Consider the following 105,798-nt stretch of genomic DNA (forward strand, 5'->3'; position numbering starts at 1 on the left):
GTGCGCACTGGCATCTTGGTTCTTAATGTGAGAGAATCGATCACAAAACAGGTAGACCTTTCTCACTGAAAACCGAGGTCAGGGTCTCGAGATGGTCGTCAGTAGATGGAAGCCTTTGAACAGAGGAGCAGTAACAAGTCTTGGCTCTGGGGGCGCATGAGAGGTGCAAAGGGCCCAGGCCTTAGAAGGAGCCCGTCACCCCAGCACAGCGAGGGGGAGGCCAGCGCCCACACAGGGCACAGGGCTCAGGTGCCCCTCAGCCTCTGGCCGAGGGTGTTGGTTCACGTGTGGTATCCACATTTTCCTTCTCCTGGTTCTTGTGAAAGGAGGGCACTGTGATTAACTCTAAGGGAGGCGCTACCCAGGGGGCCTTGCTGGCTCCCGCCGCTCTGCAGACACCCAGGGAGACCCCGCGCTTTAAGGCCTCGGCTGGTCACGGCTAACCAGCAGTGTTCCCACAGGGAGAGAGTGCTCAGGAAGGACAGGAGGGCTGCTTCGGCCTCATACTTTGGAAGGGAAGAACAGACTTCCTGTGGAAATTCTCAGAAGGTTGCTGTTGACCACAAGCTGCTGGGACCTGGGAATTCCGTCAGGACAGATGCCACATCTTACTGGCTTTTATCCCTTGCTTTCTAGACATGCAAGCTGGGCGAGTTGGGGTGGTGGTCATTTCCCGTCTAGACCCTGAACAGCCCTGCTTGGTACTGGGATGATAAAGTCCAGGTCCCCGGCCACGGGGACAGTGTGTCTGGATGAGTAGCCTGTGCTGCTGCCCTGGGGGCCCTGGACAGGGGCTTCTCTCAGAACACGGCCCCTGTGTTGCTTTTTGGTGGTGTGAGCTGTGCGTCAGGGCCTCAGCTCACGCCCCAGAGCTGGACGCCGATGCCTGCCCTGCCTGTAGGGCGCTTCTCCACCAGAAGCAGGCAGGGCCCTGCTGCCCTGTGCCTTCTGGAAGGACCCTCAGAGCTGACGCAGCTGTGGCTCTTGGTGGAGTTTATGCACTGCAGCGAGCTGGGCCTGGCGGGCACGCTCGTAATCCAGCGCTTGGGAGGCTGAGACAGGAGGATCTGGGTTCACAGCCAGCCTCAGCTACTGAGTGAGGCTCTCAGCAACCTAGTGAGACCCTGTTTCCAAATAAAGTATAAAATAGGTCTGGGAGTGTAGCCCGAGGTAGAAAACCCCTGGGTTCCACCCCCAGAACACACACACACACACACACACACACACACACACACACACACAATGCAACAGAAGCCCGCCCCAGGGTCTTTCCAGGCAGATTCAGGGGCAGGGCGCCAGGGAAACCACATCAGTGCACAGAAGACTGGTCATGAGGAAAACCTGGCCAAGCCCAGTGCAGGGAGGCCAGCCCAGGGGAAGGACTTGTGTGTTCAGTCCTGGCAGATGGAGGGCACCTCAGTGCTCGGCGTGCGGCTGACTCCAGGTTAGGGCCTGTAGCTGCTGGCGCCAGGGCTTGACCTGGGGAGGAGGAGCCCCACCCCACGTGGCTTTACGAGGTCCTGTGAACTCATCAAGCGCGGCCGCTCCTAGGCCTGGGCTTCTCCTGGTCATTGCTGGACCCAGGGTGACTGTGGCTGTGACTTTGGGGCGTGCCCGGTCTTCCTGCCTGTGGAAGTCGGGGTGGCGGGCTGTGGGGAGCCTGGGCGGGCGAGGCGTCCAGAGGCCTCTGAGGGAAGCCTATCCTGACCTAGCTCTACGGTTTCCAGGTCAGGTGAGGGCCCGCGTTACCTCAGTGACCAGGGAAGGAAGGGCCTGGAGGCGTGTCTGCACATCCTTGTGGGTCTTGGGTTCGGTAATGGCTTAAAACCCAGGCTGCTCTGGAGCTCCCGGGGATGTCTGCAAAGGTGCCTGCTGCTCACGGTTGAGAACTGGCCACGGGTTGCCGTGGTCAGCTCCCTGTTATGCCAGCTGGCAGGCCCGTTTCAGTTTCATTAAAAAGCACCATTGTGTGGCCTTTGTAGGCCGCAACATGGCTTCGGTATCAGAGGGGGAAGGAGAGGATCGGCAAGATGGGTTCCGTGGGGCCTTCCAGCCATTGCTCACTGAGTGCTCGGATGATGCTCTGCTGAGAGCACAGATCCACTCCTGCTGGAGCCCGCAGAGGCTCCTGCCCCTGGGGAGGCGACGTGGGAGCAGCAGTGGCCAGTGGTGTCCAAGCTTAGCGACAGCCGTCCTCCCGGCATCCGTGGCTCTCACACACTGACTGGGGAGGGCTCCACCCAGAGCCTCCCGTCCTCACGGGGTTGGCCTCCCCCGCCAGGTACTGCTCAGGGACTCTGCTGCTGACGACGGCTTTGCTGTGGGGTGGGTCTTGTCTGCTCCTCGAAGGCCTGTTACCTTCTTTTATGGATGCATTTATTCATTCATTTAAGAAGGTCCAAAGGAGAGCCGGGTGTGGTAGCGCACACTTGTAATCTCAGCATTCAGGAGGCTGAGACAGGAGGATCGTGGTTCACGGCCAGTCTTAGCTACTTAGTGAGGCCCTCTGCAACTCAGTGAGACCCTGTTTCAAAATAAAGAATAAAAAACAAGGCTGGGGGAGGTGTAGCTTGGAGGTAGAAGGCCCCTGGGTCAATCCCCAGCACAAGACACACACACACACACACACACACACACACACACACACACAATCAAAAAAGAAGGTCCTAAGGACGGGAGAATCGGCCTCTGAGACGGGCCTCGGTGCCCGCCTTGGCATGTTGCTCGGGACACTCATTTGAGAGGAACTTGTTCTCAGTGAGCCCTGAGCCCTTGCTGTGGTCTGCGCAGGGCCACTGAGAGCTTGTGGACAGGCTTCATGGGGAAAAGGAATGGTTTCTCTTCTGCCTGACTGGTGAGTGGTGCAGAAACACAGGCCTCCACCTACCTGCACTCAGCACATCTGCCACCCTGGGCTCCCAGGCAGCTGCGCCCCGACCCCGCCTCTCAGACACCAGGGGTCTTTTCTGGGCACTAGTGGGGCACTGGGTGTCTTGCAGTTCTAAAAATGTCCTCAGAAGTGTTTTCCTTCTGAAATAGTTTTTTCTCCCTTTTATACAATTAGTATGTTTACATTATAATTGTCTGTGGTACTGGGGATGGAACCGAGGGGCCTTCTCCCTCTGGGCTAAACCCCCTGACCTATTTTGTATTTTATTTGGAAACAGGGTCTCACCAAGTTGCTGAGAGCCTCACTAAGTAGCTGAGGCTGGCTTCGAACCTGTGCGATCCTCCTGTCTCGGCCTCCCAAGCGCTGGGATTACAAGCGTGCGCCACCACGCCCGGCCTACATTATAATTTTTTTTTAATATAGGAATGAAATCTCCATGCTTGGGAGGCCGAGACAGGAGGATCGCACAGGTTCAAAGCCAGCCTCAGCTACTTAGTGAGGCTCTCAGCAACTTGGTGAGACCCTGTTTCCAAATAAAATATAGGTCTGTGAGTATAGCCCGGAGGTAGAAAGCCTCTGGGTTCCACCCCCGGTACCACACACACACACACACACACACACACACACACACACACATAGGAATGAAAAATAAAAATTATATTCTTTCAGTACCCATAGATCAATTGTTAAAATTCTAGAATAACTTTTTCATGTTGTGTAGTTTTCCCTGCACATTGTTATGATTGTTCTGTAAGTCTCATTTTCTGCTTTTCCCCTTATATAAGACACTTTTTTTTTTTTTGTGGTACTGGGGTTCCTGGAAGCCCTGCTACCTCTGGGCTACACTCCCAGACCTATTTTTACATTTTTATTTGGAAACAGGGTCTCTTAAGCCAGTGCGCGCAGCTGGCTTCGAACCTGCGCGATCCTCCTGTCTCTGCCTCCCAAGTGTGGGGATTACAAGCGTGCGCCACCACGCCCGGCTAGGACACTTATTTTTTTGGAACAAGTTCCTACTAAGAATTCTTTAAGCTGGGGCTTCCTCCGGCTCTTCCGATCGAGCACGTGAACGGTTCTCTGCAAGCCGGCCATGGCGCGTCACGTCCCCAAGGCCCCGGGCTTTGCTCAGATGCTCAAGGAGGGAGTGAAACATTTTTCAGGATTAGAAGAGGCTGTGTATAGAAATATCCAGGCATGCAAGGAGCTTGCTCAAACTCCTCCTCGTGCTGCATGTGGACCAGTGGTTATCAACCACTTGGAGAAGTTGCTCGTGACAGATGGTGCGGCGGCTACTTCACAGAGGTAGGGGTACAGCCCCCGCTGCAGAGAGGGTCGTAATGGCCGCTCATACGCAAGAACGGGAGGGTGGAGGTGGCACAGACTTTGTTTTGGTATTTGCTGGAGCTCCTCTGGACTTAGCTGAAGAACTTCTGAGGATCGGTCTGTCAGTTTCAGAGGTCAGAGGAGGCTATGAAATTGCCGGCAGAAAAGCCCATGAGATTCTTCCTGATTTAGTATGTTGTTCTGCAAAAAACCTTTGAGATGTTGATGAGGTGTCAGCCCCACCTCGAACCTCCATGATGAGCAAACGATAGGGTAACGAAGCCTTTCTGGCCACGCTTACTGCGCAGGCACGTGTGTCTATTTTCCCTGACTCTGGAGGTGGAGCCACAGAAATTGAGTTAGCCAAGCAGATCACTTCATATGGAGAGACGTGTCCTGGGCTCGAACAGTATGCTATTAAGAAGTTTGCCGAGGCATTTGAAGCTCTTTCTCGGGCATTGGCAGAAAACACTGGAGTTAAGGCCGATGAAATAATCTCTAAACTTTATGCAGTTCACCAAGAAAACAAAAATGTTGGATTAGATATCGAGGCTGAGGTTCCTGCTGTAAAGGACATGTTGGAAGCTGGTGTTCTAGATACTTACCTAGGAAAATATTGGGCTATCAAATAGGCTACTAATGCTGTAGTCATTGTACTTAGAGTAGATCAGGTCATCATGGCAAAAACGCAGGTGGACCCAAGCCTCCAAGTGGAAGGAAGGACTGGGAAGATGACCAAAATGATTGAATGGCCTAATTTTTACTGTAGGTGAAGGTTATATAACACTAGTACTCTAGGAATTGCCTGTTTCTTACTTTCCTTAAATTAAGAAGTGTTTTGTGTTTGTGTCCTTGGCTGAATGATTTAATAAATGTTGTCACTATAAAAAAAAAAAGAATTCTTTAAGCTTGTATAAGATTTCTTTATTCAGAAGTTTGCCTAATTTTTTTTTTTGTGTGTGTGGTACTGGGGATGGAACCCTTCTACCTCCGGGCTATATTCCCAGACCTATTTTATATTTTTATTTGGGAACACGGTCTCTTAAGCCAGCGAGGCTGGCCTCGAACCTGCATGATCCTCCTGTGTCTGCCTCCCAAGCGTGGGGATTACAAGCGTGCGCCACCACACCTGGCAAGTTTGCCTAATTTTTAAGTGTCTAGATTGTTTTCCAGTTTTCATTATTGTACAAAATAGTGCCTTCACCGTCTCTGAGCATAAAGCTTTCTTTGTATTTAGAGTTTCCTCTTTGGGGCAGAGACCTTGCTAAGGAACTGCTCAGTTAAAAGTTAGGAGCAGCCGGGCATGGTGGCGCATGCTCGTAATCCCAGCCCTTGGGAGGCTGAGACAGGAGGAGCGCACAGGTTCGAAGCCAGCCTCAGCTACTTAGTGAGGCTCTCAGCAACTTGGTGAGACCCTGTTTCCAAATAAAGTATAAAATATGGCTGGGAGTATAGCCTGTAGGTAGAAAGCCCCTGATTTCCACCCCTAGTACCACAAAAAAATAAAAAAATAAAAATAAAAGTTAGGAACAGCTTGAAGGCTTTTGACGCACATTATCCAAGTGCTTTCCCAGAGAACCTCTCCAGTTCCCCTTCTCAGAAGTGGCAACCAGGACAACAGGGTTAGCATGCAATATGGCTTTGGGGCTTCTTTTTTATGATCAAATGATGTTTTGTCATATGTACACACCTGCAACCCATCACTACAGCCAAGATAATGAACTCTGTCTCACCTCTAAAACTGTCCTGCTGCTCTGTAACCCTGCACCTGCTCTCCCCTGGCGGGGGGCACACCTCTGTCACTGTAGATCTGTTTTCTAGAATTGCATAGAAACATCATATATATATAGATAATATATACATATACATAATGTACATTTATTATATATATGTATATGTATATACATACACATTTTTTGGTACTTGGAATAGAATCCAGGGGCCTTCTACCTCTGGGCTATGCCCCCAGCCCTATTTTATAGTTTATTTGGAGACAGGGTATCACTAAGTAGCCGAGGCTGGCTTCCAACCTGTGCGATCCTCCTGTCTCTGCTCCCAAGCACTGGGATTATGAGTGTGTGTCACCACGCCCAGCTTATATATTCTCTGTTTGACGTGTTTTTCCACTCATCATAGCTACTTGGGGATTTACTTTTCCCCGGGTCGGCGCGTGACTTATTTCACTCATCTCAGTCCCGCGGCCCTGGCTCCGGGTGGTCTGGGTTCCCAACTCTTCCCACCTTGCTGCTCGCCCACGTTTGGCCCTTAGGAGTTTGTTAAGAGTGGGGCCGGTTTCTTCTTTCTTCTTTTCCTGTGCTCTGCAAAGGCACGCAGGACCCGTGACGGTCTCAGGGACTTGCCACCATCTTCAACTCAGCCCCCTGAGCGCCGTGGGCTCTTTGACGGGCTCCAGGGAAGAGATTGTGGGGCTTTGTCTGGTTTTCAGGGTGAGCGTGGCACCATCGGGTAATGTCCTACGTCTTAAGCAGAGGAGGTTTTCCTCATACTTCTTGTAAATGATCTCTTCTGGAAGTTCCTGGTGTATCTGGTGAGGTCCTGCTGTCTTTGTTATTAAATTTCGCCACCTGCTAACACAGGGAAGATACTCACTGTTTGTTTTATTTCCTGCAGACACTGTTTCCACTTGTTTTGCCTCCTAATTGCACCACACATGTAATAAAGACCTGTGACGTCTTATGCGGTAGGAGCCATTGATCTTCCCTTTGTGAATTCCTTTTATCTTCTTTAAGCCTAGAAAGGCTCTCCTCTCCAGAGATTTGATAAATGCTCGTTTTCACTCCCTCCCAGTAGTTTTAAGCTTTGATTCTTTTTTTTGCCCTTAATTCTCTTTAATCCACTCGGAATTTGATGGTAGAAAGGCAATATTTCACAGCTTTTTCTTTCACAGCCAGGCAGCCAGTCATCTCAATACTTATGAATCATCTCTTCCCTTGCCCACATTCCATTCTTATGTGGAAGGTAGGGCCTGCTTTAGAACCAACTGATCCTTTTCAGTCCCTAGCCATTCATGAAGGGTCCGCCCCCAATTTAGGAAAATTACCAGAGAAATTATGTTGACGTTAGAGGTAAAGTTTGTGGTTCCCCTCTGGGCCTATGTCAGATGCTTGCTTGGCATCTCCGTTGCAATCTTCCTGACTGCATGGCTTGCTGGGTCTCCTGGAGACTGAATACCAGCCCTGAGGACGGTGGCTCATCTGCCACCTCACTGCCCGTTGTGAACTGGGTCTGCCTGCAGGCCATCCCGGTGGCGTGCCCGGGAGGCACAGGCAGGCTGAGTGTGGTGTAACCCATCGCCCTGGCTCCAGCCTCTCCGTGGCCTTCCATCCCACAATACACTGGTGGGAGTCTGCGGCCCCGCAGGGAAGCAGACCTGGCCACTCTCAAGCAAGCGGCTGGTGACCGTGAGGCTGCTGGGTTGCAGGTGTTGGCTGGGCTGAACCAGGCTCATGCCTTGCGGGGACTTGGACCTGTGTCCCTGCCCGAGTAGCTTGTGAGCAGGGTTCTGCTCCTCTGGGGCTTGCACTGAATTCATTGCCCTTGTTGTCATCTGTGTTTTTAGGATTGAAATCTCTTTCTTTAAACACACAGTGGCTTGATTACCAAAATGAAACCTGAGCCAGGAGAGGAGAGGTGCGTGCTGACACGTGATGTTAGTATGCACTGATGTTTTTTACACACTTTCGTTGGTGCAGTACAGTCTCCCGTCATAGCGTGTAAATCACACTGACGGTGGCCCTGGTGCACACTGCGCTTGGGGGGCTTCCCTGGCGCCCTCCCATCTCCCCTCTTCCCCTACAGGGCGCTGAGGTTGACATCAGTGTTCTCACATGTGTACATATGTAAGTCCTGCACGGATCCTCCCCCTCCCCAGGCCACTGCCCCGGCTCCATGAGGTCACTCCTCATTATCTGAAGCCCCTCTGGTGTCCTGATCACGCCCTAGCTACCCACAACAGAGAAACCCTGACTCTTCACTTCCGGTGACTGGTTGATCTCATGTAACATAATATTCTCCAGGGCCACCCATTCTCCTCAAATGACATTATTATGTTCCTTATTACTGAGCAGAACTCCACTGTGTGTACACCCCGCAGCTTTGTGAAATGTTCCTCTGCTGATGGACACCTGGGCTGGTTCATCATTCGGCCCCCGTGAATGGTGCTGCTCTGCACACGTGTTGTAGTTCTCTGCTTAGTCCCTTTGGGAAGATCCCCAGGAGTGGTCTGGCTGGATCCCACGGCAGCTCTATCCCATCTGGAAGGTGCTGACTTTGTGCTGGAGAAACAGAACCTGCTATTTGCATTGGCTTCCTATTGTTGCTTTAACAAATTGCCATCATCTCAGTGACTTAAGATAGTGTACATTTATTTTTATTTTTTTAAGTTTTTGGTGGTACTGGGGTTCCTGGAAACCCTTCTACCTCCGGGCTACACTCCCAGACCTATTTTTCTTTTTTTAATTTGAAAACAGGGTCTCTTAAGCCAGCGCTGCTGGCTTTGAACCTGCGCAGTCCCCCTGTCTCTGCCTCCCAAGCGCTGGGATTACAAGCGTGCACCACCACGCCTGGCTTGGAGTATATTTTTTCTTGGTAGCTAAACGAAATCAAGATAGACAAAATCAAACTTGAACTCTGCGGGGCAAACTTGGCGAAGGTCAGCCCATATCCGTAGAAGGAGCTCCAGGACTTCCAAGAACCGCAGGCCGCTTTATACCTGCCTGCAAGGGAACGAGAAGGCAGCACTGGCTCTGAGCTGGCAGAGCCGGCCTGGCTCCTGTGTGCAGAATGCAGACGGGAAGTTAGTCCATCAGGACCAGAGGCAACCGCACAATGCCAGTGTCCCGCTTCCTTTAACCAAGCTAACACATGAAATGCATGTTCAAAGGACTCCCACGTTGAGATCTATAGCTAATTATATATCTATATAGAGAGTCAACTGGGTTTCTCAGGTTACCATCCTGAGTAGGTCCCTTTTTTTTCCCTAGAGCTGTTTTGAAAGTAACGGCTGGAGATTGGGCGGAGTCATCCTGAGTCCTCCTAAACAGGTGGGGATGGAGCCAGCAGCTGCGGTTTCATTTCCCAGCTTCTACTAACGGCAGCCTGCACCCTGTGTATAAGCTAACATCATTCTTAAAAAGGGCCCGAGCATCTATTCTTGCTACCTCTCACAGAGAATACTCAGAATCAACCACTATACCACTTTCCCCTAAATTGTATTTGCACAATACTGATTCTAAGCAGTTGTTTTTTTTTTTTGTTTTTTTTTTGTAGTGCTTGGGATTGAACCCAGGGGCATTCTACCTCCAAGCTGCACCCCTAACCCTATTTTTCTTCTTTATTTTGAGGCAGGGTCTCACTAGTTGCTGGAGCCTCACTAAGTAGCTGAGGCTGGCCGTGAACCTGCGATCCTCTTGTCTCAGCCACCCAAGCACAGGTCCTCCAGTTCTGTCTCCCTGGTCAAGTTGCCGAGGCTCAGGCCTGTGTGGTGGGGCAGGCTGTTGGGCTCAGCAGGCCCTTCTTTTTGGCTCGTGGTCTTGGCGCTGACTGCAGCCTTTTAGAGCAGGTTCAGGGAGGGCTCAGCCACAGGGCACAGTGTTACATGTCTCTTAGGTAGATACAGAGAAGTCTGGATCCACGTCAACGCAAGATGACATTTACTTTTCAGTAACATAATAAAAAGTTCCTTATTAATGTCTAGCCCTCATCTAGACATTAATTGAACTTTCAGGAGAGGCAGGAAGAATAGATGTAATGTGATAGGAAGAAGAAAGAGGAGAGCTCATCTGTCCATCCGTCCATCCGTCCGTCCATCCACCATCATCTCTTGACCTACCTTCCCACCTGCCTATCTCATCTTTCCACCCGCTTCGTTTCTGGCTGTTTCCTGTTCCTCTCAGTTAGGAGTGTGGGAAGAAAGGACCCCGAATCTTACAAACGTCTACACTTTCCCTGAATTAGCTCGCACCATTCTGGGTCACCGTGGCCTTGGCCTTGGGTGTGGACCGTGGGCTGGGCTGGGGTCTCATTCTCACCCAGGACTTCCTGCAGGCCCTGAGCTGAGTGATGGCTCCAGGTCACAGCCACCACTGAGCTGGGCTCACGTGCGGCACACCCACGTGTCCAGGCCCTTGGAGAGCCTGTAGAAGGCGTAGTGTTCTTAGGAAGCATCGGTCACTGTCCATTCTTACCTCAAACAGGACCTTTGGGTACCAGTGTGATGAAGGCCTTCCTCCCTGAAGGAAGCTGGAGACTTAGGCTTCCCTGGGTGCTAGGCAAGGGGCAGCATTATCATTCCTGCCTGCAGTGGTGAACAGTTGGAGGCTAAATAAACCCAGGGCCAGCAGAGACCTGGGGGAGGCGGCTCCCCACCAGCCTCTGGTGGGTTAGGGTCGGCTTTGAGGTTTACCTGGTGATTAACCCAGGCAGAAGCACTTTCACCAGCCATTAAGCTGTGTCCCGCCCACCAGCTAAAGCTCCCGCCCTTGGTAAAGCAGCTTGAGCAGGATCCTTCTACTGCAGCCTTGAAAGTAGATTTATTACCTCCTTGGAGACCCCGAAACAAAGGATGGCAGTCGGTGCTATTAATTTAATGACTTCCCCAGTGAAAGTATGAAAAATGCAGTCTTAAGTTGATGGTGAGCTTCACTCTGTGCCCGCCAAGGGGAAGGAGCCCCACCCGCCCAGTCTTAAGTTGATGGTGAGCTTCACTCTGTGCCCGCCAAGGGAAGGAGCCCCACGCGCCCCACATGCACCAGGCCTTCCCGACAGCCCCGCTCTTGACGGCTCCCTGCAGGAAATGCACCGTGGCAGGTCTTTCAACCGCCCAGCATTCTGCACTCTCATGCCAGGTCCGCCCAGTGCACTGCAGTTCACAGGTGCCTGAGAGAGCCCTCACCTGTGACGTCCCTGCCAGCCTGCCATGTGCCCCCCAGGGGCTGGCAGTCCTCCGCCCCTGCCTCCCTGAGTGGTCCCTGCGACACCTGCCCCTGGCACTTGCAGCCCTGGCTGGGCCAAGCTGACCAGCAGCCCGGGAGCATCCCCAAGCTCAAGGGCCTTGCATCTGGGCTCTCGCGGTGCTGGCTGTAGTTCCCCAGGAAGGGGCAGCTCTGGCTTCGGGGCCCCAGTCCTGGGGGGCGCTGGTGCACCTCCAGCCCTTCCCTGCCCCGCCCACTGCTGGCTCCTGCCTCCACTGCAGATCCAGCCTGCCTTGGTGGGCTGAGCTGTGAAGAGGAAAGAAAGTGTCCTGCTAGTCTGTTGAGAGTCAGTCTCCTAAGTTGCTGAGGCTGTCCTCGAACCTGTGATCCTCCTCTCTCAGCCTCCCAAGTATTGGGCTCTGTTCTAATATAAAAAATAAGAAGGGCTGGAGTGTAGCTTGGAGGTAGAACATCCATGGGTTTGATCCCCAGTACGAAAGAAAGAAAGAAAGAAAGAAAGAAAGAAAGAAAGAAAGAAAGACAGGAAGGGTCTGGCCAGGGCAGGTACCTCCAGCTGGCTGATGGCCTCTGTGTGCTCCGCGGTGGGCGGAGTCACTTGCTCCGCGGTGGGCGGAGTCACTGCATGGAACTTAGGTGTGCCTGGCTCTCTCTTCAGGGCGGGCTCTGACTGAGCCGCAGCAAAGCTGCCTTAGCGCCTTCCCTCCAACCTGCCTTCCTTATTCCCACCCTGGTGGTGCAGAGCCCAGGAGCCCTCTCTGCCCTCCTCTTTCCCTTCTGTGGGTTCTCCCTTCTCACCCGCATCTGAACCTTGACTCTTGGCCTTTGCCGTGCAGCCCCCCCATTTCCTGGGCAGTAATGGAGGGGAAGGAGGCAGGCCTCACCCCTCTGCGGTGGAGCTCCCAGCTGCACCTCAGCCCCTCCAGCCCCTCGGCCTGTGCTGGACACTGGGCTCAAGCCCTGCACAGCACCCCCTCTCCCCCGGCCCCAGAGGAAAGGCCCGGGCCCTGACACCACCCTGCCTGGCACCCAGCCAGCTGCAGCCAGAGCAGCCCCTCGGCTCCTGGAAGGCCCCACGCTCCGTGGCGCTGGGTGGAGGTGCCCTTCCCTTTCCCGGTGTCTCTAAGACCATCCCCACTCCCTGCCTGGACCCCACGGGGCTTCCCTGCCACCCCACGCCTGGCACAGCCTTCCCTGAACCAGTGCTGGCCCCTCCTCCAGCCCCGCATTATGCCGGGCGGGTGCTGTGGGCAACAGGAAAGGAGAGCCAGCCGGGGCGCCTGGAGCGCCCTTCCTGGGTATCTCCTCCCCAGGCCGCGCGACAGGAGGGCTGGGTAGCTGGGCTCCTGGCTCCTGCCACCACGCAGTATGGAAGGGTCCATGTGTCCTGCCGGCTGCCAGTGACAGGCCAAGGAAAATGTAAGCAAGGATGGGTGGGAGAAGCGCCTCTCCTCCGCTGGGAAGAGCCGTCGAGATGGGGAAGGAGGCCCTTGCCGGGGGCCTGGGAACCGCGGGCTGTGCAGGCCCAAAGGACTGGCAGGAGCTTAGCTTGCCTTAGCCCCTGCTTGACCAAAAGGAGCTGCTGGGAGGAGGGGCTGGGAAGAGGAGGGGCTGGGAGGAGGAGGGGCTGGGGAGGAGGAGGGGCTGAGAGGATACAGCTGTGTCAGGACTCTGGGGCTTCCTGGAATTGTGTTGTCCCAGGAAACCACTCTCCTTACCACAGAACTGTTTGGAACTGACTTGCAGGGCGATGCAGCTCCTGGACCAGGGGGAGCCAGGCCCAGCTTATGTGGCCCCTAGGAGAGGCTGGACAGCAGGGGCCGTCAGGTGCAGAGCAGCCTGGTTGGAGGCTTTGGATTTAGGGTGGCTGAGCTGGGCAGCACCCAAGGTGGCTAAAGACCCTGGCATAGCAGTGAATTGCCCGCAGGGCTGGGGCCCAGGGAGGAGGCCAGTGGGGTTCCTGGTCCAAGGCTTGCGTGGCCCTTCCTGCTGTGCTGGTATGGCTGGCCTGCCCAGCGAGTCCTAGCATCTCAGAACTTTCATCCCCTTCCGTGGCCCCTGTCAGTTGAGAGGCACAAACATGGCCACCTAGCCCAGGAAGCCCCGGCCCCTTCCCTTACACCCACTCTGGCCTTGCCGGGGTGGGCAGGTGCTGCTGCCCCTCAGCAGGGTTGGCCGCTTGTCCCTCCCGTGAGGAACACCCCGCACCCGAGGCGCACGATGGGCCAGGCACACGGTCCACTCCTGGGGACTGCACAGGGCAGGTGGCCCTTGTGGTCTGGGTGGGTCCCCAGCACCTGAGCCCCAGCGGCAGGCCTGGGCTCCCGCCGGCACCGCGGGTGTCCAGCCACGCGCATCTGCTCACTCCCTGTGCTTTCCCTCCAGGTGAGCGGGAAGATGTAGCAGAGACACAGCCGAGGCGACACCGCTGGAGCTTGGCGCGGACACCGCAGCCCAGACGGAGCACCGCCCCTGGGCGTCCCTCTGGCCGTCCGGCCTCACCATGTCAAAGAAGGGCACGGGCAGCCGAGCCCAGGGGGACAAGGCAGGGGCTCTGGCTGCGCTGCAGGCCGCCAACGAGGAGCTGCGGGCCAAGCTCACGGACATTCAAATCGAGCTGCAGCAGGAGAAGAGCAAGGTGGGCCGCCCCCCCCCCACGCCCGAGGCCCCGCCCACCGCCTCTGGAGCTCATGGACTCCGCCCACCTCTCCCTTTCCACCACCCCTGGCCCCCCCAGTCCATAGGCCCCGCCCACCTCTCTCCTTGCCCACTGCCTGGGGAGCTCCTCAGAGGCCCTGCTCCAAGGGGCGTGGGCAGGTCTTTGCAGGGGAGCTACCCTCCTCCCAGAAGTCCCCAAAGGCTTTTACAGCGGCTCAGGACAGACAGCTCCCCGGAGGGAGGTGGCGTGTGGGGGTCCCTCAGACCCGAGGGAAGTGGACAGGACAGCCTCGGCCTGGTGCACAGTCGTCCACACAGCCTGTATGCCGGGCTCTGGGGCTTTTCCCAGTTCTCCCCTGGAAAGGCCGCTGACTTCGCAGTGTCCACAGTGGGTCCCGACCCACGGGTTGGAGGGAACCCTGGCAGGTGGGTGGTGTTCAGTCCTGGCTGTAATTCTCTCGCCCCTCCCTCCCTGCCAGCAAAGGCAGCCTCCCTGAGGCCACAAATCGGTGGCAGGCAGAGGTTACTCTGGGCCAGCTGCTTAGCCTCCAACTTACCTGACCTCCTCTTGCTTAGTAACCTCCTGGCTGCATAAAAAAAGAGTCATAAGCCGGTGTGGTAGGCACACTTGTAATCCCAGCATTTGGGAGGCTGAGACAGGAGGATCCCATTTGCGAACGGCCTCACCTATTTAGTGAGGCCCTCTGCAATTTAGTGAGACCCTGTTTCAAAATAAAGAAAAAAAAAATAGGGCCGGGGGTGTTGCTCAGAGGTAGAATGCCCCTGGGTTCCTTCCCAAGCACCATACACGCACAAAAAAGTTATAGCCGGGCATGGTGGTGCAGGCTTGTAATCCCAGTACTTGTGAGGCTGAGACAACAGGATCCCAGGTTCAAGACTAGCCTCAGGAATTTACCACAATACTCAGCAACTTAGTGAGACCCTGTTTCAAAATAAAAATAAAATGGGGCTGGGAATGTAGTTCGGAGATAGAATGCCCCTGGGTTCAATATTCAGTGCCACAAAATCAAAACAGAAGAGTCGTGATCGGTTCTGATATCTGCAAGGAATCCAGCATGGACCTGTGATGCGGAGTCAGGAGGCAGCAGCCCTCTGCAGTGCTAGCTCGGGCCCTGCCCTGGCCCTGCCCCTGCCCTGCTCCTCCCTCCTGCGCCAGGACCAGAGCAGCCGCCTTGGCCAGGCTGTGCAGAGGAGCCGGGCTGGGAGCTCAGGATGCGGGGCGGTGGCACGGGGATGTGCAGCAACCCTGCTTTACAAAGCTTTGGAGAGGCAGCCGGGATCCTGGTCTGCCTGGGAGAGGGCCTGGGGAGGGAGGCCCCTGTGTGCAGTGTAGGGCTCCTGGCCAAGCCCGCCCAGGGCAAGCTTACTGAGCAGCCTTGTGAGGGGCCCTTGTGAGTGGTCCTGTGGAGGGGCGGGAAGGAGGCAAGGGGAAGGCAGAAGCAGCGGCGTCCTGCACGGGGCTGGAGTCACACCCACAGAGGTAGCCCTGGAGCTGAGCCCCTGCCAGGACAGAGGAGCCCCGGGGGGATGGGGAAGCAGAAGGCAGGGATGAGTCTGCTGGCCTGGAGCCTGGAAGGCTGGGGCAGGGCGGTCAGCAGGGGGCAGGCCACGGGGCTGGGCCGGTGGGGTGGAGGGCACTCGTACTTATGTCTGGACACTCTGGACAGTGAAAGAGGCACTATTAGCACCCAGGCTGGGACAACAAGGAAAGCCATCGCCCGCGAGGGCAGAGAATGCTGGGCCCGTGTGGCGGGGCAGGGAACCTCTGAGGATCTGGTGCAAGTCTCTGTATCAGGTGTCACTGGCACCTTTATGTATCTAAAACACAGCCATCCCTTGGTGGTTCCAGAACCCCTGCATGCCAAGCTCTGTGCCAGTCGATCCCTTATGTAGGGTTGTGTAGAGCCGGGTGTGGCGGAGCATGCCTGGAATTCCAGAACTGGAAAGGCTGAAGCAGGAGGATCACAGGTTTAGAACCAGCCTCAGCAACTCAGTGAAATACTCAAATAGGCTCAGAGGTAGAATGCCCCTGGGTTCAATCCCCAGAACCCAAATAAGTAAACACACACACACACACACACCACACACACACACACGTGTAGTATTTGTACAGACCCTAGGCACATACTCTTGTCTACTTAACATGTCTGATTACTTAGAATACCTACTAGGATGCAAACGCTGTGTAGACAGTCGTCACGCTGTATTGTATATGGAATAGGACAAGTGAGAAGTCTGTGGGTGTTCAACACAGGTAGTTTTTGTTTTTTAGTATTGCTTGGTCCAAGCAGGTTATGGAAGCCTGGGATTTGGAGGGCTGTCTGTAAACAGATATTTGGTCAATACCACCTGGCGGCTGGGGGAGGGGCTGAGGGAAACAGCCAGTAGCTGGGAGGGTGGCTGGCTCCGAGCTCCCTGTGCCCTGGCCAAGGGTGGCAGCTTGGGTGGGCCGGGCAGAAAGGCCAGGACGTGCCCTGAGTCGGTGTTGGGATGATGAAGGCAGGCACTCACGCAGCCTGTCTCCTACGCCCAGCCACTGATGGGTGGGGATGAAGTGCGGGCAGGGGGCATCGGGCTAGGGTGGGGGGGGGATCCTGGGCTCTGCTCCAGGCGGGCCACCTGGACACTGATCCTAGGCAGCCACGTCCAGGCTGTCAGGTGGGCAGCTGTGTGCAAGCCTGACACTCCTCGGGGAGCACAGGGCCTCAGGTGTGGGTGTAGGAGTCGCTGGGTGGCAGGTAATGTTACCTGGAGCACAGCGTGGGGAGGAGGGGAACTGGGCCGAGCGTGGAGCCCTCAGCCAGGGCTCATGACTGTGCAGTTGTTTTTGTTCAGTGTTTTTGTATACAAGTTCCCAGGGGCTCTGTCTCCACAGAACGTCATGTTAGTGGTGTGTGTGTGTGTGTGTGTGTGTGTGTGTGTGTGTGTTACTGGGAATTGAACCCAGAGACATTCTACCTCTGTGCTATATCCCTAGGCCAATTTTATTTCTTATTTGGAAATAGGGTCTCACTAGGTTGCTGAGAGCTGCACTGAATTGCTGAGGCTGTCCTTGAACCTGCGATCCTCCAGTCTCAGCCTCCCAAGAACTAGGATTACAGTGAGCACAGCCATTTCTGGCTCATGTTACTGTCTTGAATTTAAAAACAAGGAAAAGTATCTAGCCTGTCTCCTGAGAATTATGCACATGCATTATGGGTCCTTGCCGAGGCTTTGCTGGCGGTGCTGGGAACATGCTCCCGTAAGGCGTTTAAGGACTCACTGGGGTCTGGGATGTGGTCTCCCTGTCATCCACACCAGGCCTCTCCCTGGACAGGTGGGTGTCTTGACTCCTGTGGACTCCAGCCGAGCCCTGGACTTACATCACGTTTGCCACGGTCTTCATGCTCCTTCACTGTTTCGGCTGCTGGACGGAATCCCCTTTCTCTCTGCTCCTGTCTCTCCTTTCAGCTCTCTGGCTTCCCCACTCTTCATAATGAAATAGACTAACCACTTTGAGTTCCTAGATCAGAGTACACACACTGTTAGGCTTTTAAAAAATGTGAACTTCACACATTTTTTCTTTTCTTTTCTTTTTTTTTTTTTTTTACCATGACTCACAATAAGAAATACTTCTACCTTGTGACTGGGGCACTGGTCTCAAAGCAGGTGTCACCTGAATTCCTGGCCCACTCATTGGTCTTGACCTGCTTTTGGCAACTGAACCTCTGCCTTCCGGGATTCTGCCATCCAGTCCAGGAGATAGCCAGTATTTAGATGGTCAGAAGCACTGGGAGGTTACTCCGAGAATGCTAATTAAAGTTGTGTGAGCCAAGTTGTCTTAATACTCTGCTAGATCTCAGGTGGTTGGTTGGAGTAAAGGGGGATGGTCTCAAAAATGCCTGGAAGATGGTGGAGTGGGGCGCCCATTCTGTGGGCCACTTGGCAACAGGCACCAGGACATGAAGGGTGCTGCTAGGCTTTCAGTACAGTGATTATCTCAAGAAAAAATATAGAGGCACGCACAAATGCTTACGGTGTTGACGTTAGCTCTGCTAACAATAATGGAAAGAATCCATGACAACCTAGTTGTGCAGGCTTGGGAAATGGCTGAAAAAATCAGGGTGTGAAGTCAGGCATGGTGGTATATACCTGTAATCCTAGTACTTGGGAGGCTGAGACAGGAGGATTGCAAGTTCAAGGACAGACCCAGGAACATAGTGAGACTCTGTTTTCAAAAGAAAAAATAAAAAGGGCTGGGGATGTTTTTTGGAGGTAGAATGCCCTGGATTTAGTCCCCAGTACCACCCCCCAACCCATCAACTAAACATCAGGGTATGCTTATAGAGTGGGAGCTGTAAGGGAAGGAGAATCTCACTAGAGTGTTGGCTGATGGGAAATGGTTACCACCTGACTGACTACAGCCCTGGGAAGCACAGACAGCATGGCTTTGCAGCTTTCTCTTGAAGTTTTTATTTATTTATTTATTTATTTATTTTTGTTGAGACAAACATTTGCCTGTACCAAGGTCATAGAGATATCGTCCTGTGTTTCCTTCTGCAAGTTCTATTGTTTTTACTTTTCTATATCTGAATCCCACTGATATAGTTGATACAGAGCAGCCCTTGAAGAGCTTATGGATTGGTGTTTGGAGTTGATATGATTTAGTCATGAGGGTTGTAATCCCAGCAGTGGATAAGTCCACTGTAAATGGGTGTCTCTGGGTGGTGACCATGTCCACAGAGAGGCTGTGGCAGGAGGTGGGCCCCTGGGGTGCAGCCGTGGGGCCTGTAGGTGGCTCCTCTCCCCTGCCCTCTCGCTCCGGCTCCACTCCCTGCCCTCTCGCTCGCTCCACTTCCCGCCGCCATGCCCTGAGATCTGTGGTCCCTGGCCTCACATGCACTAAACCATGAGCTGATAAACCTTCCTTCCTCTAAGTTCCATGTTCAGCCTTTCAGATTACGTCTGAAAATGCTGACGGACACACCCAATAGAGGCGACTTCGGTGCACTTTCTCCTCCTTCTTTGGGCAGAACCCAGGGCCGCTTGGCGATGCCCCTTTTATTTTTTTAGTTTGAAACAAGGTCTTGCCAAGCTACTGTGCACTGGCCTGGATCCGGTCTCAGCCTCCTAAAGGCTGGGATTACAGGCACGCACCACTCTGCCTGCTTCCATGTTTCTCAATGCCAGCGTCACCCACATCTGTGAACCCCTGACCTAGAGCATCTTTGCTCGGAAAGATCTCACTCTGGATCAGGAAATGTGGGTCAATACCCACACACCTTCCTTGGGGCTGAGTCGTGGGTGGTGCCTCAGTGAGGACTTGAGGTCGCAGTGGGAGGCACCGTGTGTTCACACACAGGCTCTGGGGCAGGCTGCATCCACAGGAGGTGGCACCTGCCCATGAGTCTTGGATGACAGAGTCCATCCTCCCTCCACCCACTCATGGGCACCTTTCTGGGGTGAACCAGCCCGTCTCTGCCTCCAGACTGCGAGGGGAGACGAGATAGGTCAGTCTACAACACAAGGCACAGAAGAGGACAGATGCTGGGGTAATAAAACGGGTGGCTCTCTGCAGGACTGACAGTCTGAGAAGCACTTGCCGGCTTTCTTACGCCCCTCCTCTCTGGACGGGATTTTCTCATGTAACTGTGTGGCTCAGGTGAATGACCGGCTGAGATTCAAAGCAAGCGTGGAGGCTGAAGGTCCCCGAGCGCTAACGGAGGCATAGATGCACCTCTGAGATGCACGGCTGGTAAAAGGGGAGTCGCTCTCAACAGATATTAGACATACTCTGAAGCTACCATTAAACAAAAGTTTCCGAAGCTGGGCACAGTGGGGCAGGCCTGTACTCTAGCCCTTACGAGGCTGAGACAGATCATGACAGGTTTGAGGCCCCTCTCAAAGACTTAGCAAGTTATATTTTTATTTTGAAATAAAAATTGAGGTGTAGCTCAGAGACCCCTGGGTTCAATCCCTAGTGCCAAAATAAGAAAAAACGTTTCTAGACAGGATGGAGAGATGGACAGATTGAATTAGAAGGTCTAGAACAAACCCTGGTACATCCAGGAACTCTAGAGGAATGCAGGAGGTATCTCCCTGCTGGTTCTTAGTCCTCACTCTCACCTTCTGTACTTGGATATATATTTTAGGGGGTTGGACCCTATGAAGCACAGAGCCCAGGTGCCCTTGACACTCGGAGGGAGGACAGCCCTCTTCCTGCTCGCAGTTGGGCACACCTCTGCACGTGGTGGGGTGCCTCTGGCAGCCTGGCTCAGCCTGGCATCCCCATCTGCAGTTCTGGCACCAACCTGGCAGCCTCCTGTTTGTGGCCAGGTGGCCCCGGTGATTCCAGTGTCTTTAGCCGCCAGCCCCACAGTGGGCACATCTCAGCGCCTCCCCGGCCCAGCCCAGCCCAGCCCAGCCGGGAGGCTCCCTCTGTGCTGCTTATACAATGCTTTGAATTCCTCTACTTAATGGATTTTCAGCTGAGCATGTGGTACATGTTTGTCATCCCAGGACTTGAAGGCTGAGGCAGGAGGATCACAGGTTGATGGCCAGCCTCAGACACTGACACCCTCCACAACTTAGTGAGGTCCTGTTTCAAAATAAAGAATAAGCCGGGCGTGGTGGCGCACGCTTGTAATCCCCGCACTTGGGAGGCTGAGACAGGAGGATCGCACAGGTTCGAAGCCAGCCTCAGCTACTTAGTGAGGCTCTCAGCAACTTAGTGAGACCCTGTTTCCAAGTAAAATATAAAATAGATCTGGGAGTATAGCCCGGAGGTAGAAAGCCTCTGGGTTCCACCCCTAGTACCACCAAAAAAAAAAAAAAAAAAAAAAAAAAATATATATATATATATATATATCCTATATTTGTTTTCTTATGTGAACCATTTAAACATGATCATTCTTTTTATTCATGTTTTCAAAGATGGCATCCATAAAAGAATCGATTATTTGATCCACTTATTAGCTTGATTTAAAAATCTGTGTAGAAAGAAAACCAGACCAGTTCAATTGGACAAAGTCTACTTGAGCAAGACGAGGTCCTAGAACAGAGCAGCTGACTGTTCCAGAGTCAGGCCCGAATGTCCTGCCTGCCATATGAAGCTGCCTTTATAACAGAGAGACTGGAGGGAACTTCAGGGGAGCACGCCATCTGCACAGGACCATGGCCTGAGGGGAGCACACCACCTGCCCAGCACTGTGGACCAAGGGGAGCACGCCACCTGCCAGGACCACGGCCCGAGGGGAGCACACCACCTGCCAGGACCACGGCCCAAGGGGAGCATGCCACCTGCCCAGCACTGTGGCCCGAGGGGAGCACGCCACCTGCCAGGACCACGGCCCGAGGGGAGCACGCCACCTGCCCAGCACTGTGGACCAAGGGGAGCACGCCACCTGCACAGGACCACGGCCCAAGGGGAGCACACCACCTGCCAGGACCACGGCCCGAGGGGAGCACGCCACCTGCACAGGACCACGGCCCAAGGGGAGCACGCCACCTGCACAGGACCACGGCCCAAGGGGAGCACACCACCTGCCAGGACCACAGCCTGAGGGGAGCACACCATCTGCCAGGACCACGGCCTAAGGGGAGCACACCACCTGCCCAGCACTGTGGCCCGAGGGGAGCACGCCACCTTCCAGGACCATGGCCTGAGGGGAGCACGCCACCTGCCCAGGACCACAGCCCGAGGGGAGCACGCCACCTGCCTAGGACCACGGCCCGAGGGGAGCACGCCACCTGCCCAGGACCACAGCCCGAGGGGAGCACGCCACCTGCCCAGGACCACGGCCTGAGGGGAGCACGACACCTGCCCAGGACCACGGCCTGAGGGGAGCACGCCACCTGCCTAGGACCACGGCCCAAGGGGAGCACACCACCTGCCTAGGACCACGGCCCGAGGGGAGCACACCACCAGCCTAGGACCACGGCCCGAGGGGAGCACGCCACCTGCCTAGGACCACGGCCCGAGGGGAGCACGCCACCTGCCCAGGACCACAGCCCGAGGGAAGCACGCCACCTGCCCAGCACTGTGGCCCGAGGGGAGCACGCCACCTGCCAGGACCATGGCCCGAGGGGAGCACACCACCTGCCAGGACCATGGCCCGAGGGGAGCACGCCACCTGCCCAGCACTGTGGCCCAAGTGACCAACAACAAAACATATTCGAGAAACTCTAAAGCAGAAGGAACTGCCCGCAGCAAGGCACAGGAATCATAAGAGAAAGGAGAGCAGATTATCACCAGGTATTTGAGAGCAATAGTCACTGCCAGAAGAAAATAAGCAACATATTTAAGTAACTCCAATGTGTGAGCCAAAGATTTTATTTCTAGAAAACCTGACATTCGGTCATAAAGGATGTGGACAAACTGCGGCCAATATGCAAGCATCCAGGCGGTACCATCCCTCAAGTGCTACCAAGAACTCTTCAAACATTGGGATGACCAGCGACACCAGCTGTACCGCCAGCACCGCGCCCAGAGCCGACCTGTGACTTAAACCCAGGGAGCGAGGCCCACGTGCCCTCCCCCGTCCAGCGTGGCCCTTCGCTTGGCCTGCACACACCCTGAGAAATGCTTCGGGGTCGCCGAGGGGACCAAGGAGGAGAGGGATGGACATAGTGGCTGCCGGACGGGCCGTGCAGAACGTGTCCAACCCTCCAGCCCTGGGGAGGAAGCAGGAGATTTGTGAAAACCAGCCGCTGTCAGTTGTCACGATCCCTGGTGTCAGTGTGAGTACAGAGCCTTGTGTCTGCACAATGTGGATAATGTCAGCGAGCCATAATGGGATGGTTCACCATCTCCTGTTTCCCTGGAACAAAGGTTCTCAGTGTGAAAGAACAGATACAGCTGTATCTTCTAGATACAGCTGTAATCTAGAAGTTAAATAGAAGCTCTGTAGTCCCAAATTTGAATTGGAAACTCTGAAAGTCATTGTGAACTTACAAGGTGTGTGTGTGTGTGTGTGTGTGTTTGTGTATGTGTGTGTGTGTGTGTGTGTTTATGGTATAGATGTGTGTGATGCATATATTTCTAATGTATGGCTAGTTCAAATGTAACATACAAAACGATATAATGTATATAAGAATATGAGATAGCTAACTGTCCACTGAAAACACACAGCAATGATCTAAACTGGGCGTGGTGGTGCACGCTAATAATCCCAGTACTTGGGAGGCTGAGACAGGAGGATCGAAGGTTTGAGAACAGCCTCAGCAACTTAGTGAGGCTGTCAGCAACTCTGTGAGACCCTGCTTCCAAATAAAAAAATAAAACTGCCTGGGAGTGTAGTGTGAATGTAGAATGCCCCTGGGTTCCATCGCTAGCACCACGAAGAAAGAAAGAAAGAAAGAAAGAAAGAAAGAAAGAAAGAAAGAGAGAAAGAACCAATGATCTACCCTGGAGCACTGGACAGTCCTGAGCCTGGACTCTGACCAGTGCCAGACGACCGTGACTGAGACGCCACCTCTCCTAAAAAGATGCCAGTGCCCCTGGAGAACAACCCGGGAGGAGGAAGAGCAAAGTCAGCCCGGGCAGGCTCACGCACCAGAGCTGGGGAAACTTCCAGGGCCACTTCAGGGTCCCAGGAGGCGCCGCAGAGGCGCCCACTGGCCCCGAATGGGACCCTTGCAGCTTCTATGAGGAGGGGACTTCAAAGAACCGAAGCCCACCGACTGGGTTTAAACCCATGTGTTCTACAGGAAACAACTAGCCAGTTGCCTTCTGAGGTTGGCAGGGAGCCAACCCAATATCCCCACGAAGGAGAATCAGAGCAGAGGCTGGAGCCTTGATCGCGCCTGTCCCCGGCCAGCGGAGAGCTTCGGAGGGCGCGCAGGCCCAGGCGAGGAGAAGTGCCGCCGATCGCATCCGTGTTTTGATCTGTAGAACCCACGATGCTCCACCCCTGAGCTACATCCCCAGCCCTTCTTATTTTTCATTTTGAGACAGGGTCTGCTAAGTTGCCCAGGCTGGCCTCAGCCTGTGATCCTCCTCCCTCAGCCTCCTCAGTTTCTGGGATCACAGGCGTGTGCTCCCACGCCTGACTGTCAGCCCCTTCAGAGCCTGCTGGAAGCTGGTCTCCGGCGCGGGAGGAAGCGTACGTGCTCAGTACTGTAACTCAGAAGCAGCCTCTGCCTCCCTGGCCCTGGCGGGTCAGTGGGTGTCACTAAGCTGGGGAGAGCCTCACCAAGTAGCCGAGGCTGGCGGGAAACCTACGATCCCCCTCGTTCAGCCTCCCAAGCACTGGGATGCCACCACGTGTGCCACCATGCCCGACTTGGAACAATTTTCTTAACAAGTTGTTGAAAAGCTTTTATGATTTATGTTTGTTCCTAAAACCCCCCAGAATCACACAGAGCTGCCCGGGGCCCAGCTCCGTACCGCCTTCCCTCCGTCTGTCCCAGGGCTGGTAGGCAGAGCTTCGATTTCCAGCCTAGAAGGGAAGGATTTCACCTGGCATACTCTCTCAGTGGACCCGGACTCCTCACTGCAGGAGCGAGGTGGCCGGGGGCTCAGGGAGATCCAGACGGCTGCGCTTAGACGGACGTCCTTTTTTTTTTTTTTTGTGGGTCTGGGGATGGAACCCAGGGACATTCGACCTTTGAGCTACTGAGCTACACCCCCTGCCCAATTTATTATTATTTATTTATTTATTTATTTACTTACTTATTTATTTATTTGTGGTACTGGGGTGGAACCCAGAGGCTTTCTACCTCCGGGCTATACTCCCAGACCTTTTTAATATTTTATTTGGAAACAGGGTCTCACTAGGTTGCTGAGAGCCTCACTAAGTAGCTGAGGCTGGCTTCCATCCTCCTGTCTCAGCTTCCCAAGCGCGGGGATTACAAGCAGCGCCACCACGCCCGGCTTATTTTTTATTTTGAAACAGGGTTGCACTGAGTTGCGGAGGGCCTCACTAAGTAGCTGAGGCTGTCTGTGAACCGTGATCCTCCTGTCTCAGCCTCCCGAATGCTGGATGACAAGCGTGTGCCACCACGCCTGGCTAAACGGGCGTCCTTTTAGCCGCCCTCCCCAGAGTGCAAAGGGGCTAGTGTTCGGGGACAGCAGCTCTGTGCTGGGAGCGCAGAGTGCGCGAGGCTGGCCTGCAACGTTTCTCCAGGGTGCAGAAGTATCTCCTGGAAGCTCTGTGCTCTACCTCTGGCCTGCTTCTGGAGCCGTGGTGCCTCCCCAAGGGACCCGGTGCCATGTGCTTGCTCAGAAGCCAGGTCCCCCAACCCGTGGACAGCACTTTGGGGTGCTTGTGGGGTGAGCAGGAAATGATGGGGCTTCTTGTTGGTGCTGGATTTTTTAACCAGGCCTGTCACGGTGTCTGATACTGTCCGGGCAGAGAGTATGCCAACCCAGTGGCATTCTACCTCTGAGCTACACTCCCAGCCCTTTTATTTGTTATTTTGAAATCGGGTCTTGCTAGTTTGCCGAGAATCTCGCTAAGTTGCTGAGGCTGGCCTTGAACCTGTGATCCTCCTGTCTCAGCCTCCCGAGTACTGGGGTTACAGGTGTGTACTGGTGCACTCAGATCCCCTGAGATCTCTTTGGTGGAGAGTGTGTCTTGGTAAAGTGGAGGTGTTCTCTGGGTGTACTTGGGTGGAGCTAGCAGTCTGCTGATGTTTGGAGGGAGATGGAGCTCTGAACGGTGGCTCCAGTACCATGGTGGGGACATGGAGGAGGGCGGGCCTAGGAGTCCGGCTTGGGATAATGGGTGACGGGTCTCGGGGCCTGGCTGGGAGAGGTGGCCCTCAGGTGTGTGAGAGGCTGGCAGGAGGGCGGTGCACCTGTGAATGGGGGAACCTGTGGCCAGCTGGGGCAGCAGGCGGAGGAGAGAGGGGCCGTCTCCCCACAGAAGCTGGGCTGCAGACAGAGCTGCTGCACTCCTGTGTCCTGCCGGGGCCAGCGAGCGAGGGGCCTCCTCCAGGCCCGTAGCAGGCCGCGGGCCAGTCTGGGAGTAAATGGCATACCCCCCGCTGTCTCTTAGTGGCCAGGCCCTGGAGCCAGGGAGGGCCAGAGCAGAGGTGAGCGTCTGGGGGTCTGCGGCATTTGGGTGCACCTGGAAATCCAGGCAGAAGGATCTGCAGCCGGGAGAGGCTGGTGCGGGCTAGGGAACCCTCCGGAATTGGGAGGTTGGGAAGGTGGGGTCTGTGGAGGTGACGGCGAGCGGCCACATGAGCCGGGAGCCTGCGAGTGTCAGGGGCAGGGCCTCATCAAATGCTACCCGGGGCGGGAGACCACGCGGGCTGGGCACTGTGGAGCCACGCGAGCTGAGGTGCCCGTGCAGGCCAGGTGGGCAGGGAGCAGGCCGGGGAGGGCAGAGGTGACCTCTGTTGGCTTTCTAGGCTTGGGGCAGATTGGGCACATCTGGATCCTGCCATTCTCTCACCCCGAGCACCTGCTGCCTGCAGGTTGTAGTATTCTAACTCTCAAGCCAGAGGTTTAAGCAGCTGGGTGAATAATGAACCGTCCAGTCAACAGCGTCAGCGTTGGCAAAACCTGCGGGTTAGACGTGGTCTAGGTAGACAGCTGCCAGCTGAGACGTTTCCCCACTTGCTCAGAATGTCCTAGAAGGAAGTGTGGCACTGACATCTGGGCGAGGAGTCGGGGGCTTGAAGGAGCAGGCAGAAACTGGCATGGAGGCCTGCGCCTGAGTGTGGGCCCCACCATGCTCCTCCTGCTCCTGCGTCCGTGGTTGGCCTTCCTGGGTGCCTATTGCTGCGGCGGCCCAGCGCAGACTCTGGGGGTCCAGCTTGTCCCCCTTGGCTTCCTGCCCGGCCCCGGCGTTGCAGAGTCCGCAGTGCCCGCCGTGCTCTCTTCCACCGAGGGCTGATCTCGGGTTAAACGACCCCTTGGGGCACACTCCACTCTGGAGCCGAGCTCCCAGGCGTGCAGAGCCCGAGGTGCGGGCGGGCGCGGGGCTGGCAACCGCAGTCTCGCTGTCTTCCAGGTCAGCCGAGTGGAGCGGGAGAAGAGCCAGGAGCTGAGGCAGGCCCGGGAGCACGAGCAGCGCAAGCACGCCGTCCTGGTCACCGAGCTCAAGACCAAGCTGCACGAGGAGAAGATGAAGGAGCTGCAGGCCGTGCGCGAGGCGCTGCTGCGGCAGCACGAGGCCGAGCTGCTGCGGGTCATCAAGATCAAGGACAACGAGAACCAGCGGCTGCAGGCGCTGCTCAGCAGCCTGCGGGACGGCGCGCCCGACAAGGCCAAGACCGTGCTGCTGTGCGAAGCCAAGGAGGAGGCCAAGAAGGGCTTCGAGGTGGAGAAGGTCAAGATGCAGCAGGAGATCTCGGAGCTCAAGGGCGCCAAGAAGCAGGTGGAGGAGGCGCTGACGCTGGTGATCCAGGCCGACAAGATCAAGGCCGCCGAGATCCGGAGCGTGTACCACCTGCACCAGGAGGAGATCAGCCGCATCAAGAAGGAGTGTGAGCGTGAGATCCGGAGGCTGGTACGTGGCGGGCGGGCGGGCTGCGGGCGCGCTCTGGCCTGTTTTCTGCACACACCACCTCGCACCCTCCCTGTTGGTTCTGAGGACTAGAGACCCGGGACTGTGAAAAGCAAGACAGAGTCAGGCGACCCACAGGGCGGGCAAAGCTCCCCGCCTGCCTCCCCGGCAGCACCAGGGCTGCCACCTCTTTCCTCACGTGAATTCTCAAGCCAGCATTTCCCCCAGGAGAGTCCAGGGGAGGCGTCCCCTTCCCAGTGTCCAGGGTCCCAGGTTAAACAGGAGCCATGCGTGTTCACAGCAGGAGCCCATGCATCTTAGCCCGAGGATTCTGAGTCACCAGACTCGCTGGATCCAGAGAGGCGGGCCAGGAGGTCCCAGTGCTAATGAGGCCCCAGGCGGTCCTGTGCCTTGCGCACCTGGGGGAAGCTTTGCCAGGCCTCATGAAAGCGCCCATCGCATAGGTCAATGTGGGCAAAGGTGGACAGCTTTGGGTGCAGCCCATGGTCTAGAGTCAGGGCAGCCATACTCCTCTGTCCCGGGGCCCCAGATTTCCAGAGAGGGCCTTCGGGTTGCACTGCCACCTGGAACTGCCCAGCGGTGGCAGCGGCTCTCTGGATGTGGCCAGAAAGGGAAAAGCAGGAGTCAGGAAGCGTACATGGCTTCGCCATGTTGACTACACGGCGCCCAGCCTTCCTCACCTGGAAGGCCCTCTCCCTTTCCTCACCGGGTGTCCCTGCTCCAACCTCCGCACACGATCCCCACCCAGGCCCCAGCCAGAAACTGGCAGTGCCGTTGGCAGCCCTGGGACCTAGCCCCAGGCCCCGAGTAAGAGCTGGGTGACACGCTCTAGCCACTCTGTGCCGTCCAGGGAGTGGGGAGGTGGCTGCAGGAGGGTCCTGGGAGGACAGCTGCTGTCCACGCCCACACAGCCCTTTGGCCTGTCTGGGTTGGATTTGATATTCACAACCCAAAGGACAGCTTACTTCTTAACCAGAGGCTATCTGGGAAGCGGCCCTCCCTGTGCCCACCACCCCGCTTGGACCCAGAGCGGGCATCCTCAAATCAGCTTGCAGCTGCACCTGCCAGTGCTCGGCTATTTCTCCTCTCCTCTGCACTTGGCGCCACCCTCCCCTGGCAGCGCTTCAGGGTCCTGCTTCTGGCCTCCCCGAGGACATGATGGGGCACCCAGAAGAGGCCCCTGAGGAGCCAGAGGGCCGTTCACAAAGGCCAGGCCGGAGGGGTGTGAGGGGCCCAGGACTGGACAGTGGGGGCTGGGGGCGGGACTCGGCCACTGCCGGCCTCCAGCTAGCCAGGGAACCGGGGGTGAAGGCAAGATCACCCCACTGCCCGGGCTGAGCATGGGGTGTATGAGGGGCCATCCCGTTGGCTTTCCAGGCACAGAACCTGGGCAGGCGGAGCGTGGGGACACCTCTCGGGCCTGGGGCCCGCTGGTCTTGGGTTGAAGGAAGGACGTTTGCGTCACCATGGCTGTGAGTGGTGCCCGCCGAGACCGTGCAGCGGCCCCCAGTCACCATTACTTTACCCTGTGGCTAGTCACCTGGCTTCCTGGAGTCCTTGACTGCTTGGTTTTCGAGGTCCTGAGTCACAAACTCGCCCCAGGATTTCTAGAGGGAGGGCAAATCTCTTAATACAGCCCCGAACAGGAGAATTCTGTTTGCCTTCTTAGGATCATCTTTTCCCCGGCATCTGGAGGGCACGGCGTCTCCTTCCTGGCCACTTTCTGGACCCCCTTCGAGCGTGCCCGGAGCCCCGCCTTCTCCACCCCAGCGCTCGCTTTAATTACTCTCAGAACATTCTCTGTTCTCTGTTTTCGGAACGGAGGATGGGAGGCCGCGCTCGTGAGAGCGTGTGCGTGGCAGCTGCCATTAGCCCAGCCTCCCACTACCTATTTTAATGGCAATGGAATTATAGGTGGGAAAATGTTTGTGTCAGGAACTTGAAGGCGTTTCTTCATTGTCTTCTGACATCCAGGCCACCACTGGGAAGTTTGTTGGCTTCTCCTTCCTGATGCCAGCACCGCACCCTAACTCCACTTAGCGCCCCCAAAGAGATGACCCAGTGCCACCCATGAGGCCAGCCAGTGTCACCCGGGAGTCTAATGACCACCCATGGTCTGGCAGCCAGGCCCAAGGTCCCCATGAAAGGCCTCTCTCCCTGTGGCACTGTCCTGTCCTGGGGCCCTCTTGCCTCGGTTTATGAGGGGACATTCTGACTTTCATGTGTCTGACGTGGGGTGAGCTTGAGGTGGGGCCTGGGAAGAGCTTTGCAGGTGTGCCAAGAAGGCCCGGCTGGTGAGGCTTGTCCCAGCCTGGGGACGAGGTGGGGTGGGTCTTGCAGGATGGGGCGCCCACGGGCATTTCTAGAGGAATCTGAGATGGAAGCTGCCCAGAGTGGGAGCGGGGACAGAAACAGCGGAGGGGAGGTGGCCCCAAGGTGGCCCAAGCCTAGGTAGGGGACCCAGGACAGGTCCGAGGGTGAAGCTGGCTCAGAAGGGGCGGGGTCCAGCGGGAACCCTGAGATCCAGTGCAGAGTACAGGGCTAGCTGGGCCTGTGACCTGGACAGGGCGCCATCTCCTGGGCCCTGTCGGGAGCTGCAGCCACAGGAAGGTCATCCTCAACCTCCTAAAGAGGCTTATGTGTAAAAGGATTCGGCTTCCTAGTTCCTTACAATTCCAGGTAGAGACTGCCTGCAGCTCTGGCTGGTGCCGAGCCCTGGGCCGTTCTAGTGTATAGAGGCCCAACAGGCTCACGGTCAGGAGCAGGTCCACAGTGAAGGGAGCCCTGGCCCATGGAGCCTTTTGCAACCTGCCGTGGTCCCTGCATATGTCGGCCAGGACGTGTGAGTGCACTGTTGCACCCTAGAGCGGGCTAGAGCTGGGGCGGGGTGCTGGGGGGGGGTCCTGCTGCAGTCCAGGCCGGAGGGCAGAGTGCAGAGGATGGAGCTGGCCCCGAGGGTCAGGGCTGGCGGTGCTGGCGGGGTGGGGGCAGGGTGCAGACAGGTCCTGGGCATTCAGCTTCTCCAGGCTGCAGGGTTGGCTCAGAACACAACACTGGTACCATAGCTGATGTTTTGCCTCCATTCCTCCGGACAGGAGGGATTTTGGCGTTTCACATGTGTGTTTTGCTGACGCTTGGTCACCAGGACTGGGGTGCCTGGCGAATGCTTGTTGAACAGATTTTACCTGACCAGGCTGCGCCACCTGCCTGTCAGAGCCCCATAGTCCTGATTGGCCCAGGCCCCTCAGCTGGCCTGGAGATCTGGCCTGGTGGGGCTCAGGCCTCACAGGAAGGGGGGCATGGTGAGGATGTGGCCACAGTTCCCCCCAGACAAGCACGTCCAGGGCAGGGCTGTCTGCAAGGTTCCAGGCCTCAGCAACTCGTGGCCCTGCCCAGAGAGTCACAGTGTGGGGAAGGAGAATTCAGAGCTGTCTGTCCACCCTGAGGGCATCAGACTGCCCTGGAGGGAGCCAGGTGTGGTGGTACACACACCTGTAGTCACAGTACTTGGGAGGCTAATACAGGAGGAGCACAGGTTTGGAGCCAGCCTCAGCAATTAAGCAAGACCCTCGGCAACTTGGTGAGACTCTGTTTCAAAATGGCTGGAGGTATAGCTCAGAGGTAGAACACCTTTGAGTTTAATCTCTCAGAACCAAAAAAAAAAAGCTTTCTTTGGACCTTTTCTTTTCTTTCAAGAACTCTGAGATCTGAGTCCCCCTGGTGTGTCCCAGACCTGGTATTTTTAGGCCCCTATGATTTTGCTGTACAGCCCCCTTGATTTACAGAATGCTCCAGCCCACCTCATCTGTACATATGTGACCCGGTGAGCCAGGGGGAGCTGGGTGTCTGGCAGCTTCGTTGGCCAAGAGTTTACTAATATCAGAGTGAAGCGGAGGGAGTGAGGTGCTTCACACCCAAAGGTGCTGGGTCGTTGTGCTCCGGCATCTGTCGTGAGCTCATTCTCCCCCCAGAATTCCTGGCCCATGAGGCAGGGCTTGGGAGGGGAGCTGGGAGGAGCCCCTTATTTGAGCAGCATTGTTACTGGGAGAGCTTAGCTATGCTAAAATACATTTGCTAAAATACAAGCCCAGGCTGCTTTTAAAAATTCTATAAAACTGAAGAATTACAGGCAAAAAGCAATTTCTTCTTTCTCATAAAAATCTGATTTATAATATTATCCCTTCCCCCTCTTTGACTAGACCGCTACTTAATGTGGAACACTAATATACAGCAATAATTAAGACCCCATAAAAAGATAGCCATAAAGACAGATCAATTTCTCCCATGCGCCACTTGCTGGGTGTGAGAGTGGGGTGGGGGACAGCCTGTCCTTGGGCTTTCTCAGCTTTTATCAGAGGGAGATTTGCTTTAGGTAGGTGGCCAGGAATTTTTGGAAGCCCGGCACCTGCTCCCCCTTAAAAACGGCCCCTCCCGAAGCAGAGCTACTTCCTCCCTCGGGGCCGGCACCTCGTGGGCAATACTTTTGCTGAGACTCGGTGGCCGCAAATGCAAGCTTCCCGCAGCCAGGCTCCTTACTTCAGGTCCTCAATTTCTACCCTGGGGGGCAGACTTAGCTTACTTTGGCGACCTGTGCTGTGCAGAGTGAGGGAGGGTCCCAGGGCAATGCCCCCGAGGGGCCTCTGCTCAACTCCAAATGTCCAGAGACACCGGCCTGGGACGCTCCTGGGAGAACGGAGCGATTAAAGGATCTCAGAAAATGTAGTGTGTATCTCAGTGTCCCAGAGGAGCATAAGCCAGAATTTCCTAGAGCGAGGCCTCAGGATTTGTTTGTCCATGGTGTGAAAACCGAGGATTAATATCTCCGTGGTGCAGGCCGAAACCGCCCGCAGACCCTTCCCAGCCAACACCCTCCACAGATCTCCCAGTAGGGTCCCCACTCTCCTGTGGCGGCATCCCTGCCGTTATCAGCCTCGGGCTCTTCTGAATACCACCGCCACATTCTCGGGGGGTGACCCCCTCGCTTCTCTTGGCATCTAAACAGCTGGGGCGGAGCTGGGCCAAGGAAGGGCACGGGCTCAGCCGAAAGGTCTGCCAGGTTTCCAGGGTGGGGGAATGGCGCCTAGTCTGCCGTCATGGGTGCCTTCCATTGTGCTCCACGCCCTTGCTGACCGGTACTGCAATCCTTCACAGCCAGGAAGAAAAAGAAGGGCTCACCGTTGAGGCCGTTCTCATCTGCCTTTTGAAAAGCATCCTTCGCGTCTGTTGCCCGATTTTAAGCTGGGGTGCGTCTTTTCCTAAGCGGTTTTGTAAATTCTTTCTCTGTTCCTGGTTCAACACCTCCGGCAGATGCGTGCCGGGCACGTGTCTTCCAGTCTGTGGCTAACCCAAACATTTTCTGAGTGAGGATTTACATCAACTAGAATGCTTACATTTAAGCAATCCAACTTGCCAAGCCCTTCTATGTGCTGTTCGCATCCTGTCTAAAAATCTTTTGCCTGTTTCAAGCTGATAAGTTATGCCTGAGCTGTCTTCCAGACCGCCTCCTTCTTCGTAACGTTCAATCCAGCCTGCCTTCGTGAATAGGATGGCGTAGGGTGCATTGCCGGAGCGCCATTTGCCATGTGACTGCCCGCCCGCCCTTGTAGGTAGCTTGTTGGAAAGACTCTCCTTCCCGCTGAATCGCGCTTGCACTCGGCAGCGCCCAGTGGCCCTGCACGAGGGCCCGTTGCTGGCGCTCCTCTATTCTATGGGTCTGTCCCCCTGCCTGGTAGTGCAGCATCGTAATCCTGTCACTTGACTGAAGTCTTGGCGTTTGGGAGGTTGAGTTCTTTAACTTTGTTTTTTCTTGTTACTCAAGATTGCCTTTGCTTTTCCATATAAAATTTAGGTCAGCTTATCACTTTCCACAGAAGAGCTGCGGGCACCAGCCGTATTGCATATGGTGAAGACTGCTATTTATGTAGATGTTCCTCTGGCTTCCCTCCACACTGTTTCATAAGTTTCAGGATAGAGGTCTTGCACGCTCTTGATGCATTTACTTGCAGGCCTTTGATGTTGATGCTGTTCTAGCCGGCATCGCCTTTTACGTTTTAAAATATTGTCTTCTCATTGTTGGTGACACACAGAATACAATCGCCTCTTGGTGCTGATCCGGCCTTTGTCGTTGTGGCTGGTACTGAGGATGAACCCAGATGCACTCTACCTCTGAGCTGTACTCCCAGGCCTTTTTATGTTTTACTTTGAGACACGGTCTGGCTAGATTACCACGTGCTGACCTCGGAACTACCGCCCTCCTAGCCCAGCCTCCCAAGTACTGGGGTTATCTGCACGTCCCTCTGTGCCAGCCTGATCTGGTGGTATCTTGCAGACTTACTGCTTCACATATTAATTTCAGATTTTCTATGCATGTAATCATATTGTCTGTGAACAAAGATAGTTTATTCTCTGTGGCATCACACCTTGGGTTAGTTTCCTGCCGTAACGCACTGGTTTGTATGGATCTTCACAGTAGTGTTGATAGTGGGAGTCTCCTGCTTGTTCACAATCTCAGGGTAATAGCATCCAGTAATCACTCACAGTTGAGAATGATGTTAGCTGCAGGTTTGTGGGGTTTTGGCAATACCCTTTATTAGGTTTTATTTTGTGTATGTGGTCCTAGGGATAGAACCCAGGGGTATTCTACCTCTGAGCTACACACCCAGCTCTTTTTGGTTTTTATTTTGTTTTGTTTTGTTTTTTGGGTCTGGGATGGAACCCAGAAGCATTTGACCTCCAAGCTACAACCCCTGCCCTATTTTTTATTCTTTATTTTGAAACCAGGTCTCACTAAGTTGCAGAGGGCCTCACTAAGTAGCTGAGGCTGTCCGCGAACCACGATCCTCTGGTCTCAGCCTCCCAAATGCTGGGATTACAAGCGTGAACCACCACGCCCGGTTTGGTTTTTATTTTGAAACAGGGTCTCAGTAAGTTGCGGAGGGCCACACTAATTTTCTGAGGCTGTTCTTGAACCTGCAGTCCTCTGGTCTTAGCCTTCTAAGTGCTGGGATTGCAGGCAGATACCAAGATGCCTAGCTTAATCATACTTTATTTATTTATTTATTTATTTATTTATTTATTTATTTATTTATTTATTTATTTATTTTGTGGGTCTGGGGATGGAACCCAGGGGCATTCAACCTCTGAGCTATACCCCCTGCCCTATTTTTTATTCTTTATTTTGAAACCAGGTCTCACTGAGTTGCAGAGGGCCTCACTAAGTAGCTGAGGCTGTCCGCGAACCCTGATCCTCTGGTCTCAGCCTCCTGAATGCTGAGATTACAAGTGTGCACCACCACGCCCGGCTTAATCATACTTTAAAAAATTTCCTTTTAAACCAGGTGTGGTGGTGCACACTTGTAATTCTGGCATTCAGGAGGCTGAGACCAGAGGATCGCAGTTTGTGGACAGCCTCAGCTACTTAGCAAGGCCCTTCGCAGTTTAGTGAGACCCTGTTTCAAAAATAAAAAGACTAAAAAAATAGGGCTGGGGGTGTCGCTCAGAGGTTCAGTGCACCTGGGTTCCATCCCTAGTACTGCAAAAAGAAAAAAAATTCCTTTTAGTTCTACTTTGTTAGTTTTTTTTTTTTTTAAACATGAATGGATATGGAATGTCATCGACTGACTTTTCAACCTACATTGAGATCATATTTTTATTTTATTGATGAGATAAGTTATATTGATTGATCTTTAAATGGAAAATCAGCCCTATATTTTTGGGATAAATCTCACTTGACCATGACATCTTGTGTTTTTTAAAAAAATATCGCTGTATTGAATTTTTTCCTCCTTTTTATAATGGTCTCGCCAAGTTTTGGTATCTAGATTTGGCTGGCTTTGTACCATGGTTTTGGAAGCATTTTCTTTTTTCTGTTCTCTCAGTGAGTTTGTTTACTATTAATATATTTCTTCCTTTAGTGTTTGAAAAAATTCACTAGTGAACTAATTGGGACTGAAAGTTTTTTTTGTGGAATGTTTTCAAATTATGAAACATTAAATTTATTTAATAAATGTAAATTTATTCAAATTTTCTATTCTTATGTCAAGTTTGTTAAAATGGATTTTTCAAGGAATGTGTCCAACTTGCACAAATGTACCAATTTGCTGGCATTAACATTTTTCTAATAGCTTCTTATTTCCCCTTTACTGTGTGCAGGGTCTGTAGCAGCACCTGTTTTTGTTTCTGATATTGATAATTTGTGTTCCTTCTTTTTCTTTCTCTTTCTCTTTCTCCCTGTTCCACTCCGTCCTTCCCTGTCTGTCTGTCTCCCCTCATCCTACCTGAGGTTACTTCTCTTTTGTTCTAACAGTTCGCATTATTGCATTAGTACCTACATAAAAAATTTTAACGTGTGCCCTTAAATTACTGCACTCGATCACAAATGAGAAATTCTGCTACATACCTCAGGACCTGACAGCAGCGATCCTTGAGTCATTAACCCTCCTCCTTCTCCTATTAGCGTCAGGTATTTTACCTTTATGTGTGGTTTGAACCCATAAGAATGGGCTTTAATGTTTCTTTGAGCAGTTGGTGGTCTGTGAGAATAGGGTTCTGTTTTGTGGTACTGAATCACATTTGTGATTCTACTGTGTCCCTCCTTTTAATTCTTTCTCATGAACTCCTAATTTTAGGCACTGTATGTTGGATTCTGATGTCTACTTAACTCTTTTTAATGGATTCTAATTTTCACTTCAGTTACTGTATTTTACCCATTTCCACCTCTTTGAGAAAAACCTTTTAAGGCACCAATTATATTGACTATGTATAGTGTATTAATCATAATTATTTTTGAGGCTCTTTTTTGCTAAGTTTAGTATTCCAATCACCTCAGGGTCTGCTTCTACTAAACATAGTTGCGTTCAAGTTCTTTTTTTTTTTTTTTTTTTTTTTGTGGGTCTGGGGATCATGGAACCCAGAGGCATTCGACCTCCAAGCTACACCCCAGCCCTATTTTTTATCCTTTATTTTTAAACAGGGTCTCACTGAGTTGCGAAGGGCCTCACTAAGCAGTTGAGACTCTGCGAAACGCGATCCTCCGGTCTCAGCCCCCCGAATGCTGGGGTTACACACGTATGTCCCCACGCCCGGCCACCTTCTAGCTCTCCCTGGCTGAGTCTCGCGTCTCTGGATCTGCTTCTGCAGCCGCTTTAGTCCCGGCTGCTCTCCTGGGCCTGGGCCGCCTCCCGTGTTGTGATGTTTGTTGTTCTTGACTCGGGGTGATGTGTTAGAGTATCTGCACTGCGTCCTCACTGTCCAGAGAATGTCAGCTTTTCTTCTGGTGGACAGTTAAGTTACCGATGGCCCGGGTCCTCATGAGGCTTGGTCGAGGTCTTGCTGGGTGGGTCTCTTCGTCCGCCTCTTGGAGGGAAGCGCATATACAGAGGTCTTTGTCCTGGCACCAGCACGTTGCCCTTTGGGGTCTCAGTTGAATGCTGAGAGCTGACTGAGGTCTTTTCCTCTGCCTAGGCTCGGGTTGAATATATCCCCAGCCCTGTGCAACCACACACATCTCTGCTCATTCTGCAGGTTCTCAGGGTCTCGCACGGCCTCTGGGAGTGTGGCCTTGTACACGCGCAGCTTAGGAATGGACCACGGGTCCAAGGGAATTTCCACTCCAATGTCAGTGGTTCTTCTCTGCCCTCCCTTATCCCCAGTGCCCAGGCCGCGCTGTCTTGTCTCCAGGTCCCACAGCCCTGGAGATGGGGACTTGCATCTTGGTGTCCTCCCCACAGACTTCTGCCTCCTGATTGGTTTATTTTCCAGGAGTGAGGCTGAGAGAATGCCATGGGGGAAGCGGAGTCTCCTTCCTCCAGCACCGCCCCGCATCATGGACTCTGTTCACCTTCCAGAGTTGCTTGCCCCAGTGGGCCGGTCCAGTGCCGACCACTCCATCTTGTCAGGAAGCAGACGTCCCTGAGCATCATGTTTCGTGGTGATGGGCGTGCGGCCAGGCTTGGGAGCCTCGGTGCTCATTGTGCTGGCAGCATGGGGGACCGTGGGGGACTGGGGCACTCTGGATAGCCCAAATCCCCGGGAGTTAATTCCAAGACATGCACCAGATCTCCGTATGTCTCTGGGACACCGCGGGCTTGGGCTCACCTCCTTGGCTCAAAGTGTCCTATCCTTCTTACCCCGACTCTCAGTCTCCATCAAGAATGGCGGAGGCGGGGTACCTGCTTACTCCTATGCCTTCACTCGAGCCTTCCAGCCAGCCCTTCCATCAACTCACCTTGGCCAGTACCAGGCTCTGCCGCACCTGGGAGCCCCTTTCCACTTCTCCATTTTCAGCCCTTAGGGGCTGGGCGATGGGGCTCCTTCCTCCTCTTGTGACCTCATTGGGCCCTTCCAGGACCCTCCCTGTAGGAAGGCGAACCCCATCTATAAAATACACCATGCTCCTCTGCCAGCTCAGCCCTCATGAGCAGCAGCCTTCCCTGGTGAGTGAGACACACTTGCGTGTTCAGCTTACCTGTGGACGATTTGTAGGCAGAGTCCTCTGGAAGAACGTGTGGGGGATGCGTGACCTCTGCTATAGGTGAGGCCTGGAGACTTGGCAGGACTGTGGCTGGTCCTCTGAGGATGCTGACTGTGGGGTTCAGGGAGTCTGCTGGTGGCTGGGCAGACGCCTCTTCTAGGGCCCTGAGGCCTGGTCTGTGTGTCAGCCCAGGGCGGGTCCTGTGAGGGAGGGTGGGGGATGGATGGGGGGCGTAGGTGTACAGGACGCTCAACACCGCAGGCTGGTGGCGACCTCACCAGCAGGGTCAGCAGAGGCTGGTGAAGTGCCCCAGGAGGCCCAGTTCTTTGCACGGGGATGGCTAGGGATCTTCCGTGAGTGGGGGTGCTGATGCGGAGCCTTCTGGGCCCTGCTGAGAGGCACCTTGCAAGCATGCTCTGTGTTCCCGGGGAGGGGCAGCCAGGCGAGGGGGTAAGGGCATCCTCCTGCTCAGCATCCTCCACTTGCCCTTCCCTGGGGACCCCATCTGGCTTCCAGACACCCTCTGATGGAGTGAGGGGGCCGTGGGGGATGGGAAGTGGCGGAGGAAGCTCAGGTGGCAAAGGGTTTAGAATCGTATTTGTATTGGGGAGGGAGCCTCACTTATGGAGGAGGTCTGATCTCATTAAAAGCTATCTCTGGCAGACCAAAGAGATGGGGCAGGCGCAGGAAGGACACAGGGGCTCCTTAGAACCACTGCAGCATTCAGGAGAGACAGCTGCGACAGGGTGACAACTTGTCCTGGACACCAGGACCCCCCAGTTTTAGTTTGGAAGCCATGTCCTGGGAACCCTCGGCCTGGGCCCATGGAAGGCTGGCCCAGTGTGGGCCTGGGTGTGATGGGCGGAGCTGGGCAGTGCCAAGGTCCCGGGCTCCTGGGAGGCTGGTCCAGGTGTGGGCCTGGGTGTGATAGGTGGGGCTGGGCACTGCCCAGATCTGGGATCCAGGGAATCTGGTCTGGGTGTGGGTATGGGTGAGAGTGGGCATATACTAAACACTGTCCCAGGTCCTGGGCTCAGGGAGGCTGGTCCAGGTGTGGGCATGGGTGTGGAGGGCAGGACCAGGCACTACCCTCTGGACCACACAGCCACGGGAGAGAAGAGGCAGCTGCAGCCCAGCACACTAGGGCCCATTCGTCCAAGCTCCCGGCCAAGCCTTTGGGCCGTGATTATGCCATGGACAGCTGGGAGTCCCCCTTGCAGGAGAGGGGCCACGTGCTGGTCTGGGTCTGTGTGAGGAGGCCCTGAGACCTGCCTTGCTTGCTGCCCCTTCCCAAGCCTGGCTGGGTGTGGTGGTCTGCCATCCCCAACAATTAGTGGTGCTTGAGTAGGTTGGAAGCAGCCCCGGTGGGTGAGAGTCCAGCCAGCTCCACAGCCCTGCAGGAGCAAGCCCTCCGGACTTCACACTGTGGGGTGTAGACACACACCTTCACCGCAGCCTTGGGAGAGCCCTCTGCCTGTGTCCCTGATCCCTGAGGAGCGTGCCGAGCCTGTGCAGTTGCTCCATTCGCATTCCTTGCCGGGCGGTAGAGCTGTGCCTGGCCCAGCCTCTGCCTCCCCTGCCCCCAGCGGCGTCAAGGCAGGTCTGCCCTCGCTCAGAGCTGGCTGCTCTGGAGCCGAGGCGCCCAGCTGCTGCAGAGGCGCATGCGTTCTTGTTTCCTGTGGAAGAGAAAGAGCGTTGGTGTGTTACAGCTGGGCCCCAGAATGCAGCCGGTTAGTAATATGATTTTATTTCCACCAGCCTTTTTTTTTTTTTTTTTTTTTTGGCGGTACTGGGGATGGAACCCAGGGGCATTCTACCTCTGAGTGACATCCTCAGTCCTATTTTATTATTATTATTATTATTATTATTATTATTATTTATTTATTTATTTATGTATTTATTTATTTTTTGGTGGTACTGGGGTTCCTGGAAGCCCTTCTATATCCGGGCTACACTCCCAGACCTATTTTTTTTTTTTTTTTGAAACAGGGTCTCTTAAGCCAGCGCGGCTGGCTTCGAACCTGCGCAATCCTCCTGTCTCTGCCTCCCAAGTGCAGGGATTACAAGTGTGCGCCACCACGCCCGGCTTTATTCTTTATTTTGAAACAGGGTCTCACATGAGTTGCGAAGGGCTGAGGCTGGCTTCGAACCTGCACGATCCTCCTGTCTCAGCCTCCCAAATGCTGAGATTACAAGCGTGTACCACGATGCCTGGCTTTATTCTTTATATTTGAAAGAGTCTCACTAGTTGCAGAGGGCCTCACTAAGTAGCTGAGGCTGTCCTCGAACCACAGTCCTTCCGTCTTAGCCTCCCGAATTCTGGGATTACAAGTGTGGACTACCACGCCTGGCTCTCCTCCAGCCTTTTTGTTTCCCTAATTGTGCTGCCTCTTTTAGCCCCGCTGTGTGCTCCAGTAAACGGGAATTTAGCAGTTAAGGACTTCTTTTGTTCTGTTCTGCTCCTGGCTTGTGAATTTGTGATCAGGGCTAGTTGGACACCTCCTCTCGCTGTTCCCATGCTCAGTTCAGCAGATGGCAACTTATTGGCTTATTTTAACCTTAAACAGTGAGCAAAGTGGCGAGATGGCCCGTTCTGTTCTGTTCCTTGAAAATATGTTCTAAACCAAGTTGTTTATCTGAAGACATTGTCTTCTTACAGATCTAGCGCTATTTATCACAATGACCCAAACCCCTGGGGTCTATTAGCACCTCGTTGGGGTTCCCACTGCCATCCTGGGCTCTTTCCTGAGAGAGCCCAGGATGTTCTCTGTAGGTCAAGCACAAAGGACTCCATCCTCTAGGGAAGGTGGGGAGGGGCACATCACACCTGCTGGGCGACTGTCTCCTGGAGCCTGCTTATCCTGGGCCCCCGCTGCTTCATCAAGATGAAGAGGAAATGCAGCTTAGCCTAAAAGCAGTGGTGTGTGCTCCAACTCTGTAGCCATGCCTTGCAGCCAGGAGTTTGGGGTGCAGAAGGATGGCAGCAGTCTCCCCATGCCCCCAGCCCTCCCCTGAGCCGCTGCCCTCAAGGACAGTGAGCAGGTCCAGGGCAAGACGGAGGTTCAGGCCAGGGCTTCCAAATTACCCCTGTTGGTCCCCTGCAAGCTCCAAAGAGGACTCTGGTCCATGGCACCCTCCCACTGGCTTGGGTGAGGCGGGGCAGCCCCCTGCTCTGACCAACACCTAGTAGGAGGCAGGAGCTGGAGGTCCTCCCTTGACCCTGGCAGATGATGCCTGACCCCTGGACACACAGGACAGCAGGGGGTGAGGGACTTGCTGTGTGACCCAGGCTGGTGGTACAGAGACCCACAGAGCCCGCCCTCTCAGGAAAGAGCCCAGGATGGGCTGGCTGAGCCCGGCGTCCAGGTGGGTGGTGGTGTGCCTGGAGCGTGGGACGCTCGGCTCTTGCCTGGGACTGTCTGCTTTTGCTTTGGGTCTTATCATCTAACACGCTGCTGCCGCAAATGCGGGACCCTCCCAGTGCCAGCCTGTCTGTTTCTATGGTAACTGCAGATCTGTATCCTGCCTGTGCGTGTGATTGTGTTCTGTTCTCCTTGTAGATGGAGGAGATAAAATTTAAAGACAGAGCAGTCTTCGTGCTGGAGAGAGAGTTAGGGGTCCAGGCCGGGCATGCCCAGAGACTGCAGCTCCAGAAAGAGGCTCTGGATGGGCAGCTTTCCCAGGCTAAAGAGGCAGAACGGCTCCTGGCCAGCCCCAGACGCGAGCTTCCTCATGCAAGCGGTGCAGGAGATGCCTCAGACCACTCGGGAAGCCCTGTAAGCACCCCCAGGCCTCACCCCAGCCGGCCCCGAGGCACAGACACGGAGCACCGCAGGCCGTGTGGCCCTGCACGGCAGGTCCCCGGGGAGCCCAGAGCCCAAGTCCAGCCAGACCCTCCTGCCCCAGCGCGCTCAGCCTGCCCGGCTCTGGGCAGAGGGCAGGTAGACTGTCTTCTTCTATCTCACCGACAGAGCAAAATCACTGGCCGCAGTGCCTCCGGGGGCCCAGGTTGCTGAGAGCCCGTGGTGCTGCGGGTGCTGGGCCCTGCCCTGGCTGGTGGGAGAGGAGGTGCTCTGAGCACATGCTGCCTCCGTCCGCATGCACAGGCCGCTCCCCCACCCCAGCCTGGCCCTTCATCCGTCTTGCCTGGCGCTCACGTCACCAGTCACCTGCCACCTGCTTCTCATGTGATCATGTCCCCTGCTCCGCCTGGCTGCCGATGGCCATCTCTGTGGGGCAGCCCGTAGCTGTGCCGGCTGCCGCTCCATCCATCCTCTCATTGCTGTTCCTCATTCCGATTCCTCTGCGGGTCTCTGTATCCTGGGGGGCTGCAGCAGAGGACCTGCACGGGTCCCTCTAGGTCTCTGGTCCCTAGCCTCTCCTGCACCCATTGAATGAGGAGCTCGAGCCGTGTCCGGTACCTTCCTGGACACCCATTGGTTTGATTCGAGGACAGGACTGTGTTTGAGCTGAGCCAGACAGTGGTGTTGCAAGCTTAGAGACGGAATTTCGTGGTGGTGTGACAGCGTGATGGATCAGAGCCAGCCTGTCCCACTCACGCACTTGCTGGACTCTTGTATTAACTCCTCGGACTGGATTAAAATGTTGTCACTGATGCTTTTAGGGAAGTTCTAGTGGTTCAGAAAGTAACCTTCTAGTAACTCGATCCGAGGGAGGATCTTTTGAAAGTGTGAGAGCAGCTTTTGAAAGTGTGCAGTGAATACTTTTCCTGTGCTCCTCTGAACGGGCTGCCCCAGACAGGTAGGGCCGGAGCAAAGCATGCGGCCGGTCCCCCCACGCTCCTTCGACCTGCACGCCTCCCTCCACATCTGCATACGTCCAGGCATTCTGCTTTGGTTTGTCCCCATTTGCAGTGCATGGGCCCCCGGCAGGCTGCCTCCCCAGCAGGGTCCACATCCGCCAGCAACCATGTGGAAGCGAAGGCCCTCGAGGTGCGTGCGGAAGTGTTTTGGTTTCCGTAACGCGGTGTGATTTGCAAAGGTTTTATGTGTCTGTGCCTAAGGAGCGGTTATTTGCAGTTGATTTTTGTTTTAGGAACAGCAGTTGGATGAAAAGGATGCCCGGCGCTTCCAACTTAAAATCGCAGAGTTGAGTGCGATCATTCGTAAGCTGGAAGACCGCAACGCCTTGCTGTCGGAAGAGAGGAACGAGCTGGTAAGTGGTGGGGGCCGGGGTGTGGTCTCGGGGTCTACGGCTGCAGTGTGGGGACAGTGGGGCGTCCACTTCCAACAACCTTTGTGCAAAGGAGGAGTGGTGGCCAAGCTCACTTCAGCTTGGCCTCTCGGCTCTGCCCAGGGCCTGGAGACTTCCCTCTTTGCATAGCCATCGGCTCTCTGTGCTTGCAGGTTCTGAACCCAGAGGTGCCACAGCTGCAGATCCAGCCAACTAGGGATTGATAGCATTTTTTAAAAAATTGCATCTGAGGCAGGCATGGTGGCGCATGCCTGTAATCCTGGTACTGGGGTAGGCTGAGACAGGAGGATTGCAGGTTTGAAGCTAGCCCAGGCAGCCTAGCGAGGCTCTCAGTAACTTAGTATAACCTTGTTTTCAAGTAAAAAAGATTGAATCTGCACAGAATACCTACAGGCTTTCTGTCTTTGTCACTATTTCCTGAGCCATACCATGTAACTACTCACACAGCACCTACTTTGTATTAGATATCGTAAGTAATCCAAAGATGGCTTAAAGTGTGCACAGGTTATATGCAGATACTGTGACACTTTCTCTAAGGGCCCCGAGGATGTGAGGATTTGGGGTTCTCGCCCGTCCTTGAGCCTGTCCCCTTTGGACAGGGACCAAGGGGAATTGCTAATCATGTCCCTGGGCCGAAGCATCATTGGGCCAGTTTGCCAAATCTATTAGCTCTGTCACTGAAAAGGACTCGTTTTGTCTAATTAACTCTCTTTTCAGTTAAAGCGTTTAAGAGAAGCTGAAAGCCAGTACAAGCCATTGCTCGACAAAAACAAGCGCCTTACTCGGAAGAATGAAGATTTGTCCCACACCCTGCGCAGGATGGAAAGCAAGCTGAAGCTCGTCACGCAGGAGAACACGGAGATGGTGGGCGCACGGCACGCCGCGTCTCCGTGCGGCTTAGCGACACGATCACTAAGACTGTCCCCACCAAATTATCCCCACCAAAGGGCACATAGACGCCATACGCCTCTAGATGTGATAGCCAAGAAAGACACGTAATTTCTATCACCTCTTCATCTAAAACAGACTCACAGCCAGGCATGGTGCACATGCTTATAATCCCAGCATTTTGCGAGGCTGAGTCAGGAGGGCAGAGCTGGCCCAGCATTCCGACACTCCAGGCCTGGCGGCAGATCCATCTGCCTTCCTGGGTGAGATAGTAAGGCAGGCGGGCTCACGGGAGAAGCGGAGGGCTGGAGCAGAGCCCGGGCCACTGAGCAAGCGGAGGAGTCTGGAGAGTCCGAGTGTAACACTGGGCTCGAACCAGCCAGAGACTGACTGAAAATCCCTGGTGAAGGTAGCAGGAGGCCTGGGTTGGGTGTCAGGGGAGGCTCCATTCCTGCCTCGGACCCCAAGCCATACTTTGGGTTGCTAGTAATCCCATGGGTTCCTTTTGGCCCCGAGGGCCCCAGAGGCTGTGAATCCAGTTCAGCCAGAGTATTTCAACAGGACAAGGGGCAGTGGCATTGGGGCACCTCAGTCCCCTCCCACAGAAAGCCCTTTAGCCGTAGGGGGCAGGTACCGACAGCCCCCAGTCCCACCTTCAAGGTACAGCAGGCCCCAATCCTGCCCGGCATCCTGGGTGGCCAACAAGGGCATGTGGTTCACAGCCAGGATGGGGGAGACACAGCCTCGGTGTCCCCTGGGCTCTGTGCTGGGTGTGCCAGATCTCGAGTGGAGTGTCCTGGCCGGCAGCTGAGGGTGCCCGCGAGCTGCTCCTACAGGCCGAGCTGCCGGGTGACCCAGTGCCTACCCCCTGCCGCCCCCACTGCTGGTGACGGGTCTACTCTGCATTCCAGAGGCAGAAAGCGGGCATCATCCGCAGACCCAGCTCCCTCAACGACCTTGATCAAAGTCAGGACGAGCGGGAGATCGACTTCCTGAAGATGCAGATCGTGGAGCAGCAGAACCTTATCGACGAGCTCTCAAAGGTGACCACTCGCCCGCTGCCCTGGCTCCTAGGGTGGAGGCGGAGGGCAGCAGCAGGCGCTGAGCTCATCTACCTGGAGAGTGACCACTCACCCTCGCCTGCCTTCACTCAGGGGGTGGAGACGGGAAGGCAGCAGGCGCTGAACCTCACCCACAAGCTCCCCAAGGTTCTCCCGCCCTGGGGTTCATGGGGCCACCTCTGACTGGCCAAGGTAGCCCTCTGTAGACACATTTGCCCTGGGTCTCCTCACCACTCTGGACCTTGGGCTCCGAGGCCAGCGACACTGCCTCTGTTAGTAACAGATCAGCCCAGGTGACTCAAGAATTCTGGAGGCTACTAGTCCAAGACCAAGTTGTGGGCAGGGCTGTGTTCCCACTAGGGGCCCTGGGGAGGGTCTGCTCCTTCCCCGAGCAGCACCAGGGCCCTGGTGTTCCCCGGCTCATGCCTCGTCACTCCGGTCTCTGCCCATGTCTTCCTGTGGCCTCCTCCTCTCCTGCTTAATATGCTCCTCTTTGGACATCCTTTACTTAGTTATAATGACAAGCACCCTATTTCCAAATCAGGCTCCACCCCCAGGCCCGGGACCAGGGCATGGCCTTGCCTTTTGGTGCTCCCATGCAGCCCAGTCTGCTGCTTTATCTCTCTGCTCCCCAGCCCGAGCACAGGTTTGCACACGGTGCTCCCTGTCCTCCTGCTCTGGGGCTCCTGCTGCCTGGTGTTCCTGGTTCGCTTCCTGCTGAGATGGTTTGGAGCCAGCTGCCCTGGCCCCTCCTGGTCACTGGCCTGTCATAGTCAACGAGCAAAGCTGTCCCCAAAGTCACACAAGTGGGCAAGGTCCCTGCCCCATGGGCTGTGGGATGGGGGTCTCACTAAGACAGTGGGCCCTGGCCCAGCCTGAGACTGGAGTTCTTTTCTCATTGAATTACAAACCACTGTCAATGTCAACAACAATAATAATCCACAGGGAAGATAGGAAAAGAATGAAATCTTGGTCAAGTGCAAATGATCCTTGTTGCAATTTCCAAGAGGCCCCTCTCCTGCTGCCCAGCCAGTGAGGGCTCTTCTCCCCGGAGCAGCTCCATGGCTTCGGGAGCTCTCTGCGGCCGATGTGGGAGAGGATGGGGTCGGGGCAGCACCTCCCTTCTTCTCTCCCTCTTGGGCAGTGGCTGGTGCATGGACTCTGGGCCAGGTGCTTCTGCGGCGAGGAGGCGGCTACGGCTCGGGGCCACTCCGGGCTCCGTAACGCGCTTTTCTCGTAATGTTTACTTTTCGCAGACCCTGGAAACGGCGGGCTATGTGAAGAGCGTGCTCGTAAGTACCCAGCGGTGTCCTCCTGCTCAGCACTCCCGTGTCCTGCGCCACTGTCCCTGGACCCATCCTGCGCTCACGGCGCCTGAGACAGAGCGCTGTGTAGTCACCAGCGTGGACACTGCTTCTGTGTAGTGGAAGGGACTGGGCCTTGCTTTTCCTCAGACACCCCCATCTTCCCATCCCCCAGCATGTCCCCCAAGATGCAGACTGGTTGGTGAGTGAGGGGCCCGAGCTTGGAGTCCACCTTAAAGGAGGCTCAGCCGTCGCAGGCTGGCGAGGAGCTACCCAGCCTTCCGCGCCAAACACCCTGTGCTGACGATCACGGAAGAACCAGCCGGTCTTGAGACCGCCTCGGGGTCAGACCCAATGATGACGTGGCGGCACCAAGCCATATTTGAAACCCGCGGAGCCGTTCACCTACTTAAAACGCCTTTCCCACTGGCTTTTGCAGGAGCGAGACAAGCTTTTGAGGTACCGGAAACAGAGAAAGAAAATGGCGAAGCTCCCCAAGGTAAAGAAGGGCTGTTGGTGGGCATGTGCATGCAACTCGTGCTCAGAGAGCTGCTTAATGGGAATGGATCTCTTCCTTTGAAGGGGAAAAGAAAATAATTTTATTAAAAAACCTGTCACTGTGAGCTAACCAAAATAGGACTTAAGGCAAGTATTCTGTTTATATTTTTAAACTGTGTCACCCAAGAGCACGTCAACCCAGCTGAGAATAAAGAAGCACTGTGTGTGTTTGGGGTTACGGGGTTGCAGTCTAGGGGATACCGCGCTAAAGCCAACCTACAAATACGGAGGTTTTCAAGATGGTGGCTGTCTACAGGTCAAGGGGCTGGAAATTAGGAATTAAAATGCTTTTACGTTTCTCTTTTTTTGTGTGATGCTAGGGATTGAACTCAGGGGCATTCTACCTCCAAGGGATACTCTCAGCCCCTATTTTATTTTTATTTGGAAACAGGGTCTTGCTAGGTTGATGAGAGTCTCACACTACTTGCTGAGACTGTCCTGAAACTTGGAATCCTCCTGTCTCAGCCTCCCAAGTACTGGAATAACAAGCACGTGCCACCACGCCCAGCTTTAGGCCAGGCTCTATGAAAGGACTTAGGAGTGGCCAGTCCCGGATGGTTTGAGAAAGCAGCTGTGGTGTCACAGCTTGGCAGAAGCTGGGAATCTGGATCCAGAGGTCACAGTTTGGCCAGTTCACAAGGTCAGCTGGTGTCTCGTGGTCCAGGCACAAGGCTCGGGTCCAGAGTTCACCGGTGGACGCTGCTGGGAAAATGCACATTCATAGTAACTGCCAGCACTATCAGAGGAGGTGCGGGCAGCTAGGAGGTGCAGGCAGCTAGGGGACACTGGTGCCCTCTTGCTGTTTGCAAGAGTTTGTACCCCACAGCCCGGGGACACAGCTCCGAGGACAAGGCCTGCCACCCTCTCTCTGCTCCTGAGTCCTTGCTGGGCCACACTGCTCCAGGGCTCGTCCTGTCCCCACAGCTTGTCAGGTGGCAGCAGCTGCGCCTTGGGCCCACATGGCCGACCCCACCCCAAGGAAACTCGAAGACCTGGGGGATTTCTCTAGAGTAAATCTTTTTTGATAAAACTATGATTTTTATCAAGTGATCCTTTGGAGAAATTCAAAAAGGACCCAACTTGTGTTTAGCTTTTTGTGCTATGCATGTGAGCACGGTGTGGTTTGTAAGCACTCTGTTGCCTTCGTGGGCTCTTAGGTATTCCTCTGCCACCCAGCAGGCTTGGCGGGCCCAAGGAGGCCCAGGAGGCAGGAGGCTGCCGCCCTTTCTGGTCTGTGCTTCAGGCTGTTGGGGGCCACCCGAGGCCACCCAGCTGTGGTGTGTCCCCACAGTGAGGCCTGAAGGCGGGGCAGGAGTCCAGCTCCAGTGGTCACGGGCCAGCCACGAGCTGGAACATGAAGCGGCCACAGGTTTCAGCAGAGATGTGGGGGGCAGGAGGATCCAGGAGCGGGGAGTGTGGGGGGGGCAGGGAGGACAGCCAGCGGAGGCCAGGCCACTGCTGGCCGTGGAGCAACAGGAGGTTGGCTACTTTTGTGGTTGAATCTGGATAATCAGCAGGGGAGCAGATGAGGGGCTCGAGGGGCAATAAAAATAAGAGGGGCCTTGTTAAGTTTTCCCATTCTCTGGTGGTTTCAGGGGAGAGCCCGGGGAAGCGTGGGAGCTGAGGGAGGGCCTTTCTCGGAGCGTGGCAAGTGTGGACAGTGCTCGGAGGGGAGGCTGGCCAAGGGGGAAAGGACAGCCCCAGCCCTGCTTGGCCAGAGGCTGGGCTGTGCTGTCCCTGGAGGGACCAGCAACACGACCGGTCCGCAGGGCAGCTGGCAGTTCTGGGGCCCAGGAAGGGGCTTTCCTGGAAGGTTCTGGCAGAGGACCCAGCAGAAAGACCCAGAGGCCATGTGGCCGTTACTGATTTCTAGGCTCGGCTGAGGATGGACGGGTCCCTGGGTATGACTCAGAGAAGATGGTCAGCTTCTGAGTTTTGTAAATTTCTAAATTCTCAACAAGGAAACCTAAGGTTTTTTGAAGACAGAGAGTAGGAAGAGTTTGGGGTGTCCCCAAAGGTGGGGATTTTCTCCAAGTAGCCAGGGAGGGCCTAGTGTTTTTTGGGGGTACTAGGGATTGTACTCAAGGGAAGTCTTCCTCCAAGATACACCCCCAGCCGTATTTTCTTTTTATTTTGAAGCGAGGTCTCCAGAGCTTGATGAGAGCCTCACTTCTCGCTGAGGGTGTACTTGAACCTGCGATCTTCCTGTCTCTGTCTCTCAAGTACTGGGGTTATAGGCGTGCACCACTGCGCCAGGCTTTTTTTCTTTTTGTCCTTATTCCAATCTGTAAAGGATTGGTACTTTTAAAATACAATGGAAGTGCCTGCCCGGGAAGGTGGCCACACTTGCACTCAGGGCAGGCAGGTGTTTGCTGTCGGGCCTGGCAGCAGCGTGGTAGGGGCGAACCCAGGAACTGCTGTCCATAGGACTGCAGGCCATTTCCCCAACCCCCCTCGGCAGCTGGTCCCAGAAGGACAGAGAGGGCCCACTCACACCCAGGCCACCATGGGCCAGCATCTCCCTGGGGGCTGTGCTGTGGGGTGGCGGCTTGGCGGGTGGGCATCCCGGCCCCAGGCGGCGGGAGAGGCTGGGTGCACACTGACACATTGGCTCTGATCAGCAGCCGGTCGTGGTGGAGACCTTCTTTGGGTACGACGAGGAGGCGTCCCTGGAATCTGATGGCTCTTCCGTCTCTTATCAAACTGACAGGACAGACCAAACACCCTGCACTCCAGATGATGACTTGGAGGAGGTAACTGTCTCCTACAGCAGCCCCTGGACTCGCCTGCCCTCGGGGGACATTGAGGCAGGGTGGGGCAGGAGGCCAGGTGGGGGGCTGGTGCCTGCTCGCACGGTGAGCACAGCGGTGCGCTGCTGGCTGGCTGGTTCTGAGGGCTGCTCCGATCCTGCCTCGCTCCAGTGCTGAGCTGGGCCCTGCTGGAGCTATGGAGACTCTTGCTCTTACAGAGCTTCCCAGCAGGGAGCCCATCCCGCCAAGGGAACACCAGGGCCATTTTCTAATAATAGGACATTTTCTAATAGAAGCAGCTATCAGTTTCCGTCTGTCAGTCCCTGCCAGAATGACAGCCACCCTCAATTCCAGCAGCTGTCTTGGCTCCAGCCCGGATCCAGGGCATGGCGCTGGGGGATCAGCCTGGCAGGCCTGGGCCTGTGACTGTGGCCAGGTAGCAGCGGTCCACAGCCTTGGCCAGGCCCTGTGGCAGGCCATGAATGGGGCCTTTCCTGGCAGATCCTGGTTCACAAATCTGAGATATTGCAGACCTCGGAGAGACAGGGCGGGGGAAGCGTGGCCAGAGCAGGCTTCTGCACCCCTCGCGCCTGGACACGGCCCAAGCTGGGGTCCACTGGGACCCCTCCCAGACCGCAGTAGAACCACCTGCCCCTGCCTTCGCGTTCACGTAGCCGGGGAGCACGTCTTGAGGGCAACTCTGCAGGAGTGTGCCCGCGTGGACAGGCTGAGAGGCGTGCAGCCTGGGGTCTGTGGCCTTCCACAAAGTGCAATGGCTTTCCATGACCCCAGAGCAGGGTCTTGTGGAGGCCTGGACACTACTGGAGAGTCTGCTGGGCCAGGGCAGCCTGGCCGGCGAGTAAGAGGTCCTGGCTGCCAACCCACGAGCGGTGGCCTCCTGGGAAGCCCTCCTCCAAACAGTGTCGGGTCCCCAGGTAGTCTCCCCTTCCCTGACACTGTACAGGTCTCTTCTTTCCCGCTGCTAGGGAGACCCCTCACTGAAGCTCTTTGAGGCGAGTGGAGCCCAGCGTTTGGGTGGGTCTGCTGACACAGGCTGGGGCTAACCTTATCTCTGCACCCCCCACCCCGTGCCTCTCCAGGGCATGGCCAAGGAGGAGACGGAGCTGAGGTTCCGGCAGCTGACCATGGAATACCAGGCGCTGCAGCGAGCCTATGCCTTGCTGCAGGAGCAGGTCGGAGGGACGCAGGACGCAGAGCGAGAAGTTAAGGTCTAAGTGACTTCTATTCCACCGCGTTCGGGTGCGCGCCCAGCTCCTTCCCGCTTGCCTGGCGGCCTTGGCAGGAGCACCACACTGGCCCAAAGCTCCTTCTTCCCCAAATTTCTTCTGGTCTGGGTGCGGCCACCAAGGCCATTAATTAACAGCATGTGTGGCAGAGCCCATGGCTGCTGGGTGGTCCCAGGCTGGGCGTGTGGGGGCCGGGGTCTGCCAGAGCAGTGCCAGCATGGTGTGGGCGAGGTTCTTTGAGGAGCCGCACTCCTCCCTGCCAGGGGCCGTGGCCAGTGCACACGGGCCCGTGCTACTCTCCACCCTTAGGGAGCGCCCGTCGCTGGCAGGCAGAGATATCTGGGCAGCCTTGTAGCTCAGCTTTTGGACTTGCTAAGGATATTCATTCATCTGACAAGTCTTGAGCTCACGTACCATGCCTTCCTTTATCATGCACCTGGCCAGACAGGCCTGCCCAGCAGAGCATCCCTCCTACCCACTTCCCCAGACATGCCCAGGACCAGTCTGCGGCTTCCAGGAAAAGCTGGCTGGTGGGCTGGTGGGCACCCTCTGCTGGCCTCCAGGGGCAGTGCCAGCACCGGGTGGCTAGGGGAGGGATGCCGGAAAGAGGTCCTGCTAGTTGCCTCAAATCAAACCTCTGCTTCCCAGGGGAAGCTGCTGTAAGAATCGTGGCAGGAATACCATGCAGGGACACAGGCCCCTTCCTGGGAGGTGAGGGGGTCTCCTGAGCAGGCAGCGATGGGTCTGGGGCTCCAGTCAGTCCTGCTGCCTCTAACCCCCCTGCAAGACAAGAGGTGTCATCCAGTGACCCTGTAACATAGGGATGGGTGAGGACCCACGTGAGAGAGGGCAGTGACAGGACCCAGCCTGCCTGTGCCCCCCAGCCCAGGGCAGTGACAGTATCCAGCCTGCCTGTGTCCCCAAGCCCAGGGCAGTGACAGTACCCAGCTTGCCTGAGCCCCCAACCTAGTGCAGTGACAGTACCCAGCCGCCTGAGCCCCCAGCACAGGGCAGTGACAGTACCCAGCCTGCCTGTGCCCCCAACACAGGGCAGTGACAGTACCCAGCCTGCCCTTGCCCCCCAACCCAGGGCAGTGACAGTACCCAGCCTTCCTGTGCTCCCAAGCCCAGGGCAGTGACAGGACCCAGCCTGCCTGTGCACCCCAGCCCAGAGCAGTGACAGTACCCAGCCTGCCTATGCCCCCCAGCGCAGGGCAGTGACCGTACCCAGCCTGCCTGAGCCCCCCAGCCCAGTGCAGTGACCGTACCCAGCCTGCCTGTGCCCCCAACCCAGTGCAGTGACAGTACCCAGCCTGCCTGTGCCCCCAGCCTAGTGCAGTGACAGTACCCAGACTGCCTGTTCCCCCAGCCCCCGGGGAGTGCTGGGCTGCCCTGCTGCTCTGGTGGGGTGTCCCCTCCTGGTTTCTGGGAGTTTCTGAGCACACCTGTCATGAAAACCAAAAAAAAGCCCCACCTGCTCTGCTCCTCCCACTGCTCTTGTAGGTGAGCCACCCTGTCTAAGGGGGCAGTTACCCCCACTGCTTGAAAAGTAGAGATGGAAGTGGGAAGGATATTTATCCTCATAAACAGGGACTCCTTCTTTGCCTTTTTAGACTTATCTTTTTGCAATCCTTGGACAGGGGAAAATGCCAGACACTGTCTCTCTCCAAATTATCCTGAGGCTGAGGCTAGGAGCCAGAGGGACCACTACGACCTCTGTGTCCCGCTGTCCCAAGCGCTCGATCCGGAAACAGCACCCAGAGATGTCGGGGCAGCCTCTGGGCTAAAATGCCAACCGTTTGGACCATAAGAGCAAATTAAACCAGGGAGAGCAGCCTGAACCTGGCTGGAAGCCCAGGTGGCACCTGGGAGGGATGTCATGGACGCAGAGCTGATGTGGGGACAGGAGGGCTCTCTCCAAACCAGGCACAGGCTCCGGGAAATAGGCACACAAGGTGCAGAGGAGGCAGTGAGCCTGGGGCCAGCGGAGGGCCCTGGCCATTACTGGGGGCTCCAGCAGATTCACTCAGCCCTGCACGTGTCCTGTGCCACCAGCAGGACCGAGAGCACCAGAGCACGTGTCCCCAGCCACCTCCCTCCAGCCCCGCCCTCGTAAGCAAGGGCTGGATGCGCAGCTCTCAGCACCGGCCCACAGGTCTCTGCTGGGCCCTAATGTGCCCACTCGCTTCACGAGTCTCAAAATCTTTCCTGTCTTGGAAAACTCCCTTCCTAAGAGGAGAGGTCCCCTCTCCCATAGGCAGAGCCGAGGCAAAGTTCTCTGAGGCCTGCATCCCTGAGAGCGTGTCCATCTGTCCTGGCTGTTAGAGAAAATTTGATGTATCTTTCCTCCCGCCCTACAGACCCGTGAGCAGCTGCAGGCAGAAATGCAGAGGGCGCAGACACGGGTGGAGGACCTGGAGAAGGCGCTGGCCGAGCAGGGGCAGGTGAGCCGCCATCTCGCGGTCTTACCTCCAGTTCCCAGCGGCTGCCACGTGTCCCTGTCAGGAGCGTCTCAGCCAACATTCTCCCTGATACCATCCAAAATGACCGGCCACACAGCTTAGAGGAAGGAAGATTTATTTGCTCAGTGTTTGGGTGATGTCTGCGGAGCTCAGGGCATGAGCAGAGGAGCAGGAGAGAGAGAGAGAGAGTGCAGAGCTCTGCTCCCACATCACAGAAGCCAGGAGGGAGAGAGAGAGAGGGAGAGAGGGAGAGAGAGGGAGGGAGGGAGGGAGGGAGGGAGAGAGGGAGGGAGAGATAGGGGGAGGGAGGGAGAGAGAGAGGGAGAGAGGGAGAGAGAGGGAGAGAGGGAGGGAGGGAGGGAGAGAGAGGGAAGAACTATATAAACCCAAGGCCACACCCCAAGGAACCCCTCCTTAGCAACCAAGCCCGGACCCCAGCTTTGCTGCTTTGCTTCCGTGAGGCTAAGGGGCAGTCCAAATCCAAACCAGCACAGAGGGCGGTGGGACCTGGGTGCGTGCAGAGGTGGGCATTATTGGGTGCACGCTGAACACAGCAGCTTTGGCCCGCTTGGCAGCATACACTTGGACGAGGTGGCTCCGCCTGACGGAGCGCCAGGGCCTCTCTGCGGCTTGGCCGGGGCTCACTGGTGCTCCGAAGTAGTGCTAGCATTTCAGGCCCAAGGCAACCACAGCAGACCAAAGCGGGAAAAGCCCTGTGAGGCAGGACCAGGCACTCCTGCAGTGGGGCTCCCGGTGGGGTAAGGTGGCCCACCGTGCCGGCTGCTCGCTTTACCCAGAGCTTTACCCCTTTCCTGTCTTGACCTCCACCTCTGGTTCTTCAAGTCCCACGGGGGCGCCCATCCTGGGGCCTCAGGGCCTGAGCAGCTCCCTCTGATTTGCTGCACCCAGACAGGAAGGCCGAGGATGGGGGTGCTGTGCTTTCCTGGCCTCCAGCTCCAGTGCTGGCCTGTGGTGGTGTGGACAGCTTAACTGCCGGGTGGACGGGGCGACAGCCAGGCCATTTTGCCAGCATCCCAGGATCAAGTGTTGTAGCCCCTGTCTCTACCTGACACCCAGCACTGACCTGCACCCCCAGACTATCATGCACAGGCCTGCGGCCATGACCCTCCAATTCTATCTGTGCAGCCCTCCAAGATCAGCTGGTGGCCCGATGTCCTGGGGGACATCTCTGAGGCACTGTCTAATGTTGAGGGCCATGTCCCAAACACTGCCACCATGCCAGGAGAGCAAGGTCACCCCCTCTGCAGAGCAGTCCCTCCAGGCTTGTTCACACCTCCCTGGGATGTCTTGGGGATGAGGTGTACAAGAAGGCCCAAGTCTGGGAGACCAGATCTCCCCCTGACCACTTTGGCAGTGGCGGACACGAGTGTCCAGGTAGAAGGGTGGCAAGCTTGCTAGACGTCCCCAGGCAGCTGAGGACGCACCCATGCACATCCTCGACGGAGTGCAAAGCCCGGTCCCCGGCCTGGCCTGACTGTGAGGTGCACAGGACTGGCCCTGAGCGCCCCATTCCCTCCATCCTGCCTGGCCCCGTCCTCACTGGCCCTGTGCTGGAATCCCCCAGACCTGTGATATCCGCACCGCTCCTGTGCCGTGGATGCCTGGCCTGGGTGCTGTCCGTGTGGTGGTGTGGGGCGCCTTCAGGATGTCCTCCTGACGCAAGGCTGCCTCCACCTGCTATCAGGTCCTCAAAAACAGGCAGATTCACAGATCTCCATGCCCTGCACACCATAACTACCTGTCATCAGGGGCCACGTCGGGAGTGGGAGGCTGACGGCCTCTGTCCCGCCCTTTGGGAGCTGACAGTGGCTTCACAGTGTCCTGTAGTGTACTCACGTGTCTGTCTCAATTCCACCCTCAAGGACATGAAGTGGATTGAAGACAAGCAAGCGCTGTATCGAAGGAATCAGGAGCTCGTGGAAAAGGTACGGTGGCCCCATGGGAGTCTGGCAGGACTCCCTGTGCCCGCGGGTGCACGGTGGCCCCGCAGGGCTGGTGGTAGGCGCAGGTGGAGGTTCCGGGATCTTCTGTGGCTCATCCTCTGGCTGGAGCCCTGGGCTGGCTTGTCCCACTGCCTCAGTGATGGAGGGAGCCGGGCCTGGCCTCCTGGGCCCGCAGAGCTGCGTCTGCCCCACATCTCAGCTGTGTCCTGCTGTGTGGACAGGTCTGCGGGCGGGATGTTTAGAGCCCCTTGAGGAAGAGCTGCCCTTGAGAACCTATCGCATCTCCCAGTTGGAAGCTGCTTTGGGTCAGGGAATGCTATGTCTAAAAAAATCCATCAGGAAGCCGAAGGGTCCCTCGGGGAACCCCCTGGAGAGTCCACAGCCGAGCCTGGGTTTTTGTCTCTGACTGATTTTGCTTTTAACTTACCAGGGTGGCGCCCGGCAGGGGCCAGTTGTGGGCTCTCGTGGCCTCTGGACCGCGAGAGGCTCCGCGGAGCTGCCACCTCCTCCCCTCCCTGGCTGGGCTGCTGTGGTTAGAATGTTTTATCTGATTAAAATGGGTCAGAAAATGTGGCATACAGCCAAGCTAGGCTTAGTGTGCCATGGCTCCTGTCGGGGCCACTTCACCCCACCCAGGCACGCATGGATGAAGAGAGGTGGGACTTCAATCTGCTTTCCACACCTCCCCCTCCCTTCGTTCAGCCCAGGGCTGGGCTAAAGAGGAGCTCCCAGCACCGAGGCCATGAACTGTGTAGTTGGTTAGGTTAGATCTGGCGGCTCAGGATGCTCCTAAGTGGGGAGTCGACCCCAGAAATGTTGGAGCAGGTGGGGTGGAATGAGAGGAGAGAAGGGGTCACAGCTGGTCCAGACAGGTCGGGAGGCCTGAACGCTGGCTTAGGAGGCCTGGCCATGCACCTGTGAAGTACACACGCAGTCATGTCATGTGCAAGTGTTCATGTGCATTGAAATGCACACACACTGAGCACATGCAAGCCCAAATGCTCATGTACACACATAAACTTTTGCACACTCACACACATCCTTATACTTATGTGCACACAGGTGCACATCTGCACACGCCAAACCTTATACACTTGCACACATGGATGCACTTGTGTGTACAAGTGCAGTTGTGTGCACACAAGTGCTCACACATGCATGTAAGATATTGTACACTCACACACACTTGTGTGTGTGCACACAAGTGCTCATGTGCACACTGGAAATCCGTGTTTTTCTGGCTGTGATGGACTCAGGGCCACATTCCTGGCCCTGTCTGCACTTCACCACGGCCAGCTGTAAAGCGTAACAGCAGAAGGATCCAGCGACCAACTGGGTCTGTTCATTCATCTCCTCAGTGTCAGGGACTCTCAGTCCTAGTTCAGTTCTGGGGGAAGAATACAGCCACCTGTCCATGGTAGACATCTGGACAGCCAGTGTCCACCCAGAGAACCAGGAAGCTGACCTCCTGAGCCCTCTAGTGAGAGGACACCGGCCCCCTTCCCACCTCATACACCTTCTGTCTGACAGATAAAACAAATGGAGACGGAGGAGGCCCGGCTGAAGCACGAGGTGCAGGATGCCCGAGACCAGAACGAGCTGCTGGAGTTTAGGATCCTGGAGCTGGAGGTAGGTTGCGGGCGGGCGGCTGGGGCTGGCGGGGCTTCCGCCTGGGGCCTCTTGGGAGCCTTCGGCTGGAGCCCAGGGAGGGCTGTTGGGAACCGTGCATCTCCTAGGAAGGACACCAGCAACCAGAGGGAGTGCAGCCTGGGGGCCGCGTGGAACTCAGCCTTATGAAGGGAAAGCAAAACTAAAGGCCGGAAGCAGGGTATGCTGGCACACACCCATAGTCCCAGTGCTTGGGGATCCAGGTTCAAGGCTGGTCTCAGTAACTTAGCCTCTGTTTCAAAAGAAAAAAATAAAGCAAGGCTGGGGGTGTAGCTTAAAGGAAGAACAGCCCTGGGTATAATCCCTGGTATCACAAAAATAAAAATATAAGCGGAGCAAAACCAACGTGAAGGCCAGCATCTGCTCTAGACCTGCGTGGCCTCGTTGGCCTGGCAGTGTCCTCCGGTGACCCTGTGGCCGTCAGGGTGTTGAGCGGCAGGACAGGCCAGGCCTCAGTGTTCAGCAAGGCCGACGTTTACTTCTTGCCCTGGGTGGAGCAAGAGGGTGCCATGCAGTAACCAGGCACCCACTGCACCCCTGTGCCTGGCATTGCTGGCCCAGGCCCTTGCCACAACCTGCAGAGGGAGGAGGGAGCCAGGACTCCATGGGGATGGTCGGGCTGGGCGTGGGCAGCTCATCACTGTGTGGGGAAGAGGCCCAGGCAGGTATCTCCCCACTGGCTCCTCACACTGCCCCAGGCTCCATGTTCAGCCCAGCGGGCCAAACAGACTCAGCGTTCATGAAGCCGGGGGACTCTCCCAGAGTACCCCCGCTGCCGCTGGGGCAGGGGCTGTGCAGTCATGCTGGCCATCCCCTGGCCCCCCGGGCTCCTGCTCGTGGTCCTGCCTGTGAGGTGGCGCGGCAGTTCCAGCTGATGATCCTAACTCACTCTGTCAGGCCCAGGCCCCGCCCCTGAGCTCGGGCAGCCCCTGGGGCTCATGAAGGCTGAACAGTGGCTCTGTGGTGCCCCGCCAGCGCTGGACGGATTCAGGTCCTACATGCCTGTATTTTCATTGGGGGGCCTCAGTCTGGTCCCTGAGCCCCAGCACAGCCCTCCTCAAAGGGCAGATATAGGGAGAGATGGCTACCATGCCCAGCTGTCTACTCTCTGTCTAGGAGAGAGAGAGGAAGTCGCCTGCCATCAACTTCCACCACACGCCCTTCGTGGATGGGAAGAGCCCCCTGCAGGTGTACTGTGAGGCCGAAGGCGTGACGGTAAGCCCGCCCCACCTCGCAGCCCACCGCCGGCCGCCCCACGCCGCTCATGGCCTCGCTCTCTGTGCCCCTTAGGACATCCTGGTCACGGAGCTGATGAAGAAGCTGGACATCCTGGGGGACAACGCCGTAAGTGTATGTCGCTCTCCTGGCCGTGCATGCTCCCTCCCGCACCCCCAGCCTGGCCCCCACTCTCCAGGGCCCCAGAGCTCACTGCAGTCCCCGAAGCCCAGGCTGCCCAAACACCCTCCTTCCCAAGGCTCAGAGCCTGCCCGGGGAGCTCATGACCCGTTGTTCTACACACACAGGCCTCTGCTCTGCACAGCCGTCTCCAGTCCCATGTTCTCAGCTTCTGGGATCTCTCCAGTCCCTCAGCTCTGCTGTGCTCGGTGTGGCCAGAGGATGCTGCTCTTAGATACCCCAAGACTGTAGGAGTCTCCTCTTCTTTGAGAAGTAGAGTCCATAGATAATCCCAAGTCTCTCTGAGGCAGAGTGCTAATTTCTGAATCAAATTCCTCAAAATCATATTAGTTACTATGTGGGCAAAGTAACTATACCCCTTCATTCCACCATCCGTCCGTCCGTCCGTCCATCCATCCATCCATCCATCCATCCATCTACTGTACATACATACATTCACCCACCCACTACCATCCCTCCCTCCAACTCCACCCAACTGCCCACCATCCACCTATCCATCCATAATCTATCCGCCATCTTTCTGTCCATCCATCCCCCATCACTCATGCATTCTGTGTCCGTCCATCATCCATCATCCACCCACCCACCCTTCCTGCATTATCTCACACTTGTTGCCCTCTCTGCAGGACCATGTGTTGATAGAACCCCTCCTCTCCTTGTGGCCCATCCTCTGGGGGCAATGAGAAGAGAAGGAAGGGCACCCACAGGGGCTGCCCTGGCTATGCCCGCCCTCCCCAGACCCGGTGTCTCCTCTGACCGCAGCAGAGATGGTTGTGAGCATGAGCTGCTCTGGAGTCCAGCCCTAGGAACCAGCCCCATCTGGGCCTGAGAGTCACCTTGGGTGCCCTTTGCTTCACAGCTGGAGACCCGAGTCCACAGAAGACCCTTGGGTCACACAGCTGGTGTGCTAGCACGTCAGGGTGGCAGCTTCACCCAGCCCTATTGCAGGCTCCTTCCCAGCCCTGTAGCTGCGCACTCAAGTGCACCAGCATAACCGTCACACAGCCCCCGAGGGGGGTCCCTCACCGAGTGCAGGGACAGAGGAGGCTGGACGAGGACACAGGGCCTAGCTTTACACTCAGAAGACCGTGCGGAGATCCTGGCGCTTCCTGCCGCTGGGCCAGGGGCGCGCGCCCCTTTAGCACTCACTGTGAGGTCTTGGGCAAAGTCCACATGCACCTGGTGACCCAGGACTGCGTTGCAAGGCGCCTGAGCCTGCAGGCCTCTTGGAGACAGTGGCCCCGTTTGTGAGGAAGCCGGGGACCATCACCTTTGCACCAGGGTGTGCTAATGCAGTGGCCCTCACCTCGGCTTAGCCCCAGAGACGGTTTCTTGGACCTGACCCCGAGTCTAGCTGAGTGGCGAGGCCAGCTGGGCAGGACGGAGGTCCATCCTCCTGGGCTGGCAGTGCCACTCCGGTCACTGCAGGGACTGCAGCGCCAGGTCACCTGAGAAGGAAGAGCAGGAGCTGAGGGCAGAGACAGTGGCCCTTTTTGGAGGAGGAGGTGTTGGGATGTGGCCACCAGGGGTGAGAGGACCTTGCTGTTCTTTCTGACCTTGGAGGTGGGGGAACAGCAAAAGGCACCTGCCCGCAGGGAGCTCGGCCTCGGAGGAGAGGACAGCAGAGCCAGGCGCCCTGGTCCTGAATCACGGAAGTCACAGGGAGGCCAGAGGGCCTGCTTCCCTGGCCCCCGCGGCCCCTGCTCCTCAGGCTCCGCCCACCCGTGCTGCTGGGCCCGGAAGCAGGTCCCACGCAGGTGGTAGTGGCCTCAGCACGGGAAGTGCCCACGTCCTCGGAGGACACTCAGTGGTCCTTGAAGCCAGGTGACCCTGTGCAGACAGACCACCAGTGGGCCCTTGGGACACAGCATGAATAGGACATGCAGGAAAAGGTCAAAACCTGCAGGGACTGGAGCTGCTTCACGGCCATGAGCTGTGCATGCAGGGCTTGGCCTCCAGCCAGGATGGGACAGGGCAGGGATGGGGGGCACCTGCCAGGAATGTGGCCCAGGCTGCCTGCCAGCCCTCGAGTTTCTGGGATTCCAACAGTGAGAAGATAAAATAGACAGCACCCCAGGACGGGCACGGTCAGGGCGAGGGGGACCAGAGGCCCGGGGGCAGACTCAGAGCAGCAGCCAGCTCCCCATGTGTGCACCCCCAGCCTCCTGCACCCATCACTCGGCCCCCACCTGGAAGGTGCCACCTCTGATTATACCTGTGTTCTGCTTTTGGGTGCAGAATCTGACCAATGAGGAGCAAGTGGTTGTCATACAAGCCAGGACTGTCCTGACCTTGGCTGAAAAGGTAACAGTGAGTGTGCAGAGGTTGGGAGAGGCCTGGGCTTCGGTGGCCCTCCCTGGCCCTGCTCGGCCTGGGAGGAGGGGCACTGAGTCCTGTCTGCCCCAAGAGACAGGCACACACACAGATCAAACAGCGCCCTCTCCCCCTGCCCTCTGCAAAGGGCAGATTCAACTGGCCACTGCCCATGACAGCTCTCCTCCCAGAGGCTGAAAGCTGCATGGTGCCCCCCAGGCCTGCCAGGGTCCTCCTCTGGGGTTCCTTGCTGCAGATCTGTCTGGCAGGCTGCTGACTGTACCCCTCCTCAGAGCTCTAGCACCAAGGGGAAGGGGACTTCCTCACAGACCTCTGCTAGCAGAGAGAAGGGGTACCCTGTCACACGCCTCTGGCAAAGAGGTGTTTGAGGGAGTGGCCGTCCTTCTCCACCTCTCCTGGGAGAGCTCTGCAGATGTGGCTGCTCCTGCTGCACCCAAACCAACGTTCCTCCTTCCTGGGGAAGGTGAGGGGTCAGCACTCCTGGACACAAGACAGGCAGATAGATGGGCCTAGACCTGGCTGGGCATGCAGGTGGGAGCAGCCCAGCCTGAGCTAGCTCCCTGGCCCAGGATCCCCTCAATCCCCATGCTGGTTCCATGGAGCGGGCGCAGAGGGATGGCATAGTGTCTGTGTAGGTGTCCTGGCCTGGAAGATCAGTGTCATCTGCTCATTCTGTTTGTGTCCAGTGGCTTCAGCGAATTGAAGAGACAGAGTCAGCGCTGCAGCAGAAGATGGTGGATCTGGAGAGCGAGAAGGTTGGTGGTGTCTCCCAAAGCATCCTGCTGCTTGGTGGCATCAGGCCTGGATGCCCGGGGCTGAGACCTGGGTCCACCTGTGTTTCAGGAGCTGTTCAGTAAGCAGAAGGGCTACCTGGATGAGGAGCTGGACTATCGGAAGCAGGCCCTGGACCAAGCTCACAAGGTAAGCCAGGGGACCAGAATCAGGTCAGTCTCTGCTTTTCTTTCCCAAGATTCCCCAATCTCTGAGTTCTGCGGGCTTTTACTGTCCTGACAACACAAGCTTCAAGAGCACAGTTCAAACTGGGAGGTCTCAGAGTGATGATGGGGGGTGATGATGATGATGCAGACGATGATGATAATGGTGATGATTGTGGTGGTATGTAATGATAGTGATGGTAGGGATGATGGTGGTATGCGGTGATGGTGATGTAGTGATGGTGGTGGTATGCGATCATGGTAATGGTGATGATAGTGATAGTGATGGTGGTGGTGGTGGTGGTGATGGTGATATTGATAGTAGTGATGATAGGGAAATAATGGTGATGATGATGGTGATGGTGGTGATGATGGTAGTAATGATGGTGGTATGTGATGATAGTGATGGTGACGATAGTGATGGTGATGGGGGTGATGGTGATGGTGATGATGAGAATGGTAGTCGATGCTGATGGATTAGATGTTTCTACACATGAGTGACTCAGAGTCAGAATTATTATTAAAGATATAGGGCAGCTGGGGAGAAGACAGTGATCTCCTGCTCCCCTTTAAACCAGTGTCTTTCTTTTATTGAGGGTTTTAACCAAAACATTGTAAAAATGTTTTGGACAGAGGAGCCAGCCAAGCAGTCAGGGGTGAGTTGGGAAAACAAGTCAGTCATGAATGAATCAGGGAAGGAAAGGGTAAACAGTTCTGGGAAATGAGAGATTGCCATCAGAGTTCACCTGCTTATTGGTCCCATTTCGTTCTTGGAAATTTGCTTGAATGTAAACAAATTTGTATTTGTTTGGGTAGTTGTGCCTCTCCCAAGCTGGACCAAGATGACCTCAGAGCTGATGACTAAGAAGGCTGGCAACAGTAATGGTGATGGTGGTGATGAGAGTGGTGATGTAATGGTGATGAGCGTGGTGATGGTGATAGAGATGAGAGTGGTACTGGTGATGGTGGTGATGGTGATGGTGGTGATGGTGGTGATGGTGATGATGGTGATAGTGATGGTGATGATAGTGATAGTGATAGTGATGGTAATGGTGATGATAGTGATGATAGTGATAGTGATGGTGGTGATGGTGGTGGTGATGATGATGGTAGTGATGGTGAGGATGGCTGCCCATTTATACTGCCATCCTTGTTTTTAAAAATCAGTGTTTAAGCATGGCTCTTTTCACTATACAATTAGACTTTGCTATCATATTTTTTCTGTCATTTATCAGGGTGACACAATGATTTCGGAGCAACCTTGGGTGAGAAGCAGTTTACAGATCCTTGGGTTTTTCCACACCCCGTTCCATGAGTTTCCAGGAAAGGCTGTGTGGCAGATGGCAATGATAGCTGCTCTAGCTGCTGATGGTGGAAACTTGCTTCCACAGGATAAGGGCTGGGCAGGTTGTGTGGCTATGAGGTCTCACTGAGGATGGAGGCAGTCCTGTTGGTGGCCAGTAGCTCATCTCCCGGCCCTGTCCTCATCTGTAGAGAAGGTCGTGATAACGTCTCCATCAGCAGGTGTACCTGAAGCCTCTGTGGGTCAATTCTAGGGACGTACTCAATCATGCTTGTTTTAAAATGCTGGTGCCGCTCAGTGGTGGAGCACTTGCCTGGTATGCTCAAGGTCTGCATTCATCTCTAGCATTGCAAACACACACACGCACACGTGCAGGTACACACACATGCACACACATGCAGGCAGGCATGCCAGGGCTGGAGCTCACCTTGAGCATATTAAGCTCTTTTGCTCTGAAAGGTGGAGGTCAGTGTGAGAGTTTGCGTGTGCAAGGACAGGTGGGCATTTATTCTGTGACCATCCATAAAAGTGAAATGCAACTTAGACCCAGAACGGATTTTTAAATTTTTATTTCTTAAAGTTTCTCCCAACCAAAAGAAGTTTCATAGTTGTTTTGTGGAAAGAGAAGCAAGCACCCACTTCTGACATTTCTGAGTACGTTACGTTTGATGGGAAGGAAGAAGCATCAAATGATAATTGTGCTAAGAACTTGGCTTTTCAAAGATTGCGTCAAAATGTTCCTGAAGGGAGCGTTTGAGAGCACTCCCGGTCACACTGCCACTCGCCGGGCTGGGGAGGGCTGCGCTGGCTCCTGAGGCACAGCAGAGGCACCTTGTGCGCCCGTCCGTGCAGGGGTCTCCGTCCTGAGCTGGAGTTTGTGGCAAGGGGAGGGCTGTGACCCCTGCTCAGGCCTTCGTGTCTTGTGACAGGTCCAACTCCTGGCCATGTTGCCTGGGCTCCAGACCAGTCCTTCAGAGCTTAGTCCTCCCCGTGACCTGGGGCTTTGGGGTCCTGGCTGGCAGGCCGCTGGCTCAGTCTCTGCTTTCTAGGTTTTCTGTTAGATGGTCGGGGTCTGTGGGGTTTCAGGTTCTTCCCCAGAGTGGCCCCCTAACTCCTGCACCTGCTGAGCAGTCAGAGGCCTCGCCTTACTGTTGCTGAAAGGTGGGCAGTCCAGCCCTGGGGAGAGCAGGCCCACTTTGGGGTAAGGGGCAGACTAACGTGTCTCCCCTTGGCCCAGCACATCCTGGAGCTGGAAGCTATGCTGTACGACGCCCTACAACAGGAGGCCGGGGCCAAAGTGGCCGAGCTGCTGTCAGAGGAGGAGCGCGAGAAGCTCAAGGTAGCCGTGGAGCAGTGGAAGCGCCAGGTCATGAGCGAGCTGCGCGAGAGGGACGTGCAGATCCTGCGGGAGCGCATGGAGCTGCTGCAGCTGGCACAGCAGGTGCGTGGGCTGGCAGGGGTCGCAGAGGTCAAGGTCAGGCTGCCTGCTCTTCAGGGCCGCCGATGGCCGCTCTCTGCAGAGGAGCTTCCCAGGGGTCGTGTCGACGAGGCCTCGGTGGTAGTTTCCTCTGCTAGACCCTGGTTTCTGGTCCCTGTGATGCCCTGCCCCCTGATAATGGTGTCATCGGGGCAGCAGCGGGGGCCCACCAAGCTGGGCGAGTTCTATGGGAGGTGAGGAGCCGGGCTGCCTGGATAGCCCCGATGTCTATCGCACTTCTCAGCCCCCCTGAGAGTGCAGGGCTGGCCTGGAATGGGCTTTTATGGGCATGTGCCATGCTCAGAGTCCCCAGTGCAGAGGTCAGAGTGTAGATTCAGACAGCCGCCATGCTGTGAGCTGGTTACCATGTGCTAGTGGGTGGACATCAGGTGAGGGACTTGTCAGCTGCCAGGACCCCCGCTGCAGGCCCCTGTGGTCTCCAGGGTGGTCAGGGTGTGCGTGGTCCCTTGCCGCCCCTTGCCCCCTCCCAGGCTGTGGTCGGTGCTCAGCTGCGTGCAGGGCCAGGCTTCCCCCTCGGGAGGAGCGCGCTCCTTGGGGTGGGCTGTTATGATCTCTGCCCTCCCTTTCCTCTGCCGTAATGACGTTGGGAAAGAAGGCACACTGATTCCTGACCAGACCTGGAGTGACGGCGTTAGGATTTCTGACCTGAGGAGCGGTGGTCGTGGGAATGCCTCTGCTCTCTTTGGAGCCAGGTGGCAGACCAGGGACAGCTGTGTCCCTCACTGGCCACAGCCGTGAGGCCAGGCCCCATGCCAGCTGCCCTATGGTTATTTGCCCACCAAACAGATGAAAGACAGTGTTACAAAGAATATGTTTTGCTTAGTTTCCCCAATACTCTGATTATTAAAGAGTATTTTTTTTAACATCGCAGAGAATTAAGGAGCTAGAAGAACGCATAGAAGCTCAGAAGAGACAAATAAAGGAGCTGGAGGAGAAGGTAAGGCGAGTGTGATCTTGGGTGCTTGTCTTGTCAGTGGAGGGGGCTTCAGCACTGGGGAGCAGAGACCTGGCCCCCCCACATCAAAGGTGGCCCGCTTGAGCCAGTGGACTGAGCAGGGAGCGCGTCAGGGCAGGAGCTGCAGGGCTCTGGGCCAGCACAGGAGCCCCTCCGCGGCTGGTCGTGCAGCCTCAGGAGCCTGCTCCTCAGGGCCGCAGGGTCCCTGTGTGGAGCCACGTGTGTTGGGCCAGTGCCCCGGGGACCCTTCCATGCCGATTTCTCAGGAGGCGTGAAAGCATTTGACCTGTAAGCTCACCAGGCACGCTGGTCCCAAGAGCAAGTTGCTGAAAGGGGGCCGTGGATGCCCAGGAGCTCTGGAAGCAGTCGCCTCTGGGCTCTGAAACCGCGTGTGCCGAGGTGCCTTGGGTTGGGGTACGTGCTCAGGCCTCTCTTTCAGGACTCTGGCTCTGTGAGGGTCACAGGCAGTCATATAGACAGACTTACCATGTCCAAATAGAAGGAGGGTGCCCAGGAACCCCGGTTCTACTTCCAGGGCAGTTCTTTGTGCATTCTGGGGCCAGTTCAGGGATTTCTGGGGTCAAGTGTCTTCTCAGTGGTTGGTTCTGCCCAGAGGGCAGCCCTCACCAAAGTGACCACTCCGATGAGTGCCAAGTGAATGCCCACTGGCCTTATCTGTCCCAGAGAGAACAGGAGGCTGGTGTTTGGTCAGCCCTCTGCCAGCCCGAGCAAGGCCCAACAGATGCTCTCTGCCCTCCAGGCAGCGGCCCTACAGCTGACCACTGGTCCTCACCGCCCACCTGAGCCCTGCCCGCCCCTCCCTGGCAATGACAGGTTGCCCCATCTGCTGAGCACTTCACCACCACCTGCCCAGCACCCGCATGTAAATCAGGCCCGTGGGCCCTGGTACCACGCAGGCCACAGCCGCTGGTGCAAGGTCCAGCAGGAATTCTGTGCCCGTGGATGCTGGCCACGTGGGTCAGTATCACCAGGGCACCAGAGGCCCTGTTCTCAGCACTCACCCAGTCTGACCCATCCCAAGCCTGTGTCAAGTTCATCCGAGAATTGTATAATGGGACGGTGACCAAAGCCTGTCTCAGGAGCACCATGTTGAAGGGTAGCTGGAAAGCGCTCTGGCAGCTGTCCTCCTCAGCCCGCAGTTCCCTCTCTGCACACTCCTGGCCCTGGGCTCCGGCCCCTCCAGGTCCTGCTAGGGATGTGCTGGGCGTGGGGCCCCGGCTGCGCCCACAGCGTGGCTCTGGACATGCCGGGCCTGCGTGCGTCCCACAGCCTCCTGGGCCCTCCCTGCGCCCTTCGTACCCGTCTACGATGTCCCACCGACCTAGACACTCTGTCTTGCTCTGTCTGAAACCATGTCATTTCCTGCCAGAAACACTACAAACTCTTTTTTCTCTCTCTTTCCCTCCGTTTCTCCATCCTCCCCTTTCCTTTTCAGTTTTTATTTTTGTTCTTGTTTTTCTCCCTAGCTTTCATTCTCTGGTCATAGCTGGTCTTGGCCCTCTGACCTGGTGAGTATTTTACTGCTGGGCGTTTTGGCCCAGGGTCCTGCTGCGTCCCTCTGGGGACCGTGGTGGCCCTTGCCTACAGGGCAGCTGCCTGCCATCTGAAGCAGGGACACGGGCTCATCAGAATGCCGCCACACCCTCAGACGCCAGGGTTCCTCTCTGGAGTGGGTGCAGGGGGAGCGGCCCCAGCTCGATGCCAGGCGGTTCTGGGGTGGAGTGCAGTTGTTCTCTGAGTTTTCTTTATCCTCCTCCACAGCTCCCAGCACCAGCGTGGGCCCTGTGTCCCTGGCAGGTTGGGTTTGCCGGCAGTGTCACGGCTGTATGGGCCAATTGGGCTGCTGCTCGGCCTGCCGAGTCCACCCACACATGGACACTGTGTCCCGACCACAGCAGATGAGAGGGCACAGGGGATGGCCATCAGCGTGTCCTCGGGCCATCCTTAGGGGTCTGCGCGGCCCTTCCAGGGGAGCAGCCCACCCTCCGTGCAGCCCCTTGCCCCTCTGACTCCTGGGCTCTGCGTCTCTCTTCCAGGCCCCTACAGATTTGGACCCCTGTCCTCCAGCAGGACCTGAGAGTGGCAGGTGCCAGCAACAGAAGGGAATGTTGCTTCTCATCCCTGAAGACCTGAAAGGGCTTGACATCTGCACACCCGTCCCGTGGAGGACCAGGGGAAAGGGACACTGAGTGGGGATCCTGCCCACTTGGGATGAGGCAGAATTAGAGCCAGTTTTGCTGACTCAAGCTTCTCTGGGACCCTGGGGTCCTTCCCTCTGACTCCGGACCCTTCCAAGCCTCGGGGGTGTATGACTTCCCTGCCATGCAGGGGTCGGGGCTGCTCCTACACCGAGCCACCCCAGACACCTTCTCTCAGTTCCCATGGAAACTGTCAGCATTCTCCGAGGATGATCTTCAGAAGCAACACAGGCCTGACCCCAACAAGATGCACACTGTGACCTCGGCGGTGACCTTCATTAGGAACTGGAGGGCTTCATTGGGACCTCCCCAGGAGGGTTCCCTGGGACACCTCAGGTGTGCACAGTGGCGCCCTGACCTGCTCACGGAGACCCTGAGCACTCGCTGATGGGCAGGCCCCATGCCGCCCTTCCGCCTCACCGCCAGCTCCTCAGCAGAGGAGCCTCTGCTGCCCCCGCCCCACCCAGACATGAAGGCCCCAATCCTGCCTGAGCCACCGGCGGGAGCACAGCCAGCGTGACCACACAGTGTGAGCTGGGATCAGGAGTGTGGTAAGAGGCTGAGGACCAGGCGGCAGACCCGGAAAGGAGCCAGCCTCGGAGAACGCGTGTGTGCCAGCACAGCCCCATACCGAGGCAGCCTGGGCCCCGGTGCCCGCAGGGGCCCCTCAAGGCCCGAAGCTACAGGCGGCAGTGTTTACGCCTGGGAGCAGGCCCAGGTGAGGCGGTGAGAAGCCCTGGTTTTCTGTGGACACAGAGAGGAGGCCAGAGTCCACAGCCTGCAGGTGAGGTGCTGACCTCTGTCCACTGGGGAGGGTCTTCCTGCCTGCTCCAGGCGGGCTGGCTCACCCGCTGCTTCTGCTTGGTTAAGTGTGCCCTTGAAGGGAGGCGAGTTGCTTCCCTCTGCCAAGGGAGCCCTGGTGTCGGTGCTGGTTCCTGGGGTGGTGAGCCGGCTTCTCCATCTCCACCACTAAGCCCCCCCCCCCCGACTCTCCCCGTGCTCGCCCGTGTGCCTGGACATGTGAGTACCCTTCCTCGGACCCACTTGCACCGCCATTCCTGCCCGCTGCCCAGGGGCACTCTTCCTCATCTCGCGCAGCCCTTTGCATGGCCCCGGCCCCAAGGCGGCGGGGTCTTCCCCGTTTCCTGCGGCAGGCAGCGCTGAGCTGAGACAGTCTCTTAGGGATTTCCTGAGCCTGTCACCCCGCGGATCTGACTGAAGGAGGCAGGCGCTCTGGGGCTGGGTAACTCCCTGGACCTGCAGAGACCCCATGGCCACCTTGACACCTTGCGGAGGGGCACAGAGGTTCTGGCTCACCCACCAGTCACCCCGGCTACCTCCAGGCCCCAGGAGGAGGCTCCCGCTGCGGCCCACCCAGTGCTAACTCAGGGTAGACTCCTCAGGGTGGACATCGTAGCCCAGGCGGCGGGTGCTCTGTGCACGGTGGCCAGGTGAGTGGTACTGTGAGCTTGCTTCAGCCACCAACTTGGCAGTGCCACAGCTTCCTGTAGAGTGTGGTGGGACCCATGGCCGGGGGTGGCCAGGGCCCAGGTGCACAGTGATGGGCAGGAACCCAGCACGCGCGCTGGTGAGACCCATTCTCTTCCCACTCGTGGAAAAGGAAACCCCACTTGACCTGTCAAAGCGCTCCCCCTGCTGTCCCTCCTGTACTGGTAAGTGCAGACACTCCCCACCCGCCTGCGCTTGGACCTGTGGTGTCCACTCTGCTGCCTACTGTGTGTCCAGCTGTCCTGTGTAGCCACTCATGTGGCCATCCACTCTGCGTGTCTGTCTGCTCTGGGGACAGCAGGGACCAGGGACCAGGATGTGGGCAGGGCGCTCTGCCACTGAGCAGAGTTTCGTAAGTGCAGGGTTGAAGGCCCTGGTGGAAGTGAGTGGGGTTTTTGGTGGCAGTGGTGGGCTTCCCCAGGGGCTGCCTGTCAAGCTGCACCTCCCCACCCACACCCCCCACCAAGGACCATGGGAAGCTGCCCACAGCAGCTGCACAGGGGCCCCCCAGGACAGCCCACGCAGCCCACCCAGCAAGAGGTCAGCAAGGGCTCCTAATCCTTTCAGTGCTCTGAGAGGTGCATCTGACGGAGGCATGGTCCTTGGTGAGGGTCCGGCTCGGGAACGGGGCAGCATGTGGCCCTGTGGCCCTCAGGATGCAGGGGCACCGCCCCCGCAGAACGCTCACATGAGGTTTGTTCTAGAAGGGAGCCTGAGGTGGCCAGGCCCATCCCGTCTTCAGACTCCTGTCTGGAGACTCCACTGTGAGCCACACGAGGGCGCTCCACCCAGCAAGCCTGGGTGACTGGCATTAGCTGGCAACTTCTGCCCAGGCTGGCCAGTGTGGGCACCGCACCCTCACTAATTTGGGCAGTCACCCATCTCAGTTGTTGCTGTCTGGACTCACGGTCTCCTGGACCAGGGGGGACTGTGAGCACGGGTCAGCACAACGCCAGGCACCCGTGTGGAGGTGCCCAGGGTGTGCCTGCCCCTGGTACCATCCCCAGTTGCCCCTCCGTTAGGCTGTGGCTCTGGGGCATAACTCCCGTGTGAGACGGGTGGACACTCAGGGCTTAGACAGCCGCCTGTGCTCTGAGCCAAGTGTGTGGAGGAGCGGGAGCCACGTGAGAAGGGCCGGGGCACGGGCCAGGGCATCCTTGCCCATCTCTAGGACCTGGACACTGATGGGCGGCCTCCCTGTTCAGAACCACGTGTGCGTCCTGGATGGGGGTTCCTTGGACCATCTTCTACTCCCAGGAGCTCACACGGGCAGCCAGGTCGGCAGAGGACAGTGGGGCCGTAGGCACAGCGGGAGCAGTTAAGTGGCTGCCTCTGGCTCAGGGGCCAGGGCTACCAAGTGGCCTTGGGACTGGGGCCAGTTGGTGTGCAGCAGGCAGGGCTGAGCGGTGGGGGCCCCGGGGCAGCCAGCTCCTGACACCTGGTTCCCAGGAGCAGGGGTCTCTAGCGCCTCCCAGCCAGGGCCCTGAGCACCATCATCTGGGACAGCAGGGGGCGCCTGCTCCTTAATGTACTACAAGATGCTGGTGTTTTCTAAGTATCTCCTTTTGCCTCAGTTAGCTTTTGCAAACACTTTTTATTTCTAAATAGATAGACAGTCGTACATGTAAAGATGCAAAAGCTGTGCAGAGAGCTCCGTAGCCCGTCACCAGCTTCCTGACCTGACACCACTGACAATCTTTGCACACTTTGCAAACAGAGCGGCGCAGCTCCCTCACCCTTCCTCTCGGCCCTGCAGTGGCGACACTCCCTTGCTGTGCGTGTTCTTGCTGTGCATGGCAACACTTTGCTAAGAGTGGCGGTTGCCTTGTGGACCGCCCCTCGTTTGGCGTCCTGGGTGCTTTTTTTCTTTGGCTTGTGGCTCTGCATTCTGGGCAAGAATGCAGCAGGGTGATGGCCAAAACGCACGCCCTCCAGCCACTCGGGGCACATTCTGACCTCGCGGGCTTCAGCAAGGGGAGCCTGCTGGGCTCTCCCCCTGGAGGTGGTCTTGTACTTACACATGTGGAGAAGCACCGAGACCGTGCGAGTGTCCTCTTTCCCCTTGGACTCTCCCGCGCTGGCTCAAGCACCACCCCTGTGCTACCTGCTGTGTTCCCGTGAGGAGTTTCCATTCCTGCCCTCTGTTTCGTCAGTTGGCATTTTCTGTGAAGATGACCCGCTTCTTCTCATCTGGTCCTGATGTCCATGCGGACTGGTGGCTGTTGAATTTATGTTGTGGTTACAAGCAGTGCTAGCACTTGTTTTCCTCTCTCGAATTGCTCAGCTGGAGCCACAGTGTCCTTTCTGTTGGCATCTGTGTCCCTAACACAGCCTTCCTGGCTGGAACATTCTCCCTCCTCTCTCTCCCTCTCTCGCCATGTCTCTCGGTCTCTCTCTCTGTCTCTCTCTGTCTCTCTCTGTCTCTCTCTCTCTCTCTCTTTGGTGGTACTGGGGTTCCTGGAAGCCCTTCTACCTCTGGGCTATACTCCCAGACCTATTTTATATTTTTATTTGAAAACAGGGTCTCTTAAGCCAGCACGGCTGGCTTTGAACCTGCACGATCCTCCTGTCTCCACCTCCCAAGCACGGGGATTACAAGTGTGCACCACCACGCCCGACTTGTCTTTCTCTCTCACCCTCACCCTCTGTCACCCTCTCTCTGTCTCTGTCACCCTCTCTCTCTGTCTCTCTCACTCTCTCTCTGTCTCTCTCACCCTCTGTCACTCTCTCTCTCTCCCTCTCTCACCCTCCCTCTCTCTGTCTCTCTCACCCTCTCTCTCTGTCTCTGTCACCCTCTCTCTCTGTCACCCTCTCTGTCTCTCCCACCCTCTCTCTCACCCTCTCTCTCCCTCTCTCTCTGTCTCTCTCACCCTCTGTCACCCTCTCTCTCTCCCTCTCTCACCCTCTCTCTGTCTCTCTCTCCCTCTCTCTCTCCCTCTCTCTCCCTCTCTCACCCTCTCTCTCCCTCTCTCTGTCACAAGGCGCTCCTCCAGCTCATCCTTCCCTGTCCCTGCCCTGCACCTTCGTCGAGGGACTCTGATTCTTGTGTTGGAGCACAGTGTTTTGAAGCCAAGATCTCTAGAGCTGTGTGTGCTCCTTGCTAGGGGTGACATCTCCAGGCCTCCCAGGGATGGCGCTTAGGAGTATATGTATGTGTACTGACCTCTGCACACCTCTGAGATGGTGGCGCTGGATGCGCAGGCACGTCTGAGTTCGCCATCTGTCCACCCGCCATTTACCTATCCATCCATCATCTCTGTATCCTTCATTTATCGACACATCCCTTGTCTGTCTGTTTATCTATCCGTCATCTATCTCTCCTTCTTCATGTATCTAGCTATACCTATCTATCCCAAATCATCTATCATCTACCTATCTATCTATCTATTTATCTGTCTGTCACTATTATGCAACCATGAATTATAAAGATGCTTCAGATCCAGGGCAACAATGTGAAGTTTATTCCGCCTCCCCCTCTCCTTGTTTCCTCCTCCCCCTCCTTCTCCTCCCCCTCCCACTTCTCCCCCTCCTCCTTCTCCTCCTCCTCCCCCTTCCCCTCCCACTTCTCCCCCTCCTCCTCCTCCCCCTCCTCCCCTTCCCCTCCCACTTCTCCTCCCCCTCCTCTCCCTCTTCCTCCTCCCTCTCCTTCCCCTCCCCCTCCTCCTCCTTCCCCTCCCCCTCCTCCTCCCCCTCCTCCTCCCCCTCCTCCTCCTCTCCCTCTCCCTCCTCCCCCACCCCTCCCCCTCCTCCCCCTCTCCTTGTTTCCTCCTTCCCCTCCTCCTCCCCCTCCTCCTCCTCTCCCTCTTCCTCCTCCCCCTCCCCTTCCTCCTCCCCCTCCTCCTCCTCTCCCTCCTCCTCCTCTCCCCTCCCCCTCCTCCTCCTCCCCCCCTCCTCCTCCCCCTCCCACTCCTCCTCCCCCTCCTCCTTCTCCTCCTTCCCCCTCCCCCTCCTACTCCTTGCATTGAACCCAGAGGCATTCTACCTCTGAACTACACCCCAGCCCTTTTCCTTTTTTTCATTTTGGAACGGGATCTCCCTACGTTGCCGAGCGTCTCACTGAGTAGCTGAGGCCGGCCTTGCACCTGGGATCCTCCCGTTTTAGCCTCCCGAGTGCTGGGATTGGAGGAGTACGCCTCCTCCCCTGGCTTCTGAGGCCGGCGGACCCTTGCTCTCACTGTCTGCCATACATCTGCTTTGCTTGCCCCGTCACAGGCACGGGGTTGTTTCGGAACCACGCCCCCACGTCCTGGGAGACAAATTCAGGAGCTGGAGTGCGGTGTTGGGTCCATTCTGCTTGTCTTCGCCTCACGGTACCTGGACAAATTCTGTCCTCCAGAACAGCTTGGGCGGGCTTTCCTGCCGCCCTCTCCAGGGAGCCGGCTCTTTGTACCGTGTGTCCCCTGCTGCGGCTTGTACTCCTTGTGCCCTCACATGGTTCATCTTCCAGGCAGCACACTCTGCTGTCCGTGGCCTGCTGGCGGTGGCTCTGTGATTCCGAGCCAAGCATGGCCTGCGCATCCAGCGCCACCATCTCAGACTCCTTGCTGCCCTGGAGGCCGAGCCCTTCCGCCTCTCCCCCGGCAGCCTCGCCACTTCCCATCCTCTCGGTCCTGCCGTTTGTGGTAGCTTTGCCATCTGGCCGCGTTCTCTCAGCGCAGGCGCCTCGGGTCCCGGCTGCCGTGTGAGTCGGCCTCCGTCCTCCCTCCCGAGTCCCACCAGGCACAGAGGTGCCACAGCCGCAGGTCGGCTGGGAGGCTTCTAGGGGGCACATTAGTACAGGGTGCTGTGAGCATCTGCATGGAGGCTCCCAGGGGGCACATTAGAACAGGGTGCTGTGAGCATCTGCGTGCAGGTCTTCCTATGAATGTGAACTCTCGTGTCTCTTAGGTAAAGCCCCGGCATTGGGATTGCTGGACCACAGGGTAAGTGTGTGTTTAATGTTATGGGACGCTGCTGTGCAGAGCCGGCGCGCGTTTCCATCCCCGCCAGCAGCGTAGGAGCCCGGTCCTCCGTGTGTCTGACACCTCATGTGGCTCTTTGGCTTTGGGGTCCCTCGCTCTAAGAGGGATGCAGCCGTGTCTTAGTTTGGTTTTGATTTTTATTTCTCTAGTTATGTTGATCATCTTTTTTGTGTTGATCTTACACCCATTAATTTTCTCTTGTGAAATGTCCATTCAGGTCCTTTGCTCTCCTTTGGACTGGGCCGTTTGCTTTCTTTGTAGGGAGTTTGAGTCTTCTTTATATATGCCGAGTCCAAGCATTTGTCAGATATACGACTCAAACACATTTTCTGCCAGTTCCTCCATTGTGTTTTCAGTCTGTAAGTATGGCTCCTGAAGGGCGGAAGCTTATAATTCCTTCAGCCAGGTCTAATTTACTGTTTCCGGTGGCAGTGCTTTTGGTCTTGGAAGAAAGAAAGCATTGCCTGACACCAGGTCACGTTTCCTTCTAGAACCTTCTGGCTGTGCGTCTTACATTTGAAACGTCTGTGATTCTTTTTGCACTGTTTTGCATACGGAGTCAGTGTGGGTTGAAGTTGATTTCTCCTGAATGTCTGTCCCGCTGTGCCCTGGTGGAACAGAGGCCCTGCTCTGTGGTCAGCCTGTCCAGGCTGGAGCGGCCCACACTGTCTTTGCACACACGGAAACAGATGGCAGGAGGTGAGGTGCCGCTGATGTCCTCTGGCTGAGGAGCACACCGGCCCCCATTGATGCCGGGGGCGGGGCTGGATCCCCCGGGACTGTGCGGGTTCCAGCTCGGGGTCTGGGGCCCGAGGCGGGCGAGATTAACTGTCAGCACACAGATTTACGGCTCGTCCTGAGCCGGCGCCTGAATGTCAGCGAGCAGCTTCATTCCTTCCGAGTGGGTGAGGTGGCCGAGCGCCGCTGCATTGTTGTTCTCCCAAGCCGGGGATAAGCTGTCGGCTGCTCTCGCTCAGAACACAGCTCCCGAGCATCGCGCACGTACAAATGGAAGCCTTCACTTCAAAATCTCTCTTCTCTTTCTATCAGACCCGAGGGACATTTCTTCTTACTCAATTTGTGTGTTGTTAAAATAAGGAAAGGAACACAAGGTGTGCTGGTTGGAGAAGATTCCTCCGCATGTGGAAATCAGTGGGGCTGGCCTGTCCCAAGATGGCTGCTCTCCTCTGCCCGGGAAGGCTCTCCTCTGGGCCTTCCTGGGAACTCTAAGGTGCTGTCTGGCTTTCTCAGCGGCAGGAGCAGGAGACTCTTCAGAGGTGTGTGTGGCTGTCCCAGATGCCAGACACAGGCTCAGGCTCCACCCCGACGGGTCCACTTCCAGGGTGGCCGTCAGCGAGGGCAGCTCCCTCAGCCTGGGCAGAGCCAGAAGTGGGAACGGGGAGGGGCTGAGTCTGGTCACCTGTGCAGCCCCTGGCTCTCAGGCTGAGGCAGAGGGTAGAAGAGTCCTCTGGGTTGCTTCCCAGGCCCACGTCACAGGAGCTTCCTGCAGGGGAATTCCTGGCACGGAGACTCGCCATCCTGCCGCTGGGCAGCCGTGCGCCTGCCACCAGTCCACAGTGTGTGCGCTCTGTGGGCCTGCCACTCTCAAACAGCGCCCGCTCTAACCGTGTGGCCCAGGCTGGCCCACCCATCAGAGCTTTGTGGAAGACAATTTTCAGTGGCTTAAAAATCTTTGTTCAAATGGTGCTTTGCGGTGCAGGGTTGTGCTTACCGACTGGGGCGCCATTAGGTGTATGTGACCTTGCTGGGGGCATGGCCTCTGCCGTGGGACTTGCAGGCTCCCCACGCTCTGTGAGTGAGGCTCTCTGGACCTTCTCACGGAGGCCCATGTGCGCCCGCGCAGGCTTTCTCTTGGCATGTAAGGAGTGGAACACGGGGTTACCTGAACACCCACACCCGACTTGACACACTCCAAAGCCCCTTCAGGTGCCTTGGCTCAGGGGGCTTGTTCGGCCTCTTTGTTTGAACCTTTATGCCTTCACCACATGGCAAGATGTTTCTCAAATGCTACTGGGTGATTTGTGCAAAAATCTCAGACAGAAACTGAAGAACTGGCTGGAAACAGAAGGCAGCCCTCCTATTCTATTGTCTAATTCATTCTTTTCAGTCAGGAGCTCACGGCCTGCAGACCAGCTGTCTGGCCATCCATAATGGAACCATCTCAGTCAAAGCACAATGAGTTCTTTCACTAGAATGGCCACGAAGCCATTAGTAACACAAGTTATTATTAGAGAGGTCAGTGTCAGAAATGGCTGCCGGGCTTCCCGGCCCAGGACTGTGAGCAGCTGCCTGTAAGCCAGAGAGGGAAGGGAGCTAGGGACCTGGCCAGGCCGGGCTCGGTGGTGTGTGGGTTCACGCACCTGTCCTTGTGCCCTTGGTCACCTGCATACACGCATGTGGGCGCCTGTGCATTTGGCTGGCTGCATGTGTGTGCTCAGGCAGAAGCCTCAGGGGCTGGGCAGCGGGCTCAGCCCACCAAGACTTCCTGACCAGTCAGTAGGAGTGTCCCCCGAGCAGAGCGAGCCAGCTCCTCTCCGGGAGGGGCAGGGCTGAGTTGGCTTCGAGTCCCTTCAGACCATTATCCGGCTGCTCCGGGCTCGTGTGGACTTGGCGAGGTCCGGGGTGCTCAGGTGGTTAGCAGGCGGGAGTGCGACAGCCTTGGGGGCTCCTCGCACCGTGAGCGCTGGAGGCTTCCAACCTGCCGCCCTGCTCCTCCCCCCCCACAGCCTCTCACTCTAATACCCCTGCCAGGAGCCAGGGCAAGGATCTCTGTGTCCTACCTGCCCGGAGCTGAGCAGCTGTGAGCTGGAGGGGGTAGGGGGTTTGTGGCCTGGTGGCTTGCCATTCTGCACTCTGTGTTCTCAGAAGCTTGGGGGCTGCACCTCCAAGCACTCAGTTTAGGGGCCATGAGGGTCGTCCTTGGGTTCTGCGTCTGTGCTGTCAGTGTGGGCTGAGCCTGAGCTAGCCTGCGCTGCACCCCACCATGTGCTGGGCTCCTGGATTGGGACAGCGCAGAGCAGCCTCCATCTCCCTCTGCAGCAGGTCAGGAGATCTGTGAGCAGAGCCCTCAGCAGCTCCCGCACTTGTATACAGAAAGGTGGCAGAAGGCTAGTGCCCAGGCCTGCCAGGCTCCGCCACAGCCATGGAGACACCCTCTCCGCAAGCACAGGTGGGGGCCCAGAAGTCCAGGCTGGGCCCCCTCACCGAGACCCTGGCCCCAAGACTTTAAGCAAGACTACCGTTCACCTCCAGGTGTCCAGCGTGGTGTCCGTGCCCCTCACCTCGGCCCACTCTGAGCCCACCTCCAGCCCCCTGCCCACCTTGCGTGGCTCTCCCACCCTCTGTACAAGGCGGCACTTCGGTGTAGCCCCTCTAGCCACAGTCCAGCCACCCTCTTAGCCATGTCTGCCTCCAGTGTCCTGCCCAGGAGGACGCATGCCCGCTGGCTTGAGGCTTCTTGCAGGAGGGGTGGAATAGAGGCTGCCAGGGATCGCAGAGAGCAGCTTTGGCAGAAATAATGGAAATGTGGGCCCTTCCACTTCCCCAGCTATGGCCAGCCTTCCCCTGTGCCCACACCTCACTGCCCAGCACTCCGGGGAGCAGGCCGGGCTCCCTGATTCCTACTCAGATTGTCCTTTGCATCTAGCTAGGTGCCCAAAGCGTCAGGGCCTATGTGATAGCAGTAGCGGGCATGGAGAGGGCAGCCAGGTGGGCCTCCCAGAGCTACTGCCCCCACCCCCCACCGGCTGAAGGGAGAGCAGGCTGGGATGGCCCTGCCAGTCAGCAGGGTCCTACAGAGAACAGAAGCTCGGGAGACACGCAGCGTATACCCAGCATGAGTCTTACCAAGAGGGACTGGCCTCATGCTTACAGACGCGCCTGGGAGCCAGAGACCAGGGAGCCAGCGGTATGACCAGGCCCAGGGAGCAGGTGGCACGGTGCTGGTCAAGGGGCAGGAGTGGACCAGTGTCTCAGCTCCTGCGTCAGGAAGATGAGGAGGATTCATCTTCCTATGTTAGTGCTCCCCAGGTTCTCAACAGATTGGACGAGGCTGCCATGTTGGGGACAGCGTCTTCTTCACAGACTCCACTGGTCCAGATGCTTGTCCCTTACAGACACATCCCAAAGGATGTCCAGACAGTGGGCACCCTGTGGGCCGGCCAAGTGCCTTAGAATATTAACCGTCAGGGCGCTATCCATCAGGCTGAGGCCGAGGCAGTCTGAAGGCCTGTCCAGGGCTCCCTTGCTGGGAGCCCATGGATGCTGCAGGGCTGAGGACCAGCTACCAGCGGTGTGGGTGCCCTGTTGCCTGTGGGAATGAGGGTAGGGCGACGGCCTCCTCACCATGCAGCCCATACCAGCCCCTCGTCCTTGTCCCTTGTCCAGGGCACCCTGCCCTACCCCAGCCACTTTTCCTGCCATCTCTCCAGGCTCTGTAGAGCCCTGAGTGCTGAAAGCAGTCTGTCAGCCCAAGGCCTCTCCTCATGGGAAGGAAGAGCCGGCGGGGGCCGGGGTGGACTTTGGTGAAGCATGGAGCAGTGGGCTTTCCCGGATGCCTCCTCCCCAACACCACACGTTCAGCACCAGGCTGAGCCGGTAGTGATTCTGCTGTCAGACGCCGTTGAAGGACAGGTGAAGTGAGTCAAGACTGCCTTGCTGGGAGAAGCCAGGGACCGCAAGCTGAGAGCAAGGCCCAAGCCCTGCCCAGCAGACTGTGGGCAGCCTTGTGGGGTAGGGCTGGAGGGTCTGCAGGCCTCGGCTGGCCGGGAGGGTGAGGTCAGGAGTATCCAGTCCTAAGACACAGCGTCGGCCTCTTGTGGCAGGGACCTTTCTCCTGGGAGAATGTGAGGCCCAGCCTTTGGATCCAGACAGAGCTGAAGGCCCATGGCGGTCCCCCTTTGTTCTCATTGGTAGGATGCTCTGCCCTCGGGCACAATTTGATATTGACCCCTGCTGCTGTGTCTCTTCCAGGCCAGGCCAGACCCCAGGCTCCCAAGGGCCTCACTGCAGTGCTGACCTGGTCATTTCTCCCTAACAGAGGGGGAGGTGGCAGGAGTGAGTCTATGGTCTTCGCACACAAAGGGTCTGGGCTAGAGGGCACCAGGACAAATCAAGGAACTGTGGGCAGATTTTCTTTCAAACTTGCCTCCCAGCAAGCCCAACCCTGTCCTCCCAGCCGTCCTCCACCCCAGCAAGCCCGCCCTGTCCTCCCAGCCGTCCTCCACCCCAGCAAGCCCGCCCTGTCCTCCCAGCCGTCCTCCACCCCAGCAAGCCCTCCCTGTCCTCCCAGTCCACTTCCACCCTAGTCAGGACTGGAGTGACCTCCCCCCACCCCAAACCCCAGGCTCTTGCTGAATCAGTTCCCTCAGCAGAGCTTGTCAAAGAAAACAGTTTTGATTGTCACTACAGACAGTAGGGACAGTCTGAGTTCCATTCTGAGTCTGCAGGGGCAATTCCAGCATTCAAAAGGAGAATGAGTTATCCAGGCACCAGGGAGAGGCAGAGAAGCAAGTTCCAGGAGCAGTTGGAGGGCCGGCAGGGCAGAGGGATCAGGCAGCTATGTCTGCCAGCTGGCAGGCATCAAAGCTAGGGTTGAGGCTGGCAGGCAGAGCTCCCTCCCCACATCAGGACTCCCATTCAAAAGAAGACTCTCGGGTCCTGGGGAGCCGCTGCTGAGCTGGGAGAGGGCCACATTCACCATTCTCAGCCCTGTTCAAGAGGCTCCGAGAGGAGGTCAGGTCACAGTAAACAACCAGCTAGCGCTCCTCTTAGGCAGGCAGGCATGGGGCTCGGTTGAGCTTGCTGCTGGAGCTGGGCCAGGGCTCTTAGCGCAGGCATGTGGAGGGAAACCTACTTCCTAGGGTCTCAGGGTCCTGCTGAACCAGGTCACTGGAGAGACTGCAAACCTGCAGGAATTCATCACCCCTCCGCCTCGACATTTCTGCCTAATTCCAGAGTCCTTGTTTAATCAGGGTGCTTAGCAGGACCTCCAGACATCTCGCCAGGGCCCTGCCCACCCTCCATGCCCTGTGTCCCTCTCTCTCTCCACATGTCTACAGTCCCCACCATGCACCCCCATTTGTGCCCCTGTCCCAGTGGGATGAACTCCAGAGGTCCCAGCTCCCAGCACAGGTGTCCTCCCTCCATCTCTGAGGGCTCCTGGGACCCCACTTGGAGAGCTGTGGTCTTTCTTTTTTCCTTCCTTCCTTCCTTCCTTCCTTCCTTCCTTCCTTCCTTCCTTCCTTTTGTGGTACTAAGGATCAAACCCAGGGGCATTCTACATCCAAGCTACACCCCCAGTCCTATTTTTTATTCTTTATTTTGAAACAGGGTCTCACTGAGTTGCAAAGAGCCTCACTAAGTAGCTGAGGTTGTCCCTGAACCATGATCCTCCTGTCTCAGCCTCCCAGATGCTGGGATTACAAGCATGCATACCATGCCAGGCTAGCTGTGGACTTTCTAATGCGGAGGGTTCCCTTTTCTGGATTTGGGGTTTGTAAGAGAAAATGCTGTATCTTGGCTAAAATGCAGGTGCCCTCCTGCGAGTCTTTAGTCCCAGTAGGCTTTCGGGCGTGTGTCTGTGTGTTAAGGTACTGGAGAGACATGTCAGTGTGGCTGAAAAGACAATTTTGGAGTCAGTCAGGCCTGGGTTGGGGGCCTGGCTCTGCCTCTACTAGCCACATGGCCACAGGGGTATGACTTTTCATCTGGCCACCCGCTCAAAAGAGGTCACCTGCTGGAGGTTGGCGGCCAGTGATGCGTTTGTGTTAGTCAAGACTCTCCAGAGGAGCAGCTCCGTTGGTGTGAGTGTGTCTAGGGAGACAGAGATGGATTTTGAGGATTGGCTCATGCAGCTCCATTGGTATGTGAGTGTGTGAGTGTGTGTAGGGAGGCAGGGGTGGATTTTGAGGATCGGTTCATGCAGTTGTGGAGGCTCAGAAAGCCCAAGATCTGCAGTTAACATGCTGCAACCCAGACATGGCCGACATTCCCATTCAAAACAGATGGGGTTTCCCTCTCTTGGCCTTTCTGTTCTTTTCGGGCCCTCAGTGGATTGGAAGAGGACCTACCCTGGGGAGGGCCATCTGCTTGGCTTGGCCAACAAACTCAAATTCTTATCACACAGAAACTCCCCCTGGGTGCACTGAATAATGTTTGGGCATCCGTGGCCCAGTCCACTTGACATGGAAGTTAACCTTCATAGTCCTGGAGAGTCCTGGGCGCTCACCTGCTACCTGTTCCTTAAAGTGGCCACTGCCAACTGGGTCTGGCAGTAATCCCAGTACTCAGGAGGCTGAGATGGGAGGATCACAGGTTTGAGGTGAACGCACAGCAATTTAGACTCCGTTTCAAAATAAAAAGGGCTGGAGGTATAGTTCAGTGGTCGAGTGCCTTTGTTCTAGTTCCCAGTAACACACACACACACACACACACACACACACACACACACACACACACAGCAGCAGCAGCTGCAGAGTTCAAGTCAGGCAAAGGGAGGCGTGACTGTGCTCTGCCCTGGATGGAAGGCCATTGAGGTGCTGAGGCAGCCACTCAGGTTCTCCTCCGTGGGGGTGATGGGGAGGCTGAAAGACCCCTGTGGCAGGCAGGGAGCTGATGTCCGTGTGGGTACCTGCTACAGGGTTGATAGATCCCACAGAGGGCCAGAAGGAGGAGGGGAGAAGGTGGGCGGCAGTCTGGAGAGGCTGTCTACTTCTTAATATTCCCCGAATCAGAGCTCTGGTGGTGGTAGTGGGGGCTGTGGTTCCAGACAGGCTTTGTGTAGCCAGCCATTTCCGTGTGCCTGGAGGTAGGTCCTGTGTTCAGCCGATCCTCCAGCATCCTGGAATCTCATAGTGCAGTGTGCAGGGGTTATCCTGGAGGTGGAGGATCTTGCCCTCCCGGGGTCTTGCCAGGTGGGAGCCCAGGCTTTGCTCGTCCTGAGCACATTTCTGGGAGCCCTGGGTGAGGCTGTGGGTCCAGAGCTGGCGGCAGCGTTCCCATCTGCAGTCGGTTCTGATCCAAGCCGAGCTCCTCAGGCCCCAGGGAGGTGCCTGTCTCTCTGCCAAAAGCCTAGTGTTTCCCAACAGCCGAGATCCCAGGGAAATCCTCAGCGCAAACACAGACGGCAGGGCCTGCTCCCCCAGCTCTGTTTTGACATAAATCAGAACGCTGTTGCCTGGCCCATATGCACAGCTCCGTTCTGTGTGTCACTGATGGGTGCTGCTTCTGCAGCTTTCTGAGCGGTGCTGGTGTCTTTGTGCCTGCTCGTGGCCCACTGCCAGCTCTGGGTTGCGGTGAGCCAAGCATCCCGCCTGCCCTGGTCCCTGCCCCAGCCACGTTGGTGCTATGAAACAAGCCCAATCCAAGGCTTTGGGTGTCACCTGACGCCTACATTTTATTACCCATCTTCACTGAAGCCCAGTATTAAAACTACAGATCCCGGCGTCCAGGGAGGAGGTGTGCTTGGCGCCCTCTCACCCTTGTGGTCCATCACACCCACACAGGGCAGGCCTCGGCTCCGGCCGCAGTTCCACCACACACTCGCCCACCCCCAGCCTGTTTCCTTCATCGCGCACGTTCAGCCTGCTTCCCTGTCAATGGTGAGCGCCAGGAGGACGCACGTGGCAGGGATGCACCCGGGTGTCCCACAGCGCAGCCCTTGCCTTGGCCCCTGATACTCGCGAATCAGTATTTCCCACACGAGTGAGCAAATCAGTAAACAAATGTGTTCACGGAGACCGAGGACCACGTCTTAGACAACCCACAGCCTCGTGGCTCCCCACACTCTGGCCACAGTGGAAGCAGGGCTCTGGGGTCCCCCAAGAGGACCCCCTCTACACGGGACTCAGCACACAGTCACAGCATGCCCGAGAGTCATGTTTTCTGTTTCCACAGCTGCATCTGTATGAGGAGAGGACGCGCATGTGGTCCGGAGGGCTCTCTCCCCGCCCTGAGGTGCCCACAGGACACACGCTCCCTCCAGCAGGGAAATGCAGCTGTGGCTGTGAAATCCTTCTGCCCGGGAAGCCTACCTGAAGCGCAGAAGCCGGGGTGCTCAGCGGCAGTACTCAGTCGGGTACCCCCTCTGTCCACTCAAATGCTGGCCTCCAAAGGAGAGCAGAGCTGGCCAGAAGTCACAGCCTCTACACCTAGGCAGGCACACCTGTGCTCAGGAGACATCGCAGATCCAAGGCCACGGGCTCCCCGGAAGGCGCCTCCTCAGACAGCAGGCCCAGGGCACCCATGCAAAAGGAGTCGGGGCCGAGCTAGCACCGGGCCGGGAACCATGGCGCCCCAGGAACTCCGTGCAGCGCGGAGACCAGGTCAGACGGGCAGGATGTCCCCACTCCCACCCGCCTACACCCATGTGGCTCTGATCTGGACAAGCGCTCAAGCTGAGCATGTGGGACAGTCAGAAAGCTGGCCCTGGCCAGAGAGGGGAGGGAACCACCCTGGAGGTTCAGCCCTACCCCATGCTCCTGCGTTGCTGTGTACAGGGCTGATCCAGGGCCTGCCCTCTTTGTTCAGAGGAACCTCGGCGGCTCCTCTAGGTAATAAGAAAAAGAACCTAGCAGAGGCTCACTTTCTAAGTGTTTAGAAAAACTGAAGGTTGGGTAGAAATGCACATGGGCAGCTGGTGTGGACCCTGAGGCCGAGCCAAGGCCACTTCTCCAGAGGCTTTACGAGGGACACGGGCTCAGGTGTGGGAGTGCATGATCTCCGGGAGGGCTCAAGGTGTGGCCCTGTGGCTGCTGCGGGGTCCACGGAGCCCTGGCCCCTGGGATGGGCATGCTGCTGTCCGTGTGCAGAGTGACCTGGCCAAGCCCTGGCCTCCCTTTGAGTGCCATTCCACAGTGTACACCTTCCCCGCGAGTGCCTCTGATCCGTCATGCTGGGAAGGTGCTGGCTTACACTCTTTTCCAGGTGGAAGACAGTGCATTGCTGACGGCGGTTTTAAGCGTGTTCGCCACTCCTGCTGGAGGATCCAGTCCAAGCCTGGGGAAGTCTTCCAGCGTGTGGGCAAGCCCCTGGTGGAGATGGTGCACTCAGCCTTACCTCCTTGATGGTGTAAGCTCGTGGTCCTTAGTGCTGAAGTTAGAAGAGGTGTGCGTGAACACATGTGCTTGCTCAGCCAGAGGTCAAGGCACAGACGCGAGCTCTTTAGAGGCACCAAGAAGGTGATGCACTAGGTAGTGAGATACACATCCAGGGGTGTGTGTGTAACATGCAGAATTTCACACACACACACACACACACACACACACACACACACACACACACCACTAAGCCTGGTAGCTGGAGGGCGGAATGACCGCATTGTCTGAAAAGGTTAGGCTCATTTTATATTTGTGTCAGAAGAAATGTTCTACTCCGGTGCAGATGGCAGAGCAGCCAGGCCAGGCGCAGTTCCGTAAGTGGAAATTGGGGGAAAGCTTATCGGATCAGACAGATAGACTTTTTCCTTGGTGGGTGCAGACCTTCCGCGGGGAAATGCACTAGTAACCGCACGTGTCCAAGAGGCACTCATCCTTTCTGCTGTCTTTCAAGCCATGGTTCCTGATTTGCCAGGACAAGGCGCTGACCCAATTTCGTGCTCTCTAGTGGAGCCTGAGCATGGGCCGTCTCAAGTCTGGAGCCTGGCTTCGTCCCCCAGGCATAATTTGTCTCACGTTAATGGCTGCATCCTCTCCATACATCCCCTGTACCCAGAACTGAAGGACAAACAGCGCCTGTACTAACAAAAGCTGCCCCCGAGCTATGGATGAGCCGCTGGGTTCAAGTCTGAGGGACTCCGTTAGCGCAGGCATCCAGAAATGTGTCATAACCCACATGGGGTGCAGGCAGCCCAGCCTGCTCTGGCAGAGCTCCCAGGGCTGGTTCCAGTGTGTACCTGCAAGGGGACAGCGGCCAATTAGAATCTCAAGATGTGCGTGTGAGACTTGCCCAAACTCGAATCCCTCTGGTTTGGCTGTTGCACTGTGATTTGCATGTTGAGTGTATGTCTGGAGACCATAGCCCTGCCATTACCAGATGCTTCCAATCACAGTTCTGTAATTAAAAAAACAAGAGGCTAACTGTACAGGAAGACACACGTGTAAATATGCACCGATGCTTCTGAAGTTATTGTTTATATGTAAAAAGTATGTACATAGGAAGGGAGAGGAGCTTGCTGAATGTTTTAAATAATGTCCCACGTCCCAAGCCACACTGGCATGCCCCAGAAAGCACGCAGCCGTGGGTGTTCTCTCTAGAGACAGCTGTTGTCGCTCAGTGTCACAGGCACCTTCTCATCTGATTATAAAATGGAACTGGTCTTTTGCCGAAAGAGGGTAAATATTGGCATTTGTCACTGATTCTGCTGGGCCAACGAGCATCCGAGAGTTCGAGGGTGTCAACAATAAGGTGCATTTTCTAAATCCCAGATTGTGCCATTTATTCCAAACAGTGGGCTGGACTGAATTTCCTTGAGCATCTGGGCTTTTACCACTAGCTCTGCAGACGAGGGGGGATCTGTGTATAAAGGCACAACCCTGATGAAGCAAGAGCCGGGACCTGAAATGTTGCCAGGAACTGTTCACTGTGTGACTGAGGCGTGGACATCTTTATCATCCTTACAGCCGCTCGCAACATGGCCACGTCGTGCGCACAGTGCCCAGGACAGCACAAGCATCTTGTGTTTCTGAACCAGAAATCCATGTACACTGCCGATTGCTGTGTGGGCAGCCGTGTGGCGTTTGTGTCCATGGTCTGGAGTTCCAGTCGCTGAGGGCCTCTGGCTGTGGCTCAGGTCTCTGCCGGTGCAGGGTCGGTGGCCTTCAGGAAACCCGAGTGCCTTACGCAGCATGTGAGCACAGTTGGGAGTGAGGTTGGGGGTGCAGGAGTGGCTTCGAGGCGCCGAAAGTTAATCAGCACTTGCCGTCACTCCGTCTTCGAAACTTTAAGATGGGTTGTGTGTTTTAACACAGAAATGGATTTAAGTTTAGGCTCAGGAAAATCATATTGTGAATATATGTATCAAAACATATTTGTTTACTGTATATTTTCTACAAAGCTTTATTGTAAATTTATGCAAAATGAACACAATTTGTTTTCTTGTGGCAATGTGCCAGGCGGTATTTGTGTTCTCTGAGACAATTCCCTAATAACCACATTCTAAACAAGTGATATCCTGTTCCGTGCTAAACAGTATTCACAGGCCTGAACTAGGTTTGTACGGTGATCAACTACAAAATTTTACACATATTTTTGTATTGTGATTCCTATGATATATACCAGAGAATTTTTACTCATTTGTAAATTATTGTACAGTTTTAATAAAAGTTGTTTTAAATCTTAGAAGATCAAAGTCCCCCTGGGGATGTTATTAAAAATTGGATTTCTGGGCTATATTAGCCATTTCTATATTTCTGCATTTGTTTTCTGAACCACAGTGCCTCTTTCCCCTCCAGAAAGGGATCTGGGCCCACTGGGGAGGGGTGCAGGCCTGACCTGCAGCCTCATCCCAAAGCGCTCTCAGTGCCTGGAGGCTACCTCTGTGCTTGGTGACCTGGCTCAGGTCACCACCTGGGAGCCTTTCCCTCTGACTGTCAAATGTGAACCAGAAGAGAAAAATTCAGACAACCTGAGAAGGGAAAAGGACTTCTGCACATGCATGAGAAGAGTCAGGGACATTCATTGCAACAGATCCAGTGCAGGGAGTAAGGGTGCCTTATGGATTTCCTTGTGCATCTGTTGGGGGAGTAAAACTGGAGGGCAGGGCCAGGGCTGGGCTCGGCTTGCTGACCTGCTCTGCCAGCAGTAGCCAGCATCAGCCGGGGCTTGGGCTCTCACGGGCCAGCTGTGCTGACAACCTTACGACTGTGTGTTCAACATCAGCGCCACAGGGTTGCTTAGAGTCCACCCAGCCCTGTGACCTCTGGGCAAGCAGAGTCCCTGTCTTGTTGACCTAGGCCAGGGGAGATCTGGAGCTGCTCCTGTGCAGCCGCAGAGGTATGGTTTGCATGGGGTCTCACAAGGGGTCTGGAGAGTGGTCGGAGTTCAAATGGAGAGCCTCTTCTCCTGCTCACTCTCGCCCTGCTTTCTTCGTGTGAGATAGAATCAGGAGCCCAAGTGTGCGCAGAGGGCGGCGCTTCCTTCCCCACAGGCGCACGGCCGGACCAGGTGCAGGACGTTCAGCACCGCTGCGTGGACAGCTCCAGCTTCGCAGCGCCCGCGGGGCGTCGAGGGGCGGAGAGAGGGCGAGAGCAGGGGCCCGCCCTGTCCACTGCTGCGCAGACCTCCTACAGGGGTTGGGGCGCTACAGGGGTTGGGGCGACGTGGCTGCCTCGCCCCACTCCCACCATGACGGCGCCGCGGCCGCACGAGTCTGCCAGGCTTTCGTCCTGGCCCAAGCTTGGCGGCGTCTTTCGCTGCGTGGAGGATGCCTTCGAGAACAAGACGCTGCCGCTGGACGCTCGGCTGGGCGGCGGCGGGGGCCCTGAGGCCCAGCAGCCCCATGGCGGGTCACGCGGTCGCTCTGAAGGACCGGGCGAGCCAGCAGGAGGCTGCCGGGTGGCCTTGGCCTGGCCCAGTGCGGCCCCGGCTCCCAGCCCTCCGCAGGTAGAGGCTGCAGGACTGAGGGCGCGAGCAGAGACCACGGTACGCATGTGTACCCCCCCCCCCGCAACCAGGCGCATGGAGCGCTCTCCGTGTCTCTCTGTCTCGTCTCTTTCTGTCTCTGCGTGTCTCTACAATTTGTCCTCTTCCCTCCTGCCCCGGCGTGGCAAGGTTGGCCGCTGAACAGCACCGAGGGAGGCGGCTCCACTGCCCAGCCCTGAGGTCAGGACCCTGCCAGGTGCTCGCGCTCCAGCCTGGGACATCCCCAGTGAGCCTGCCTTTGGCCAGAGAAACCTTCTGGACAGACTCGGGCTCGGGCAGCTCCGCGGCCTGGTTGGGAGCCTGGGTTCGAACCCAGAGCTGGGGTGCTTCGGGTCACCACGGGACAGAGCGCAGGCTAGGCTTGGCAGGGAGTTGCCCGATGTCCCCCTCTCTCCTCGGGCGCAAACTCCGCACAGGTGGCACAGGCCTGCAAGCTGGGGCCGAGCGCGGATAGAGCCTGGCGCCGCGGGGTGCGCGGGACCCGGAGGTGGAGGGGGCGGGCTGGGGGCGGGGCCTGAATGCAAATGAACCTGTCGGGGGCGGGTCCTGGATGCAAATGAAGGCGGTGGGCGGGGCCGAGGGCGGGCCCGCGCCGTGCGCCCGCTCCACTCCGCGGCTGGGCCCCACGTTCCCGCCGGGCTCCGCGCGTGTCCCCGCCCGCGCTGCTCCTGCTCGGGACCGCGCCGCCAGCGGAGCAGGATGTCCTTCCAGGGCAAGAAGAGCATCCCCCGGATCACGGTGAGCGCGGCGGCCCCTGCCCAGCGCCCCGGGGCCTGCACGCGGTCCGGCTGGCCCCTCTCCGAGGCCCTCCCTCGGCCCCAGCGGAGCGGGCGCCGGCTCTCGGCTCCTGCGCGCTGGGGGAGGCCCGGGCCGGAGCGCCTGCCCCGAGCGCAGGCGGCGGCCTCCCGGAGCTGGCCCTCGGGACGGCGGGCGGCGCGGCCTTTGTTGACCGCTGGGCCCGGGCGCAGATGAAGTCCTGGCTCCAGCTCAGTGCCGCCCGCCCCCGGACGCGCCGCTGTGGCGTCGTCGGGAGCTCTTTGTCGAGACAAAGCGATTTCGCCCTGTCTCCTTGGCCTGAAGCCCCTGGAGGCCCCGACTCCTCCGCGAAGCCTGCTTCGGAGACTCCGAGGGAGGCCAGCACTCCCTGACCACCGAGGCGCTGGGCAGCCCCAGCCTTGGGAGGACAGGCCCCGCCCCACGCCCACACACAGCACCAGGTCTCAGTGTCCACCCAGCCCTGCCAGGAACAAAGCCTCCGTGGAGGCGGCCTGAGGGGGACAGAGAGGGGGCTGGGGTCCTGTGGACCGTGGGCGGAGCCCGGACCTCCCCTCCAAATCCCAGCCAGCCTTCAGCAGGAAGGCCCCGGAGCCTGGCACATCTGCTCTGAGCTGTTTGGGGTCCATTCCTTCCTAAAAAACTCAAAGAAAGACCCCCCCCCCCCCAACTAGAAGGGGCTCCTGCCTCACGACCGCCCACTGCCGGCAGGGACCAGGCCTGAGGAGGAAGTCCCACAGCCAGCGGGCACCCGGGAGTATGGGGTGGCAGGGTCCCTGGGTGGCCAGGCAGCAGTGTGAGGAGGGCTCTGTTTACCTGAACTTTCACCCATCCTGGGACCCCTGAGAAGAGTTTTCCTTCTGGGTCCCAAACCCAGGGAGGACCTGGAGGAGGGAACTCAGAATCCGGGCCTGGAACTGGGAGTGTCAACAGAGGCCCCAGACCAGTCTCTCTGGCCCAAGCCTTCCTTTTTCTGGCTGAGTTTTCCTAGGGTTTCCCAAGGATGAGTGGGCCTGTGGGGAGGCAGAGGGGGGCATGGCCAGGTGCAGCCACCTAACAGAGTGGACAGCCGTGGTAAGTCCAGGCTGGGGCTAGTGTGCAGTGAGGAAGAGCCCCGAGCAGCTGTGGGAGGCAGCAGGGAGAGGCTTGGTGGACCGGGCAGCCAGCTTCTTTCAGGAAGGACCAGATGGCATTTTTAGCTCTGTAGGCCACCTCCGCCACACCTGGCAGCCCTGGACGAGATGTTTCACGGGTATGACTGTTCCAGCCACACTTTATCTGTGGACACTGATGTGTGAATTTCATAAAATTTTTATAAACCACCAGATACTTTTTGATTTTTTTTCAACCAAAGTGAAACTTTTTTTTTTTTGTACTGGGGATTGAACCCAGGGGCATTCTACCTCTGAGTGACACCTCCAGCCCTATTTTATTTTTTGTTTTGAAACAGAGTCTCAGTAAGTTATGGAGGGCCTCCTAAGTTTCCGGGCATGGTAGAGCACACTTGTAATCCCAGTACTTGGGAGGCTGAGACAGGAGGATCTCTGGTTCTTGACCAGCCAATGTGAAACTTAAGCATTTGTGCTTCTGACTGTAAGGCAGGCGGAGGGCTGGATCTGGCGCACAGCCCGGCTTGCCGCCCCTTGCAGGGTGTGTGGTAGGGGTTTTACCTTTACTCCATGGCATCCTGGAAGTCAGGCCAGGGAGTCAGATGCAGGGATGGCGGGTAATGTAGCAAGGCTGTTCATCTGCTCAGCCTTTAGGGGTCTCCTCGCTGGGCCCTGACTCCTGGGCAAGTGGCCAGGCCTTTCTGCTGAGTGCAGACTGTTCTTCCCCTGGTCAGAGGAGGCTCGTGCAGGACAGCGGGGGGACGAGGACCGCAAAGTCTTCCGCTCTGTGCCCGCTCCTCCCTTCCTCTTGGGCTCTGTCTCTCCCCTGGGGGGGGCATGATGCTCACCCCTGGCGGCCATGTAGGATCCCCCTCCTACACCCACTTTTGGCCCAGATGCTCCTTCCAGAGCACTCGGTAGGATGCTGGAGTGGTTGGATGCTGCCGGGCATTGGACTCAGTCCCTGTGCTCGGTTGCCGAGGCTAGCCCACAAGATTGGGCCTTGCCTGCGAACCCGTCACTCACCCGCTTGGGCCCTCCCTCAGCACCAGAACCTGTGGTCGCCCTGACTTCCTCCCGCCCGCTACTCCTCTCCACCAGCAGGTCCTGCCTGCCTGACTCCCAGCCCCCATCTCTCATCACCCACCCCAACCCTGGCCTGGGGCCGCTCATCCTGGACAGCCTCAGAGACAACCCACGCGCAGCCTGCGTCCCTCGTTCAGCAGCACAGCTTGCTTTCTACCCAGCATCCCAGGCAGTCACCCCAGGATCAAGCCTGCCTTTGCCCCCAGTGCCAGCCATCGGCTCCCCACCCCTGCCCTGCACGGGGTCCTCCCCTCCCTCATGCCCTCCTCTCACAGGATTCCAGCCCTCTGTCTCTTCTGGGTCTCATATTGACTCAAGTTCTCTCCTGCCTCGGGACCTTTGCACAGGCTGCTTGGGGGCCTGGAACCTGCACCCCGTTGCACTGCCTCCATGCCAGCCCTTCAGAGAGGCCCTTCTCCGGCCCTGCGACGGCCTTGGCTGCCCTCCTTTGCCCACCGTGGGTGCTCCTTGCAGTTGCCACGGTCTGATGAGCTTGTGCATGCATTTTACTGCTTTTCCATCTGTCTCCCACTGGAATCAGCACTCCAGGAAGGGGACCATGCCCTTGGGTGCCGCTTTGCCCACACCTCCTGGCACCTGGTGGACCTGTAGCTAGGGCAGGCCAGCTCCGACAGCACAGCCTCCTGGGTGCAGGTGGAGGGGCCACGGGAGCCGCGCATGCGGTGAGCGGCTCACCGCCGAGACAGGCCTCCACTCACATGATCCCTTGAAGACACACAGAAGAGCTGCCACCGTGCTGGCTGTGCCCGGCCCCTCACCCCTGCACCCTGGGCAAAGCAGGCGCGCCTGAGCCTTGTGGGGTCGCCTCTGTGCAGCCGCCGCTGCGCACCGATCTGGGGCTGCAGTGAAGAGCCACCATCAGAGCTCATTCGTACATCTGCGGAGTGTGCTCAGACATGTGAGCCGTGATTCCAGGGAAGCCGCTGCGCTGGAGACCTGAGTAGCTTGGTCTGGATGAAAAGCAAGCTTTTGTTGTTCCCACCAGAGCGACCGCCTTCTGATCAAAGGCGGGAAGATCGTGAATGATGACCAGTCCTTTCACGCCGATCTGTACGTGGAAGATGGCGTGATCAGGTAAGTGTCTTCCATCATCGGTGCCCGTCACGGGAGTACGTCGGCGCAGCACTCGGCCTGTCCCTGAGGGCAGCATCGCGGGTGCCTGTGACTCCGCCGAGCCTGGTGGTGACCCCTCGCCTGTCACTCGGGAGGAGCGGGAAGCAGAGCAACAGCCTCCATCTTTGTTGTCATGGCTCTTAGTGGGGGCCGGGCTCACAGCAGGCGCCTAGTAGATACTCAGTGGCCACGTCCACGCACTCTTCTGTCTGTCAAGTGGCTCCAGTCACTGGTCAGTAAGATTGCAAGTCAGAACTCCAGTGGAAAGCCAGAGGGGGATACGTGTGTGCAGAATTGGGTCCTCTGCTCCCTCTTGGTCCTCTTGGGGGTCCTCTTGATCCTCTGGCCAGGCAAGTGGCCACGTGCTGCCCACCTCCTCAGAGCAGGCCCCCAGGAGCATGCCTCGCAGTGCCACGGAGCCCCTTCAGCTCCTGACCTGGCTTCAGAATGAGCAAAATCTCTGCCTGTTGCTTTTCAGACAAATTGGAGAAAACCTCATTGTCCCTGGGGGCATCAAAACCATCGATGCCCACGGCCTGATGGTCCTGCCTGGTGGAGTCGATGTCCACACGCGGCTGCTGATGCCTGTCCTGGGCATGACTCCAGCCGATGACTTCTGTCAGGGTACCAAGGCAGCCCTAGCGGGAGGCACCACCATGATCCGTGAGTGTCTGGGCCCTGCCTCTCACGGGCACACCGGGCACGTCTGTGTGTTGCGGGAGTGCTCTGTAGTGAGCTTTGCAGGCTGTCTCCTGTCTCCGTCTCAGCCCAGGAGACCCTGCAGTGCTGTGTTCTCATCCCTGCTTCTCTTTCTGGGGCATTTTGCCTTGGCCAGCTCTGCAGTGTTCTTGGGAATTTGTGGGAACAAGTGGATGTGTGCCCAGTTATTATTTCCTGGGGAACTGGTAGCTGGCCAAAGACTGGGGTTGGGAAACTCCCATGCCTTGGGAGAGGGAAGGGTTTGTGTGCCACCCTGAACCGCATGCCTCTGGAGTTTGATTTGCAGAAAACTCCTATCTGTTAAGAACAGTGAGAGATGTTAGGGGGAAAAAATACTAGTAATCCTCATTATTATCCCCTAACAACAACCAGGACCCTGCTTTCTTAGAGCTGTGTGCCAGGATGGGCTCCGTCCTGGAAGGCTGCGGCCCACAGACTCCCCTCCGGAGGCCTCCTGAGCTCAGCGGGGGAGCCCTTTTCATGAGCTCAGGCTGTGAATCCACTGGCCCACTAGCCACTCCGGTGGTGGGCTCAGGAGCCAGGATGAGAACCCCAGAGCCCAGCCTATTCCTACACTGGGACCCTTGGATGCCAGCAGCCCAGCGGTGTGGGCACGGAGGGCCCTGTGGTCTGAGGAGCCTGGCTCCTGGCCCCCACATTCCCGTGTGTGACGGCAAGGGACTGGGCTGACGGGGCGCCCTCCCTGACCTGCGCGGCAGGGAAGCACTCTCCCCCAGCTCCTGAGGGGTGGCGGGGTATCTGTGCCCAGCCCCTCCACGGCGCTGCCTGGGAGGCCCCTGGGGACTCGGGGCCATCCTGGGGCCTTGTTGATGGGGTGGCATCACAGGGGCCATCAGGCTCGTGGGGTCAGTAGGCCTGCGGGGAGCTGCAGCATGTGGGCACAGTGGACTGCAGCACCCTGGACAGCGCATCGCTGCCCGCCCAGAGCCCAGGCTTACTTCCTGGGGTGGGCGCAGCCCCTGACCACCACCGACCCCGCTGACGCTCGGAAGGGAGTTGGACTTGGGCTTTGCTCCCATTGCTCTGCTCAGAGACGGGGACCAGGGGCAGCCGCTGGCCTGGGCAGAGCAGGGAGCAGGTGCCCGCAGGGCAGCCTCTTGTGTTTTGCTTCCTTGGGATGTGAAACCCACGCTCCCCGGGAGGCTGACCGTGCTGCCCCCACAGTGGACCACGTGTTCCCCGAGGCGGGTGTGAGCCTACTGGCGGCCTATGAGCAGTGGCGAGAGCGGGCGGACAGCGCGGCCTGCTGCGACTACTCCCTGCACGTGGACATCCCCCGCTGGCACGAGAGCACCAAGGAGGAGCTGGAGGCCCTGGTCAGGGACAAGGGTGAGCGCCGTCCGGGGCTGGTGCCTCGCCTGCTGCTGTGGGCGGGAAGGCCCCTCCCCTGACCCTGACCTTGACCCTGAGCGCAGGGGTCTTGGCTTGGGTGGAACTTGGCGAGGAATTGTTGGAAGTGAGTTTTGCTCTCAAAGCCTCTAGGTCTTCCCTAACCCAAGGCACTGGCCTGTAACTGCTCCCCACCGAAGGCGCAGCAGTCAAGCTGTCCCCGGCTCCTGTTTCCCAGGAAGGAGTCCACCGGGGAGAAGGAAAGGCAGAGACACATTTCCCAGGCCACAGTGTCTGGGAAGACGCACAGAGACGGCTGAGACCTGCTTCCCTCCCCTCTGCCTGCACTGAGCAGACCCTTCTGTATACAAGGGCAGCTTTGTTCCTACAAGGAGTCCTGAAGCGGAAACATCAGGGCTTCGCAGGGAATTTGACAATAACCAAATGTAGCAGACCTCTTAGCATCGAGCTTCAAGTCTGGCGCACGGCTCCCAGCCGGGAGCGGAGCCAGGCATTGGACAGGAGACACACTGCCCGCCCCTGCAGCCCTGAAGGAGGAGGGCTTTGCAGAGGCCATCTCCTCTGCCTCCCGGGTCCGGGTCCCCAGAGTGGTGGTCCTTATGCCGAGCCCCTGCCATGACACTGTCCCTCCTACTGGAGGCAGCCTGTTAGACAGGTGCAGGGTCTCCTGATGCCAGGGCTGAGAAGCAGGCAGGGAGGGGCTGGGGCATGGCCGACTCCATCCCCATGTCCCACCTCATGGGCGTGTGTGTGAGGGGGTGCCCGCAGGAAGGACGTACTGGCCTGCACAGCTCTCGTGGGAGAAGGTCCCCAGCCTGGGCCCCTCTGGAGAGCAGGGACCCCCGGCGTTTTCCAGCCTCCTCATGTCTCTCTTCAGGCGTGAACTCCTTCCTGGTCTTCATGGCGTACAAGGACAGGTACCAGTGTACAGATGGCCAGGTAAGGGCAGGTACAGAGAGGGGAGCAGGCAGGGCTCTCGGCCGCTGCTGGAGTCGACACAGCCCCACAAACACGGGACCCGTCTGCCTCTCTTCCCAGATGTGTGAGATCTTCAGCATCATCCGGGACCTGGGAGCAGTGGCCCAGGTGCACGCGGAGAATGGGGACATCGTGGAGGAGGTGAGTGTGGGCCAGCGACTCTCAGCTGGGAGCGCTGAATTCCATAGAACCACGGGGAAGGGAGCAGGCAGTGTACTTCCATCGACAGCTTGCTAAGGCTTGTGGGTCAGGTAGCCAGCCAGCGAGAGGATTCTGGGAGGCATCTGAAACTGGAATACAAATTTTCCATGATCATTATTACACTTACTATCAAAATACTTCCAAACTAAGCCGGGCGAGGCGGCGCACGCTTGTAATCCCCGCACTTGGGAGGCTGAGACAGGAGGATCGTGCAGGTTCGAAGCCAGCCTCAAGTGGCTGGAGAGACCCTGTTTAAGAGACCCTGTTTCCAAATAAAATGTAAAATAAATCTGGGAGTGTAGCCCGAGGTAGAAGGCCCCTGGTTTCCATCCCCAGTACCACCAAAAAAACACACACACACACACACACACACACACACACACACACACACACACCAAAAAAAAAAAAAAAAAAAACCCCTTCCAAATGAAAGTGCCACTGTTGGGGCCCAAGGCTGGCTCTCCCAGCACCCTGGCCTCAGCCCTGGAGGTCGAGCCCCAGGATCAAGGCCCACTTCTGGGCGCTGAGTGCTCATTCTCCCACCCGCGAGCGCAACGTCGGGTTCCCAGCCGTGCCCTCAGACACATCCCACGGGGCCCTAGGCTATGAGGCAGGTCTGCCCTGTCTCTAGCTGAGAAACCACAGTGCAGGTGCTGCAGGGTGTGAGAGGTCCAGAGCTGGGCCGCCATCCTCTGCACCTCGTGAGGTCACTGTAGATGGTGCGTCTGCAGATGTTCCAGACACCTGAAGACTGTGGGACGGGTCAGCCTGCCTGCCTCTTAGCTGGACAGGAAGTCGGTGACACTGGGGAGGGGTTCCCGGCGTCTTTCAGGGCCTCAGGACCTGCGCACACCTCCGTGGTCCGAGGCCTGCATGGTCAGGGGCACGTGTGGGTCAAGGTGCTGCCCACTACACTGCTGAGCAGGGCGGTTAGGGGACCCACATTATCGGGGCTGCTACTCCTACCTTCTTCATTCCATAGCTGGTATCCGCGTCCTCTTCAGCCAAGAGGGTTGCTGGTGCGAGTTCCTCCAGGTTGGGCAGTGCAGGCGGAAGTCCCAGTGGTCCACCCTGGCTTTGCAGAGCAGCCCTGCTGTGCTCCCCACAGTGCTCCTCTGGGGCACCTAGCATGACCGGCAAGGTTGGGGTCTTGTGTCTCTGTCACCAAGTTTGGAGTTTGGGCCCCTTCTTCTCCAAGCCAGCCTTCTCCTCCAGGAGTTCTCTGTGGCCAGGGGGCCAGGACTCTTCTTGGAGCCAGGCTTGCGAGCTGTGGACTTCGTGTCCAGGGCTCGGCTCCCCTAGGGTCAGAGCGAGGTATCCTGTTGATCTTCTAGGAGCAGAAGCGGCTGCTGGAGCGAGGTATCACCGGCCCCGAGGGCCACGTGCTTAGCCACCCGGAGGAGGTGAGTCTGGCCAAGAGGGCCTGGCGGCCGAGCCCAGCCACTCCACCCCAGCTGGTCAGCCTGGCCCTGCCTCTTGGCCTGGGCAGGGCTGTTCCCCATCCTCCTACCTGGGAAGCCAGAATTGACAGACCCTGCCTGCTAGGCATGCACCCCAGGACCGCTGCACCCCACAGCCTCTACTGAAGTGGAGATGGTAGTACAGGCAGACCCGGCACGCGTGGCTGAGAGCTGACAAGGCCCCAGAGCCCACGCTGGCAGGGACCCCAGTGCCCTCGGTGGCTGAGTGCCCACTACCTCACCCGCCCCCAGGTAGAGGCCGAGGCTGTATTCCGAGCTGTCACCGTTGCCAAGCAAGCCAACTGCCCGCTGTACATCACCAAGGTGATGAGCAAAAGTGCGGCCGACGTGATTGCGCAGGCCAAGCGCAGGGGTGAGTTCCAGCCCTGGCCTCCCAGGCGGGCAGGGGCCTCAGTGGTGGGGGCAGGGGTGAGTCCCAGCCCTGGCCTCCAGGCGGACAGGGGCAGGGGTGAGCACTAGCCCTGGCCTCCCAGGCAGGCAGGGGCCTCAGTGGAGGGGGCAGGGTCAGCAGAGAAGGAAGCCTGTGGCCTAACCCGGCCTCTGCGGGAGGCTTCCTTCCTGGGGACACCCAGGAGTGCATTGAGGGAGACACAGGTGTCCTGAAGCCCCTGAGGGGCTGGGGCTGGACCAGAGTCCAGCCTTGTCCAAGCAGCAAGGCGCAGAATCATGCTGAGTGTGTGCGCCTGAGAGAGGCTCTCAGGAGCCCCCACGTGGCATCTGCTGTGCAGCCCAGAACTGGCCGCACCCCTGGGAGCCGGTGCTCTCTGCCCGCAGAGCGCCTGGACAGCTGGAGGGGGACACGCGATCTAGCAGGTGGGGGCCCTCGCTGTGCTGGGCCGTGTGGCCCCAGCACAGGCTGCTGGGATCCGAGACTCTGGGCAGCCCAAGCAGTCCCAGGGCTCTAGAGAGGGCCCAGGGTCAGGGGACAGGGCCAAGGTGGCGTGTACTGAGCAGTGTCTCAAGGACCCAGGGCGTGGCGCTGCTTGTCCCTGCCTCCTGCTATCCCAGGAGTCTCATGAAGAGAACTCTGTGGGGTCCCTGGAGTGGACCTATTTTCTGTATTAAAGGTAGAACAGAAACTTACCCGGTTAAGAGAAAGAACCCATGAGGGTGTGCTGAGTCTGGGGCGAGAGGCGCCTATGGGGCTGACTCGGAGCCTCGTTCCTGCCTGCCTCTAAGAAGCCACCTGCTGCAGGGCTGGCTCTCTGCTGGGTATCCCTCCACCTGAGCCTGGCATTTCACCCCTAGGGGCTGCCTTGAGTGGAGCCAGAGCCCTGGAGGGAGGCCTGGCCAGGGGCTCAGGCTGGCCAGCGCTGCAGCAGCAGGCTTGGCTGGGTGGGCAGTAGGCCTGTTTCATTTCATCTCCCGGCCTAGCTAGAGCGCCCAGCAGCCTGACCCCAGGGGTACAGAGAGGGTTCATGTCAGCCTCTGCAGACCCTGCCCCGAGGCCCCCCCCCTCAGGCTGTTGTCTGGCATCCTGGCCAGTGCCAGAGGCCACAGAAGGGAGAACACGCTGTCCCTGGCAGAAAACCAAGAGGCAGCGGGGCACGGGGCCGTCAGCCGAGGCCTGCGTGAGCTCTGGCCTGGAGTGCAGGCTATGCGTGAGTGCCGGGCACGCCTCTCGCTTGCTGCAGGGGTGGTCGTGTTTGGGGAACCCCTCACTGCCAGCCTGGGTGCCGAGGGCTCACACTACTGGAGCAAGAACTGGGCGAAGGCTGCGGCCTTCGTCACCTCGCCCCCCATCAACCCGGACCCCAGCACTGCAGACCACCTCACTGCCCTGCTGTCCAGGTGAGCGCCTCCACACCTGCTCCCCACACCCGCGCCCCTCCTGCCGGGCGGGGAGCTGCAGGTCCCAGCTGGGGCTCCCCATGCCGGAACTGGCCCACTCTTGGTCCCTCGAGGCTGTCCGCACCTCCCCTCTGTACTGAGGTCTGCTGGGACTTCTCAGGCAGCCCTGTGGCCCAGCCCAGCCAGCTCAGGAAGGTGTGGTCCCTGGGTTCCTCTGACCCTGGCTTGCTCCTAGCGGGGATCTCCAGGTGACAGGCAGCGCCCACTGCACCTTTACCACCGCCCAAAAGGCTGTTGGCAAAGACAACTTCACGCTGATCCCCGAGGGCACCAACGGTGTGGAGGAGCGCATGTCTGTGGTCTGGGAGAAGTGTGTGGTGAGTCCGGGTCTGGGACTTGCGCATGCTGGGAGGGGCTCTCGGTGGAATTCTGAGGGAGGTCCCCGGTAACCGGAGGTGCAGCCTCCGCCCTGCCGTCCAGGGCTCCTAGACACCCGCCCCAGGAGGAGACACCGGAGCTCGGGGCCTGTTCCCCTCTTGCAGAACATGATGTCTCTGGGTATAGAAACATCACCTCATGAAAATGCAGTCATGTGTTGATTAAGATGTAAAACATCAGCTGGGCATGGTGGCGCACGCTTGTAAACCCAGCATTTGGGAGGCTGAGACAGGAGGATCGCGGTTCACAGACAGCCTTAGCTACTTAGGGAGGCCGTTTGCAACTCAGTGAGACCCTGTTTCAAAATAAAGAATAAAAAAATAGGGCTGGGGTGTAGCGCAATGGTAGAATGCCCCTGGGTTCCATCCCCAGTACTGTAAAAAAAAAAAAAAAAAAAAAATATATATATATATATATATATATATATATATATATATATGTAAAAAAAATAGGGCTGGGGATGTCGCAGGAGGTAGAATAACCCTGGGTTCCATCCTCAGTAGCACACACAAGAAAAAAGTAAAACATTTTAAGCCGGGTATGGTGGCTCACGCTTATAATCCCAGTACTTGGGAGACTGAGACAGGACGATCACACAGGTTCGAACCAGCCTCAGCAACTTAATGAGACCCTGTTTCCAAATAAAGTATGAAATAGGTCTGGGAGTATAGCCCAGAGGTAGAAAAGCCCCTGGGTTCCACCCCCAGTACCACACACACACACAAAACAAAACAAAACTAAAGCTTTTAAAGGTCACATTCACACCCAGCAGGGTAGCACACCTCCCCCGTTGCTTGTCCAGCCCTCTGGCCCCACCCAAGCTCCTCCCTTGGCTGCCCCTGACTCCCCAGGGGCACTGGTATAGTTCTGCAGGGGCCATTGCTGAAACTTCACCCCTTACTCCCCAGGGGAGTCAGAATGTGCGGCCTTGCCTGGCCACAGCGCAGTGTCCAGCCTGGGACAGGTCTTGGGTGCCGAGGGCAAGGCTGTGGGGGGCCCTTCCGTGGATGCTCACGGGGGGGGGGGTGAGACCATGCCCCCCAGCTGGCCATCTTGCTTCACAGGCCTCCGGGAAAATGGATGAGAACGAGTTTGTGGCAGTGACCAGTACCAACGCTGCCAAAATCTTCAATTTCTACCCAAGGAAGGGGCGTGTGGCCGTGGGCTCTGATGCAGACCTGGTCATCTGGAACCCCAGGGCCACGAAGATCATCTCTGCCAAGACCCACAACTTGGTAAGGAAGCCTGCCTGCACTGCAGGCTGGCTGGGGCTGGCCCAGAGCTCACCCAGGAGCACCCAGGGACAGAGCCCAGGCCCTCCACATGGCTCTCAGCAGCCTCGGCTAGCCCCTGGCCACAGCTGCCCAGCACCTCTAGCCCAGCCACCATCTCACTTCTGCTCCAAAAGCCGCGTGGCCAGCTGCTACCCCGTCCTGCCGAGGAGACGCGGGGTGCCGCCATCTGCTCCCACCCCCTTTGCCTTTGAGAGCCACGTGACTTGGTTGCTCGGCAGCACCCAGGCCTTCCTTCTGAGTGTGCAGGGCCTCAGCTGCATTGTCCGGGTCTGCGCCCGCACACACTGGCCTCCGGCAGTGCCAGTTGGCCCTGGGAGGCCTCCTGGGGCTGGAGGGTGCTAGACTCATGGCCTCTCTCCCCAGAACGTGGAATACAACATTTTTGAGGGAGTTGAGTGCCGTGGAGCCCCCACAGTGGTCATAAGTCAGGGCAGAGTTGTGCTGGAGGACGGGAACCTGTTTGTCACCCCGGGGACCGGCCGCTTCATTCCACGGAAGACATTTCCAGACTTCGTCTATAAAAGGATAAAGGCCCGCAACAGGGTAAGGCCTCGCCTGCTTGTGGGGGTCCTCACGCAGTGGCGGGTGTGAGCCTCGTCCAGGACACAGGAGTCCCTGAGTGCGGGCATGCCACTGGCCACCGGGCCTTGGCCCCAGGGGTCGGGAGCAGAGGGGCCTTCCCTTGCCTGGGACTCACTGGCCATGCCCAGGAAGCCATGAGGCCCAGTAACATAGCTGCTACTGCCTTCTTAATAGCTGCACTGGATGGCTTATTACCCAACCCAGCCACAATCCCAGGGCTTGGGACCTGAGACAAGACAACTGCAGGCTTAAGACCAGCCTTAGCAACTTAGCAAGACTCAGTGACACGGTGAGACTGGGGGTATAGCTCAGAAGAGGAATCCCCCAGTACTATGAGAGAGAGGGAGAGAGACAGACAGATAGAAAGACAGACAGACACACACACACACACACACACACACACGTACACTGAGACAGGCTAAGTCAGAACCACCTCCCTAATCAAGATCCTAAACAGACCCTCCAGGTCTCTCTGCAGAGGGTGGGCAGGCTACTTGGTTCACAGGGACTAGAGCGGTTTTCGCAGTAGTCTTGAATCACCCGAAAGGTTGTGAGTGTTTCCTGGGTCTTTCTCCTCTGTGGCCATTTGCCGTGTCCACCATGCATCTGTCCCAGCCTCCGTCTTCTAGCTCTGCCCACGTGTACCACAGCACGCCACGCCCATGCGGGGCTCCTTGTGCCCACGTGTGCACACGCAGCCACCACACACGCTGGACCGTAACTCGCTTCAGGTTTTTTTTTATTTGTGGTAATGGGGGTGGAACCCAGAGGCTTTCTACCTCCGTGCTATACTCCCAGACCTTTATTATATTTTATTTGGAAACAGGGTCTCACTAAGTTACTGAGAGTCTCACTAAGTAGCTGAGGCTAGTTTCGAACCTGTGCGGTCTTCTTGTCTCAGCCTCCCAATTGCTTCAGGTTTTACAGAGGAGACGACTGAACTTGGAGCGGCTGGAGGGCCGGGGTTCCACAGGACACGGCCGGTCCCTGGCGGGGCTACTTGGTTCACAGGGACTGGTTCCCTTTAGCGTGAGGCGCTCGGCATCCCTCCTTGCCAAGACACCGCGGTGCAGCTGGCAGGGCTGTGCCGCTGCCGCCCAGGCCTGACCTGCAGCAGGCCTTCCCTGGAGGTTTCTGGCCGGGGTTAGCATCAGTGGGCTGTTTGCAGAGGAGTCAGGGTGCTGGGGGCTGTGTTCAGTCCTCTGCCCCACGCCGGCTCACTCCTGTCATGTTACCCCAGGACAGGATGTGCTCAGAGCCCCCAGGGCTGAGCTCAGGCCTGGCCATGGTGAGTCTAACCCAGGAATGAAGGGGGCCCAGAAGGAGGCTCAAGCACACCCCAGAGTCCAGCAGGGGTGCCCGGGCTCTCTATCCACCATAGGGCTACTGGGGGCCATGTTCAGGGCTGACGACCCTGAACCTCCGTCTCAGGGCCTCCTGGGGACGGGGTGAGGCTGCGCCAGGCCACAGGTTGGTTTCCAGTTCCAAATGAGGCCAATGCAGGTGGCCTTTTCTGAGCATACGCCTGCAGCTGGGGTACATGGCTGCGTTTGTGTGCACCAAGGGTGTGTGCACGAGTGTGTAGACGCACACAGGTAGGCAGGTGTAGGGAGGGCACCGTGAGGAAGATGGCTGTGTCTGAGGGTGGCCCGGCTTCTCTGTTGGAGGGAGCCTGGAAATTCTGAGCGGGGAGGATTTGGGTGCAGAGGGGGTCGCTGGGCGGATGCCACCCTCCGGCTCAGCCACTCAATCCCCTCACACCCCGTGTCTTGCAGCTGGCTGAGATCCACGGCGTGCCCCGAGGACTCTACGATGGGCCGGTCCACGAGGTGATGGTGCCTGCCAAGCCTGGGGGTGGCACTCCAGCCCGCGTTTCCTGCCCAGGCAAGATCTCAGTGCCGCCCGTGCGCAACCTGCACCAGTCGGGATTCAGCCTGTCCGGTGAGTGGAGCGGGGGCATGGGCGAGGGGCTCTGGCTCTGAATCCCCAGGTGCAGGGAGTGCTGTGGAGCTGTCAGGCCTCGGGGGCCAGGGAGAGCCGGTGCTGCCCGTTTGTCAAGCTAAAGGCCACCCACACCCTGCCGGGTCAGGGCAGTTAACAGGGAGGGTGCTCTGGGCAGCCAGTGGAGGGACCGCGGGGGAGGCATCTACTCTGGTGAGGAGTCTCATGAGAGGTGGAGTGGCGTGAGCCCCACTGGGGAAGTCCCGAGTCACACTGGGCGGAAGGGCTCTCACTCTGAGGCCACGGCCGGGCATCCCATGTTCCACGAAGGGCAAGGGGGCCCCTCGGGAGTCCAGCTCCCCAGCTGGCCAGCCTCAGTCACCGAGGAGGCATAGGCAGGTGCCCAAAGCGGTGTCCTCGGCACACAGGGACATGCCGGAATGCCTGGGAGGGCTCAGGCACCCTGGGGTGCAGACCCCAGGCGGGCCTCGGCTAGCTTCTAGCCTGCCCATAGCTGAGCTGCCTGCAGAGCCCTGGTTCTCCCGGCTGACCAGAGCCAGGCCCTCTCCCTCTCCCCCACCCTTTCCCCATCCTTTCTCACCCCGCCTTGGGGAGCCGAGGGCAGTCCCTGGTCATGTCCCTCAGATCCAGCATCGTCTTAAAGCTGAGGGCAGCTGTCTCATCACAGGGACCCATGGGAGGGCCAGGCAGGACAGGCTGGCTCCCTGGGGTTTCCAGTCCTCACATTCCTAGGGACCCCTCGAGCACTGTCCTGGGACCCCAGAGCCTCGGGGATGGGGAGCCTGCCTGGCCTCGGGGTCTCAGCTGTGTGGTCTACCAGCCATGACCTTGGGTCCCAAGGAGGTTTTACTGTCCACGCAAGTAGTCCAGGCCCATGCAGCCTGCCTGCCTCTTTGTTCTCTCCACGCCCACCCTGCCTTTTCTTCAGGGTCTCAGGCGGATGATCACATCGCCAGACGCACGGCTCAGAAGATCATGGCGCCCCCTGGTGGCCGCTCCAACATCACCTCTCTCTCCTAGACCTACAGCGCGGGTCTGTGCGGCCCCACCGGCCCGGCCTTGGATGTGGGGCCGCGCGCCTCAGTTAGCTCTTTCCTTCGTAGAAGTTACTTTGAAAGGTGCTCAGCCTTGCCTTCCCTGTCCCCATAGGCTCCCCTTCTGGGGTCCCAGGTCCTGCTAAGAGGAGCCCCTCAGGAGGGCTAGATTGGGGGAGATTCCACTGCCAGGGTGAAGAGGGCCGCCGAGACAGTGGTGGCTCAGGTGCTCCCCAGCCGGGCCAGGTGCTCCAGTGCTTGCCGGGCCTCAGCGTGAGGACAGGCCGTCGGGGCGCGGGGAGCCCTGGCGTGGGGCTGGCTGGGCTGAGAGCTCCTCGCCTCCAGCCCGTGAGTCTGCGAGAGCCTGGGCTGGGCTGGGTGGGCATCTGCTGCTCCCACGAGGAGGAATCACTGCCTCAGTGCCCCGCCCCATGGCACCAGGCGCAGCCTCAGGGGCTGTCCTGCTGTCCACCCGGCAGAGCGGGCGCGCAGAGCCTGCAGCCTCGGAGCTGCTGTATTTCAGGGAATCCACCAGGACTTAGTGTGACGTAGCGCCCTCCTGAGCGGGGACTCCTTTGTACACACTGCCAAGGACCAAACCTGAACGGTCCGTCTCCCAGGAAGTGTTTGACCCTTTAGCTAAGATGCCCTCCTTTACTACAGATGTGTATTTCCATAGGTTTCTTAGAGTAGGCGTTCTGTACAGTGAGGAAACCGTAGCCAGGAATCTGCGTGCGGGTCACCGTCAAGCCTGGTCTGAGCCAGGCCAATTAAAGGTGTCTGGATTAGGAACTGCCTGTGTGTAGACAGCATGGACTCCCCTCCCGCCCGCCCGCCCTCCGGCCAGCCCCCAAGGTTGCTGGACAGGTGTGATAGGCCTCTGCCCGCTGGGGTGGGGCAGGCTAGCTGGGTGGTAGGAGGGGCTCTTCCTCACTGGCAAGGGCCTCGGGCTCTGATCCAGGCTTTCTGGAAGTTGGAACTGCCAGTAGCCTCTTGGACTCAGCCCGTCTCATAAAGGTGGGGCCAGTCTGTTCTCCAGACAGGCTGTTCCCGCCCCTGGGTAGGGAGGTCCCCTCTCTCCCATCGCCCACGCGCAGGCCCCTCCTAGGCCCGAGTTCCCAGTGATGACCCAGGGCTGTCCCTGGGGACCACCAGCAGGCTGGCACTGAGCCCTAGATCCTGTCGCTCTGTGCTGGTCCTCCCTGGGGAGGGCTCTCGGGGTCAGCACCTCCCTCAGCTTCCTTGGCCCACAGGAGCCTGGCCAGTGAGGCTACGGAGCTGAAGTTCTGTGGCTTCCACCCCAAGGCTGATGTCCACTATGCCAGTGTCCCCAACGCCCCCAGCAAAGAACAGGGGTCAGGGGAACTAGACAGCACCCACACCTTCCAACATCACAGAAAGGTCCGGTGCACCGTTCCCCCAGGGACCCCAAGCCCACACTCAGGCTTACACGTTGATGCAAAACCCTGAACTCTGCCCAGTTCATGTCCCCAACATCTCTAGGCGTCCATCCAGGATGCGGCCCCTCTGGCCCCTCGTGAGGCCTGGCCACCTCCTCTGGTGGTGACGTGGTCACCGTCCTCCTGTGCGTGCCATGCTAGCTGCCGAGCCGCGGGCCTCGCCAGGTTCCTGACGGCTGATTCCAACTGCGTCCCAAACCCAGGGCGGCCAGGACAGGGAGCTGCCTGCGCTACCCTGGGCTTCCAGCTCCAGTCCTGGCGCAGCCAGCCCTTGCGCCAATATTCTGTGGTCCTGCGTCCTTATCACTTAGCCCTGGCAGTGGAGAGCAGTGCTTGCTGGGCAAAGCTGGCTCCACACAGCCTGCCACTCCCCACAGGGGCTGGGTGGCCACCATCCCGGGGAGCCACAGACACAGCACACTTACTCCCCCTGCCAACAGCACAGCCTGTCGGGCCCGGGATGATGGAGCCACACTTGCGCTCCCTCGGGACAGGACAGGAGAGTCTGCTGCAGCCGTTCACTCCGAGTTACCGTTCTGACTCCAGAAGTGGCAGCGGTGAAAGGCAGGCGGTCCATCCTGGAGCCCCGTGCCCTGGCCCTGCTGCCACATGGCACAAGGCATGGCTTTGGCTCCAGCACCTGTGGAGGTGGGGCAGCCATACCCAGCCACATTCCTGGGCTTTACCCAGCAAGAGTGCCCGGGGCT

The 105,798-nt window shown here is 57.4% G+C and overlaps 2 protein-coding genes across 14 annotated transcripts; both read left to right on the forward strand.

Moving 5' to 3' along the window:
- Nucleotides 1–13,666: 13,666 nt before the first annotated feature.
- JAKMIP3 (Janus kinase and microtubule interacting protein 3) lies at nucleotides 13,667–66,834 on the forward strand (the record flags this gene model as incomplete). 13 transcript variants are annotated; one of them, XM_080693921.1, is made up of 21 exons in its annotated part: nucleotides 13,667–13,801; nucleotides 26,784–27,281; nucleotides 41,331–41,546; nucleotides 42,826–42,945; nucleotides 43,702–43,848; nucleotides 44,784–44,915; nucleotides 46,190–46,225; nucleotides 46,677–46,736; nucleotides 49,420–49,548; nucleotides 50,646–50,774; nucleotides 53,153–53,236; nucleotides 55,138–55,200; nucleotides 56,749–56,847; nucleotides 58,003–58,101; nucleotides 58,177–58,236; nucleotides 60,541–60,606; nucleotides 61,323–61,391; nucleotides 61,480–61,557; nucleotides 64,112–64,315; nucleotides 65,244–65,309; nucleotides 66,784–66,834. In XM_080693921.1, 21 exons carry the CDS (start codon nucleotides 13,667–13,669, stop codon nucleotides 66,832–66,834), a joined length of 2,541 nt encoding a protein of 846 aa, XP_080550047.1. The 13 variants fall into 13 exon arrangements, with proteins under 13 accessions (XP_080550047.1, XP_080550052.1, XP_080550054.1 ...); XM_080693926.1 differs by having other exon boundaries at nucleotides 58,177–58,230; XM_080693928.1 differs by having other exon boundaries at nucleotides 50,646–50,768.
- Nucleotides 66,835–88,374: 21,540 nt separating this feature from the next.
- DPYSL4 (dihydropyrimidinase like 4) lies at nucleotides 88,375–103,617 on the forward strand (the record flags this gene model as incomplete). Its single annotated transcript, XM_080694556.1, has 14 exons — nucleotides 88,375–88,413; nucleotides 91,651–91,739; nucleotides 92,257–92,441; nucleotides 93,684–93,848; nucleotides 94,747–94,808; nucleotides 94,908–94,988; nucleotides 96,383–96,451; nucleotides 96,761–96,881; nucleotides 98,164–98,320; nucleotides 98,556–98,697; nucleotides 99,823–99,993; nucleotides 100,417–100,596; nucleotides 102,411–102,576; nucleotides 103,526–103,617. 14 exons carry the CDS (start codon nucleotides 88,375–88,377, stop codon nucleotides 103,615–103,617), a joined length of 1,719 nt encoding a protein of 572 aa, XP_080550682.1.
- Between the last annotated feature and the right edge of the window lie 2,181 nt (nucleotides 103,618–105,798).

This window comes from Muscardinus avellanarius, assembly GCF_963383645.1.
Source record: "Muscardinus avellanarius genome assembly, chromosome: 4".
Taxonomy (NCBI): Eukaryota; Metazoa; Chordata; class Mammalia; order Rodentia; family Gliridae; genus Muscardinus; species Muscardinus avellanarius.